The sequence below is a fragment of the Calidris pugnax genome, unplaced genomic scaffold (genome assembly GCF_001431845.1).
Source record: "Calidris pugnax isolate Ruff unplaced genomic scaffold, ASM143184v1 scaffold42, whole genome shotgun sequence".
In the NCBI taxonomy this organism is placed as follows: Eukaryota; Metazoa; Chordata; class Aves; order Charadriiformes; family Scolopacidae; genus Calidris; species Calidris pugnax.
This window is the reverse complement of record NW_015090920.1, coordinates 11,551,656-11,695,834: the sequence shown is the minus strand read 5'-3', so window position 1 is coordinate 11,695,834 and position 144,179 is coordinate 11,551,656. Positions and strand designations below refer to the sequence as shown.

General features: G+C 38.1%; 3 protein-coding genes and 1 long non-coding RNA gene across 7 annotated transcripts; 3 read left to right on the top strand and 1 right to left on the bottom strand.

Moving 5' to 3' along the window:
- The first annotated feature begins 55,307 nt into the window (after positions 1 to 55,307).
- On the top strand, positions 55,308 to 106,703 carry INTU (inturned planar cell polarity protein). 3 transcript variants are annotated; one of them, XM_014950004.1, is made up of 16 exons: positions 55,308 to 55,415; positions 65,951 to 66,537; positions 77,079 to 77,164; positions 83,683 to 83,886; positions 88,560 to 88,678; positions 91,137 to 91,226; positions 91,751 to 91,828; positions 92,966 to 93,155; positions 95,547 to 95,600; positions 96,166 to 96,228; positions 97,262 to 97,483; positions 98,035 to 98,457; positions 98,985 to 99,082; positions 99,701 to 99,890; positions 103,783 to 103,937; positions 105,864 to 106,703. In XM_014950004.1, the coding sequence occupies exons 1-16, from the start codon at positions 55,327 to 55,329 to the stop codon at positions 105,973 to 105,975; spliced, it is 2,760 nt and encodes a 919-aa protein (XP_014805490.1). In that variant the 5' UTR covers positions 55,308 to 55,326; the 3' UTR covers positions 105,976 to 106,703. The 3 variants fall into 3 exon arrangements, with proteins under 3 accessions (XP_014805490.1, XP_014805489.1, XP_014805491.1); XM_014950003.1 differs by lacking the exon at positions 55,308 to 55,415 and adding an exon at positions 61,233 to 61,371; XM_014950005.1 differs by lacking the exon at positions 55,308 to 55,415 and adding an exon at positions 61,613 to 61,720 and having other exon boundaries at positions 105,864 to 106,702.
- Positions 78,894 to 83,898, bottom strand: LOC106892654. Its single transcript, XR_001412920.1, has 2 exons — positions 83,694 to 83,898; positions 78,894 to 81,115 (listed from the first exon to the last, which is right to left on the bottom strand). It is a non-coding gene; the product is annotated as an uncharacterized LOC106892654 (long non-coding RNA).
- Positions 106,704 to 108,646: 1,943 nt separating the features above from the next.
- On the top strand, positions 108,647 to 114,110 carry SLC25A31 (solute carrier family 25 (mitochondrial carrier; adenine nucleotide translocator), member 31). The gene is given in 5 exon segments (XM_014949818.1): positions 108,647 to 108,709; positions 111,683 to 111,779; positions 111,782 to 111,816; positions 112,071 to 112,196; positions 113,910 to 114,110. Coding segments are annotated over 5 exon segments (522 nt in total).
- A 2,544-nt stretch (positions 114,111 to 116,654) lies between these two features.
- Positions 116,655 to 142,778, top strand: HSPA4L (heat shock protein family A (Hsp70) member 4 like). Of its 2 annotated transcripts, XM_014949932.1 has the most exons (19): positions 116,655 to 116,912; positions 121,031 to 121,088; positions 122,532 to 122,672; positions 124,217 to 124,339; positions 125,829 to 125,928; positions 127,701 to 127,834; positions 128,751 to 128,995; positions 129,082 to 129,158; positions 130,335 to 130,486; positions 131,004 to 131,110; positions 131,489 to 131,622; positions 133,337 to 133,539; positions 136,092 to 136,193; positions 137,218 to 137,355; positions 138,031 to 138,156; positions 139,331 to 139,438; positions 140,325 to 140,444; positions 140,885 to 141,046; positions 141,465 to 142,778. In XM_014949932.1, the coding sequence occupies exons 1-19, from the start codon at positions 116,806 to 116,808 to the stop codon at positions 141,657 to 141,659; spliced, it is 2,532 nt and encodes an 843-aa protein (XP_014805418.1). In that variant the 5' UTR covers positions 116,655 to 116,805; the 3' UTR covers positions 141,660 to 142,778. The 2 variants fall into 2 exon arrangements, with proteins under 2 accessions (XP_014805418.1, XP_014805419.1); XM_014949933.1 differs by lacking the exon at positions 136,092 to 136,193.
- The last annotated feature ends 1,401 nt before the right edge of the window (positions 142,779 to 144,179 follow it).

The window sequence follows — 144,179 nt, the reverse complement described above, 5'->3', positions numbered from 1 at the left end:
AGTTACAGCAAGAAAAAGAAAAAAAAAAATCTTGGCTTATGTCTGCAACAGCCCTAGGTTTTGGATAGAAGCAATGTTATAATGTATAATTATATAACTTACTTGAACAGTTGCTTTCCATATGGGAAGTAACAGATTTGCCCAGCTGCATTTTGGCAAAGCCTGAATCTACCATTATTCAGGGTATAACAATTTTGCTGAAATTTGGAAGTCTTACAAAAGGTATCTGCACATTTCACTGATGGTCCTTGACACTGCTTCTCTTCCTAAAAATAATACATGGCTTCAACCCCTTTTAGAAGAGATCCTGAGCCATATTTATCTTCCAGGATTGTCAGCGTAATTGTGTTCTGACTACAGATGACTACGATAGCATTCCCTTCTTCCTGTGATGAAAGGAAGGATGGAGCTTCAGGAAGCATGGAAAAGATGCCTTTGAAAGTTTCATTTAAACATTTTGATTTTGTCTAATCCTCTCAATAGACAGAGTTAGTTCAGCTGCTTTGTGACCTTCATCCCAGGTTATCCTGTGTCTTCTAGATCAGTAACTGAAGAACTGAAAAGCAACACAGCCTTCAGTAGCCTCAAAGCAGCAGCCAGTATTTGCTGCTTAGTTCATTAGCTTAGCTATAACCACAAGGTTGATTACACTTCTTAATATTTTGAAGAACACTACACTTTCAATGTTTATGAACCTGAACTAGCAGTGGTTAGAGCTATTTTTTATTTTTTTATCAGAATACTAGTTGATCTAACCAGATTCCCTACTGCCAGGCTAGTGTCAAGAACTGGGAGATTTTCAAAATAACACAAAAGTAATAGGCACAGATGTTTGGCATGTATATACAGGATATAAGTTGTTGAGTGTGAAACTGAACAGTGAAGCCACAAAACCTGTCACAGTTTCAGAAGATTGACGCCAAATTGACCTAGTTACCAGAATATCTGAGTCCTCAAGTGTGAGTCAAATTCATATCAGTTGGAACTTCTCTCACAGGCAACCTTTCAAATATTGTACAGGACATTACTCCTCCACAAATACTTTACAGGTTTATTTCACCTAGTGTTGGAGGAAAATAACCAAAGGTGTCCAACACCAAAGAAGACATTGCAGTGTGAACTAAGAGAACACCAAGAAGTGGTTCCACAAATGCCACTGTAGCCTCCTGGAGAACACTGCAGCCGCATAGCCCATAATATTTTCAGTATCCCAAAGGGAAATTACCTCAGATTTCCTGTGTTGTTGTTTGTCTGACACATGTTTTTATTGCATTTTATATCTTTAAGTACTCTGTATCCCATGAAATCACTCCAAAAAGCAATTTACCACATTATATTACTTTCTACTATCTTTATGTATCATCAGAATTTTGAGAACTAAAACTACTGTGGTTTGGAGAATCTATAGAAGGCATCTGGCAAAATTAGCAGAGCTCCAGAAGAGACTGCATTTGTTGCCAGATGGTCTTCTGTATTTTGCACGAAACAGTCATTGGATAAAAGACAGGAGCAGGACCGAACAGGGAAAAGAACTGAAGCATGTGGGTGACAAGTTTGAATCCCCACAGGCAGACAAAGGAACTGAACCAGTCTTCATACATCCTGGACAAGTGCTTCACCCACAAACCCATAATGGCCCAAGTGTCATCCCCAAAGACAGCAATGCTGAGTGAAAGTCCCAAGTGGGTGGAAAAACCTCTTTGAAGCCTGGATTGTACAATATGATGGTCCAAATTTAGCATTCACCCTGTCTTCATGTTTTCCCCATGCTAGTTCTAGGCAGCTCTGTGCTGTGCCCAGTAGCTGTTTTGGATCCTGATGTCTTGCTCAGTGCTTTGGATGCCAGTTTGGATACCAGCTATTAGGCTGGTTCTGATCTTTCATTTGCAGCTGAGTTTTGAATCCGTCTTGACCATGACTCCTGGCTGCCAGTGAATACTGGGGAGGAGACCAAATTTGAGAAGGAGGCATGATTTTTCCCCAAAACACTGAATTATCATGTGAAATAACAACCTTCCCTATGCTCCGCGTGGCTCAACCGTGACAATAAAGAGCAGCAGCTCAGGACATAGGCTCTTCTACGAGGAAGGAACAGAAAGTAGGGAAATATACCACAATTCATGCCTTAAGCAGCACCACTACAGCAACTAAATTGCTGAACATACTGTCTTATTGAGGCACAAAATACTTCCTCTACAGGGGTCCCACTGTACAATCATTTTCTAAAGTGCGGAATTTTGCTGACTTTACATTCCAGCAAGTGATCTGGAGTAGCTTACAAATGTTGCCATATTTATGCAGAGGGAATAACTTCAAACTGCCAGCCCTCCACAGACCATGAAAACACTCCTTCCCCCCAGCCCCACAGTTCCTACTCTGTGTTTTGTGAACTTAAGTTCACAGTGTATTTTAACCAGTTCTTCAACAAGTGCTATTCTAACTTTCTGCCACTGTCAAAAAATTGCAATTTTCCGTGCTTACAATAAAATGTAAAGAAAACTTCCTATAATTTGGCTGTATCCATTTGATACACATGAAGGCAGAGATGCACATACTCCTAATCACAAGTTTTGAAAGAAAATAAATGAAGGTGCTGGAATGTGCAAACCATAGTCTGGCCAAGGACGGGTTAATGAAGTGCTCTGGGCTCTGCCCCCCTGTGCTAGTAATAGGAATCAGGCTTGTAGGGAAGGATTTCTTGGTGACTGGCCAGGAAGAGAGCCTGTAATCTGCAAAAGATGGGATCTGGGGCTGAGTCAGAAATTGCCTGAGAGTCTTCTGCCTGTCAGAGCCTCACTAAGGGAAGCTGAGCCTGCGTGCAACTGGGGATTTGTTACAGAGACTGTCTTTGTCGCGTAGGCAATGCTCTGCTTAAAGGGAGGAACAGACAAATAACATGTGCCATACGCTTCAGCTATGCGACTTTTTGGCTATGAGATTGTGGTGATCTTACTACAATCACTTCTTAAGTTACAGTGGTCAAAGGCACATGAAATGGGGACATTTCTTTATCATTTAGTCAACTCCAAACAATCAGCTGCCTTCACTTAAATGGCAGAGGGGAACTGCAAAACAGCGGAAGAAAAAAGTCAAAAGTTTTATTATTGGGGAATCTGGTAAGGTTTAACTCACAGAAGGAAAGCACTGTTAGCAGAATTTCTTCAGAAGGGTCCATACCAGGTCTAAAACCAGAGACAAACTGAGAGAAATTGAGAAAGACTATAAAAGGTTCATTATTAAAGTACCTTTTTCATTAGAAGAAACTAATTGAGATCAGTGTTCAGCACACCACCAGCTCACACCAAAATCACCCCTATTGAAACTTACAGGAACAAAGCACAAGGATGAACATTTCATGTATTCATTTCTGATCTCTCACTTAATACACTACGCTTCTATAAAAATAAGATGGTCAAATACATATCGAGGCAAATCCTAAACACCATTCTCTGTTAACTCAGATGGGCTGCTTTTTGAGTGAAGTAATCATAAGAGCTTACTGGCAGATGTCTTTAGACTTAAAAAAAAAAAACCAAAACTGCTCTTTATGTGTATTTTACTTATTATCAGACTTAAAGTGTAAATAAAAATATCAGATATATTGGAAAAGTCTTTTACTTTCAAATCATCATAAAAAATTAACTGTCAGAAAAGACGCATGGTGCTTCTTCCTATTTTAACATTTCACAAATGCATTCCAAGCAGTGATATCGCCTTTGTGCATAGTTAATATCAGGACTGTGATAAGACTACTGAGAAGCAAGAAAATAGATACCTATTTGTGTAATTTCTTACACAAGAAATAAATCAGTATTTTTCTTCTTAAGGTTTTATTATCATTTTGCAATCCTTACCAGTAAAAGTTGAATAAAAAGCACTCAAAGAACCAGAGTGCCCTCTGGTGCTTCTACATCATCAGTACTATATCTTAGAAAATACTTTTTACAAAAAAATAAAGATGATTTGCTTTTTTTTTTTTCTTTCATGACTATTCTACATGGAAATCTTATAGCTATTAAGCTAACATTCCTAAATGTTCCCTTAACAAATATATTGTTAAGAACTAGATAACTAAGTATGTAGATCCAGACAGCCAAAGTCACCCAAGTAAAATGTCAGAAAATAAAGTGCATGCTTTATCTCCACCGATTCCAGACATCACAAAAAAAACTGAAATGCAAACCACAGCTCAGATAAACTTCTCAGTGGCTAACTTGGTTTGCTAACCTAAACACTACATTGGCACTACATACAAGGGAGGAGAAGGAATTAACCCTCTACATTGAACAAAAGTAACTGTGTGGGTAAGAAAAGTGAAGAGAAGCTTCCAAAATTAATTCTGCTGTAGCTGAGTCAGGGAATTATTTCCTTCCAGGAACTCCTGCTCCTAGAGTTTAACATACATACTAATCTGCTAGGGGCCAGATATCAGGCTGTGTTTTGCAGAACCTTCAGACTTCAGTCACTGTTACAGATTTTGGGCCCATATCACTGTTATTGCAGATGCGCTGCAGCTCCTGCAGTAACATCGCTAATTGAGAAAACAGCTCTGCCCCGAAGCTAATACAGACTGGTCTGAGTTAACTTCCAGCAGATTTTCACCCTGTGTTGCAAGGAGAAGGAAAGGATTTAGTTTTTCAATTTGTCCATCTCTCATCTGTTTCTGGGTTCCTCATGGGCTGACTCCAGTTTTCACTCAGGGATAGCAGCTTCCCCTACAGCAGTAAATGGACAATTCAAAACTAAAAATGAGTGACTCTTCCCCAGTTTAGATGAAGAACATCCTGCAAGCAATCAAAAGCAGATGGATATTTTAATGCCTTGCTCTAGTAAGTTGCCAGTCATGACTGGACCAACGTGTGCTTTGTAACTGATGCCATTGTGGACAGAATAGTAAAATATTCCCTTAAAGAATATATAGTGAGCTGCAGACACACTGGACACTGATAGCATAAGAAGGAAATCTAAACTTGCAGAACTGATTCAAGAATAAACAGACAACATCAACATCAAAGGCAGCTAATTCAACGTCCAGTCCTAAGAACAGTGCAGCAGAAATACTGAGAATACCTAAGAAAGAGATCTGAACTATCTCAAACATTTTATACTAAAGCTTCAATAAAAGTTCAATTTAATTTTTTTTCTAATGGGTCCGAAAGTAACAAGACTAACACTGGCACTCATTTCTCAATGAGACTATGAAATCAAGTTGAAAACAAATCAGAATTGGAGTTAAGCATACACATTTTCTGAATATCAGATGTTTCAGTTCCAATAGACTTTTACCCTTGAACTATAAACCAATGATTTAATACATTACCTACTGCCAAATTTTCCCTAAGAGGGTAAAAATACCCTCTCTGGGCAATCTGTGTGCAAATGGAACAGTTCATTAAAGATTCCTTAATTGAGAACACGTAAACAAGGGTCTTAGCCACATCGAAACAATTTCTTGAGGCAAACTTCATGGTTTGATTTCCCAGAAAAACACTGGAAAATTAGCAAAAGGGAATGTCTTTCACTGCTTTGTTTTAAGCCACAGAAAACAATGTCAGGCCACACCCAGCAAAGGGTCAGTTTGATTGCTTCTGGCATTAGCTGGAATAATTAACACAGTCGCTGCAAAAAAATAAAAAGGATCAGGTAAAAATCTCTGCTCAGCAGATATTCCAAACTATAATATGTGACAAAGAGGCATCAATTCCATTTTCTGTCCTGAAAGCCTTTTGGTGGTTTTTACATTCTTTGTTGTTGTTGTTGATGATTATCAGCATCATAATTACCAAAAATTTCCTGTTCCTCAGCTGAAAATCATCATCTTAATGGCGACTGATTAGTGCAACTCCGCCAATACAGCCAGCCACATTTGCCAATGTCAACTGAAGCAAAAACATGTATTGCTAAACCAAATGGAAAAAAAAATAAAGTGTGGTTCCTTTCTGAAAAGTGGTTCTGTAAAATAGATAAATAAGAATTATTTCTCGCTCAGTACAAAGTGTTTTTTGCTGCTGAAGTTGGATCTATTCACACGAGCAATATCAACATTTTTACTGCTTTTTTTTGCCTTTACTAGAACAGATGCTATGATCTGGAAATTTTATGTGGTGAGGTGCAGACAGAGTTACAATATGCCAGTGCTTGCTAATTTCGAATATTAATTTCAGATTGTTAGGTCAATGTAGTATTAGATATTGTATTCCATAACTCTTACTTACGTTGCCTCAAGGAAAGACTTCTCTGATGGTACCACAAAGAGGAGTTCAGCACACTGCTTCAAATTAGGCAAGCTTTGGAAAGGAATGTTGAGGCAGAACACAGCAGATTCTGCTAAATGTTTCCTAATTGATACCTTTAAATTAATCAAGTCTGATTCTAGTCACAGATATATAAGGAGTAGTTTATTAAGAGGGACAGCAAAGTAGCTCTGATCCCAATTGCTTTGGAAAACCAATGTGATTGCTGGTGGCTTAACAGGGGGTGACTGAAGAAGTCTCTACAGCCAAGAGGAAGGGACAGACCCTTACAGCAATAGCAATCACTCTCCCCCAGCTTCTTCTTCTCCTTGGCAGCAGGAAACTCAAGTCTTTTACTCAAGTCAAGTCCAGCAACTCAGACCCTTTCCTCATCTGAAAAGGGTCTCAGTTTTGCAGCTCTGATGGGACTGAGATGAAAACATCACAGATTACATAGATTTGATTTTCCAAAAGGAAGTACTCAAATAGCAAAGAACTTTCATTTACACGTCCTTTAAGGGAATAAAAATTTGCATTGTTGTCTTTACCATAAAAAGACACCAATAGCTAGATTAAAAACAAAAACCAAACAAGTAAACAAAAAACCAAACCACAAACAAACAAAAAACCCCAAACACACACACACACACACAGAGGATTTCAAGGGATCCTCCTTTTCTCTTCAGTTCAGCTTTACTGTAAAAGTATTACTTGCTAGCCAGGAGGGGAAATGCCCTTCAAATCTGATGAATCATTAGAGAAAACAGGGAGAGGTTTTCATGGTGGGCTATTCTTACACAAAGAGGTGTAAAGCACATTTGTCTGTGGCATGAAAGTCCTTGAGGCCACATGGAACTTTCACACTGAAGAATGTGCGGTGGAGTAAATATAGGAAATGTAGGAGAATAAAAGAAACTGTGTCCACCTTTGGAAAAGTCTTAAATCATGGCAAAAAACTATTAGCAGAAAAAGAGTAATTTCTTATTCCATGTAAAAATTAATGCTTACTCAAAAGGTCTTATTTTTAAGTAGTTCCACTTACATCATTGCTGTTTGTGAGCACAACGAATGGAAGATTTTAATTATTATAACATGAAAATTATCTTCATCTGAAGTAGCCTCCAGGCTAATTTTCTTATCATTAAAAAATAGGGGACATCAATGAGATATGTTCAGTTAAGAGAGCTACTTGGACAAACAGGGTTTTAAATCTGCTTTAGCAGGCAATAAAAGAAGATATTTCCCTGAGTAAATGAGGATGTACTTTTGCAGTTAGCCGCTTGTTTTCTGACTACATACCACATTTGTTCCCAAAGATGAGCATTCTTAAAATTTCTGGCTACATCAAATACATGAAAGCAATTGAGTATGACATTGTCTAGGACACAGAAGAGTTTAGAAACTTTTCTGGTCTAGGAGATAGTGCTGATAAATCCAAAACATAGATCTAAATCAAACCCAAACAATATTAGTTAAAAGCGCTTCACTGCTTTCATTTGGTTTTAGCTCATCAGTTAAATCTCAGCCTCTGCAAATATTTCCATCTCTTTGGATTATAAAAAGATATTATAAGTGGGCTAGTCTTGAACACACACACACACACACACACACACACACTCAGTTCCCTCTTATAAGGGTATTTCTAGGCTTCTTTGTCCTCTACTGTACTTGAAGTCTTCCTCAGCATTGCAATGAAACACTAATAAGGACAGCATACCTGGTTTATTTTGCATCCTTTCTTGCTCTAAAACATAGAACATCTGAAGACTACAAATTATAATAAACTTTCTTCCAGCATTATCAAGACATGTTCAACAACATAGAAGATGAGTAGTGTGCACTTCAGAACTGTGAATGTTAAGGATTAGCAGAACAACTCAGTCTAGGTGAGTTCTCTGAATTCTAGGTCTCCGATTTTTATTTTTTTTTTCTTAAATCAGTATTTACTAAAAAAGAAAAAACATTTGATGGACTATCTTATTACAAGGAGCATTTCTAAACCCTCCTGAATCATCAGTAAACTTTTCCATATGACCTTGCATCAAGTTATTTGACCTACCTATGTCTCAGTAAAACCAGCCGGAAAAATGTGTAAAAGTGTGCTATAAACCTGGTAATGTATCTGAGCTGAGGTTGGGCTGAGTGAATTGCAAAAGCAATGAAAAGGTCTGACTGCAGCCTGGAGGCAGCCCCGTGCTGTGTTACTCCTGGGAGGCCCAAAATGTGAAGCCTACATCCTGAGTTCGGGTGTTAGGCAGATTGAAATTCATTAGCACATGGCAATGTCAGAAAACCCAGTAGCAGTAAAGGCTCATTTTGTTGCAGCAGTTCTGCACCTAAGCACAAAGTTGAAGTTATTTTACAAAAAAAAGAATTTCATGAATCTTTACCTACTGCAGGCAAGAGCTCAGGTAGAAAATACAAACCCTTGTTTTTACATTTTGTAAAATGTAAATTTTGTACCTTTGTACAAAATGTACATTTTGTACCTTTACATTTTACATAGCAAGATTCTCTCTTATTTGAGCTTCACAGTTACTGAACTATTGGGAAAACGTTCTGGTCAATCACTATTTATGAAAGTTGTTTTAAAATTACATCATCTTCCAGTGCATTTTTGATTGGTTCATTGAATTTTTAAACTAGGTGCTTTTCCGGGCAATGCAGACATTCAGTATAAATTTATAGAACTGAGCATCCTGTTGTGGCTGCGTAGCACAGGAAATACATCCCATTAGTTTTCCAGACTTCTAGAAACATGGAACAAGACCTTCAGAGAATCCCAGCTCTTTTGAATGCACTGAAGGAGAACAAGATTGCACAGATTTGTACACTGTGGGGAGAGGGGGAATTACCCTTCCTATGTAAGTAAAATGGCCTCAAGTTGGTTCTGATTTCAAAAGCCATTCTGCTAGGCGAGGATCGTAGGACAGCAGTAGTTTTATGACTTTTGCACTTTTTGTGCTGAGTCAGGAGACCAGAACCAGGTGGTGCAGGAACAACAGATTTGATCTACATCTCTGAGAAATTCAGCCTCAGAAGGAGAATTCTCAGCTGCCTGAGAATTTCAAACAAAGAGGAAGGAGAAAGATTTAGTCTTTTCAAGATCTTTACAGTCAAACTACCTGATGAAAGCCACAGAAACCACATTCTTCAAGTAGTTTCACATCATAGATACTGCACAATGATATTTTGCCATGCCCTTCTGCTTTTAAAAGTCAAGAATAATAAACTGGACAGGTGTGGCTTTCCTTTCAGTCTTAAGTTTTAAGCCCAGTTTCAATCCACTTAGGAAGAACTTTGCAGGCTTACAGCTTTATAATAAAAATTGTATCAATTTAATTTTGTTTATTACAAGACATTGACTTATATTTCAGAACTTCAGCAACCTGTTTGCACACCAAGAGGAGGTGCATCTCTTTCCTCCTGCCTGCACTTCAGCTAAGTGCTTTCTGAGCATATTGGCATTGCTCCTTTGATCTAACTCAAGCCAACAACCTTAGTTCAACAAGTTCTCTGACCTTCTGTTGCTGGGTCCAAGTTAGTCTGAGCTATTTTATAAGGCAAAGTCTAATTCCTTTACTTACTCATGAACAGAATGGCACTTCACAAAGCTTTCTGCCTGCATGCATGAGTGTTTCTACCCAGCTCTATTCCACTACAAACATCAACAGGTTATCTTAAGCTATATGTGCTATAATCTAACAACTCATCTCACTGACAACTAAATAAAATCTCTAATCCAATATTACAATCTCCCATTCCTACAATTCCTGTAGTAAAGTCACAGGACCTTTATTCATTGAAGTATTTCTTACTCTTACAAACTATCCCCTTTTACTTCAAACCAAATACATTTATCAGTGAGAAATGACAAATCAAGACACACAAAAAATTTTGCTTTTTCATCCGGAAAACCTGGTTATGTGAACTTGTCATAAATCCCTCTATTCAGGCTGTCAGCACTTTCCTACTGTAAAGAATTTTTCATCTGTTTTCTGAATTGGATCAGATGAATTGACTTAGTGATACATCCAATACAGAAAAAACAGCACAGATTCTGTTGTAATCAAGTTTCAATCACAGAACCTCAGCAAGTGGTAGCACAGCTGCAGTAATAAGGTAGACCCACTTATGTTATGACTGGAAAAATATAAGTGAGAGAGTATAAATATGCATTGACACCATGCTAGGCAAAAGTCTGAACTAGAGTATGCAACCTTCCCTCCAGCGAGACATCAAGCTTCTGTTCAAAGAGCTCTGTGTTCTTATTAGTACTTTTGCCACTTACTGTTCTACCACAAGTACTCCTTTTCAGGGACAGAGTAAAAATCTCTAGAAAAAAAACACAGTGGTAGCTCTGGCATCAGTCTGTCTTTCACTTGTTTCATCATTCAGCTTGCACCATTAAAAAGGAAAACAGAAATAAGAAGCTTTTGATGTTCCTTATGAAGAACAGCATCACAACAGTACCAAGACAACCTTGCTTTTAACTGTTCTGGGCTTGGGTTGTTGGGTTTTTTTGCAATATCAGTAAATGTCCATTGGGAAACTATGTACACAATCCAACATAAAACCAACTCCTCACACAGCCTAATACCTACTTAATTAATAAGCCAGTAGGTTGAGGCAAGTGATTCTTCTCATATGAAACAAAAAAGTGAAAGGCTTTTTGCATGGTATCACTATATGGCAAGCCATGTGACAGTCATGACACCATTGGGTAGATCATAGTCCAAATAAGAATTTGCTTGGCACTAAGGTCACTGAGATAATATCTTTACAGAACCTATCTTTAAAAGCACTTTGGGAATTCAAAAAACACCCATAGTAAAAGGAAGTATAAGGATACAGGCAGGATACAACTTATCATATAATTTGTGTCAAAAGCAGATGAATTGAATTATTACAATATAAACTTAATAATAGAAATATTCTGCCAAGTAATAAAGCAAAAGTCAAACCCTTTGATGATCATATATGCGAGTTAAAGAATAGGGTTATTTTAGCAGTCCATTCTAGTCCTCCCTGAAAATGGCATCTATGACAGTTTCTTTTAGTGTCTTGAGAGTCAAAAAACCCACCCTGAAAAACATTCAAATATAGCACAAGCATTTTTGCAGTCAGTGGCATGTGAGGAGTATGTTTTCCTGAATCTGCTATTGTTGAGGTCTATGTTCTTAACTAAGAGATGCCAGAAAAAACAAAATTTAATAAATGAGCTGAGACGACAAAGCTAAATTTAAGTGAGGAAATGAATTGGCAAAACCTTTTACTGACGTATGATTCTGAACATAATGTAATTCATTTTTACTTTGTTAATTATCTCAATGTATTTAATTTGCTAATCTATCTGCCTCTATTATACATTATGTATTCCTGAAGAAAAACATTTAAAAAAATTTAAAGATATGTTTGAAATTAATTTTTCTTGCTCATAAGTCCTATTTAAATGATAGTAATACAATATTTATTACATTTCAGGAGTAGATTGAACGCATAATAAAATCTGTTGCATGATATGAGAAAAAAAGGAGAATGAATTAGTGAAGGTCAGATATACTAGAGCTTGGAAGAAGATTAAAGTCATGCTGCTTGGTTATTAAACAGAGTCTTCTACAAACATTTAATTAATAATACTTTCAACATGCTGAGAGAATGCTGCCCATAGTTTACTGGGGAAATTCACTGTTTAAAACAGAAGAAGAAAGAGAAATCCAACTATTCCCATCAGGGTTGTTATGTTTAAAATTCAAGACACTATCTTCAGTGCTACACAGACTGACACAGGGAATATGCTTTAATTCTCCTTAAGGTCAACAGATGGAAAAAGTTGCACTACAAATTAATATTAATTCAGTTAATGACATTCTTAATCTGTGATAAAAATATGAATACTATACCTATGAATACTATATCAATTTTCAGTAGGCTACCTAAAGCAAAACCACTGAACTGAATAAATTATAGCTGAGCAGACACTTAAGCACAGTTACACATATTTTCAAAATATAATTCTATATTTCTATAGGAAAATTCAATAGGAAATGGGTATCTCATGCTTTGATATTAAAACCATGGCATCAGAACTTGTTCTGGATAAGAGAGGGACACGACCTGGATTGTCAGGCTACTGAGAAGTTTAAAGCAGCTCTCCACTAATTCGAAAGGACAAATTGAATTAAAACCCATCTCTATGAATGGTGACTAGTAGCTAGGTGTCATTTTGCTGAACAATCCTCAGAATTTTGCTGACAGATAGATCTATTAATTTCCTACAGTAGACACCTCTTCTGTCACTATGTTTGTAGCTTTATTTTATCAGTAATGTTCATCGGCATCCTTCAATATCCAAAATCACTTTCTCTGCCTTTCAAGCTGATTGCTGAAAATAATCCCTCACCAAGACCTGGCAGGTCACAAGTGTTGGACAAATTCCTCTCACAGATCCTTCACCATAGCAATCAGTAATTTTGTAACATAATTTTGTTTAACTTTTAATTTTCTGATTTGCATTCAGTGGATCACATTACCAGGAAGGAGAGGCTGTAACATAGCAGCAGTCTCCTGAGTGTTGCAGAGGCTACAAATAGTCGCTGGAGTACAGTTTTGGCTTGTGCCACATGCTCTGCTGCCTGATTAGAAACAGTTTTATTGCTGGATTCATGTGCTCTTTGGGATATTTGTTTTATGGCAGACATTTCACTAGCTTCTAGTTCACCAAAAAAAAATTGTGACTGTCTCTGTTGACAAACAATTTTGTTTAACACTAATGGAACAAGAACCTTTCAGAAGTACATCAATTTTTTCTTTAACCTAATATGAAATACTATGATATAAAAATTCTACAGGAGTAAACAAAGCTACATAGTTTCAAAGCACAAAAAAGTTATACTTATCCTGCAGACTGAGACTTAAAACGCAGAAGCTACCATATAACTTTGGAGTAGAGTGAATGCATATTACTGGCTCTGCTGTCAGTTCAAGTGTCTGTGTGTATCTTGGATGTGCCACATGGCAGGGAACTCACTCTTCTGGTTATTACCTGTGGAGGCGGGAAACCCGAACCTTCAACTGGAAATAACTGTAATTGTGATCCACCTTGGCAGCGAGCCTGGAGCCATATATTGTCTCTCTGTGGGCTCCTGTCCACTCCCACAGATGCCATAGCGGTTTGTCAATACAGACAAGGAAGGAAGAATGAGACTATAAAATTAAAGGCAGTCTGAGAAAGGAACATATAAATAAATGACATTCAGTCCATTACGCGTGGCTCTAGGCCAATACTTAGCACTTGGGTGTAAAGTGAGTGCAAACATACTTAAGTTCCCTGGTTACACTTCCCTACACATATTTGCTTATGCCCTCAGCTATGTCATTACCTTCTGAAGATGACTGTCTTCCACATAGCTAGCTTAAGAGGCAAAAATACTATTTTTAAAATGTCAGGAGGATACCATTAGTGTGTTGAGTGTCAATTCTCTGTGTTTCTTACTTGTTTTGTGCAAGTCAAGTGGTCCAAAGCGCAGAAAAGAGTCAGAAACATTGTTGAAGGGACTTCTCTGGTAGATGGGAATCTTCAAGAGATAAAGATGGACTTCCTACCCTAACTTCACACCAGTTCAAGCATATATTAAAAGGGGAATGGAGACTGTTTCTCAATGGAAAAAATATGACTGGAGCACAAGCAAAGGCACATAAAGGAGATTGTTGCAAGCAATGACTTAAATCACATTGAATACAGGTGAGAAGGCAAGGATAAGTATACAGAAACAAATGGAGAATATGTTGCTTTCCAGCGTCAGCCTAAATTATGCTTCAAAAGCAATCCAGTACTACAGCAATTCCCTGATGGTTCAAACAGCATGGCATTTATTTACTCCTCTAAGCAGAGCACAATGATAAGCAAAAAGCAGCAGTGTACACTGACATTTACATTTCTGTTTGCACATTATCTGATTTTCTACAAAAATGTAACTTATTTATTTATTCCCCTAATAATTTATTATGTAAAATAAATAGTCATCCTTGCCTCTCAAGCAATATCAGTTTTAGGTTTTCTGTTGAAATTCATCCCCTGGTGAATTTTCTTAATGAACAGCTATAGTGATGAAAAGAAACCAAAAAAATCATAGCTAATAACAGGGTCAGCAGATACTGTAAACTTTTAGATGCAAAATAAGAACAAATCTATAAGAACAAATCTTAAAGTATTTCTACCCAAATAGAAATCTAAAGCCAGGCATTAGTATAGAGATTCACTGTAACAGAAAGCAGGTGAAGTTATAGATACCAGCTGGCTCTGTAAGTCTTGCATTCCTTTCTCCTGTGTTTTTAAAATTTATCTTTGACCCTTCTGAATTTCTTTCTCACATGGACACATATTCAGTCAAGCAACTTAGTGGTTTACTTGGTTAAATAAAAAAAAAAGATAATAAATGTATTTTAATTTAAATAAAATGCAGAAACTTGATGCAGCATCTCTTTTTACCACTTTCCAGACAATATATGAAATTATGTGCCTTGCCCTCTCCCCAGTGACAATTCTGGAGAGAAAACTTAATTTGCATTATTCTTTTCACAAATGTGTATGTAGATATTCAGACATTGATCAAACCTAGTGCTGTACAACAGATGTTACGAAGAATGAAAGCCAAAACACTGGAACTTTTGCATTCCTAATGAGCAAACTGTTCCCTTTTTATTGTCTTAGTTACGGTGTATTGCTAGATTCAGATAGCTCTGATAAATGTAATGATACAGAGATCTGTGTAATAGTCAAACACTGTGCAGGTGTACCTCATTAATGTCAAATATGGAAAGATGGTTCCTTAGAGACTAGAGATTTATACAGCTGAATGCTTTGCATATTCTGTGCTGAAACAAGCTAGATGCTATGACTCTAGGCCAAAGCAAAGCCAAAGTTCACAGCTAGACTCTACAACATAACTGCAATCAACTATCTTAAAATGGAAAGCAGAATTTTTGCTTTAAAAGTATCAAGGGACACAAACTCACATTTACTTTCAAGTTCCTCTGAAGCTTGACGCAGAAACTTTTGTTCAAGTTTCTCACAGAAAAGGATAAAAATATTATTGCAAGAAGAAAAAATGTAGTGCTTTCTCAGAGGAGGGAATAACACGCACTCCTCAGATTTATTTGAACTCTAGTTCCTTGGAAGAGGGCAATGGGAGCTTTACCATCCTGTTAGTGCCAACTGGTATAGCCTGCAATTCCACATCATGCAGTACAGTCACAACCCCATGGCTTCCTTAGACATGGGGGTGATGGGTCCTGGTGTACATGTACTTGCCCGTGTTCCTTTCCATTTAAATCGTAAAAGAAACATCAGAAGAGGTTGTGCTTTTGAACTCAGGTATTATGACTGCTCCTTCCATTATGGACTAGAATTTGCTGGTCTTAGTCCTAAATTCTCCCATATGCTTCAAATGTGATGACTCATGTGTATAACATGAACAGATCTGACAATGATTTAACAGAAATTACTTCATACACCACACATTAGCTTAATTTCTAAGTCACACAATAGTTCAATAGAGCTTTCATTTTAAAATTCTCTCACCTCTAATTGCAAAGTCTCTAGCCTATTTCAGTTTAAAAATAACAAAATTTCCAAAAATTATTTCAGTTACTGCAAATAATTCAGTTGGACTCTTGGTATTTAAAATATTCCTGATTCATTTTTGCATCCAGTTTTTCTACTTCCAATCAAACTTCCTCTTCTATTTTTGAACCAACAGACCTGACAGGCTAAGTCCCATTGAACTGAATGTTTCGGCAAGACCTAAGTCAGTAAGAACTATCATGGGCTGTCAGAACACAAAGATATCAGCATATGTCCACATATTTTCCACTGCAGCAAGTGGGACACAGTAGAAAGGGACGATGAGAAGGTTTTGTGTACCACTTAATGTGGTATTGAGTACTAAGGAACCTGTGAAAATGTGGTATTAATCTGCAGCTGCTACCAATCGAGTTACCACTTGTCTAGTGTGGAGGAAGGAATCAAGGATTCTTCAGCACTACTGTGCAATTCTCCCCCTTCCCTACTACAGGATATGATATTTGACATAATCTAGCTGTTAGTATGAACTGAATTATTATGGCTTATATTTTAATGCAAACATCTGTAAGTACTCCTGTAAATATTAGAAATTTCACTGCACACATGTTCTAAAGTCTGACCTCTTCAAGGCGGAAAAAACAGAGGTTGGATTCCAAATATAGAAGGCATTTATCTTAGAAGTTCTTAATAGGAAAGGCTGCAGTTGTCAAAAATATGCAATTTTTCACTTGAATGCATATGCATCCATTATGGCTATTTCAAGACACGCAGCAATGTGAATCACATGTCCACCTTCAGGAGTGGGCTGCAAGACTGAAATGCTCTTGGTAATATAGACAGACTCTTCCCCACCTAAAGAACAAAGTCCAGCAATTATTCTGTAGTCTCTCTACATATGTTATAGAAGTCAGGCTCATGCAAAGTCAGCCACTTTAGGAAACATGCCAGAGATTCATATAAATTTTAATTCACAGGTTGATAAAATAATTCCTATGACAGTGTTCCCAATCTGTTGGCTGTGTGACATAGAACTATGATAAGCTCAAAGGAATCTGGGAGAGATGAATTGTGGATATGTTTCTTCAGGCCCACTTAAGTCCTCAAGCCAAATGTTCTGTAGGGATTATAAATTGGTACATAGATCCTTGAAAATTACTGGATGGATCTGTTTTGTTCAGAGTTACTGCATGTTGTGTTACTTTGAAAGGCTGAGGCCGAGCAGCAGGGACAAAAGGTTCCTGTTCCCCTTGCATGGGCTGTTGCCCTCTGGGTCAAGGAGAGACAGGAGTGTCTCCCCCTCAAAGCACATAAACCTGCTCAGCACAGCAAAGGTTCTGGAGTGCAGTCTGGGGCAGCCGGAGAGAGGAAGCAACACACACACAGTGAAAAACCTGCAGCAAGAGCAAATGGTGACTTCACTGTTACAAGCCTCAGTGGTGTTGAAATCTTCCCAGGTGCTTTGTCCAAGGACATGCAGGATGCTCTGCAGCACGTCAGGCTGTGGCACTTCACTGGAAATAAGAGCAAACCTGCAGAGACTTCATGCAAGGATACAATATGTATCCTTGAGAAAAGGACTCTTATCCCTTACTGTGCAGATAGGGTTTTTTTTCTACTTGGCAGAAGCTCATAGTTCTAATATGGCTCCAATAAAATTACCTTTTGTAGTTCAATGCAGTGTTTATATCAGGGGCGAGAGCTTCTTAGCAGTAAAAATGGATCCTTTTAATGGACCTTTAAGTTTTGGATGCCCTGGAGTCCTGCCCCAACCTTTCCTCCTCCTGTGCTTTGCTGTGTTTTTGTGAGCTGCTAGTACAGAAATAGAACCTTTGTGCAAGAGTGCTGGCTCAAGCACTACCTGAGAAACTAAGCTGTATAATTATTTTCTGTTCACACCAACACCAGCAACATTTCAAGAGTATTGCCATTAGCAGATCTTTGCCCACGTCAGGAAGCACATAGCTTTGAAGTGAGAAGAAAGTGGAAGCAGGTCAGTTAAAGGAAGAAAAATAACACAAGAAAGTCAAAGAGAAAAAGCAACGGATAGAGAAAGAAAGTAACAGTCAAAAAAAGAATTAGCTGGGCATGCTATTAAAGAAAGAAAAGAACAGAGGGGAATTAATTCATCTGTCAACACCCTTCAGAACAAAAAGAGTAGCAACCTACATCCTGAAGAATAATGCAGATCTTCCCGGCTGGTACCAACATCCAGTGGTATTCCCAGATGTGGAAACCATGGGGCTATTGATACATTCAATGATGTGGATCCATAAATGAAATTGAAATTAATCTGATAAATACAGAGTGAGATTTTCCAAAGTGTTTATCTCAAGACACAGTAACTCCAGTGGACATTTTACTACCTGTGTTCAGAGCAAATTAGATGGACACTAAGATTTTCTGAAAATCACACACACAGGGCTTAACTTGGAGCTCGTTTATACTCATGTAAAGCAGACCTCCACTCAGGACAGGAAAATTATATTAGAATTAATACCCTTTTTCCCTTTCAGGATAGGGTTTTCCCATCATACTCAAGCAGACCCAGTGTACTGTAAATCAAGCTATGGTCTGTGAACCCAAAGCCCTGCTGGTAGCACCAGTTTGCTAATGACACAAAACTAGGAGGGGTGGCTGACACCCCAGAAGGCTGTGCCACCATACAGAGAGGCCTGGACAGGCTGGAGAGTTGGGCTGAGAGATACCTAATGAAATTTAACAAGGGCAAGTGTAGGGTGCTGCACCTGGGGAGAGAGGAGGCTTGGGGGAGATCTAATTAATGCATACAAATACTTAAAGAGAGGGTGTCAGGAGGACTGGCCTGGTCTTTTCTCAGTGGTGCCCTGTGACAGGACAAGAGGAAATGGGCACAAACTTGAGTATAAGAAGTTCCACCTAAACATAAGGAGGAACTTCTTTACTGTGAGAGTGGTGGAGCACTGGAACAGGCTGCCCAGAGAGGTGGTGGAGTCTCCTTCTCTGGAGACATTCAAAACCCACCTGGACAAGTTCCTGTGCAACCTGCTCTAGGTAGATGCACTCTGGTGGGGGGGTTGGACTAGATGATCTCCAGATCTCCAACCCCATATGATTCTATGATTCTATGGTAGCAAATTAATCTACACTGATTTGTACTCATTTGCTGTTGCCAAAGCATCAGCCATAGCATCAAAAGCTTCATTAAGTCGCATGGACGTGCTGCTTCTAATCTACACAAGGAATCCTGCCAGAGACAAAAATCAGGTTGCTTTAATATTATTTATCTTGAAAATTCCGTGTTTGTTCTTTCTATTCACTTAATTACCTGTTAAGTAACTGCAAATAGATTAGTTGATTCTTTGTTCTTCTGTTTTTCTGTGATTTTTAACTTGGGATGATTAGTGCATAATTTTCTTGTAATAATTTCATTGTGAAGACAGGCATGCTTACCTTCCATGAATGTTATGTCTTCTTTATGAGTCAAATACAGCTGACAAAATTTTAGTATTTATCCATTGATATTATATTTCTAAAGTAAATTTATATTCAGAAAGAAATAATGAAGAGCTAACGTACAGCTATACGAATGACAAAACACGTGAGCTGTCATTTCTTAGCATAAAAATATATCTGACAGTGCATGTTACAACTTAATGAACCCCTTTAAAATGTTCACTTGTATATTTCAGAAGATCTGTTGGGGTAGGATACTTATTTTTATGATGAGGAAACACAGGTTGCTCATTTTTTAATCTTTTGTATTCTACATTGAAAGTGTCATACATATAATGATCCTGCCTAGTACTATTTTACTTAGAGTACATGTTACAGAGTGACTGACACGCATACAACTCAGTACAGACATGGTTTTTAATCTTCTTTGCAAGCTGGAGTGTAGCTATTTGCCAAGTAATACAGCCTTTTAAGAAAACATGGAAAAACAATGTATCAGGTGAAAGTCTCTTCACATCCCTGAAAGTCTCACTTTATTTCTAAAACAAACTCCAAATGAAAACACATTAACTCAAACTGATATATTATAGCCACTTGCCAGGTTTCAGTGCAGAAGAGAATGCCGGCCCTTTTCCCTGCAAGCCCGTCATCCTTACCCCACAGCATTTGCTACAGCAAGGGCAAACAGCAGAATCCCTCCTCTTTGTCTCTGACTTTTTCTGTTTTGTACTAGACAAACAATTTGTCTAAAACTTAATAAAATAGCTTTTTTGCCTCTTGGCTGTAGATCAAACTCTCAAACTGCAGTCATCTTAATTTCAATTAAACAAACAATAGCAACAACCATGACCACAAAAGTACTGCCAGTGTCCTATAAAATATTATGTGCCAGAGCTTTTTGTGGGAACACAAGAAAAGAGTGGCTATTCTCTCAGTGCAATGACTTTGATCAAGGAAGTTAATAAATTATTTTCAATTGCAAAATTCTGTGCATTTTAAAACCTATTTTTGAATAAAGGGTGGGGACATAGAGAATGAAATTGAGTGCTACAGAGAAACTTAGCGTGTCCCAAAACCAGAGCGTGGAAAGCCTGGTAAAACTGCTTTTAGGTTTTATAACTAGTGAAAAGCCATTCCACCCAAAAGCACTATCAAAAAGTTGAAATAAAAAGCATTAGAGCAGCAATTTCAAATTAAACTGAAGAGCAGATTTCAGGTATTATATCACCTCCATTGATCACAAGAAAGCGTCAGGAATATGTCATTGTCTTTTTTTACATAGGCATCATATAATTGCAGCTGGCTCCCAGACAAATAACCCTACAGACCTGCTAAGAGATGTTCTATAGAACTATGTTAAAGAAAGGAAACATGCCAAAGCAAGCATCAGCACTTCAAAAACACATTTGGAGATGGCTTTTTTCCTGGATAAAAAGCAGAGAAAAAAAATCTGTATAAAAGAAAGGACAGGGCAGTAAAAAATGGAGGTAAAAAGGCAAGAGGAAGTATGTGGATAATATTGCCAAAGAAGTTGAAGTAGCTGCTGAAAGAAGTAATAGTAAATCACTTTATCAGCTCATCAAGGTCCCAGGTAGGCAGTTTACACTATCTGGAAAGGTTGTCAAGGATAAACAGAAAAAAAACCACAGAGAAAAAACATGAAGTATCACTTTCCAAGGACTAACTCAACTAGCATCACAGGACACTTCAACAAAGAAAATACATTCCCAGAACTAAACATTAAACATGTCACATCACAAGGGGAGGACTGGAAGACCTACAAACAGTTAAAATTTGCAAAAGTGAAGACAGTGGGGAAATGAAAAAATGAAAAACCTTTAGTATAACAACACCGGAAACTGAGATATCAAAAAAAGTGTTATACATGAGTTTGACTTAGTTTAACAGTGACTGAGATGAACAAAACTATGGAACTATGGACATAAGTAAAGTCATTTTAATCACTTTTTTTTTTTTTTTTAGAGCTGAAGTAAAGCAAGAACAAGCTGCATTTCATGTGTTGCCCAGATTTTTACCCTAAGTATAATCATCAAAGAGAGCATCAAATACCATTTACCACTCAGCACAAACTTCATAGATTTCCCCAGCACATGGGGAGTTCTATCACAAACCACTACAGAACATCTTGAATTGTTATTATATTCTAACAAAAATTGTTGCCATCATTACAGTGGAGCTTGCATAGTTAAACATAGGCTTGAAAGAATGGTTAATCTTACAGATTGATATTAAATAATGATGTATACTCTAAGATATGCTGTTTGGTATTGCCATTAACTTCAATATTAGAAAATATAGACAAATGATATATGCATTCCATTCCACAGCAATAATAGATTTTGAAGATCTAGACTTTATCGATGACATAGCTTTAAACACTAGCTCAACAAAAGGACAAAGAGAAGTCTAATACTACCCGAAAAAAAAATTCTGTTATTAGAAAAAACAAAATCTAATGAAAATCAAAGCAAACTGCAATTCAGTCACTTAATTAGAAAGACAAAGGAGAACAGGAAGCCAGTCAATTTCCATACACTGGCAGTGATGAAAAAATCTAAAGGATTTTCAGAAGGAAATCATTAATAAACAGGTAAAGTGGGAGGTATATTTACTAATTTATGCAAGATTTCATAACTAAAAATCTCTAACTGAAAGCCCAGTCTGTGAACTTGTAATGCACATTATTTCCATCATACCAGTGAGATCTGAAAGACATCAACCAGGAGTACAGCCCTATACATCTTATCTTGAAACTTATCGATAAAGAAAATGGAAATATTCAGGCCATGGTAAAAGATGGTCAATCAAAAAGATCAAAATGACCTTTTCACAAAACTCCTTAGAAGAAACAGCATATGGGATGGGAAGTAGGCCTCTCTTTCCATTGCAAGACATTCTTATGCCCAAACAAAAATCTGATACAATAAAAAGAATTCAGACTTTGCATAATCTAAAGAAGGTATAAACCAGGCATATTTAAAAAATATTTGCTTGGATTACACCTTATTTATAGTTCTTGCAAGAGAATCACTTGCTGAGAATTCAGTGTAAGAAGAAAGTGCAGAAGTACAACACACTGTATCATAAGTTATAGAAGGAGTCCATCTGGTAACCATGTAACAGATATTAAAGGACTATATATAAATGGAACTTTAATTTAAAGTGCTTCTCAGTTTTGAGCCTTCAAAAATATTCAGTTTATTTCAATTGGACCAAGTCAGCTTTATAGCATGTATGAAAAAATGTAGAACTGCTTCAGGTTATTGCCCAGACATGCTGCCAAAGCCATGCACACTGTATTTGGGATTAAATTTTCCAATCATAGTAGGAAGCTCAGCTAGCAAAAAAATCTTCATTTACATTCCTTTTCTACAGACACTAACTCACTAACCAGCAGTGCCAGCAAGAGACATTGGAACAATCCACGTGCCTGAAGAGTGGCAATCAGCATTGTTTTGGACATTCTAGGACATCCAGGACTTTTGCCTGGCTACGTCTGACACATGACGAATGGAAGAGCTGGAAGAGCTCCTGCAACTGCAGCTGGAAACCAGATGGAATATCTCAAAGCACCTAAAATAGCACTAGATACCTACACTTGAGGTATCTGACTCCTTGTTTTATTATTGTCTGTTTTGTTAAAGTACCAAAAAAAGCAATCTCAATCTGATTAGAATATCTGGACAAGAACGAGGTACAAATTATAGGCATAATTTAGTAATTTATCTTATGAGTTTAGCCCATGCACATATATCAAACAAACAAACTGATGGAGGGAGACAGTTTCATTTTCACGTTGTTGCTGTTAACTGTGTTAACTAGTTTATCTGACTAATATTAGTTTATCTGCATTCATGGCACATACCATTGTTTAGATAAAAATATTTCATTTGGAGGAATATGCTTTTGAATAATTTTATCCAGATGTTGGTCAGAAGCTTCCAAGGTAAGAGTTTACAAGTGCCAGATCTTATGCCCCTTATTTATTATCACAGCTGGGAAGCAGGATGCTGTCACCCAGATATCCAGCGTAGGACCACCTGTTTTGTCCCTTGGAGATATGGAAGTACCAAGTTCTGTTATTGAAGGAGTACACAAAAATGGGATTTAAAGTACAATTCACCTTGTAGCCAAGATAGTATTAGGCAAAGAATGTGTATGGGCAGAGAATGACAACAAAACCAAAGATGAGGGCAAACAATCGCATCCCCTCCTCTGATTCCAGCCTCTGTTAATACTTACAGACACCCCATTCATTCTTCAAGAACCCACTATCCATCCTATAAAGTCCAATCTGTATTTCAGTTCAACAGCCACACAAAAGACTTCACAAAACTATCATGCCATGTCTGATCAACAGTTTCAAACAAGATGCTAGAAGGAAACAGTGTTCATCTCTTCTTCCCATTTCCAGTATTCTCTTACTCAAGTTGGCACTGTACTGCAATGACTCTCACTGACAGTTTTGTATCTGTAGGGTGATCTGTATTTAGCCCATGGACTTTCCTTATAACAGTTTACACTGTCAATCAGAAAATGCTCTCGATGAATGTAAGCAATGACAGGAGTTAAGGAACACGACCTTTTACAAGCCAAGCCTTTCCTCTTCTGCCAAGCCATCTTTCCAGCTTTGTGCCACTTTGGCCCACAATTTCACAAGACTTAGCACTGTACTGTAAAATCCTCCAAAAAAATCTAATTAAAGAAACATGTAATTGTAACTAATGATCAAGAAAATAATAACGAACATCTGAGCAGAATCAGACACAATGCTATTGTTCTTTACACATGGTTGCTGGTCTGGGCACACATAAACAGTGCTTGAGCAGTTTTCCCACTTTCAAATCAGAGAAGACTCTTACCATATTATATAAGGATACAAAAATGCTCATTCATGAGGAATATGTGCAAAGGTAAGTTAGTCCCCTAAGCCCGTATATGCTGTCACATCACAATGCAGTTTTAAAACAGATATTCCTTTCATCAGTTCCACTTACATCAACTTTGAAAATTGTATATATAGCAAATGTATAATCTCATACACCATCCCAAATAAACTAATGGAAGAAATGTAATTTTTTTGGTACCTCTTTACTCCTATGACTCTCTAATTCTTCTAAGAATAGACATAGCCTAATTTTTTGAAGTCACAAAGACAAAGGAGGGCTCCATTTTTTAAATGAACTTGTCCCTGTCCTGTCAGGTGACCAGTGAAGTGTTTTCAGAGCATTCAGCAATCTAAAATCTGGGATAATTCTCAGCATCACATATGTATTTTACTGGATATACCCAAGTTGCTTATGAGGTCATCACAAGAATCTGACCTGAAATACTGATTTCCAGCCTCCAAATGAAAACGCTGCATCAAATTACCTCTAGATGGGAAATAGTGCAATTAACCCATTGCTATCATAGTTTCACATAGTTAACAACAACTAAAAAAACAAAACAAAAAACCACAAACCTCAAAACATTTCCTTAAAGGCTGAAATTCAAAGAAAACAATATTTTTGAATGAAAAAACGTAGATAGTCCCAAATAATGGCCAACTAAAACTATGCTATTAGCATTTTGGCTGTCCAAATCTTTGGATTTTATATTTTAATTGAGTCATTTGACTTCATTTTTCTTATCAGTACCTATATAATAGAGCCATATTTTATTTTTACTATGACCTTAGCTAATTAAACTTCTATTGTAAATGATAATCTTCTTCTGATACGGGATCAGAAAGCTATATAACTTTTTCATTTCTTTAAGGAATGAAATGTTTGAAGATAACAGGGCTTAAGTCCACCCCATCACCACATTTTGTATATAAATCATTCTTAGCAAGTTAAGAAAATATGGTTCCTCTATACAATAGTCTGACTCCATGAGATACAAAAATAGTGATGGAATAAAATCAAGGGGGAGTACCAGTCAACAAATGAGTAATAGGTGGGATGTTTATGCAAGAAGCTTGCAGATGCTTATTTTCTCACTCTGCAGCTCTTTCCCTTCTGGTCTTCTTAGGGCCCAGCTTGGCTCTAGTCTGCTGGTTTACAATGCTCCTGCCTTCACGTTTTTCCCCAATCCATATACTATCAGCGTGGCATTGAAGTGCATTTCTGCTTTCAGTAAAGGCAGTTTACAGAGCTCAAATATTGATGAGCTAGGCCATATAAAATCAGCTGTACCTTCAAGTTCTCTCCGTGTCTATGCCCCCTTGAAAACAGAAAATGAAGAAAAGATGGGGGTGAAAGTAACTATGCAGTATGGGGGCACATTAGTTGGGTGATGCTTCATATTGCATCCCAGACTATCTCCAGTGCAGTATTTGAGTCCAAAGTTTTCTTCTTTAGGAGGACAGTAGCAAGATAACATCACAAATAAGTACTGCTCAGAATTCCCTTCTTATTACCACAGTCCACATCTTTAGATTTTTATATCATAAATATGATGATTTGGGGGATAAAAAATAGTATCTCATGTATCATCTTAAAATCTGCAATAGAAATCATGCCACAAACTAAGACCAGTATATGTGAAGGATAAGGAAAGAAACCTGTGAACAGCATGGCAGAAACATCCAAAATTTACATTGGAGGCAATAAAATAATTTACTGCACTCTTCTGACTGTCTCTCAAATTAGACCTTACATGTTTGTGCTTGCCAGAAAAGATTAAATCCTAAGGTGTACAGTTATAATAATTAGCTGATGATGATAATTCTATGAAGATGTGTGTCATTTGCTCCTACAAAACAAGTTTACCTCTAAATGTCTTTTCCAATTTGATGTGTGACACTGTGTTCTCATTTCTACTGTTACAAATATCTGTGAATACTGCTTTGGCAATGGTGAAATTACAGCCTTGGGGTAAAAATGCAAGTTTTCATTAAAATACCATGTGAATTCTTTAGTGTTAAATCAATATAGCCTCTCATTCTCTTCCTGCAACTTTCTGGATGTGTTGCTGGTCATTGCACGCCTATGTGGGAGCAGTGTGGCCTCTGCCCAGCAGACAGAGGTCACACATAAGCATCATTTGTTTTCTGTGAAGAGGAAGTAGGTACACGATCCAACTACATCAGTCCAAAAAAATACAGACCAGTCCAAAAAAATAAGATGCTGCATGATAGCAGACACACAAAGGAGGCAGTCCTCCTACATATATGCGTTACAGAAAAATCCACAGAAATCTTTGTGCACCAAGAAAATTTTTCTTACTATCTTAATGACAAAAGATCCTCCCTTCTCACTTACACACCTGCAGTCCCAGTGAAGCCACTGGTGTCAAAAAGGAAAGCGTTTGACCTACTCTATTGAAAGAAACAATTTGTATGATTGTTATAAGAGCAAATGGACTAGGCTAAGGTGCTGCTGGGAAATAAGAAAGGGAAGAGCACTCTGGAATCAGCAGAGGGGGAGGCAGTGACTGAGGTGAGCCAGCTGTGCTGTTACGCTGAAAGACCTGCAAATAGGCTTAAAAACAACAGACGTCCCTTTGGCACATTCAGAGGCACTCCAGACACACAGTTGAGGGTGATTTTTAAGATGTATTATCAATATATGATACATATATGTATGCTAAGAAGGCAAATTCTAATGAAAACTTCTTAAATGTCCTTTTTTAAATAATTATTTCTCTAACTTCATAATGCTTTTCCTTTAAAAAACAAAAGTGAACGTTGCATTTCTTATATTTAATGCACTTTGAACAAAAATGGCATCGTTACTGACTTTTCTGTGTGCTGCAAGGATGAGGCAATTGGCCTCTGTATAAAAGAGGTTCACTTCTGCTTTGTTGTAACGTTTTAAAGGAATTTTTCCAACAATGCTATTCAAAGAAAGAAACCTGTTTTTTTCCCCTGTTGTTGCAATTCAAATAGTTATAAAACCTGGTAAAGAGAATGCCTTGAAGTCTCTCATTTTGTCTCAGTCTGAAACAGGATTGCTGATTTTTGAATAGTTTCTTTTCAGCTGCTTGTTCAGAATCCCTTATAGAATTGACTGTGCTAGCTTGTCTCTTACTAATCTGCTTGAGGCAGAGCACTATGTTTTTAGAACAAACAAATGTTAAAATACACATAGAATTTAGCTGAATGTTAAAAATAAGGCAGTGGAGTCTGTTCACAGCAATATAGACATTTCATTTTATGAAATGAATTTAAAGCTCTGTTTCATAGAATCATAGAATTGTCTAGGTTGGAAGGGACCCTTAAGATCATCTAGTCCAACCACCAACCGAACTCTGATAAAAAACATCACTAAACCATGTCACTTTATTATTAGAGAATTTCTGTTGTTGTTGCCTTCTACCCAAAAGATCTAATCAAACGATCCTTAAGGGATGCAATGATGCTGGTTTAAGTCATATTTTAGCACTATCTTCTCCAGATATAATAAATCTCATGTTTCTGGACTATGAAGAGAGCTACAGTAGTACCATGTGGCTGTATTTGCAAGAAGGAGAATTTTGAAGGAGAGTTTGACAGAGCAAGGCTGTGGCTCTAGTGATTATATCTTTTGTGTACAAATCCATCTACTAAAGTGTGTACCTAACACTTAGTGTTAGGTAATTTTGGTTTTACACCCTGCATCTGAGCTCTTGCATACTAATCATTCTCAAGTTTTACTTTATTTTTAAAAACAGTAAAAATCCATAAATATATATATTAATACGTATATAGTACATGTAACATTTTTTCTGCTGAGATTTGATAGGGTATTTGGTGCAGCACTGATTGTAGAAAAATTTGCAGGTCATTAAAATTAGTGATGTGTTGCTCTCTCTTCACTAATAATTGACAGCTCAGTGATTCTCCCTGTGAAAAAGACTATTTATCAAAAAAAAAAAAAAAATTGTCATTCTGAATTTGTCTACTGCCTATTTTAGCCAAAACATCTCACCTGGAAGCTTTTTAGGGGTAGGCAAACAATATTATGAAGATTGTGGTGGTCCCTGAAAGACAAAGGACCACAATAGTGTATTTTTACCCTCTTTCACACTTGCCAGACTTCCCTGGGGGATCTCACTTCCTAAGGGGATGCTCCAACTGCTGTTCGCTAAGATGTCCTAGATCTCCCTTTACCTCCTATTGGAACAGCTAACTGTACCAAGTATGTTTTAAAGAATCATTGGAACAGCAACTGGTTTGCTCATAAACTGAGAGTTCTAGTCACCAAGCCAGAGGATCATTCTCTCTCAGTTGTTCTGACTCAGTGCACGTCTAAGTACCTTACAGAAAACTACACATCTTCTACAGCAGTACTTTCACAGAGGTACAAGACTGCCATGCTGCAGTGTAGTGTATGGGGCATGATCTGGGGAGACATATTATTCAGGGTCAAATACATATAGGGGTAGAAATGTCTTCTATTTCTATTTGTATACTCCATTTGCTTAATTTTTAAGCTCCCTAGCCACGGGAGTACTAATTAATACAACAAAATTCCTTGATCTGCAATAATTACAAGCTTCAACTCAAATGTTACTTGATACCCATGTGATTGGGTCTTGAACAAGCAGTAACAAGTGAAGAGAGATGCACTAAGTTCATCAAAAGAGATATTATGATAAATTTCAACAGAAAAGCTGCTATTCCCATCCCTTTCAATTCAAACCCCGATAAAAACTTACTGAAATATAAGCGGGTCTTAGCAAGCAAACTAATGTGTTGGTGCCTATACCATTCCTCTGAAATGAGCAGCTCTGGAAGAGCCAGCTGAACTGTTTCTTCTGGAGAACAGCAAATGATCTCTGCAATGTCAGTTCAGGCCAAGCTACATTGCAGGCCTTTGCTATTGGCAACAGTCAGTAACAGCATTGTCATTCTGGACGTGTTGCTGAAGAAATACTTGAATGAGAAAAAGATGAAAACCTCTGATTTTATTTTCTGCACAAGGACACAGTACGCTGTTACTTAGCTGGCGAAAGAACAAGCCCCAGGGTTGCAACTCTGAAGGGGATAATGAGTTACAGCAGTTGACATTTTAAAATTAGTACAATTTTAGAGGTATACTTAAAATTAAAGCCTTGTTTAATATGTTCAATTAATCTCTAAACTTGTAGGGTTGATCTCAAGATTGACAGAGTCTCTTTGAAGGAATTTCTTTTGTTGTCTTGAGACATGTTTGATAGATTTTTATGCATCATTGCATAATAAAACTAAAATGTGTCCTGAAAATATTTTCCAAAGAGCACAACTGAAAAGCAGTTATTTGAATGACCACTTTCCAGAGTTATTCCGAGTGAATGCTTTGTCTTCAGTCAGTTAAGCGAAAACATCCATTGTTGTCATCACCCATCAGGAATGTAGCTTGGTATTTAAAGCTCAGTAAGTAACAGTACTTTTATTTCTGGGTACCAACACAATCTAGCGGTGGTAGTATAGAGCTTTAAACAAGCTTTTAAAATTTGCTTCTCAGGAGGTCCAGGTCAGCAAGGTTAGGTCACTGCTAATCTACATTTGTTTTCTGCATACTGTAACAAAATATGCATAACTGCATAACTAATGTAAGCATGTATATACATATTTACATTAATGCAAGTAATCGGTACATTAGGGTTTAGGATGTTTCAAACACTACATTTGGTATCTAGTTACATCTATCTTACTCTTCCAGTGCAGCTCAGTAAGAACTACTTTTTAGGATCCAGCACAGGTTTTATTCAAGACTTGATATATCTAAGCAAGGACTTCAGAATTTGTTAGTCATACCATGAGTAAACGCGATAGCCTGATTGGATTTGATTAAGAAAGCTGCTGGTTCTTTGCAACAATATCAAGCTTTAGTATATAAATTCAAGGTTCTCAAATATCTAAGACAAGTTGTTTTTCCCTTAAACTTCCTTTTTGACCTTTTCACTGGCATATCCTTTCACCTTACACTGTTTTGCAAATAATCTCAACTTTTTCTTGACTCACATCCAAAATATTCCTTTTGAACTCTCTCAGCAACAATCCCTCCTCTGCACAGTTCTGTGTTATCTGCTTGGTTTTTCTTGTTTTCTTTGACATTCAGTAATCAGCAGGCCTGGCCTGTGATCAAATAAGGTTAGAGCTGAACACATGGAGTGGCTGCTGACATCACAGGGTCAACTGCAGGATAGATTTTTGAGGAGCCTTTGGTATAGGGTATCAAACAGACTGTTAATTGCTGCTGTCCTAATAAGTTATGTCCATTTTTGTCCTAGTAGATTCTCATAAAGTCCTGGAAAATTTTGTGGGCTGAAACTGATGGAGCAAAAAAATTTACCAATGGAAGAAGTCACATTGCTGAAGATCTTAATTCCTTCATATTGAATATTTTAATTCTGGCCTGTTAAATCTGGCCTGTATAGCAGGCCAGATTGTGACTAGTTTTTATGCAATGCACAATACAGGGTCTTGACTCCTTATCGTCCACACCGGCCAGAGCATGGGATTCGGCATATAAATCTCATGTTCATATTTTCTCTTAAGACTATCTTATCCCAGTCCAATTTTAAATATTCAGGAATCACAAGGTATGATCAGTTCTAACTAGGAACAATTTGTATCTTAAAGTTGTTTAAGATCTCATTACTTTAGATATATAAATCCAATAGTTCTCCATGGTCAGTTTAGGAATGTCCAGAAAATCATCCAACTCAAACAGTCTGAGAGCTTAAAAATTTGTGAGCTAATGTTTTTTTTCTCCTTTGTTTATCAGGAAATTAGGCTTATTTATATAATTTAAATTCAGGCATGATCAGCCTTTCTGTATACATAAAGAATTAAATCTGATATCCCAGTAGAGCCAAAAGAGATCACATACATTTTGGAAAATAAATACACGGCCATTATATTTCTCTAATAATACAATTAAGACGAGGTTTTTCTTTTACATACACAGTAACTGTACCTCTTGGAGCTGCTTTCATGACAGTTCTATCATAAAAATAGCCTGACAAATAAAGAACTAAGGATATTGCCCTACAAGGAACATCACTGGGAAAGATTTAAAAAAAAAAAGTATTTAAAATAATATTTAGAGTTTGGACAGATGCACCCCATATTAGACACTATAAACAGTGTACATCCAAGGAAGGACAGAAATAGTTTAGTTTAACACAGGACACTATAAATCAGGGCAATGGGAGTATTATTCTTTGTTTTATGTAATAGCACCTTAAACTGTAGGAAGCTGAATTGCTACACGCTATCCAAACACAGCAGGTCCTTGCCCTATTGAATCAGATTGGATGTTGAAGAGGAGACATAACAAGTGAGAATAGCATGTGGTGGAGGCTGGCAAAGAAGGACAAGGGAAATGTTACAATAAGGCATGCTGCTGCGCTGGCTATATAGACATCCTTCTAAATCACATACAAATTTAGTGAAATACTGTCCCTTTTGTTAATAAATCTGGCTAGTAGCAACGTGCACTGACTCCTTCATCTTTTGAAATCGAAGAAGAGAAATGGGGATGGGATAGAGGAAATATTTTCCAACTGTGAGTTCTATCAGGAGATTAAATCCTCAAGCAAACAAAGCTGAGGATATTTTTATTCCTCTGGTCATTTAAAGTGAAAAGAAACACTGGAAAATATTTAGCAGTGGACAACTGGGAAGAACACAGAATAAAATACTTAATAGGGCCTATTAATAACCTGGTACTCTAAACAGTCTTCTTAGCGTGCAAGAAAGGGGAGCTCAAATGAAAAAAGAAAAATGAGAAATGGGAAGAGCAAACACTGAATGTTAGAGCAACAACAAGGAATGAACATGTGTCAGTAGTATAGTACAAGAAGGGAATAGAATGGAAGGAGACGAGCTGCTAAAAACTCTGCAAGGGAAGTGAGGGAAGAAATAGAATCAATACCAAGCCTGGAAGAAGGTTCAGAAGAGAGAAAAAAGAAAGGTAGCTCTTAGCAGTGGACAACTGGGAAGAACACAGAATAAAATACTTAATAGGGCCTATTAATAACCTGGTACTCTAAACAGTCTTCTTAGCGTGCAAGAAAGGGGAGCTCAAATGAAAAAAGAAAAATGAGAAATGGGAAGAGCAAACACTGAATGTTAGAGCAACAACAAGGAATGAACATGTGTCAGTAGTATAGTACAAGAAGGGAATAGAATGGAAGGAGACGAGCTGCTAAAAACTCTGCAAGGGAAGTGAGGGAAGAAATAGAATCAATACCAAGCCTGGAAGAAGGTTCAGAAGACAGAAAAAAGAAAGGTAGCTCTTTTTTTGTAGAAATAAGGATGTTCACGGTTTGGGGGGGTGAGGGGGGGGGGCGGGGAGAAGGAGGGGATAATCTATAATAGAAAGTGATAAAATTATGAGTTATGGCCTAGAATTTCATCTGAGGTTTTGTGAGTTTCACTGTTACTAAATTAACTTAGTCGACCCACCCACTATTCTGATAGAAAAATGGCCCTTCAGTTGATACTGAACTGTTTATTCTATATATCGAGTACTCCCCGTAGGTGACGGAACACTTGAGACTGCTGACTGTCAACATGGCAATCTGACACTTAGTATTAATGAATCAATAAATATGCCCTTTTTATTATAAATAAAGGCCCAAGATGTTTTTCTGTCTTTGATTTTTCCTATTCATTAAAAATACACAGCGTTTCAAAGCATTCCATGTCTAACAGAGATAATGGAGATTTCATTGGCCATTGCCTTACACATGCTGATACATTTTCTAAACAAAAGTGTCAGAATGTTTACACAGGAGGAATCTGGCCAGCTGGAGGGTATTCTTCAATAAAAAAAATATAACATTAAAGCATTTGTAACTGTTGTATTTAATATAAAAATCTGCAAAAGGTAATGACTGGATGAGTAATTTAAAATAAAAGCATCAGCAGTCAGAGATACGTAATTAAAAGTCAGCAAGGGGAATTCTTGTTGCAGATCTCTAGAGAGCATAGTTGGAATATGGTATGTATTTTTTCAATACAAAGCAATTACAGGCATCTCCAAATAATAAAAACCCGTTAAAAGTTCTGGTGTTCTGATTCATTTTTTGTTATTAGATAATGTTGAAAAGATACAGCATTGCATGCTGACAGCTCTCTACATCTGATAGGAACACTGGGGAGATATAAATGCTTATGTAATCAAATGCTGTATATATTTTTAAATGTACCATTATGTTCAGTACAGCATCATAAAAATGAATATATGAACCTGTAAAAAACTGAGAACTGTATTTCTCCTTTAAAGAATCAAATTCAGTGCCTGTGTATATGCTGAAACAACTCAAAGTGCAGCCAGTACAAGATCTGAAACATCATGAAATAAAATTCAGCCTGTAATATATCATCTAAATTGACTTTTGCAATCTACTGCTGACGGTGACCATATCACCCACTGTGGGAAACTCATCAGTCATTTCTTTGCATTCTGATGAAAACTTTAAATATTCAAAAGTTAAAGGGATTTCCAATTATTTTGAAAACAAGGATGTCCTGCTTCCAGACTCACTCTATCGAGGCTAATCCATAGGAAATGCTATTTTAAATTTTAAAAAGTTTCTTCTCGTTCAAGTTAATTAAGATGGGTTAAGCTGTTCATAAAAAGAAATTACAGACATAAATGAAAAGTTGATATCAGACTCAAATAATAAAAATTAAAATTCATAAAGAATAGTACAGCAGAGAAAATGTCTTTGGTTTACATTTGGCTTTGGACCACATCATAAATTGAATGGCAATATGTTTAGATTTTGCAACTATAACTGAAAAAATTATTCTTTAAAGTAAAATACTAGTAAAGCACGTTAACTACCTTAAAAAAAATTGTTTCTTTCTAGATCTCAAAGTAGATACTCATTAGAAATCTTCATTCAGTAAGAATGCTTCTGATAGGGTTCTCCTGACATTAGTATAATAAGGTTTTGGTATTTAACATTTTTATCAATGATCTGGAAGTGAATATAAAATTACAGTTGATAAAATGTGTGGAATCCATGAAGAGCATCAGACTGGAAGGAAGGGATCTGGATCATTTAGCAAGCTTGGATCATTACAATTTTATTTCACCTTTGCCAAATTCAGAGCTATAAGTTATATAGTAAAGAATGCAGATTTTATTTATGAAATAGAGGCTCCATCCTGCAGAGTAATGATTAAAAAAGATTTAGAGTCAGGATGGAGGGAACCCTTGCATTCCTTCTGCTGTCAAGCTATGGCTAACGGAGTGAATATGACCTTTAGGCCTACGAATAGGGAGGAATGAATAGAAATAAATGGGTGTTGTTATTTTGTGTAACATCAGTGAGATCAGGCCTCCAATACTGCCTACAGTTTTGATGCCCGTAGTTTCACTGTATTTGCAAATCTGGAGAAGGTAATGCAACAGACAGTAAGATGATACAAAGAGAGGAGAATGTTAAAAAAAAAAAAGACTGAGAAGTTGCCATCTTCAGAAAATTCTGTTTAACAAAAAAGCTGAATGAAGACAAAATTAAATTGGAAATAGGGTGTAGATTTTTAACTGTGATTAACTATTTGAACTGATTATTCAGGAAAACAGTGGATTTTCTGTCCCCTGATATACTTACCCTAAGGCTGGAAATTATGGTTTGGACAAATTGTTTGGCTTGGCATGACAGTAAAAGAGAGAAGTGAAAAGGACAGTAGTATACAAAACAGACTGAAAGATGCAGAGACTTCTTTTAGCATTATATTTAAAAAAAAAAAAAATCCAACTATTCTTCTGTCCATACTGGTATTGAGAATGACTAAAATAATGAAACACCATAACCAACATAGGGTACACAACTGTGGCCACTGCTAAATCACTGTAGGCCCAGGCTGTCCAATCCCCTCTGGGGTCTCCATAGGTGTGAAGTTTCCAGAAGTATGGATCTTAAGGGATATTCATCCCTTCTCTGGCACAGCTGTGGGAACTCCCTGTTCTAGAAGGGCTCCCTCAGCTCCTTCAGAGCACATGGCAGCTGTAGAAATCACTGCTGTGCAGTCAGAGATTTGTCTTTCTCCTTCTCTTTGGCTGCTCCACATCCCAGTACGCACACCAACGCTGGGAGGAAATGGCTTAGCCTGACCCAACTTCAAAACGGAATTGTATCTGTCCTTCTCTGCCTTTCATCAGTTTTATTTCAGTGTTTTAATTTTTAATGGCTTCAGTAGTAAGTGCCAACATATTTCTGAAGATTAGACTTTACTGCTTATCTCTGATCAGAAAGTTATCTAGACAAGGAGAAAGGAGAACTTTCACAATTCTTAGAAAAAATTAGGGGAAAGGTTGAAGATCTTAAAATAGCTATAAAATCCTCACTGCAAGGAGGAACTTAAACACGTGGCATAATGTAAGAGTTTGTCATTCTGTCTCATTGCTGTCTTTTTAATTTTTTTTTTTATTTTGCTGGCTAACAGTATCTCACATATCTTCATTACAACATTTTGACTCTAATAGCTAAAGGAATATTTTATTACAGTAATACGATATTGAGTGAGCTGAACATAAAGGATGTCTGGGAGCAGTGAGGTGCCATTCCTTAAAATTACTTGCTACATAATATGCAATCAGTTCTTCATCTGTACAAATTGTACCATTTGTTCTGCCTCACTCAGCTCATACCTCATTAGTTCAAAGAATTTGGATATAACTCTTCCCACTGGAAAAAGAAAGATTTTAATCATTTAGCTGTATAAAATGCAATGCTTTATATTTCCTTTGGTGGACAAAATACAGCAATTTTTATATTTATATCTGAGAACTTCTGCAGTTAATTATTTCATAAACACTTGACAGTACTCCTTTAACTTTCCACTTTAAGAAAAAAGTACATTTACTAATCTTTGATAGAAAAAAATGAAAATAAATGTGAAAGCAAATTAAATTATTTACAATGGAAGTACAGATGCCAACCACACACATAAAGTGCACAAATTAATTGGAACTGACAGTCCACTGATATCCCAAATATGGTCTTACTTAATGCTTACTTACTTACTTAGACCAAATATGGTCTAACTTAATGCAGTTCAAAAGTCATAATTTATTGATTTTCTATATATGCTTGATAGTTTTAGCAGCAATAGAGCCATCAATTATAAAACATATTTCAGAATAATGCGTTTATTATTCTTAACCATATCAGGACATGAAAGTAAAAGTATTGTTCCATTTAACTTCTTAGGAGCTCTTAAACTACCTTTTTATAAGAGTTAGAACACTGGCCAGCAACTAAAGACAGCAAATTAGGAAGGAAATCTTCAAGAATGTTTCTTTTTTCCATCTTACCTACACAGTTGTTAACTACATTCGCCAAAAGGCAGTCTTTCATATGTGACTCAGCAAACATGACCAAAATAGTCATTCTTACAAAGAGTTATAAGCTAAATTATTATAGGTATCAAACAGTTGAAGCTCAAATATACATTTTTGCACACTAATTGATCACTTCTCTCTGATTAGACTACCAGTTAAATCATGTTTTCTTCATCCTTTTAGTTCCTGAGGAGTTCCCTCATAAGTTTAATGGAAAGGATAAACATTCACTTCATTAGCCAATACATTTACACTTTAGCCAAAAGGCCTAAGTGTACTACTTGACTGGAGGTATGTATTATATGTCTTAACAAGGAAAAAGACAGTATTTAAGCCCATTACTTAAAAGGGAAAGAGCACAAATTAAGAGGAGGCTGACATCCATGTTGCTTTCTCTAGTTACATTTTCATAAAAGTAATTAAATTCCATAAGGTTACAGTGTGCATGTCAACAGGAAAAGAAAAGGGGTTGCAAGTACTTTGAAGGACAGATTCAGAATCAAAAACTATCTTGTAAAATTTGAGTTATAATTCAAAATTATAGTAACAAAGGCAAATGCCAAGTGTCACAAATGAAATTAAATAAATAAAAAAAAAGGAGAATAACTAGTAGGTAGCAGATTGGGAAGTGAAGTGAATCCCAAATGATTCAAGTCAATAACACAATGCTGCTGCAAAAAAAGGGTTGTTCAGTATAGAATCTAGTAACGTAACTGTCAGGTCAAAATAGTTAAAAATTGCCCTGTGATGAAACCTCAACTGAGTGCATGCACAGTTTCAAGTTCTGTCATGTAGGAAAGACACAGACATGGGGCAAAGCATTTGGAGGAGAACAAGGAAACACATTCAGAAAACACGATATCTCAGGGAAAGTTGAAGGAATTTATTCTGGAAAAAAGTGACACTAAGACATGTCTTTCAGTCTGTAAAGAGTGCAGCATTCAGCTATTCTTCATGCTAATGGGAAAGTTTAATTTGCAAAAAAAAAAAAAAAAAATTAAAATAAAAGAAAATCCAGTTGGATATTAGGAAAAACCTTTCAAAACTGCCAACATCGGGAAATGCTGAAGCAGTTTACTAAGAGACATTGTGTTTAGTTTACTAAGACCTGGTTAGACCGGCTGCTCCCTAATTAGGAGCCACAACCCCAGCTGGAGTCAGAGCTTTTCTTATCCGGTACGAACAAGCCCAAGGGGCGGTCACTGCCGCAGGGGAAAGCAAGGCAGAAGTCACACAGGGGAGAGACTTACAAGCACTGAGGTCTGAGAACTGCTGCGTTAGACAAACAGCTGCATTTCTAAGGCTCTATCTGATTGCCTAAAAATGCTCTAGTCTGCTTCAACGAAGTGAGTTAGATTAGATCTGCAATATCTCCAAACAGATACTCCGTGAAACAGATGTCCTTGAGGCCTCTGCTCACCCTACATGTTTAGGATTTTAGAGATGTACATCAGTTATATTAGATTAGACAAAAAAGATAACTCTGCTACCCTTTACAATGATGGTAGATTATACTTTTACATAATCATGCAGAAAGAATATCTCAGCTGCAAAGGCAGTATAAAGTACGCCATGTTGTTTTCTAGTTTTAATGAGGAGGAGAAATGTTGTCCTGTTGTATCATAGTAAAGAACCTTTGATGTTATCATTGCATCATTTATGAGCTCTGAAAATACCATTTCACTATACACAAAAAACCATCTGTAGTTAAAACTATAGTGCGTCCAAGGGAAAATCTGAATCTTCCAAAATATAATTGCAAAGCTTCCTAGCTGCTTGTCCAGTTCTGTAAGCTTGTGTTTCTATTCTGCAGGCTGCCCATAGCCATTTACTAGCAGAAAAAACTACATGGGGATCTGCAAAATGACATGTGTTATCATAGAATCATAGAAGAAACCAGGTTGCAAAGGACTGCAGGAGCTCCTCTGGTACAACACCTTGGTCAAAGCACGACTAGCTGCTCAGAGACATATCCAATCAAGTTTTGAATATCTCTAGGAATGGAGAATCTACAATGTCTTTATCTCTCTGTTCCACTACCTCTAAAAAATCCCTCTTCTGGAATAATGTCTCATTAAAATAAGATGGTTATACACACCAGTGTGTTTTAACATGCTGGGGTTTTTTTTAACTTTTGCAGGGCTTGGATATTTGGCTCATCAGGAAGGTCAAAGACACCCAACCTTGTCTTTTACCGTTGTTCACCCTTGTGGGCTTACCCACCATATCTTTTTGGGGTATGATAATTAACAATCAAAGGTACCTCCACAGGGCTGCTCATAATAATAGTAGAGGAAAACTTCCATCACTCAACATAGCTAAGGCTATCCTTTTGTATTACTGGGTTTAAATAAGCCTCAATTCCTTAGAGGTGAAGTAAGGAATAAACTGTGAATTTCGGATTAAATGCAATTCAGCTGTTAAAAGAAACTTTTTAAACCTATTTTTTTTAATTATGTGCCACTAAATGCCATCAACCACATTATTATTTGTGAACCATATTGACCTTAATAAAGCCATACATCAGAGTAACATAAATCACAAATTTTGTCCAATTTGGAAGTCAAGCCACAATTGCACTAGATTTCATAAACTCAAGGTTGCTGTCTAAAACATTTTCCAAATATCCTATTTCTGGGGTCCTGTTTTTGTAAAGAATGCTGGCACACACTGAGTTGTACACTGAGTCAGCGGGAAAACTCACAGTGTACAAAGCTAAGCATGTGTCTATAATTCACCCTAGCATCTGGACCCAATTCAAAACAATGCATTGCATTTACTATATAATAGGGAAAGAGAGGGAGAGAGAGGAATCACGCACGTTGTCAGAGTTTGTAAGTGTCTACAATTCAATAGCTTAAAAAAAAAATGTTTTTGTCTATGATTGTAAATAATAATCTCTCAGTTTTTTACTAGCACATCTGTTTTTGTTTGTCTAATAAAAAGGTAGCATCCAATATGCACCTTGAGGAAGGATTTCAGAGATGGTAGTATCGCCGAACAATGAAATAGTTACAATAAGAAACTCTGTTAGCTTTAAAAAATAAAATAATAATAAAAAAAAGAAAAAGTTGAGGAAAAAATAAGTGAGAAGAGTTGTTGTAGCTTGATTAACAGAGGGATGGACAGTGAAAGCTCAGAATACAAAAGTCACTGTAAATGTTTTCTCATTTTAGGGAGCTTCTCAGTGAAACAAGAGACAGAAAGGTATTGAACTGATATTGAAGTTTCTGCAAAACAGTGCTCACAGATTTCAGCTTGGGATTTCCCTGAGAGAAAATGTACATGTGAAACAAGCAGACGGTCTGAGCCTGTGAAATGGATCTAAAACATTAGTGATGTTTCAAAAGTTACTGCATATGTGTAAAACAATAGTAGGACATATTAAAATGCATCCTTGGCCTCATAGACAAAATGCTGGAGAAACAGAAAAGATCTGCAAAAGCTGGTCAGAATTTCCATTTCCAATTCCAATTTCAAAAGTGAACATATCCAGATATGGTAGCCATAACTAATGGCGAGAACATGAGAGTGGGAATCCAGTCTTCTGAACTGTATTCCCTGGTATTTATGAGCATAAGCAAATATTTTAATTTCCTATAACCAGATTTCTAGATCTGAAAAGTATGGAGATGGACCATTTAATACAACTGAGGTATTTAAATAAAGTGAGCTCTATTTCAAATGCTTTCTTCTGCAACAGTATTGTTATTACTGTCCTGTGCAACAGGACAGTAAAGCACAAAAGGTTTTTGGTATTTTAAGGCCTATTCCATTACCAAGGTTTATGCTTATGCTCCCAACACTTTCACTGAAATAATACAACACTTGCCTTCGGCATCCACAGAGGTACAAACCAGTGCATGTTTTCTGACAGCTGTATAAACAAATATTAAATAATATGGGAGGGGGGTACAGCATGTAACAGAAGTATTACAAAGGCCTTGTCACTACTAACAAGCACACTGCTCTTCCAGGATGCTTATAATTTTTCACTCCAACTGTACAGGCATGACGAGTCTTTGGAAGAAGCAGATTTATTTAAAAAAAAAACTTCTAATTTTTAATTCTCTGGCAGGCAAGAGAGAGGTATCTTCAGGTTGTTTATTAAAGTAAAATAATCTAGAGGTGAGAAGGAGGGTTTGGGTATTTTAGGAGGGTTAGGATAATTTTACTATTTACATAAAAAAGACATATTTTATGTGCTTCCAGAGGATACTGTCTTAGTACTGCAACCGGGTAGATAATTATTTCTTTTGCTCAGAAAGCACTGGGCCATGCAACAGCAGTGAAAGTTGCTGTTTCAAATCTTGCTTAATGACCCATGGTATAGAGAAAAGGTTATCAAGAACTTGCTACTGTCGTTTAGGGGAACCATTGCAAAAATACACTTCAACATATGAAGTGTAAAATAATTCCAGGCAATTCTTGCTGGATAATAACGTACAAAGTAATTTGCAGTCAGTTGCTATTTGGCATCTCTCCTGGGCTCAGTACTCAAGCAAAGTTCCCATAGAATCATAGAATCATGGAATGGTTCTAGAACTCTAAAGTTTGAAGGGACCTTAAAGATCATGGAGTTCCAATCCCCTGCCATGGGCAGGGACACCTCCCACTAGACCCGATTGCTCAAAGCCCCATCCAGCCTGGCCTTGGATTTCTGAGGGAAACAACTAGCTGAGACTGTGTTCAGTGGTATCTGCAGATTAAGCAGAATTTATTCCATTAAATCCTGTACTTCATAAAACACTTTCATATTGAGCATAAAGCACAAGCTAGACTTATTTCATATAAAAACAGAAAAGCTTTCAAATACAGAAATAATATAAAGGTTAGCTATTACGTAAGTTGCCATTAGGTATGACAATTTGTAAAATTAAAAACAATTTATTTTAATTGATGAAAGAAGTACTGTCTTTAAATGTTTTGCTCTAATATATTTTCAAATTACACAATATGGATTTTTCTTTAGTCTTTTGTAAAATGGTATTTTCTGTATTTTCCAGCATTTAATCAATAACACCCTGCTGTTACTGTTGGCCTCTTTTGTGGAGGAGATCTAACTGGGATACCCTCCAGAAATAGAATTCCTTAACCTTAACAGAATTCCTTAACTAGCAAGAGGGCAATTCTTAGTGTTCTCCCTTCGAGCTGAAAGAGCTGCCTCTACTGCCCTGCAGAATGATGAAAGCAATCAGAACACAACCGCATCTCAGAAGGATCACAAAAAGTAACTTGTTAGTATTTTTATGTTCTTTTTTTGGGGGGGGGGGCGAGGGGAGGGAATGCAAAAAGAACATCCTGAACTTGTTGTCTCACTCCATTCCTCAGTCCTTAGGATGAAAAAAGAGAAATTGTTCTGTAGGCCCCATCTCCTAGTCAGATTCTGACCTACTCTTTAAAAACTTGCATACATTTCACAGTTTTATTTATTATGAAACTGAAGAAATATAAATTACAAAGTTTTATTTCATTCTTTGTGGCAGCTCACTCTTAGAACTGAGAATCCAATTCTCCAAGTTTAAGAATGTCTTTTTAATTGCACTGACAGCTGCTCTTTTCAGGTATTTAGCTATTCCTCTCTGTTCTGGAAATTCATATTCAGTGAGATAAAGAGGAAAACAGGGTATTTCAACAAATAAATATCCAAAGGTATGCACAGCACCACTGTGGTACTTGTCAATATAATAAAAGGTACCAAAGCTGGTATGATCAATAAGCTATTAAATGATGATTTTTTTTTAAAGTATTTTTTAAAAATGCCCACATCATACAAGCAGGAATATTATACATGCTTCAAATAATACTTCAGAAAAAAGGTTTACTTCATAGTTTACTATAAAATGGAAACTAGTGCATAATCTAAACAATATGATTACACCTTACCCTCCCAGCAGTCTCCAGTAAGTTCATAGTGTGACTTCATCAGTTACCAATCAGAAAACAGAAACCTAAGCTACAGTATGGCTTTATTGCATACCTTGTCACTGATCTATTATAATCATGAAGGCCTGTTATGCATCTTGACATAACTGGGCATTACTAAAACCAGAGCTGCCTTAGTTCTGCCTCTACAGATGTTTCTGGAATGCATTGGTATTATTTTGGCATGCTATTTGAAATTGAAGATATGTGCTCTGTCATAATGCAGTTGAATTTTTCTTCATATAAACCACTCGTGCTTAAGAGAGCTCTAGGTAAACATAAGTTGAAGTGGTTTGTGCAGCAGGTACCAGACACTACGAACAGTTTAAAGTTAGTCTCTTTTATGTTCCAAATTAACAGATTTTTCTTTTTCACCGTATAGATCATGCTATTCTCCTTCAACACACTGTGGAGTTTTCATATTGCTGTCAGTGGCAATACACTCATGTGCTTTCTCTTCTTAAAAGCTTCTTGATGAATCCTAGTTTTCTTCCTCCATAAACTACTGAATGCTATCAGGCAATCATACAAGTATTTTGTGCACATTAAGGACATACAAATAATTTGCACATTCCAGCATTAAAGGCCCTGTCTTAAGATTTGCTTGAGAAGGGAATGAGGCTTTATCTTAATCATCTAAAAATGTAGTTATATCTGCCTTAAGTACACTACAATTTTAATGTTGAACTCATTATACATCTTTTTCTAGCGAAGACAAAGCTTTTATAATCAGGGTACCAGCAAGAGTCAATATAAAATGTTTTATTCATTTTGGCTAAGTTCTCGTTATGCAGCTGACTCTTCAACCTGGCCACAAATACTTGGTCCATGGTTTACTTTATTTGTGCCAGTAACATATCAGGAACCCCACCACAGCGTGGCTTGGAGAGAGTAATGGTACATCTCAACATACCACAGTGGACCTTGAATGACAGTTACAGTTTCCTGTTTTCCAGTGGTACAGTATCTATTAAAATTTATGTTGTTTGGAATCTGGAAGTTGCAGATTAAGGCACAGATCATTGTGGCAAGTCCACTGCCAAAAGAAGCCAAAATATTTTTCTGATTAGCCATACCTAGAAAAAAGATTATATCATTTGTCCACCTGAGATGGACAGCAATTGCACACTAATAAGCTGCACTAGTTCTTAACTGCAGTTGATTATGAACAGAAAAATATTTAAATGGTAAAGAAAACAAGCTTTAAAGATAAATACAATGACAAAATGCAAGGTATTTCTGGTGCAGAAGGTGCAGATACTGTGCTTCAGTTCCAGAAGGCCTCTCATTTAGTAATTTTCATCTCATCAGTTTTAGGCTTTAGCTTGTCTGCCTGCATCTAAATTCCCAATCATAACAGCTGCTGGCAAAAAGCAGAATTATAGCATCTGAGATTGAACGGAAACATTTTCAAATCCCATAGTGTAATTTGTTCTGGTGAAAATTATAGCTAGTGGCAACTCCAGCAGTTTGTCATAATAATAAAAAAAAAAAGCTATTCACAAAATCCTGAACTGACAGACACAAATCTGGTGGTGCTCCACTGGGAAACACAACAGGAGTTCTGGTCTTCATTTTGTAAGCTTCTACTGCAGATTTTCTGTACTTTCTCAAAACATTCCTGTGTTACCTCAAGCCTTACAAATTTTTATTGACAACTTGTGAAGGATGCAGTAAGATGCCTGTTATTCTTGTGAGTCCTAGTCCTTATGGCAGGTAAAGAAAGCTCATTTGATGCGCTCCCTTGCTAAAAGTTGTTCTTTATTCTTGTTGTTACCAGATAAATCTACAATATAGTATAACCTTGCCACCAGTGTTTTCAGAAGTGGTTATATTTCACGTTTTGTTTAATTTGGTCAGATTTTTTGAAAGCAAATTCAAAACATTAAACCAGTGATGAAAAAACTTCATTTCCCTTTCTTTTCTGCTACAAAACACTTTTTTGAAAGCATCATCTGTATTGTAGCCGTAGTACATAATTCAGATCTTCAAATAATTTATGTTGAAGCACGGTTTTAGTCAGCATTACTTTATATGCAACTCAAATACTACATTCTACATTGGATTTTGCAAAAAAGCTTTAAAATAGCAATAGACTTTCCCTTTGGAAAAGAAGTGCTGTCTGCTTGTTTTCTTCTTGCAGAACATACTTCATATGATTCCTATCTACTATGTGTCTTCATTCTCTAATGGGAATACGCCTTTGTTGGGACCGGTTTAAAGGCATGGGATGCAACAGTTTCATTGGAGTTGGCTTTCTATTCTCTGCTTCACTGCAATGATATCCCTGGTAATGACATCAATGTGTGTATGGATCCCAGCTCTGTATAAAGTATGCTTCATTTCCTCTGATTTTTCCAAAAGAAAACTCAGAGTCATAAAAATGAGGAATGTTTTTTTCTTGATATGGAAATCTCTAAAATCCCCAAGAACAGTTCAGATGTGACAGATTATGTTAAATAGTTACATGGGCTGGGTAAATTAGCAGTATGCAAAACGACTAAGGAAAAAATATCCTGGGTTAATCATTGTTTATTAAACACAGAACTACATGCAAGAAAAACAACCAGTATTTTGGACCCTGGGCTGTGATGGTGCATAGCTCTGTGCAGGTTTGCACAACGAAATCTGGCAAATCAGAGAAGCAGGAGTAGGGTGCCTTTCCTTGCACCACTTTGCATCATCCCCTCTGGCATGATGGCAGCATTTGCACTTTTCAAAAGAATACCCTCTTTGTAGTCTGCCATATCCAGACACCCATCTAAACCAGATAAAGAGATAAGGGAGGGTAAGCAACCTTCTTCCTCAAAGGAAGACCTTCCTCTGTTATATCCCATATGTGCAGTTCTGTCTCAAGGACTCTCTGCAGCCTCAGAATTTTTCCTGCACTATCATTTCCAGGAAGAAAAATCAGTGACATGTATTATAGAGGACACAAGAGTCTGCATTTGAAGAGTCTGCATTTTTTGGAAGGACAATCAAAGAACCATCTTGCAAGTTCCACTCCTATCACTGAGAAATGAGTTCTAAACTGCTCCTAAAATCCCCTCTTTGTGTATACTCACTCTGTCTTTAATTTCCTTCCCTCTTTATGAGAACACATGCAGTTTAGACCTCACTTAAAACAGAACCCTAGTGAAATTGTCAGTATTTTTGTTAAATTTTGAACAGAAATTTGTGTAATGTATGCAGGTTAAAAAAAAGGAGCTCTATTTCTCAGACCAGAGACAGGCTGGAATATATAACCCTACCAGCTGCCAGTCCCAAGTTATACAATTCCGTTTTCAGAAATGGCTGTACCTAATATTGCTTTGCTTCCATTTTCAGAGAAATCCATGTGCAACTTCAATTATGTTGGTTTGCATTGTGTATGCTGCATGTGCTTGCTGACCAAAGCAATCATTGTACTTGTCATTTAAGCACCAGAAGCTTGGTTTTTCAGTCCACACATGGGCTCCACAGCTTTTTCCATCATGTTAGCAATCTTTCACTTGTTAATCACATTGAGAAGACTTTGCTGTTAGAGTACTGTGGAGCTACCAGATGTATGTGCACAGAACTTCCAATGCCCTCTAGTGTTTCTTGCTTGCAAATTAAAATTTGTAGTCTGAAAATTTGTTAGCATGGTTGGTTAGTTGCATTTTAACTCCCTCTGTGGATACTGAAAACAAAACCATTGTAAATACAGCCATATCATGAAGCACAGAAGATTCAGTAAAACTGTCCTCAATTGAGATAAGACTCTGGAATGTTTTCAGTGTTTGACATTAAAAAAGGGAAAACCAGGACCCTCGTCTTCTCTTGCGAACTATAAGACCCCGTTTATTGGTAAACCATGAGTGCAGGACATGCTTGCACAAGAAAAGTGATGTATCTACGGTCACATAGTGAGAAAGAAGCCATGACACTACCTATAGCTAAGGAGTCTTCAGAGGTTTGGGGCACAGGATTAGACAGCTCTGTCCCTGCAGTGCCACAGTCTCCTTTCAGCTGTGTGATCCTATGTACTGGATCAAGATGACCAAGTGCATCTGCTATAGAGAGGAAATTGAGTAAGTAGGAGACTATGTCAGATAAAAGTGCCTTGATAACATGGAAGGCAAACAAATTGCTGAGATTTCAGAGACCAGAAGAAATGAAAGTTGCACGATAGTTTGACTAGAATTGCATTATCTCAGTAAGAGAGAGCATCCTGTTCTTAACAGCTCCATGATCGTCCTGATTTTTATCTGTGTACACACTAAGAAACACCATGGATGCTGGAAAACAACAGGCAATCAACCCAAGACATGACACAATGTATTTATAAGGTTGTCTCCCAAATGACAGAAACTAGAAAGACTACCTTAACATCAAGATTTTGTCATCTTGCTAGCAACTACATAAGAAATAACAACTGTTTTTAGAGCTGTGAATGCTTTGATTCCCTGATATGCAGCACAGCAGCAGCAATGTATCATTACAGCCCTGTGCCCAAGCTAACCAGGTTTGATTGTGCTTTTAGGGTCAAGCAACTATCTCATACAGTGTCGCTTTTATTGTGTAAGCTTTTGGCTTGGTAGTTGAGAGATCTCTACCCTCCTGTTGTGTGCACTCATGAAGATATGCCCTTAGAATCTCTTTACATTAGCCTGCTGGTCAGCGTTTTCGAAACATAAAGGTGCTTAGTTCTGCCTCATTAATCTGAAAAATACTATTTTTAGTTGTTTTTAATACTTCAAATACTTGAAATTAAACAAAACAAAAATTCCAAAACAATGTTGTGACAAACTCACAAACAGTCCCCTAATCATTTATAACAGTTAACCTAGTTATTGGCTTGTTTATTTTACGAATGTATTGGTGTTTATTGTAAGGATGTATTTGTTTTATAAAAATAATTTTCTTACTTCAGAAAAAACTAATCTTCAAAAAGTAACATAATCAAAACAGAGACACACAAAGTGGTGTTTATGAGACAATGTGATCATAATGTTATTATCAGTCACTGAGGAGGAACAAATGGTAAACTGCAACACAGAAAAACAGAGCATCAAGCAGAAATAAACCTTCTTGTCTTTCCTGTTCTTCTCAGTAAGTAACAGTCAACACCAGTTAACCCTTTAATCAATATATACAGTTTTATGGCAGTTAGACATTCAGTAGCTTCAGCATTCAGTATTATCAGCAGGAACAAAATTAGGCTCAGTATTTTTCCCAAGTGGTTCTATTTACTGTTTAAGGGCAAGGTAGGTTAGGAGAGAGGCAGCAAAGCTTTGACGGAAAGGTTTTCTTTTCACTTTTAATGTTGAGAAGTTGGATTCCTTTTATTGTTCGTGCAGTCCAGAATCAGAAAGCCTTAAGAGTGACAGGGCAGCTGGGAGACTGAAATCTAAGCTATAATTCTAGGTAGCTTCAAGATGTAGCTGGGATTTAGGGTCCCTGCTGGGATGTCACATACAAAAGATTTTTTTATACTTTTCAAGGCGTTCAATCGAGGACTGTGTAAATATCAAGCAGGAAATAGATGACTTAAAAACAAGACACTATCTTTAATTCTCTTATTTGCAGACATATATAATACCTAGAAGATTAATTTTTAGGGCTACATCATCAGGCACTTAACTTCCTATTGATTTTGACATTTTGATGCATTTAAAGTCATTTCAGAATGTAGGTCCTAATCTCAATTATGCTTTAAATTCTGAGCACCATGAGGAAGCCCAGAAACAATGAATAAGAGCCGTAAAGTTCACTTTTAGCTGTAGTTCTTCATCATCTTAAATTCTACACCAGCTGAAGAAAAGTCTAGAAATCAGATTTTAATCAATAACTTTTTACACGTCCAGAATGTTTAAGCTACAAGAACTTTTTTAGAAGTCTATAAAAACTGGTAAGTAATGGATAAAGATTTAGGAGGAAAAAAAAAAAAAAAAAGTGACTATAAGAAAGAAAGGCCAGAAAGCATTAATAGTAATAAAGTTATGTCCCTGATCATTTGACCTGAAATCGTGATTGGGAAAGGCTGTAGTTTATCCATACAGTAATAGTCTCAAAAAAGTAATTGGAATTGATCGTAAAAACTTTTGTTCAGCACCAGGTGGTGCTATTCTGCTTTTTTTAAAAATCTGTGAACTACTAAAATATTTACATTTTAAAAGAATAACTTCTGATTAAAACTAAATGAGTGAGAAAAGTACCTATTTTCTCAAGCTATGCGTCAGTTGTGACTGCTTTCAGTGGCATTTCTATATTTAACAAGCAGAAAATTCTCAGCAGACCTGATAGGAAAATTTAAAACGTCTTTAGCTTTTAAAATAATCCTACTTACCTCATAATTAAACTAGTTATATAAATTACTTAATCCATAAAAACTCTACATAAGGTTTTTTGGGAGTTTCACATGAGAAAGAAAGTTCAGCTTAATCCAAAAGTGCCAGTTGCAAGGTGGCACATACAAAGTATGCATATTTGCTTGGAAATTTTTAAATTACAGACAGGCTGCCTAATCAATATTCCATAATTTTCCTTTCCTTCATAGTCAAATAAGTTTAATACACAAACTTAATATTGCTATTATATGAATATATGACAGAATGATTTTTGCCATGGGTTACTGTCAATGATTGTGACATAAACTGCATTGTCAGCCCCAAACATTAATTAGCATAAGTTCTTTACAAGTCAAAGTATTTCAAGTAAAATTTTTGCATGCTCATGTAAAACATAAGTTGCCCCTTTTTATGGTTCTCATCTATTTCTCAGAAGACCAGAGGATCGCAAATAGTATTTACAGACAAATTTACAAGACCTTTATCAGCTTTGGTTTAACAAAATCTAATGATGTTTTATCAGTCTTTGCAGTATATCAATAATCTAATAACTTTTAGGATAGCTTTTTCAATTAGACTTAGACTCTTCATTAGAAAAAAAAAATCTTAGAAGAAGTAATAGGAATCCAGCAAATTATTTGAAAGGTCATGAGGTAGCCACATGTTGCCACCTTATTCCCACTATTCTACCAACTGAAAAGTCTTTGCAGGGGGGAACTGATAGATTGATATGAGATGAGTGACATCATTCTGTGCTGCTCTTTATCACTTACTCCTTGGACTAATAGTTTACTTGTGGACTATTAATTCTCATTTCCTGGGGTTCTTGTATTGCTGACTTCACCAGTTTGTCAAAAGCATTGCCTTCGTGGCTGGTTTTGAAGGGATCCCAGAATTACAGGAAATTTGTTTGAAAAATAAACTGGATTTTCCCTCTTGCTGCTGGAAGGATGAACTGAAGGCAGACACAACGACACACACAGTATTTAGCGCCCCTGCACTCTGAGAAGGACAGATCATTAAACTCAGCATTGCAGAGCTAAACTTTCTGCTCTCTGCAGTGTAGTGCTGATATAACACACATGACTTAACAAGACAACACCTCGGGGAACCCAGCTTTTTCCATACAGACAGAAAAAAAGGAGCTATTCTTTAAGTGATGCAATAACACCAAAATCTCTGTGTGTGCTTTGTTTTGTTGTTTTTTTTAATATGCATCTAGCCTCAATTAGAATAAAAGGCAAATCCAGAAGCAGGTGTCCATATTTGATCCTGTCAGAAGTGAAAAGTATAGTAATGCCTGTGCTTGCTATTATATTGATAGCTGGTTGTGAAAAGGAAGCAGAGCCTGGAAACATCTCCTTGGCACAAACACCCTACCAACCCCACTCCTCAATCCTTTTGATGCAGCAACAGACGAGGAGTAGCAGCCTGAGTGTGCATCTTTTGGTGAGTGAGAGCCTATCCTGTTATCTGACAACAAATATCCTCTCCACAAGCTTGCCATCACTATCCACCATTAATCAGCAGAAGATCAAGTAATACTAGAAATAAACCACTATAGGCTTGAAGAATGTTTCTATATAGAGTGGCAGAATTTATGCATATTCACTCTTTATGGGTCAGGATTCTGAAGAACTATATTCACTAATGCAAATCACTACTTTTTACTAATCTTTGCAGTTATTCTTAAGTTTTTAAGATAATAGAAGCATATTTGTGAATGAACCCACCTACCAGATAAGGCATTGTGACACAGAACTGAACAACCCAGTGCAAATTGATCAGTTTCCTTTATGGGTTTTCATCCCTTGTGGTAAAGTATAGCCCTTGCTTGCCTACTACATCCAAAGATAAACCATCTCCTGTTTAAAAGTAAAAGGTAAACTACACATTTTCCAATCAGATGGGAAAAAAAATAAATCCTTAGGCTGCCAAATCTCAAATCTGTTTTTTCAGAGGAGTGGAAAATGTGGATCCCTTCAGTTACCCTAGCTTGATGCAATAGATACGTGAACTTGACACTCAGCTTGCCACAGTTCATAGCTTGGCATAAGAAAATAAATGAAAGTAAATGGGGACTTAAATTAGTATGCTGGACCAGGAGTTACAGCTAGTAAAATGCATTCTCAGTGCCTGTTGTGCCGCCTGTTACAGAGGTAGTTTCATAAGCAAGGAGGTGAGGAAGGATAGAAGAGCCAGGAAAATAACCTTGTGCTCAAACAACAATTTGTCATAGCCCTTTGGGAACTGAGTATAGTCTGGGAACTGAGTACAGTAAGGTACAGTCTCCCTTACTCACAGGTATAATCAAGCAAAAGAAAAAAAATTATAGCTTTTTCTATGAATTTATCACCACGTTACGAGCAAAAATGATCCAAAAGAGATAAATCCTCCAAATCCTCCCTGCTCAGCACTCCTAATTTCCATTAAATTCTTACAATCTTGTCACAACTTTTGTCTTACCCAGATTGAGTCACAGTCAACCACTTCCATTCAAGCCTCATATTTAACCCATCCTGGGCCAGCAGCCCACAACAGCCTACAGTTGCTACCGCTAAGATATCAGACTAGGAAGTATGTGCTGCCTCGAGAGGAGGGGACTGATTAATGACTATCTATTATTTGCCCCTCCAAATTCAGTGCCACGAATGGAGTCTCTTTGAAAGATTTCAACTATCCTCAGAGTGCTAACATCACACAGCTAATAATATAAATGACAAATCATACATCTGAAGTAACAATAACCTGATTTCCATCTTGTGCAGCCAATGAAAGCAGGTTAGTCTTTGATCCCTAGGCACACTAAAGCTTACTAGCCAAGTCAGGGAAGTCAAAGATCGTCAAATATAGCAAAAGTAGCTTTACTACCTCCTTTAGTCTTTTCCAAAAGGAGATTATGATTCAAAAACTTCTGAGACTGTCAGCATAGGAAATAGTTTCATCATCAAGAGCCTAACAACTGTTTCTTTAAGAAAAAAACACACTACAATCTCAGAAAGAGATCTCTGTCATATGCATAGCATCATAATCCTTTGCTGTATCTTTTTTTATTATTATTTTATATCAGAAGCACCAGAATTGCTCTTAAACAAAGCAGGAGGGCTTTCACAAGGCAGTTCAACTGGCAGTAAAAGCACCACAAACGGAAGGGGAGCCCAGGCATACTGCAATTATTTTGTATGCAGAGTGCCTGTTAAAATTCTAGTTTGTTGTCATTGCTCTGTTTTTAACCTGGTTACATTTCCTTCTTCCTCGATCCCTAATGGTTTTGTTTCTCTGCATTACAGAACTTTTAAATCTTTCTCCAGTTGCATGCATTTCATTGGATTCAGGAAATATGCTGTAATGCCATGTTCTCTATATGTAGTTAGAGTTAAATACAAGATCTGACAAACTTCAAATAGAATGGTGACCCTCCTTTTTCTGTCGCCTGCGGTGCCATGCTGAAATATTGCAGAAAATACAATGAAATGGCACTTCGTATTTTAGTGAAACTTCAATCTGTGAGACTCAACTAAAATAATTCTTGTAAAAGCCAAAGGTTGGGGGATTTGCAGAAGTTATGTTAAAGGATTAATCCTAGCTCAGAACTCTAACTTAAGAAACTTATGTGCAGCTTAGGAAAGATAAATATATCCAGGGAAAAAAAATATATGGCTCGGAAAGTATCCACTGTATCACTTTTGAATTTCTACTCCTCTTTAATTTTCTAGTTGTGTCACCCATAAATATTGAGCCTAGGCCCAATGTTTTACACCAAAGGTGGTAAAATTTGTAATTTATATCTAGAAAAACATTCTATTTGATTTTAGAATTCGTAATTTTGCCTGTTTATCAGCAGCATGGTGCTGGATCTGTCATTTCATAAGCTACAAATACAAATAAGCTACAAAAACAAAACCTAAGTAACCATTTTTAATTTTGGCATGTTTTGAGCTCTCTTTATTTACATTAAAATGTTCTAGTTCTGCTGAATTGCAAGCAATTGTAATAGAGATCTTCACAAGACGTTTTAAGCCCATGTAAAAGTACAATATTAGTAGCAGATGATATTATTAAGCTCAGCATTAGGTCAGTAGCTGTAAGAAACACAAAAAATGTTCTCCCGTGAGAAGGAACCCAGGGACAAAGAGAAGCTGACAAGCATCTTGGAAAGGCCTTCTGGCAATGCAGTGTCATTTTGATGGTAATATTTGGTAGTTTTGTTGTGTTCTACCAGTAAATGCCAGACCTAGAAGTGGGTTTTGTGTTGTCCTGAGCGAACTGGGAAAACACACCCCTGTTGTGTACAAAATTAAACATCTCTGCTCCCTCAGGGAATAAAAATAACACTAACAGTGAAAAAAATATAGCAAAGTAATGCAGCTTTTTGCTCTGCTGCTGTTACATAATGCTGTTCTGAAAACCACATTGTGCAGGACTGATGGGAATCTAGCGGTCCAGATAAGTTGCTGAAGTCCCAGATCTACATGAAATTCTAGCCTAAAATTTATAGCCTCAGTATGCCTGTGTAGGCTCTTTTGCCTCTCATTTGCTTGGGGAAAATACACACAAGTACTAGCAGCTCTGGCTCCTAATCATGCTGCTGTCAGATGCTGAGCTGCCAAAGGCTGATTAGCTCAAAGAGGAGTTACAAAATATTTTTTGATTAATCAATGCTAATTTAAGCATCATCAGATCACCTTTGCTTTTTCTTTCTTTTTTGTTTTTTTAAATTCAGCACGTAGACAGTTTAAATGACCTGCAGTGTCTCTTCCACACTTTCATAGGGCTCAGTTACCACAGCAGACAGGCTGTGAAGGCACAAAACTAGCTATCACTATGACCAGGAGGAAAAATTCTAACCTTGCTATCTGATCCATACTTCCAAGAACATTTGTATGTGAAATATTCAAAGCTTCAGCTCACACACTGCCCACTGGTGCAGGCACTAGAAGCATGGATTGTGCCTAAGGGGTTTCTTAGAGTGATGGGTATACAACCACCACGCAATTTCCATCAGCTTTCTGAAATCAAGATGTGGGTATTGCAAGTTCTTCTCACAGTGCCCACTGTGGAAGCATTATGCTTATTTTGATACTCTACATCTCAAGCTCCCCCAGCCACTGCTACTTACACCCAAAACCCTGGCATACCCTCAGCTTCCCTAGCACCATAGCCCTGGTGCTGAAGATGAGGACAAAGGTTTTATGCTCACAACCCTAGACAGTACTGCTTCTGTCGCTTACCTCAGTGGGTAACGTGGTTCCCATGTCTTTGGCAGTAGTAGATTTCAGAGGAGATTGACCATCTCTTGAAATTTCGACCTGGTATCAAAGAAAGAAAGAAAGCAGAATTTTAAAAAAGCAGAAAATGGTAAGATACCTAAATTTTAAAGTCACACTAATTGGTGAGAATCCCAGTCACAGACTCATAGTGATTATGCATTCAGCCTTTCCAAACTGAGCTGTTGTCACCGTCTACTCAAGCCAAAGTCTTCAAGACAGCTAAAGCTGTTATTCCATGTAGTGGCCAACATCCCATGGAGCTGGGTGTTAAACGGCTTCCAATTTGCTATTCATTCTGTATGACACTAATGTTCCTCCTCTTAATGGTATTTCTGGGAAACTACTTCATTGTTGTGTTGCTATAATTATCTCAGACACAGTAACTGAGAGAAACTAAAACTGATGCTCTTAATAACCGATTGCAAGAGACCTTATTAGCTATTGATCTTAAATCACCCATAGAAGAAAATATGGAGGAGATGACCACACCTTAAAAAAACCTAAATGTTAGAGAAAACCGATTGCTTTGTAAAAGGGAGCAGAGAACATAAATGATGGCAATTCATGGGTAAGAAATAAAAATAGCAAAGATTTGGGTCACACCATTTTTGTACATTCACATCCCTGTTCACTCAATATACTGAATTTTGCAGATGGGAAACCAGTAAGGAGCCCTGTAATCAGTAAGCATCTGAAAGCGCTTGTAATCACTGTTTTGTGAAACAGGGAAACAAAGACTGGATTAGGCTTTGTGAGACTGATAATTTTTCATATTAACACTTAAGGCAATAGAATCAACTAGGCAATAGCATTATTTTAACCAACAGGAAAATACGTGAGGAAAAACTGTTTTCTCACATAATGGGAGCTGTGGATGCAGCTCTGGGGGGGGAGAAAAATCTATGGTTGTAGTTAGGAATGATTTTACCGCATTTATATGAAACTTGCGTTTTCAGGGTTTGCTGGCTCCTGAGAGAAACACCACCCTGCAATCGCGTGATGCACCCCCCTGGGCGGCCGGTGAGAGGTGTGGGGCAGACCCCACGTTGGGGGCAGGCAGCAGCAGGGCATGGTGTGGTCGGGACCAGTCCCACTGTCTCCCCCAGCTGCGCGGGACGCGTTTCCCGCGTGCCCCGCGGCGTGGCGCCGGCGGGCTCTAGGACCGCGCGGGAGGCGCGGCGGAGGCGGGCGGGTTGAAGGGCTTCCACCTGCCCGTTGCTGCCCGCAGTTCCCGGTGCCGCGGGGCGGGCGGCGGCGGGGCGGGCCATGAGGGGACCGCGGGCGGCCGCGATGTTCGGGGCAGGCAGGTACAGCATCCCGCGGCCCGTCACCAGGAACCTGGAGGACCTGGACTCGGTGCAGAGCGTCCTGCTCCACAGGTCAGTGGCGGCGACGGGGAGGCGGTTGACGGCGGCGCCCCGGGCGGGGGGACCCGGCGGCGAGAGCCGCGGGGCGGAGGCGATCCCCCGGGTCTCCGGGGAGTCTCCTCTCGGCAGCCTTTTGTTGTTGGAGACAGGAAGCGAGAAGGGCCGTGTCCCTGCCGCCCCTCACCTTCCCCGGGGCGGGGGAGGCGCCGTGCCCGCCGCCAAGGGAGGCAGGGGCGGCCGGGCGGCGGGAGCGGGGGCTGCCCGGGACTCACGGGAAGGGACGGGGCTGCTGCCCGAGGGGCACTGACTCGCCCCTGGGGTTCCCCCATCTCCTTGGGAAGCGGTGGACCTGACCTTCAGGTGAGGGGAGCTCCCCTGATGCGCTTCGGGAGGGTGCCCCGCAGCCCGTGCGGGACTGCAGGGGAGCCCGGAGCTCCGTCCGCATTTCTTACACGTGGAAGGAAGCGAGCTGCCAGAGGGAAACTCTGCTGCGCTGATTCCCTACACGTTTTGAACTCTTCCTTAAGGGAGGGAAAAGAAAAATATCTTCACTCGCACCTAAATCCAAGATGGGCACTCCTTAGGCTGGATGTGCAGGAGGTGCTCTGCATGAGAAGAAGCTGCTTTTTCTTTCCCCTGCCTTCCCCATCCCTAACGTGCAATTCTCCACAGTATCGCCCCACAAAGAAATCTCGACAGTAAGATCTTACCCAATAGACCCGTGCAGGACTTTCAGAGCCACCATCAATGCTATTTTCTTTGCTCTGGCTGAGAGCCGCTTAAATTTTACAAGGAAAACACCATCCCATTCAGCAGTGTCCAAGAGAGAGGCTCATCTCCAGTTGTTCTGTAAAGTGCCCGTTTCCTAATGTGTTTTCTCGGCTACATTGATTTATTTCCTACTGCAGAGAAAAACTGCACTCTCCCACTGCCAACCCCAAACAGCTCTTGCTATGGAAACTGGCAACTAATTATTAACTCAGCTTCTCTCCAGCTCAAAGCACCAAACTGAATAGTCACTTAAAATCCGTGCTTGTGAGCACTGAGGGTGAAAACACGGGGAGCACAGCAAGGAGGGCACGCCGGCATCAGCCCGTTCTGCCTTGCGCTCTGAAGCCACTTGATAAGCAATAAATGTGCCCAAGGGCTCCCAGGGCATCCTCTGGTATCTGAAACACTCCACATGCATTTGTCAGGGCCTTAGCAAAAAATGTTCCATTTCAAAGTGGGATTGAAAACATGCTGCCCCATGGTGTTGCTTATATTAGTACACTTTCGGTGTAATAAGGTACTATTCATACTGGAAACATTTGCATATTGACTGCAAATAATGGTTTTCTTTCATGCTTGACGTGCCTGCTATGCATAGCAGGTGATCCTAAAAAAACCGCTGAGATTTCAAGAAGTAAAAACAGTAGGAAAGATCTTATTTGAAATTACTGCGTTTCATGCTAGAGGGAACTCTCTTAAAGACTGTTTTCCAAAAGAATGGGCTAAACTAGTCTTCCTGAATTCTTCATGGCTGTCTTGTGTTGGTTTTATGTTCTTCTGAAATATTTTCCATGATCCAAATGTGTAGAAGGAAGTTGATACAGAGAGCTTAGAAAGTCATGAAGAACAGTGTATTTTATTTATTGAGCGCTGAAGTTTTTTCTCACAAAATTTTTGTTCCTTTGGTCACAAAGGTAGCTTTCATTCTCTGTTTAGTCTGTTTATATGTAAATATCCCAATTAAAATGACAGTGCAGTGTCACTATTCAATTCATGCCACTTTGCTGTGGATGGTCTCTATGCAGTAATTCATGTCAGAAAAGCTGAGAAGAGAAGATTTTGTAACCTCAATCTTATTAATGTAATTTTATGTAAACCTTGTAATCACAAAATCTTACTTAGTAAGGAATGCCTGTGAAGCGTGCCTTTTGTCTCTTAGGTAAAGAAAGACTTTGGCAGGATCAAGGAAAGCTATATTGTCGTTAATCTTGAAAAAAAGAACATATTTCTGTCTCGTTTTTGCTGATGCTGTGCACTGGGGGAATAAAAAATCAATAGGAATCAATAGCTGAAAAGTCTGGAATGTTGCTCTTCAGCAATCCAGATTTTCTGTTAGTTTTCCTTCAGATGTTTGAGCAAAGCAGGTGTTAGCAGCAAGAAACAGAAGTGTTAAACAAAAAGGAAAATATTTTCCTCTTGGTTTCATCTGCTTGTAATGTATCATGTGGTATCTGTAACGGATCATGGTATGTTTGACCAGTTGTTGATAGAGCTTTCCTGGAAATATTATCTGATTTGAAAGCAAGCAGAAAGGAAAAAAAAAAAAAAAAAAAAAAAGTCACTTAGGCCTCCTTATTTCTTTATCAATAATGAAGAGCTGTAATTTGAAGCATGGAAGGGCAGGGGGAAGGCAAAGAGACACTTAAAATTCTATTGAATAGGCAGTGTAAGAAAGACAGATTCAACTATAGTCCAGGTATATCCAGTCAGATTTGTCTCTCAGTATTATTATGGCCTGTTTATACTGCTTACTCCAGGAAGCTGGCAGATCCAGTCATTGGAGAATTCTCCCAGTTGGGAGCACTGTTCAGATAGCACAGAGACAGCACTGTTGGGATTTAGCAGGGGGAATGACCCTGAAGAAGACGGAGAGATTGCTGAAAAATCAGGGGTCTGGTACAACTCCTGGATAGTGCATTGGCACCCCATGGGCGTATCAGGTGGCATTGACCCATGGCAGAAGGAGCATTGGTTGGCCCCAGTATACCAGAGGCATAACACTGTCCCAGTTTTCAGCCCTGTGTTGACAAGAGCTCAACTACATCCAGGAGTCAGGCCCAACATGCCTGCTGAATCCGCATCGGTGAAATCAATCTGGCACGTCATCAGTGAATCACGGGTACTGGTAAAAGTTCTAAGATCAGGCATGAAATACAAAACCCAGCAGGACAAGTTCAAATAGTCATAAGCACTAATCCCGAAGTTCCCTGTGCTCTACAATCTAGCTGCTTGGAAAGACTATAATATCTTCTCCAGCCTCATTTCTTCATCATCAGGTTGAAAAAAACAGCTGTCAGTATGTAACAATGAAAAAATATTAGTAGTTTATGTTGGGCAGTGGTTGGAATAGGGGTTCCTAAGTATCCATGTAACAGTACCAAAAAATAGAGTTACGCCCCAGTTATTTTCCTTCTTTATTAGAAAGGACCAGAATATCTCTTTGGTGTGTCCTACATACTGTCTCTTTTAACTACAGTCTACTCCTGAATATAAATGTGGATCAAGGTAGACTGTTATTTTTAAAGCACAATAGCTTTTGAAGCGCGTTAAGCCAAGAAAGTAACAAGGAACTCTTGTTCTGAAATGAATTTCCACACATGGATTTAGTTCCCTGCAGGAACAGCTAATCAGAACAACCTTAAAGCGAAAGAGAGTGCTTTTTAATTATCCACTTTTAAATGCTCATTAACCAGTTGTCTAGTAAGGGTGAGTAGTAGTATTGATGCCCTGTGGCAAATGTTTACCATCTGCTTGTTAATAACAGCAACCTAGCGTAGAAGGCTTATGGGCTCCTTAGTGAGAAGCATCAGCCCAACTACTTGGACTAAGTGTCAAGGATCTGCCAGAAGACAAATTATTTCAAGTCTTTTCCTAATATTTATGCACAAGAAATGAGAGGCTTTCCTCTCAAGAGAGCTTGTGTGGGAAAATCTGTGTCTTCGCTAAAATAAAATCCTGCTGTGTGAGATATATTATGTCTTGCGATCTCTTAATTGTTCCCACAGCAGCAAAAATTCTACATTTATTTCAGAAAAATACTTAGGTGACTCCCAACTACCTGTCTCAGTGGACTGAAATCTTCCATCATCCTTTCTTTCACGATATGGTTATCCCTATAAAATACAAGTAGTGTTAGACTGCCGCCTCCTTTTTAGAGAGCCTGTGTTTCTCACTTATTGAGCAAACAACTGGAAACAATTAACCAACTCTTGAACTCAGTGAAATTTAACATAACTAACACAGGACCATCTGGCATAGACTATCACTTCTCTACAGAAACACTTCAGTGTGCTTTTCGGTGTATTAAAAGTGCTTGCAAATATAAGCAGAATTAGGGAGGGCGGGACAGTGTATCTCGTCTACCTCTATTACATTTCCAACTTCTGCAGTATTCCTTTTAGAAAATCGTAACTCTTGAGGCTCTTTGGGAAATGCTGTTTACACAGACTATTTTGTTTTCACAAAGTAAATTGTTTGGAAGGAACTTGGGTACTTTAAAAATATTTTTTCCACCTGTTCTTCTGGAAGTGATCGAATGAAAGTTGATGCATGTCTTGCATTCTGACAATTGGAAACAACCAAATATCTGAAATTTTTTTTTGTGTTGGTTTTTTTTTTTTTTAAATTGTCTACCATGCATGGATTATATACTTTGTGTGAAGTGGTTGTTGCCAGCTCAGATAGGAAAAAACTTAACCATATCCTGTCCTAAACTGAATGGAACCACAGTAGAACAAACTAGTTACTTTTTCTTTAGGTAGGGCATGTTTCTGTCCCCTTCTTTGGATGGGTTTGTAGCCTTAAAATCCACGTAACAGTGATTTAGCTGTAAAATCAGGTCTTGTACAGGCACTCCAGAATGGCCCCAAAAATTAATAGAAGTATCTTTACTCCAGTCAAAGCCTTAATTAAAGGATATGAGTCCAAAATATTTATATCTGTTAATTCACTTGAAATCATACTTACTAACAAACAGTTTCAAGCACAGGATCTCATACCAGGATCTCTGTGGCTCCTACATAGTGCTCCAGCACTATAAAACCTCGCTGCTGAAGCTGTGCAAATATCCCACTGAGCAGAGATTAAATCCAATGCATTAAAAATGTTCCAACAATTATTCTCCATCCCTCTCCTTATTCACCATGCATGTCCTGATAGGTTTACTGACATAGCTACACAGCAAGTTGTCTGCAGGGTTGCCATGGGTCTTGTTTTTCACGGATGTGAATAATTTAAGTCCTGAAAACAGAGTAGGTTTTTTTTTCCTCTCGACTGTGCATGATTGTGCATTTGTAGACTGTATTGACTGCTTTAAGGTGCCAGCTCATCTAGCTTGTTTGTATCTGCCTCACATCCTTGCCTCTCCTCCCTAACCTGTGTTCCTGACTGACCTAGAGAGAAGTTATCTTAGTGTCTCACAACTCTTCAAATGATTATCATAACATAAAGCACAGAAGTATTCCACTGCTAACCATTCGACTTGTTGAAAATTACTGCTTACCTCGTGTTTCTTTCTCCCAGTCAGTTTCTGATTATAAGCTACGCTTCGAGGCTCGCCTCAGGGCTAAGAGTTTCATTAATAGTCTCTTTTATGGGACTGTTGCTGAGACCTTGATATCAGACCACTAAATAAACAGTCTGTTCTTCATTATATGTTCCACATTGACCCAAGGAAAGACTTTGAAGGGCCGAGTGAGATTCAGCTGTTTGTTTTGAAGAAATAAACAGGGAGGTTGGGCGCTTTGAAACGTTCACTGGTGTTCTTGCCAGCCAAAGGAGGCAGGCAAAAATGCAATGTACCTCCTTCCCGGGGCGGGCAGCGTAATTATTGCATATCGAAGCCTGGTGTTCCGAGGCCCGTTACCGGCGGCGGGGTTCTCACAGGCGGCGCCGCGACCGTTAACGGTCGGCGCGCGGCAGCCCCGCGCGGGCCCCGCCCGTTCAGGCTTCCCCCCCGCCGTCTCCATGGCGCCGGGCCGGGCCCACCAATGGGAAGGGCCGGGCGCGGGTCACGTGCCGTCCCGGCGCGCTGGGGTGCGGGTGTCATGGCGTCTGGGGGGCACGGCGGGACCCTGGCGGCTGAGGGGATGGAGCCGCCGAGGGGTGAAGGCGTTGAGAGCGCGGGCACCGGCGGCGGCAGCAGCAGCAGCAGCAGCGAGAGCGGCTCCTGCGCCACCTCGCTGTCCGCCAGCTCCGAGTAAGGAGCGGGGCGGCGGAGGGGGTGGGCCGGGCCGGGTGTTTTCCCTCTCGTCAGGCTGCCCCTCCGTAGCGGAGCCCGCCGAGGAGGCGGTGGGTGGCCGCGGCTGAGCGGGAGCCCCGGCCCGTTGCCGTGTGCGGTGCCGTGCTGGTTGCGCTGTGTGAGGCAGAGCCCTCCGAGCGGGGCGGGGAGCGGCAGCGTTAGCGCAGCCCCCGGGCTGACCCCTCTGGCCCGGCCGGGCCCTGCCTGAGAGGGAGAAGGGAGAGGGAGACTTGTCTCCTGTGTTTATACATGCTTCAGCATCACCCGTGCAGTCTCCCCGCTTTAGTGGGCTGCCTTTTGGGAAATGGTAGGCGAGATGACAACTGTGTAATACCAATACATATTTTAAAGTCATATATGCATCCACAGGGCTCTTGTTTTGTTTTTGTTTTTTTTAGGTATAAAAATTTATTCTCCGTCTGTATCCTGCATTAAAGCAACTCTGCTTGACAGTTCAAATGTGTATTTCCAGGGCTAATCAATGGCATTTTATTTGGCATGTTATTTTCATTATGTAATGCAGTGAAGAAGATGATTTCAGTGGGAGAGGTTTGAAGCGTGTTGAAGTATGCTTTATTCTCTAGTTGTCCCATATCTCTAGCTCAGTGAGAGACAAAGCTGTTGGATGTACACCTACCTTATCTTGTTCCTATGTTTATAAGCCAGAACTTGAATGTAATACATTTCTGCCTGAAGCAGTGCTTTTTTTTTTTTTTCTTTTGTGTGTGTTTGGGTTTTTTTCTTTTCCAGTTCTTTTATCTGAAATGCCTTTATACGTGTTCAGAGGATAAAGCTGTGTTCCACAGTTTTCAACACGAAACTCAGTGTATAATACTGATGGATAAATTGAAGCACATCTTTTCTATCACTGCATCGACAGAACTGTGAAGCTTTAATTTTAGGTCCCAGTGGTTTCTTCCAGCCTTCTGAGTACAGAAACAAGAGGCTGAGGTGTGACTTGTAATGAAAAGGGGGGGAGACACAGAGTGTCTCACAGTTTTGCAAAGTGACAGGTACAAAGAAAGGTCTCAGCTCCTTTAAGATTATGGCATTTATTCCTCTGTAGATGATCTGTATGTGGTTTTATAATCAGACGTATTTGATTAAATTCAAGAAAGGAAAACTTTGGGAATGTTTTTCTGAATTAAAAGTTACAGACTTCCAGACTAAACTTCTGACAGTTGAAACTGTGCTGCTTGATACCACAGCTCATGTGGACAAACCAAGACACACCAAGGAACATTCAGGTGAGGGTAGAAATAGGGGCGATAGGAGTGCTGCTTTGTCAGACCCCTGTGATTTTATGCAAATCCTATTTTCAGATAGAGCTGTGAAGTGAAAGCTTACATACGCCATTGGGAAAGTAGTGTGTGTGTGTAGGATCATAATTTTGTCTATTTCAATGAAGTTTCACATTTGCTGTCACTGTCAGTACCTGCGGTGGATCAGAGCCCCTCTGGCAGCCACAGCTGGTAAGAGGATGGCAGCTTTGCGTATACGAAATTGACGCTGCAATATGAAGCTATACTTTGTTGTTGCATAGGCAGAGGTTTTGGAAAACTAAGGATTATGATCATCTTAACTTCTGCAAAGTATCATGGGTGGAACTTAACCATATAGTGCAGTAAAATATTTACCCCTTGATTTCTTGTTTTCTTTAATTACTTGAAAACAAGGCTCATAGGTGTTAACTGTTTATTGTTTCTGAGTTTCCTTGGGTGAGAACAGTCTTCTTTTGGTTCAGAATCAGAAATTGGATCCTTCATTTCTTGTATATGTTTGTTCCATGCATATTTTCAGTTGGCACAATTTGTCAGACATTTATCCCAAAGAACAAATATCTGTGTAGGATCAGTGAAACTGCTCTTAGAGGAATGCAGGTCTTCAAGACTTTTAGATCCATTGACTGAAGCTTCTAGACCTATATAGAAGCTCAGGTTATTGTGTATGTGCTTGTTTTGGCACAAGGGAAGAGAGATGGAAGTGAGACATTTTTACTTTTTTAAATTATATATATATATTTTTAGCTTGGTTTAAATAAATTGTGAAACTACAGCATTGGGATAAAAGCCTGTCATCCTTCGTGCAGAATTCTTGTTTCAGACTCTGCTGTTTTAGATGTCTGTACAGATCTGTATTCAGAAAGTGATAGTTCTTTTACAATATGCTCATGAAAACAACTTCAAGGAGAGCAATTCATGCCATTGTGACACTTCTTCAATCTACTGTCTTCACCAGCTTATTTACACAGAGTGGCTTTGCCGTATGTGCTCCTTGATGAGCCTTCTCTCTGGAGTGTTTCTGTTTGGGTCAACCCAGTGTAAACACCACACATAGCCTGTTCTTATTGTTTGTTTGTTTGTTTGTTTTTCCCTGGGTTCATATAGTAGGTTCTAATAAAAATGGACGATGAAACTGGAGAACATGAGTGTATCAACTGACATCCAAGCTGAAATTTTGACATCTACATCAAAGAAGAAAGAGATTTTCCAAAGAGCACAGTCTCTTTTAAAGAAGGAATAAAAAGGCTATCATACATCACTGGAGTTTCTGCTAATCCAAATGTTATTTCTTTGTAAACTTCTAATGTTTCCTTTATCAATGTTGGTGTTTTCCAATTTTGCTTATCAGAATGCAGGAGTTTGGGTTGGTTTGTGTTTTTTTTTTTTTTAAAAAAACAAACTACCAAGGAAAAACTCTTGTTGTGTTATTTCTTACATACCACCTTTTGAAGGATGTTGGATAACTGTATGGCCCAAACAGCCTTGAGGTGTTGTTATCATGCTATTATCATTCCTTTTTTTTTTTTTTTTTTTTTGAGTAAGATACTCAAGATCCTGATTAAGACTCTATAGAAGATGCAAACTCTGACTTACCCATGACCATCAGGAATAGCCAAATTATCACAAGTGATAGCTCTTCTTTTAGAAATACTGACTTGGGCAAAATAATTAATAAATTCAGAGGAAGTACGTGATGTTTCTTCCTCTTGGCAACATCCATAGACTTCTGTAAGTCACTGGGGTTTCAGGAAGAGAATCATGCCAGTGTTTTCTATATTCTTGGTCTGGCCCGATCCTCTGTTTGAGTCCTTAAAGGTGCTGTGGTGCAGTGTTTGTATAATATTCCCTGTTCAGCTAAACTTTGAAACTGTATAATTTATCTATGTATTCAAATTAATGCTGTATTTGAAATATATAAAAATAGTTTTAAAGTTGCAAATTTTATTTGTTAAAACTAGCTAGTTCTAGTATAAAGTGTATGAATGTATGTTAGCTTTAAGCAATTAATGATATTAATTATTAGGTAAGTCTCCATTCTAGTTTTCCCTTACTTGATTTGTATCAATGTGGTCTCAGATTAAGGGAGACCTACATGTCATTTAGTCAGGAAGACTGAACTGGTCTTGTCTGTTCCTGAAAATAATCCATACAGAACATCCCAGGTGTTCCTTACATTGCCTGCTAATGCTGATTTTTCGTGTATGATCAAAAAGCTCTCTTAATATTTAGTTCAGTACTCCTACTTTGAGCGTTACTGATCCTCATCCTTCTGTAGTAACACCCTGGGGTTCATCTTGGGATGCGGGAGTGCACCATTTGGCCTGTTGCCTCTCAGCTCTCATGTTTTGTTTGGGTCTTTTCTTTGCCTTTAAAACATGTTTATAAACTGCTTACTATTTGTCTCTGTGCTCTGGGCTTGTTCCAGTTACTACATCTTTCTTAAAATGTACTAGCCCAAACTGGACATGGTTGACACATTGCCATTGCCAAAATAGGACAAAAAATTTGTTGTGCTGAGCAGATGGTGGTACTGTTAATACATCCTGTAGTCGCCTGGTCTTTTCTTTGCAGCAGTTTGTTGCTGGTGACTTCAAGTGATCCGCTCCAGCTGCTAGAATCTTTTCTAGTGCTGCCTCTACTTCTATGTTGTGTATTTTTGCATGGGAGCTGGAGTATGCTATTTTGATTTTGTCTTAAAAAATGTTACCTAGGTTTCGTCTTGAGATTTTTTTGTTGTATTGAGGTGATTTTAAAATGTTGATCTTGTCTTTCCAAAGGTCTTGCAGTAGAATCCTTACTATAAATCCCTAAGGGGAAAAAATAATGAGGGAGAACAAATAGGATGGCTTTTTTTTTTCCTTGGAAAGACCCATCATGCCCTTGAATGTAACTACTAATTAAAACTTGTACATGAAAGAAATCATTTGGGACAGTGTTTTTTTTGTTTTGCATTCAGAAAAGGAAATGTTGCTTTTTGTAATGGCTGTTTTATTGTAAGGCATTTGAAGAAACTCTTTGACATCCAGGAGGGATGCCTTTCCTTGCCGTATCCATCACTTGTCCAAGAAGAGCTGTTACTCTTATGGCAAACTTAAAGCAGTTGAGCTTTCAATATTCAGGAAGCAACACTTTTTTTCCTTTTTTTTTTTCCTTGCACTCTCCCTATCTCCTCCCTTCTTGAAGTAATCAGATGTCACTTGCATAGCAGTCTTCCTTATCAGAGCTGTCACTGATCGTCATTCTTTTTTTCACAGTGACCTTGAGCCTGAGTGGTTGGATGGTGTGCAGAAAAATGGGGAATTATTTTATTTAGAACTGAGTGAAAGTGAAGAAGAAACTCTGCTTCAGAACAGCTGTCCAGAAATGCCAGCAGTGAATCATGTCAGGTTTCGCGAAAATGAAGCTGAAGTTATTCAAGAAGGATCACGAAAAGAAAGAAAGTATGAACTGAAGAAATTGGCCAAAATATTAAAAAAGAAGAATCTTTTACCAAAGCATTCTAGTAAGAAAGGCAGTGGAAGCTGTAATGTGCACCTCACCGGTCCTACTTCCATATTGAAACACCAGTCCGCTCAGAAAATGGGTGTCACTGTGCAGCAAAAATACAAAGATGTATATGTTTATGTAAATCCCAGAAAACTGTACAGTGCTGGAGAAGATGAGCAGCAGAGGCTGCTGGAGACTTTAGTAGGGATTGTCCATCAGTCTTCATGGAGCAGCAGAAGAGCAGAAAAACAAGGCAGGAAGGATAAAGTCATCAGAGGTGTTGGTGAAGAGAAGCTTGTAGTACATGGCTTGGTGCCAGGTAGATCAGCAATGAAAACTGGCCAAATCTTGATCGGTAAGTAATTGAATGAATAGTTAAGTTTTGCACTCTTCCTTTGAAATGATGACTTTTAATACATATTTTTTTTCTTTGAGGTAGCTGACTTGAATACTCCTGAGACATAAGCACGCATTTACAACAACTACTTTGTTGTTCTTGAGGTGTTATTTTAAATTAATGTTATTGCATCTGATGTTTTATTACCTGTTCAGTCTTACTATAATACTGGTTTAAGAACGTGACAAACTAGAAAGCGTTGATATAATTAGAGATGACTATCCTTTAACAGTACAGGCATTGAGCAGCTTGAACTTGGAAAAACAAATACCCCACCACCACCTTCTTTAATGTAATGCAGAATTTCCTCTGTAGATAAGTGGGACTGGGGAAAAGCTGTGGTCTGCCAAATATTGTATTTTTATTCTTTTCCACCCCATCCCCCTTAGATAAAAAGCTTTACTGTATATGCTTTAAATGGATTTTGTCCATAAAAAGGAGGAAAAAGTATTGAGTAAGATATATTCGTATGTTAGAAACTTTCTGCATAGCCTTGTTTGGATATTCTTTTGTTTAGCAAGTGTAACAGCTGCTTCTTCAGCAGTTGTGATCTGAAGGCCTCCAACTACATCATGGAGCTGCAGTTTGAGGAGGCAGGGAGCCAGTATAGCAGCTCTCCCTTTTGTGTTGGTTTGGCTCGTCAGGCGCTTCCATGAGCTGATGCAACTAAATAACCTGGCAGAAAACTAACCCAGAGGAAAAAATGCCTGTCTAGTTTTTGCTGGTGTAGTAAGTTAAATTTGGGTCACAGAAAGGCTGACAAGCACTGGAGCATGAATAATGGAGGGGAATGAACTTCTGTGGCCAGTAGTGAAGGAGCAGAAATAACCCCACTTCCAGCATCAGGAGGCCATTAAAAGGACTCGGGGCTCACAAGACCCCAACCTCAGAGACAGTAAATGTGGAACAGCTCTAGCCTACGCCTGTGGAGGGTGGAAGGTTGTTTAATTACCCTTGAAGTTGGCCCCTTGTATGGAGAGAGCAAAGATGTGATGTTGGTTAGAAGATCATGAAAATCTTAATACTGTAGTAGCACAAATCCCGCAAAGTCAGCATGAGTGCTTTTGAAATTCCAATGTTGTGTGTGTAAAAAGGCAAATCGTGCTTTGACTCGCTGATTCTTCTAGCACGTGTTTTTGGTAGGGATGCTAAAGAATACTCCAGAGGGAGAATTGGATAACTTTCAGATTTTACCAGAAAGAACTGATTAGTCAAGAAGTGGGGGATGCAGAATGAGGGGAAGGAGGGAGTGAGTTTCAGCTTCATCTGCTTACTGGTATTTAATCTAATTAGTGTAAAAGTGGGTATTTATAGCCTGTAAGTTAATTTGGGGACACGAATTTGTATGTAACTGCATGCTTATAAGAACAGGTGTGAAGTTGAAAGAGTGGAGGAAAATACTAGATCCAGGAGATAAAGCTACCCTTCTAAATGAAGATGGTACTTCATCTGCAGCATTTAATGCTTCCCAGAGCTAGTGAGGACAAAAACTGTGGGGGTTTTGTTTTGTTTTAAATAGAAGAACATTTAAATTGATCTAAGAAGTTTAGCAGTTGAATATGTCCTAGGCTATCATCAACCAATATTGCCTTGTTTTTGCATATTGGAGACAAGTACTTTTAAGCATAGTGTAGTTATTCAGCTCTTAACTGGGAAAATGAGCTGTATTCTGTGCCAACAGTATAAAATGTATCATTTTCATATAAAAATACTTTCAAATTATATATCTATAGTGAACACTGAGTACTCTGGAATTTTTATGTGGTGTCTAGAAATAGGGATGCTTTGCATAAATTAGATGCTCAGGTTTCAGTGCTGTCTGCATAAAGAATATATAGTAAAAAAAATTTTATTCCGGTCAAAAAACTCGCTGGTTTACTGCTTCTGCAAAGGATGGGATAGCTATGGTGTACACCCAGAGCCTCATTTGGAAGCAGCTGTGGTTCAGTGGATAGCCTCCTCACACGATCTGAAATTGGGCACAAAGTTCAAGAAAAATACAATAGAACTTCGTTTGTTGGTGTTAAAAGTAAGTTTTAGGAATCCTGTTGTGAATTGTGGAAACAATCAGTAAAGAATATTTCTGTGGTCAGTCTGAAACTGAAGCAGTTGCACCGAAGTTTGCAGCTTGTTGAGCCATCACAGATAAGGAATCCCTCATCAGTGTAGCGTGATGTCTGCTGGCTCGTTTGGTTATAGCTTTGTTCATTTTCACTGACTTGCATATGCATAGATAGGAACCTCTTCTTCTTTTGCTTTTTAGAATTTTAAAGGTGATTTTTTTGTAGTAGCTTTTTGTGAAGCAAACACTAAGTATATTTTCATTTTAAAATACATTTCATTTTAAAATACATACAACGTGCTATGGTCTTTCGGGTGACCAGTTTGCAACACGTGTTGCAGGCAGGCAGTCTTGACTCAAGGAGTTATTACCGAATTTCATTTTTTGTCAATCAACATAAAGCTTCATATCACTGTTTCAGGCACTGAGAAGATGAAAACAAAACAAGACTCCAAACAATTTAAAAAATGGCTTTTTCCCTGCCTTCTCCAGGCTCAGCTTTGATCAGAGGCCTCTCTTCTCCCCGTTTCTAGTCTCAGCTCCCCTTGTTTTCACTGCATGTTAACGCTGTGTGTGCCAACCCCTTTGGTGAGCTAACTGGTGGCACAGGAGGGTGGGATTGTGTGTGAGACGTTTTCCTTCTGCTGCCTCTTATGTGTTCTCTTCTGCTGTAGCCTGGTGACTCCGCAAGCCACAGCCCTTCAGGGATGGGTCCCCTCCATGGGACCTTGGGCAGAGGTGCCCTGGCTCCCCTGGCTAGGTGATGTTTCGGTGTGTGGCACGTTGCTTACCCCAGCTTCAGAACTGGCTACGGGTGGCACACGGCAGCTCGTGACCATCTGCCACACAGATCACTCCTGCAGCTTCCGCTACCAGAATCCTGCCAGTTATGCCCAACTGAGAGTTCTCACTCTCCCACTTTAGTTAAAATTTGATCTCTCTACATTATTTTTCCCAAGACTTGGGTTTGTAATATGTTAAATAATAGCCAGGTTACCAATTACTTAGTATTTGCATTGGTGAATTAATTTGTCAGTGATAAGTATGGTTGCCACTTAAACAGCTTCCAAGGTTGAATCATAAGGGAGAGTAAACGCTCTTGGTTTTTTTCACTTTGAATAAATAGTTACAAAGTGGTTATTGCTTTAATATTTTTAGTAGAAATAACTGTTTTTTCCCCTCTAAATAATTGCTTTCCTCAGGTGGCTTCTTCAATTTATTCTGAAATATGTACCCCTTATAGCTTTAAACAGTTAAAACATCTGTTTATTATTTGTGCACTACACTTTAATTTATTTTTTTTAAGATTGCATATGGAAGTCGTAAGTCTTGTTGCTGTACTTTATTAACCAAGTAGAATGCAGGCGCTGACTGTATGAAAGTAAATACAACACATTTAAAAGCTAAAAAAACCCCGCCGCTTTGTAACTGTAAAAAGATGCCATTCTATCCATGTGTTGTTTATCAGCTCATTTATCTTTATATTTATCAGTTCAGCATCCATCTTAAATTTTCAAAACAAAAAAGCCCTCATTGATTTTTAAATTCTTCCTCTCACTTTGATTTTGGGTAAGATGAAATATAGTTGTTTTTATCTCATGTTTTTAAGTGTCTTTTGTATTTTTTGGCAATGTATTTTTCTTGTCTGAGTTTATTATTAACAATACGCAAAGCTTGATCTGCTGTGTAGAACTTATTAGTCTCATCTTTTTGTGTATCTTGAAAGAGAAAAAGCTCCACTAAATATTCCCTTTTAGGTCCAGGCAAATAAGGGTTGTGATAGGAAATGCCATTATAATTTCATTTTACATTTTTTTTCCCCCTCTTCAAATTGAAACCTATCCAGTTCACAGCAGGGGATACTTCTTATAAATGCTGATGATCATAATCTTTACTACAGTAAAAATAGAAAAGTAATTCCAATGTCTGAAAACACAGGAAAGCTCTTTTCACTAGAAACTAGTACTATTGTTAGCCTCTTTGTAATTATCTTATTTTCTTACTGCTGTCATCACCGAGTACCTGAATGGTTTGTGTGAATTCTCTCACCCCATCAGTAGGTAAAATTGTCAGAAAGAGTGTGAAAACTACCTAGGGACATGGATTAACCTTGCATGATATGAAAGATGGGCTATAATAATCCAGTTTTGAGCAAGTATGCAAAAGATGCAGGCTGCTGTTGCCAGCTTCCATTGAAAGGTCCAGATCCCAACGCTGTTTACTGACAACTGGTTTTCCGTGGGTTTCTAATGCAATAATTCTATTGCTGTTTTGTGGGAGGGTTATTTGTTTGTTTCCCCCGAATAAAGAAATGTGTAAGTAGTAACCTTTGCCCATTTTAGTAGTAAAAACGCAGATATCACTGTTAGAGTTCTGAAGTTTAGGTAAAACAGGCCATCATTGCTAGAAAGCCAAGTATATCTGTTAAATTTCTATAGCACAGAATAGTTGTTTAAAACAGTAATCCATTTACATAAAAATAATCAAGTTGCGGTCATCTTCCAGCAGTCAAAGTAAGTGGTTTTTTTCTCATTTGCAGACCATCGAACTAAGAGTTCTGTTAGAAAAATGTCCTTGAGAGGACCAAAATACTGTGAGAGTTTGAGATTTTCACGAGGAATTACCATATATGGTGTACTTCTTGAAAAGGCTCTCCAAAGTAGAGATGTTGGACATGCAAGATTGAAATACAGAGCTTGCATAAGCTTTGCTATGTTCTTGCTGTAGAGTTTGGTTTGTCGTTTATGTTCTTTTAATCTCCTCTTGAAGCATAACAGCATTGGTTTGGGTAAAAGCAGCCTGCTAACATACAAAGCAAGTAATTGATCTGGCTTTCTTCAGTTGAATGTGTTCCATACTTTGCCTTTTTTGGAAAGGAATATGTGAACATTTATAAGGCTTCCACCAAGTCATTACCAACAACAGAGGCAACTAAATATCAGGATTTCATGAAAAAGTGTCCTCAGTCCTCTCCCATGTGAGCAACATAGTTCTGGTTTTAATTCAACCAAAAATGTTCACTTCCTATTACACTATGGAAGTGGTATTCACTTACCCACCAGTGTCCCCTGGCTAAATGCAAAGAAGATCTGCTTTCTACTTTTAGAAGTAGTGCTTGCAGGTTCATCTCTAGGGAATGGACATTTAACAAAAGTAACAGACCCGTGCCTTACGCGGCAAAGTCATAGGCAGTTCTGAAATAAACATTTTAGGGATGCCAGCAGTCACAATGACTTTTCTAAACTTTGTCTTTAAAAAAGCAGGAAAGGTTCCATCAGCTGTGTGCAAACTAGGTGTTTGAGATCAGTACACACTGTTCTTAGCTAATGCCGTGAGAAGGTTTTTTTTCTAATGAGAAATGGAAAGACAGAACAAAGGAAATACTAAAGAATTCCTGTCTCTCCTCTCTTTGTTCCATCACTCTAGTAAAATTCAGTTCTGCTTGGCATTGTGTGGAGAACATATATGGACATCTTACCGTTTTGCGGACTGAGAATCTTTTTATAATAAGTGATAGAACTCAAAAGCTTGATTGTTCATTATTATGGGATTAAAAAAAAGCTTACTTTATTCCTTAAAGAGGACAAGTATTTTTCTAAATAGAAAGTTATTGACTCAAGATCTGAGACCTTGGAGTTGCCCAAAGAAAATATTTCTTCTGTTGCAGTTGCTCACTGTGTCTCTAAAAGTGGGACTGAGTGAGCCTTTGTTCTAATGTTCTTTATCTTCTAACATATATGCTGGTGACTTTGATGACAGACAATAGTGATCTTACCAGCTGGTAGAAATGCAAGCCAGTATGAGCAGGTCAAGTGCTATTCTATACGGTATGGCACAGTAGTATTTTTGTATACAGCTATATAGTTGAAAAAGCTAAAAAAAAAAATATTACATTGTTTTATGTCAGGTTTGAAAACATTATTTCATGCAAGTGTCTGGTTCTTGTTTATGTAAGTATATATATCTGCTTCAGTAAAAAGGAAGAAGTTCACTCTGATCTCTGTACTTCAGAAAAGTCAGTTGGAGAGGGTTTTTTACCCACTTCATAGACCACAAGAATGATTGAAAAATGTATTTGCAGTACCATCTGTACAACTTTTTTCTCTCCGCTAGTGAAATGTGTCTCTACATCTGAAATGTAGCAATGTTTTAGTCTGGGAAAGTTTGACTTAACTCTGCAAACCGTCAAGTTAAATCAACTTAAACAATTGCAAACGCCGTTTACCCTTTTATTTCATTTAACCTAAATTGATTGAGCATGAACTAAGTGAAATTAGATTATACATTTGCGTTTTTTTTTTCACAGACTTAATGTCTGAAGACCTAAGTCAGTCTCACTTTCTGTAAGTTTCACGGAGAGGAAACAATTCTCAAAGAAAGTGTAGATGTGAAACTCTAACAAAGGAACACTTGCATATGTAAACTCTTTTCCCTGGCATTAATTATCACACTGGGTAGATCTTGTGGTCATGTTCTGCTTTAAGATATTCTGTGTTCATAATTTTACATACTTCCTGTTGTGCCAGTGATGTCTTTCATTCTGTTACTTCATAGTTTCTGTTCTTTGAATGCTGGTGTGTTTGGCAAAAAGAAGAGAAGCAAAAAATGCAAACAGCCTGCCACACACCCCCGCAATTCTGGATCAATCCACGCTGATCAATGTAGATTTTCTCAGTTGTACATCAAGTTGCAGTTCTTTAGTAGTGATAGAGGCTTTTCTGGCAAAATGAAGGCAGCCTTACAGGACTGCTTTGGCTGTGTGTTCTGGAAAGCTGTTCCATTTATGGTACATGATTACATTTTTTCAATTTGAATGGAATAAATATTTACTGATGCAATGGAAGTTATACATGTGTACCTTAGGTGTCAAATAAATAAAACACTTTGAGTATATAGCATGTAAATACTGATAGATCTTCTCTTTTCAAAGCGTCTTTGTGTATTCCACCCTGGGAGACGTGGTTGAAAAATAATTCCCTGAAGTGCTAAGGTGCACATGTCTTCATGAAATGTGTGCAGCTGGTTTGAATGTCTGTGTGGATGAGACGACTCTACTGTTGTCTTTACAACAGAATTTGTAATTTAGTAAAACAAACAGAACACAACTTTTGTTTAAACAGTCCTCTAGATTAGTACAAGAGCAACTTATGCTTTCTCTTATATTTATGAATAATGATCTTTAAACATGGTACTACAGTCTTCTTCAACAAAGAGTGTAGTAATTCTGTTTATAATTTCTTGTTATATTAGAGTAGCCTGAATGTTCTGCTTTTGATTACTAATTTTCAAGGCCCGGGGATCTGGCATGGATTTGCTGAGTTGCTGTTAAATGCTGTTTAACTTTCAACTTTCCTGTCTTTGAGTTGTTGTTGTATTGAAGATTCGATAGGCTAAACCTTCACTGTGCCACGCATCAAGAAACACAAAGTTTTGGGAGAGAGGTACTGTTACTTGAAATAGGAAAAGAAACAATTTAATTATTCCCAAGGAATACTAACATTTTTGTATGTATAATAAAACTTAACCTTTTCTTGGTTTTGTTGTAAGAGTAGGGATGAGTCTTTCTTTAATGTATAACAGTGAGCAGTTAGTTGTTGTCTAGAATATAAAAGAGGAATATTGGTTGAATTTTGGGGGGATTCTGTATTTCCTGACTGATGGTTAGTTAAGAAGAATATTCTTCCTTCCAGTGGCTTTGTGTTCTGCACAGATTTTGAGCAATTGACCTAGTACCTGGGAAGAATTCCAGTTGTATTTGATGGTGCTTAACAACAAGGTAGAAGACAGAAATAACGATAAACTGTCAGAATTCTTCTAAATGTTCAGATTCTGTTGTCTTTACTAGATTCTCAGGAAATGGAGAGACCTTAGAGACAGATTCTGTTTTTCCTTAGTATGCATGTCATTATCATCACTGCGTTAGTGTGAGGTGAGCAAGTCTTCTCCCTAGAAACCTTGAAATATGTACTGAGCCTTACATTTGTTCAGTGCTTTATTTCTGCAGTTTCTCATGTTTTTGTTGCCAAGTCAAGGCTTAAAACATAGTTACATTAACACACACATTTGCTATGAATCCATATCCTTTCTCTTGTCTCGTTACGCTGCCTGAAAGAGCGATGAGAGCTGTGGCTACGAGGTGGCAGAGGTTTTTGCTATTGTGTGTAGCTGAACACTCCTGTAATGCTGCCTCTGGCTTTCCACATGTCCTGGTGCAGAAGAAAAGGATGAGTGTCACAATTGCAGCTTCTGGCCTGCTCAGGATGTTCTGGAATTCATGTAATTCCCTGAACGTTGCAGGTGGACATGTTGGACCATGCCAGTCCTCACGCTAGCAGTGCTAGGTGTGAGGGACGTGCTGGTTTGTTTCACTGTATTCAGTAAGGCTCACCTCGGCGTGAAGGGATATAAATGTAGATACAAATAATAATAATAATAATAAAATGAACAGAGGAAGTAGTGAACTGTCCAGATGTTTTTGGATTTACATTATATCCACATCCTTTGCTGTGCCAGGGCCAGAACTCTCCTCATGCCTCTCCCCACATATGGGGATACCTCGTACTGCTCTTACAATACCATTCCCTTTCCTGCTTTTTGGACATAGCAGCGTTTGCTGTGTGTGATTCCGAGCTGCCCTTGTGCAGACTGGCCCAGCCTGGAGCACAAACAGGGTGGGTGATGTCCTGACCTGGGGCAGGAGAGGGAAGTAGGGCTTCTCTATCCAGCAGTCCATTAAAAGAACTCATGGCACATAATGTGACTTGTACCTTTTCTTCCAGCTTTGGCTGAAATATAGTAATGGGATTAAAGCTATTCCTAGTACAATTGTAGAAGCCTCGTTTCCTTAGAAAACAAACTTCGAGAGTTTGAAAAGAAAATAGAGTACCTCAGTCAAACCTTTTTTCTTTTTTTTTTCACTCATGTATTAAGTGTCTCATGTTGCACTCTTTGAAATGCTAATATTAATGATCTTGGAGATGTGGAGGTACTTTTTGAAGGAGTTGTGCAGGTCAAGCAAAATTTGGCTTGGTTTTCCATTTGCTCTTCCAGAGCAGCTCTTGGTATTTTTATGTCACACCTGCAAGGACTAAGATGACCTTGGAATCAAGTCACTTTCAGTGTTAAGAAAGAAACTGATTTGTTTACTTGCCTTTCCACAGACAGAAGATGATACAAGCTGTAAACTAATCAAGTTTTTCACCTGGTAGGACAGAAAGCAGAGACAACTGAAAGTGACACCAAAGAAAATCAAGTAGAAAATAAGGCCTGTTTTGTTACTTTAAAGTTGAATATTTGGCACTGAAAGGACCGAATGAACCGTCAAGTCCTATATCCTGGTGCCACTGGCAGTCACTTTGTGCAGTTAGTTTCACAAATTTATGTTGCCTCGTCTTAGGTATTTTGTCCTAGATAGTCTTATTGGGGAGCTTTTCAGAAATTCTCTACTTTGCGGCTACAGAACCTTCTGACTTTTACTCCAGCTGCTTTCACACTTGGCCTTACTCTCTTCGCCTTTAACCACCATTAACGGGTTCTCCATTTCCCATGGTCACTGCAGTATTTCTTCTCTGTATCTGATGTTATGTAGTTTTGTTTTACCTGAGCACAGGTAGATAGAATTGCAAGGAGTACTCTGATGGGATCCCGTCAGGTCCTATCAGTGCCACCTACATTCAAAGGAAATGCCTCTCCTAATGCATCCAGGTGTCATGTTTGTCTTAACATGTCTTGTGTTACTTGGCTATCTTCTTGAGAATGAATATACTACTGGATTCCATTATATTTCTGTTATTCCAGTAGTATTTACTGATTTTTTTCCTCTGTGATACAGTGTTTATTTTATTCTGAAAAGTGCTTCCAACTTCAGTTGTTGATATTAGAGAAACCATGAAGGACTATCCTTTTAGTGAGAGTTTTACTGACTTATGTTCAACCTAAAATTTCGCCTTAGATGTTGGGCTGATGTTCTAAATTGACACCTTAAGTAATCAAATCTTTTAGTTGATTTAGTCTCTCACTACCTGAAATATCTTTCATATGTAAATATGTATTCTTTTCTTACTGCTGCTTCCTTTTTTTTTTTTTTTTGGGGGAAAGTAGGTAAATGACAAAAAAAACCTTCTTGAGTATAACTTGATTGGTGAAATTGATGGGATTTTTGATCAAGTAACAGAAGTGATACAAGCCTGGATGGAGGGGAGAGGCTTTGACAGATATGTTTTGTACAATGATACAAGTATGGTAGTAAGGCCTTAAGAACACTGAGGTAATAGACTAATGATTCTAAATATACTAAATGTTGCATGTAGATAAATATTTTTAAAAAATACATTTAGGATAATTTGAATATCCTGTTCATTTTTGCAACACTGTTTGGCTTGGTACTGTGGTGTAACACCATCTAACTTTCTCATGCTTTTGTCTGTTTTATCTCCAGGAGATGCTCTAGTTGCTGTAAATGATGTTGATGTGAATTCTGAAAACATAGAAAGGGTTTTGTCATGTATTCCAGGTCCTATGCAGGTACAGTAGTTAAACTTTTATTCCTTATGTCCTCTGTAAAAATTAATATTATTTCTAGCCTTTTTCCCTCAGGAAACAAAATGTAAGTGATCTTTTTCTTAGAACTTCCCCATCTGATTTTTGAACACATTGGTTGACTTCAGTGAAACTTAGAGTAGAAATTTCAGAGTTTAATTCTGCTAAGTTTTGTGGAAATAGGTAGGTGCAAGTAATGTCCCCACTAAGGGACATTAGGCACAGTCCAGCTCTTAACATATTGTTTGTCATCAGAGTTAGAAAGCACGTGCAACATACTGCAAGAGGTGGCAGCATACTTGTAGGTTTAGACTAACCATAACACTGGATTATTTTTTTTCCCAGTACAAGAATCAAGGTATTCTGAGTATTCGTGTTTCTCTCTGAGAACTACTACATACATGTGTGGAAAATCAAGTTTCATTACTTCCTTCTGCTCAGAAAATGACTTTAATATTATGTTATCACTGGCATCAAAATTAATTACTTCTTATTGAATACAGGGAAGTAACTCCTTTGAGATAAGCACAAACTTTTAACCAGCCACAGTTGTAGTTATGAGCAAAGATGACAAGTATGGTTGCTCTGAGAGTTGGTATTTTGTATGCTCTGATCTCAGCAAATGAAGGATGTGATGTTGTGGTGCCTTGCTCCTGGTGGGTAATAAGGCTGGAGATGTGCAATCTGGCAATAACATGCATGAAGCAAGATTCTGATGTCTCGCTTAGAAATAAATATGTCAACTGCAGAACAGTAGTGGCTTTTTTTGTTATGTTCTTATAACAGCAATAATCGCTATGGAAATACTTAAATAAAATAATTATCTCTTCATCAATATGAGAGACTCACAAACCACAAGAGAGAAAAAAGAAGCCTGGATTAACAAGTAGTGCTATTAAGGATATTTAAAACCATTTAAATGGGAGAAAATGATAACGCTTTCATATTTAAATAGAAAAATAAATTCTTGAGTATTTTAAGAGCTTTTAAATACTTTTAAGATCTTTGAAAACTGAATAATAATGAAGATTGATAGAAGTCAATAATAAAAATTGATAGAAAAAAAAAAAAAACTAACAAACTGACCTGATGAATAATGTCTCTTCCCCCAAAAAAACCTACTGCATATATCTTCTTTTCTAGCTGAATAATAATTTTGGAGCTATAACGAAGAATGAAATAACTAATACAGAACTAGGTAACTATTTCAGAATTACACCAGGAGACTGTTCATTACCTAGGCTGTTAGTAGTGTAAAATTAAGTATTTTGAGTTACTCTGCTTAAAGCCACTTTCTGGTGGAGAGGAACACAAGGTGGAAGCTGCAACTTTGTAAGATGGAGCAGGTTAAAATTATAGTGTGTCTGTAATCTCTTGGCAGTTTTTATTCAGGTAGAATATATGAGGTGATAATAGTGGAAATGTTTTACTGTCCAGAGATGATAAGAAGTGGAAATTTTAGGTTTTGTTAAACATGCTTCTGTTGGCAACTCCTGTACTGTAAGTGCCTGTAGAACTGTATCTGCAACTGCAGTAAGATTGAGTACTAGTATGTCAGTTTAGGAAGCTTTCCAAGATACTTGACAGTATGAAGCTTGCCTAAGCTACCAGAGCTGTGGTCAGGTGTTGGCAGAGCTCCATGGTAGAAAAACCTTGTCTTTCCTGTCTTTGACCAAATACGGAGTTGCTGTAACTGTTATTAAATACGCAATGATTTAAAAAGCAGAGATCATATAGTTTATTTAATTGTATGCTTGCTAGATTAGAGTATACGTATCACTTGTTGCTAAAATGCAATCCAACCCTTTATATAGTAGTTACTTCTAATGCAATGTTAAAGTTTACATTGTCAGTAAATCTGTCAAGTAGACAGCGGTTACTTTAAATGTATATTTGAAATATAACTGTTTGTCATGTTGGCTTTCCAAAACCTTTTATTAAAGTGCAATTACTCCTTTTTTACTGTACAGTTTGAGTCAAGCCAGAAGACTGATTGCTGAAATAGACCAGTGGAGAATTTAAATACAGAGTTCTGAGGTTTTTGCTGTGTTCATGCTGCTGAAGAAACAGAGGGTTGTTGTTTCTGAACTCTAGTAATAAAGACAGCTTTTAAATGAGCAAAATTGTTAATGTATTCTCATTCATCTTACATTGCAAAATGTATTTAAAAACACAGTTTAAAACTGTTTTACTGTAGTTAGAAGTTATTTATGTAAGCAAAGTCACTGCTCTTCTGGGTTCAGTGTTAAAAATTACTGGAAATAATTTCAAAATCTAATTACCTAGATTCTCTCGGTTGCAGCATGTGGCATAACATCTCTCATTATTATATTTCCAGAATTTTGTTTTCCTTATCTCAGTTTAGGCAAACTAGTTTCTAGGCACGTAAGGGCTAGGTTAGTGTCTGTAATGAGCAATACAAGTCCAAATGCTACATCAGCATTGGATACCCCGTTTAGAAGTTGTGTAGCAGTCACTGAATGTGACAGGACAAAGCATACTCCTCCATGTGTGTTTGAGATCATATGATAAAATTATATTCTGCAGTCCATGCAAATTCACATTTCTGTAATCAATCTGCTGTTTACTATCACCACGAGACAGAGAAGACAGAATAGGAAGGGGAAGATGTGTTAAAAATATATACTTTTCCTTATTTTGATACTCTGAAGTTGCAGAACCATTTTACCCGAAAGTTTCTAAAAATATGTAGCCTGAAGCAGACATTCAGAATCAGAAATTTCAGCCTGAAATTTTGAGTTACAGTTGTGCAAACCGTAAGCACATGGAAAACAGAGACTCAGAACAGGAAATGGCAGGCAATCTTAAAAGGCAGGCAATGCCACCAGCTCTGTCTATAATAAAATCCATATTCTAAGACGTACAGCTTTCCTGCAATAAACAGAACACATGCCTTTCTGGGTCAGACCAATGTATAACAGCTATATTTTCTGTTTCATACACTGACAAATGTGTATTAAGAAACAAATTAAATACAAAGTGACCTTCCCAGCAAGCTTCCAGCAGTCAATAGTTAGGAACCAAATTTGTACCATCTTCTTTTTTAATCTAGTTCTTAAAATTTCTTTGACCTCCACAGCATCCTGTAGCAGTGACTTACATAACTGGTGTCTTCAGCTCCATTTTTGTTGGTTTTCAAACTGCCATCTAATTAGGTGCATTTCATACCCCCAGGTTCCTGTATTATGAGGAGTAGTTAATCATCCATGTCTTATTCTTTGTACCATTGTATGACTTTGGAGAGCTCTATCAGGTTTCGCTTTTGTCACATATTTCCTAAGCAGAAAAATCCCCATCTATGTACCTCATCGTTTGCTGTATTGTTGCCTTCATCAGTGCCTTCTTGCAGTTTTACTAAATTCTTTTTGAGAACTATTCAAAATATTAAGAATGTGTGCATGCTATATATTTATAGATTGGAATACTAATATTTTCTGTGCCTTTCCTGTTCTACATTTCATTTCCTTTTCTGTTTTCTGCTGGGCATTAAACTGATTTTCTTTAAGAGAAATGGTATCAAAGTTGTGAAAGATTTCATAGTCAGTATTTGCAAAAGGGTACTTAAGTAGTCAGATGTTTAATCAGATCCTATACACTGCTTAGAATGAACACTCATTTCTCTTCCACACAAAAATAATAGTTTTTAGGGTATGTAGAAATGTAGTCTCTTGGTCATTTTTAATTACGGCTTTTTCCAGCCTAGATAAGTCTGTTTCACAGTAATTTTTTTTAAAGGCAGGAAACAGATTAGAACTTGGACAAAAGTTGAGAGGAACAGGAGATACCACGTTTCAAGCTGTTAGATAGAATGGAGCAGATTTGGAAAGGAACTTGTAGTCAAATTGTGCAGAGCCACCTTTCTCAAAATAGAGTGACTGCCCGTCTGAGCGGTGCGGTGGGAGGCAGCATGGGTACCTGCAGGAGAAAGGAGAGTTAAAGTTGTTTGGCCCACTTTGTTTTGAGCTCTTCTTTGGAGAGCTGTACTGGCTGTGTTTCTAAGACAAGACAAACTGAGTTTTCAGGGGCTTTTTGTTTGTTTGGTTTTGGGTTTTTTTTAAATTGAGAGACTAAAGGCTGCAGCATGAATTACATCTGTGCATCATTAGTGTAGAGACTGCAGCCGAAGTGTCATGAGTAAGTGTCCACAGACAAGATGTAGTAGAAGTTACGAGAAGTAGCTATTGAGCCTTGAGGAAATCTGCAAGAAGTTAAACAGGATATGAGGAAAATCCTCCGAAATACATGCAGATGGTGTGACAGAGAAAGAGAACTGAGTCACAGAATGCCAGAGAAGAAAACATGCATCTATAAAACTGAAACAATCAAGTTACTGGGTATTAAAAAGCGAGTGCTTCTTAGTTGGATGCTTCTGCTTCTCAAGTCCTGTTAATATGCGGTGTAATGAATCAGAACTGAAATAATGAGGAGAGAGCGAGGGATGAACCACTGTCAGAAAAGAAAGCGGTAGCACATGCCAGGAGAGCAGGACTGAGTGCAGTGCTGTTCCAGAGAATGGGAACAGAAAAGCGAAAAAAAGCTGATAGCAGCCAAAACAGGAGAGGAAAAGATTAATGAGAAGTGTTGGGAGGGAGTAGCGTGGAATGGGAAGGCAGCAGCCAGTGACAGAAATACTGTAGCTGGAAGAGCTGGTGATGGCACTTCTCTCTGATCTAGCCTGACAGGCAGTGGGTGTTCTAAAGCATCACTACTTCTTGCTGGCACCCCTCTCTTCAAGTATGTGTATACACATTCACAATTATGAAAACGTATATTATCTATACTGAAATGTATAAATTACCTCTGCTTGGGCTTTACAAATTTGTTGTAATTGGGAAAATGTAAGCCTTTTTTGTTGCATCAATCATTAGGATAAGCTGTCGCTGAGTTTAAAGAGAAGCAAGATTTGGTCTGATATATTATGTTTAAAACTTTCCAGTCAATAGACACCTTAAGGACACTTTAAGGCAGACAAACAGCCTTGAATAAAAACGTATGGAAGAGGGAACTGAGAGGGTGCCTGCTTAGACCAAATAGATATATTTTCAGTCATTTTGAACAATGATGAAAACTAAGGTATCATCCAAGAAAATAATTTATTCTTCTCAGAAATTGCAATTTTATGCTGAGTCTAGAGCTAGATATTTCTCACATATCTTTCTTTCATACTTAGGATGAAGTGTTCAATCCAAAAAAAAAATAAAATACTACTCTCTCATCACTGCTGGCACAACTAAGAAATGTAATTTTTTTGAGGCACTGCTCATAAAAAGGAGGTCTATAAAGCAAATTGTGAACCATATTTCCACACAAAGTTTGGCTTTTGTGTTTTGTGAGCCAGGAAATAGGCATTTTTTTTCTAAAATTCCAGGGGTTTACTTTATTTGGGAAATAAAGAACAGTAAGCATCCTGTGATTTTTTGACAAAGTAAACTTGATCATCTAAACTTCACGTTATTTTAATTTTTGTTTGTGCTTCGATTTATTTTCTTCTGAAGGCAGTGTGGCAAGTGGTGTAAACAACTTCTGTGCTTCTTTCTAGTTGTGTACACTTGTTAAACATGGCAACAAAACTTATTTGCTGACTCTACAGTGTAAAAAAAAAAAAAAAAAAGGGAAAGTTAACAAAGTGAAAATGTTGGCCGATTGAAGGAATTGCTGCTGAGTGTTACAAATTAACAGACTTTTGCAGTCTAATATGAATTGATTTCCCTGTGCAAATGTACCTGTCAGTGCACTCAAAATAACAAAGAAAAGCTCATGAAAGAGCCTGGAGGATATATACTTATGGAAGTGCTGACATTGTGAAGGAAGTCAAATACTGTGTGTGTTTCAGAAGTATGGTAATAGGTTTTGTGTTCAAACAAACCTAGAGCAGTAAGTATATTTTTCCAGTTAAAAAAAAAAAAAAAAAAAGGAAAGTTAACAAAGTGAAAATGTTGGCCGATTGAAGGAATTGCTGCTGAGTGTTACAAATTAACAGACTTTTGCAGTCTAATATGAATTGATTTCCCTGTGCAAATGTACCTGTCAGTGCACTCAAAATAACAAAGAAAAGCTCATGAAAGAGCCTGGAGGATATATACTTATGGAAGTGCTGACATTGTGAAGGAAGTCAAATACTGTGTGTGTTTCAGAAGTATGGTAATAGGTTTTGTGTTCAAACAAACCTAGAGCAGTAAGTATATTTTTCCAGTCTCAAAACCATAAGAATTAAGTATGAAAACACACCAAACCACATGCTTACTCACACGGTTCACAGAGCATGTAATAGCTGGCTTTGTCCTTAATGATAGATGGTTGTGTAATGCTGAGTATGTAATTGGTTTCTTGAAACAGCAGGAATTTTTGAATGCTTACATCTTTGTCAGTAGAGCTAAGAAAACTTAATCTCTTGAAGGGCTGAAACCGCATCTATTTCATGCGGTAGTAGAATGTAATTGTAAGTACAGCCTCATTTTCACAATAATTAATTATCTTAATAGGTTAAACTTACATTTGAAACATCAATATTTGAGCCTGAAGGAGCTTCTCAGCAGAGGTATAAACAGGCACAGTCAAGTATGAACAATCTGGTTCGGCTCTTGTGGGGAGAAGACAGTACAGACCTTCAGCAGGCTGTACAAGACGTGCCTCATGTCGTCATGTTCCTCGCAACGAAACTGGACTCTGAAACATCTAAGGATGAGGTACGTGGCTAAATGAAGCTGAAGATGAAAGGTAACAACTGACAACAGCAACTGCTATGCCTTTCGATGTTTAAAAAAAAACAAAAACAAAAAAAAAACCAAACAAACCTTGCTAATCATTTTGAGCAGTCTGTAAAATGCCCATTCTGACAGAAATAAGGCCTAAAATTCCAGGGAAAAAAAAGCATCACTGCCGACAAACTTTAATTGGACTTGAAATTCAGTGCTGCTGAGTAAAGAGCAGGCCAGAGGTGTTAACAGACAAAGCAGAGACAAATCCAGCAGTTTGTTGCTGTCTTTCGGATGCTCACTGGGATGTTTTCAACGCGCCTCTCAGACTTGAACTATGAAATCTGCCTAGTCAAAAAAATTTTCCTCAGCAGGAGCTGTTGGCAGTCCACATGCATAAGTACTTCTCCTTTGTCCCGTACAGCTTCCTTTCACATCTCTTTCAGTTTTGTGTTCCTCAGAAAAATTTTGCCAGTGTACATAGGAGCCATTGTAAGCTTGTGTGGATGTTGTTCACGGTGTAGCCATAGCTACAGACGCTCCTCTCTGAGTGCAGGGAAGGCACGGAACAGTGTGGAGAGCTGACTTTGGCCTCTTGCCTGATCTAAAAATGACAAATGGACAATGGACTTTTTAGGAACAAACACTTGGAAAAAGACTCTTCTCCCCTTCTGTAAATTCTCCTTAGGTTTAGCATAGTGCCCCAATGATCTGTATTATCTGTGGAGACATCAAATGAAGCACAATTTTGCTACTTCACAGGGACTGGGATGGTGGGACAGTAACGGAGTGGGGAGCAGAAGAAAGATATTTTGCTTTCCTCTGGAATGAATCCTTAGATCCAGTCAGTGCTCCATCCCTTCTCTGAGATGTCCTTATTTTTTGATACTGTTTTTCAGCTGATAGAAGTCTGTATCACTCTGGTGATGTGTAACAGAGGAAAAGGTGTTACAACTACATATAATTGAGTTCACTTTTATTTTCTAGAGATAGGGCTTGGGAGGAGAACCCCAAAAATTACATGATGTCATAATACCATGAAAAAAATGTTGTGAAGTTTGCAGAGTCAAGTGCTTGTAAGCTAGGAAATGACAGATTTATGGCTACTTCTGTAACTTTAATTCAGCCCTTTTGTACATACACAGCATGACATTATCTTTAAATATTACATTTTTTCTGAAAGATGCTTGTCTTGGACAGATGATAGTATGTAATTAAGGCTTATTAGGCAACCAGTACTTCATAATTCTGAAGTACTCGACTTAAATCATGGTTTTTTAACAAAATGTTTTTAAGGTAATATATGCTTCATTGTGTATTACAGCAAGATACTAACACTCTAAGCTTTGGTTTGCAGTTCTTTACTGTTTAAGAGGCCACAGTTTTTCATGGGAGATACCTTCAGAAGAAATTAGTTTATACCAGTGTCTCTTAGGGTTTGGTTTTCTTTGTGTTTTTTTTTAATAGCATTGCTATTAATAGGTGGGGTCATTCTGTGCTCTTTTTCCTACCCAGACACTATTTCCATTAAAGCATATGATACTGCAGTATTTTTCTGCTTTGGTATTTCCCAATAATAAAAGTGAAAAGAGCTCATTTAACTGTGAATTCAGTAAACTTAAGATGCTTTATCAAAGTTCACTTACATACTGCAAATAGTTCTTTTTTTTTTTTTTTTTTTTTTTTTTTATTTAAGTTTGTTGTTCAAGACTGCTGTGTTATGTGGATAGAACAGCTATGCACAGTTGTTGTAGACTTCAAGACCAGTGTTTTCTTGGTCACATAAATTTTATGAAATATTAAAACAAGAAGTTTTTTTTTTTTTTTTTTTTTTTTCTTCAATTCTAAGTTTGTTGTTCAAGACTGCTGTGTTATGTGGATAGAACAGCTATGGACAGTTGTTGTAGACTTAAAGACCAGTGTTTTCTTGGTCACATAAATTTTATGAAATATTAAAACAAGAAGTTGTTTCAGGGCCTCTGGCCTCCTCTGTTGGTAGGTGAATAGATATGCAAATGCCTAATTGCAGTTCCTGCACTTCAGAGTACATGGAGTACTGCTTTCTTGCCCCATTATTTCTCTACATTCTCTCAAGAAACAGCATTAACCCCGAATATTGAGCAGAGGTAAAAGGAGGATTGCAATGCACTTGTTTTCCCTTCAGACCATGGAAGAATTGTTTCCTAGAAGTCTTGGCAGTTTATGCAGCCCCAAATAGTCTCCAATATTGAGACATGCTTTGCTGGTGTAATCAAGATCTTTATAACATTACCAAAGAAAAGCCACCTTCAAGGCATCTGTCTTTAATTTCATTTGGTGAGCAGTAAGTGACATCTATCCTGCAGATGTACTGTTCCAGATTCAGTTTCCAGTTGTACTTCAAACGAGTACTGCTGTTACTATACACACCTGTGCCAGATTGCACAATAAAAATATAATGAACTTTTACTAAGCTTCTTTACCCATAGCCAGAGGAGGTGTGGTACACAGATCACATCCATGTGAAAGCTATGGTGACTAGAACTAGTAAATAGTTCTTCCATTTGTGAGCTTTTGGCACCCAAAAATAGAATTAATGAGCTCTGAGACAAGTTTTATCTGCTCAATTATAAAGGAAAATAATACTAGAAATAACTTAACATGTGTGCAGGCATGTGGAAGGTGTCCCATGTGATCATGGTTTCAGTAAGTAAGGTCTTGTCTTTTTTATGGTTTAGTTCAATGTAGGCATTACAATTATAAGATACCTTATTTGTACCAGCATACACTTTAACATCTTCATGTGATTGAACGTGTTTTGGTGATACCGGGATTTAAAAGGAGTAATGTTCCTATTCTTCCTTCAGGGTAGTGTTACTGGAAGTGTGGGTTTAGCACCCTGCAGAGCAGGTATTGCTGATTAGCTGTTGAGATAGCCTGGGTCAGACACTGATTTGTGCTTCCTGTAGCATTTCTCTCTGGTTTTATAATTCCTGAATTAATCTTTAAGAACTCATAGTTGTCTTTGCATCTGTTGTTTCTTTGTTAATATTTATAGTTAATCTTACTATTTGAGAGCATCTATTGTCGTTTGAAGATTATAGGAAGTTTTTAGCTGGTCAGCACCAATTGGACAAAATTTCTTTTAGCCCTTTCTTATGTTGTTAAGCCTGCACTAATCTGTTTTCTTAAAAATGTTATTTTGGCTCAGTTTGAGAAATTAGTAAAATAAAAATAAAAAAAAGGGAAGGTGTTTGATAAGCCATTAGTTTAGATACTCTGTCCAGGTTTGGGGTTTTTGGGTTGAGGGAGGGTTTACACTTTTTAAGAACTGAGCCACTTCTCATTTATTAATTCCATTGTCATTGGCCTATGAACTTTTGATTTGCTTTGAAGACAGCTGATCTTGTATGGTGGTATGTGCTGAACCTTGCTAACTCATTAATATATACATAAAATGCAGCTCTGACCTTTTGTTACAGTTGTCCTTTGTTTCCCTGGGAAAGTGTACAGATAATTCTCAAATGAATTTTGTGTAAAGGCCCCGGTTCACAGTGAGGAGGAAAAAAAGGGCTCATTCTACCCTTTGTAGTGTTGTAATTAGAAAATGGCAGGTTTTTTCCAGCTGAGAGATTGATTCAAGGAAGAAAAAATCCTTGTCGCTAATGAGTATTTGAAAATAGAGCTAATTAAATTGGATGAGAATGAAGAGTTTGCCAGGTCCTTCTGTAATGAAACTTTACATTCTTTTAATCTTGATGAAGGAAAATTTTCTAATGGGTATTGGCAGTGGCTGGATGTGCTTAGTGACATAAATAGGGAAGTTAATCTTCTCTGTGTTTCTTTTGTTTGTGTACAAAGATAATTTAGTTTGCTCTTTACAATGGATATGCTTGATATCACCCACATTATTTCTGGCCCATCTTGATTTAGCAGAAAGCAATAAATGTGATGAATCAGATGTTTGCTTATATACTGTATTGTTATGGGTGTTGAAATAATAATTTTTTTAAAAAATCACTTACATAAAACATTTAAAAGAACTGGTTAGAAAAAGAAAAATAATTGTCACAAATATTTACCTCTAGTGATCTTCAATTTCAAGGTTATGTCTTTAAGAGTATGCTGGCACAGATGGTCAGAGGTTTGTTGTTACTGGTGTACAAGTTATTTGAGTATATTTGTTATATTTGAGTATATCAGTTATATTTTGTGCTATACGTGTAAAGCAACTAGGGAGGGTAATATAGAGGGATTGGAGTTTCCATATTGTTGGTTTTTCAAGAACTATGATGACAAATCACAATTTAAATATTGAAAGAACCATACAAATATTAGCTGGAATGAGATTTGTTATCAGTGTACTTTAAGCTGTAAAATGCCATGGACATAGTGTTTGTCTCCCTATAATAATGATTCTAAATTAAAGTCCTACTTTTCTATAAAATAGAAAAGTTAAAACTGTTGGAAACATTCACATGCATTTTAGAGCTTTCCAGTATGCTCGTGCAGACGACTGCTTGGTTTGGTACCATGGGAAACTATATGATAAAAGCTTTCATGTTTAAAAAGAAAAAAACCAAACAAATTGATGCCAGAAAAAAAACTTACCTTGTTTTCTGTGGGTGGGTTTTTTTGTGATTTTGATTTTGCTTTGCTTAACTAACAGCTAACTTTCTTCACAGCAAGAAATTCTTTATCAGTATCCCATATCAGAAGCATCCCAAAAACTGAAAAGTGTGAGAGGCATATTTCTCACACTATCTGACATACTGGAAAGTGTTACTGGTACCCAGATTATCAGGTAAAAGTATTTGAAATGTAATGTATTCCTACTTTTATTATATTATCCGTATGTGTACAGAAAAACACACGTGGGTCATGCATCAAGTCTAAAAACAAGAGTGACTCTACCTGTTACAGTAATGTTTTAGCTAGAACAGAAAGACTGAAGTTGAACTCCTTACCCTGAGTGTACATTGATTTGGGGATCTTTGCCCCGGATGGCAATGACTAGGATTTTCAGTTCAGTGTAATTGTTTTTAGATCTCTTAAAACAACCTTATTTAAACTGGGATTCTGTGGCACTGCACTATGGCACACTGGAAACTCTACAAGAGCTTAAATTACATTAAAAAAAAAAAAAAAATTTTGGGTTAAATTCATGAGTGCCTGCTACTTTAAAATTCATTTTATTTCACATTCAGCTTGCAACACCTGAAAGATTTTTTTTTTTTTATCCACAAACTTGGACTCCAGTAAGAAGTCTAATAAAAATAACTTCCAAGTTTTTGGAGTGGCATAGGGGTGGTGGAGATATTCCAGGAGTTTATTGATAATTTGAAGGTACATGACTTTCTGATGGACTAATTAGAAGTGAGATAGCCGGTACCACTTTTCAGTTTCACATTTCTTCCCATTGAGAACCAATATATGAGTTTACATTTCTTGGGAGTCTCATGCAAGATTCTGTTTTTGCACATCAGTGCCTGGTGTGTCAGACAGAAGACCTGGATTAGTACAAAAAAGGCAAATATAAGTGGGATTTCAGGCCCAAGAATAGAGTGTGCAAGCAGTAGTGAACAGCGTTTGCAATACTAAGGAATTCCTCAAAAGGCAAAAAGCCTGTTTAATATATTAAAGTTGGGTTTTCCACTGATAATTTTTTCCTTAAAAGGAGTTCTTGATGTCCTTTTGAATATTTTTGCTTTCCAGAAAATCATTACTGGTTAATTTACTTTTTTTTTTTGCATTTGTTTCTCTTAATGTATTTTTTTTCTCAGACTTGTTGGTATCTTGCTGTTTTGAATAAGAAGTTTTAACACTGTGCTTCAACCATGCTTACAATTTTCTAGCTATTAAGTTACTAGAAGTCATGTAACTGAAGTAGTTATCGATAGGAATGTGACTTGACTCCTTCAGCAGCAGGTATCCAACACAGTATTTTAATGCAGTGCCACTTTAATTAACACTGAAGTATATTAGTAATGCTTCCAGAAGACAAATCAGTCTGTTGTTTGATAATTTATACCTATGGTATCATCAGAAAAACAATACATTTGGACAACATGGATAATCTACATTATCTTCATGATAATGTAGATTCATTTTCCCTGTTAAGGTTCTCAATTTCCCATTTTTGAATTGTAAAAATAGAAAAGCATTTCTGCTGGTCTCTGTGACTGTCTGAGCTCTTAAAAAAATAGTATAGGTAATTCGCAGATCTCCTATGAAGCTTATTCTGTCAGAAGAGTAAATTATGATTATTGTGTCTGCACATTATTGTGTATCTTTTGTGATGGGGATGTTTATTTCTTTGTAGTTAACTGCATTATAAATATATAACTTGTTTTGTTTGGAAAGCACTTTTGGTTACATGAAGGATAAAAAATAGTGTGAGTGAATCTGTGAAGCAAGTTACTCATGGAGTCATACCCTTAAAATTAAATTCTTGAATCTTTCAAGCTTAAACTGAAGTTACCCTTTTTTCACTTAGCAGCAGTGTTATCTTGTTATTTAAAATTTCTAACATGATAGTAAGAAAGGTGGGGTTTTGTTATAAAGATATTTGCAGACCTTGGTTTTAGAAGCAACCAGTACATTTAATCTGATAATCTGGTGCATAACATATGGTTTACTGCTAATTAGAACATGGGGTCTCATGTTCTAATCCACTTTATGGTTCAAATTAAAGTTCTCTTGTCTTTCTGGGATTGCTAAGCTTTGTGAAGCAATTATCTATACAAGGAGATAGCATGAGAGTTTACGTTTATCACTGAGGTAATACATTCAAATACCTCTCGGGCTTGTTTTCAAAACGTGCATGAGGTCTCGTTAAATGATTTCATGAGTGACTACAATGTTCAGAACCTTAATTAGTACCTCCTGTTACCTCACTATGATCTGAAATGGCATTAATTTTTGAAGTTGATTGTGTTTAAAGCTAGGCAGATACGTACCAGGAAGACCTTTAAAGAGCATCTGAATAATTCAGGAGATGACTGTGGCGCTTAGTAGCAGTTGTTCACCCTTTATATTTGTATACCTGAGAGCATTTTTAGTACTGGTGTGATCTCTTTGGAATAGAAATCAGTGAGTCTTGGAGTTCTGTAATAATTAATATAATTACCTAGCCCAGTTGCATGCATGTGATTACATATAAGCGTAAGAGTTTGCGTATAAAATACATGTAAATCATTCTGGCTTATAATAGTGGTCTTCTATAACACTGTAATGTTAACAGAAGTACTTAATTTTTCTAGTTCCTCCCTTTTCTTATGTGGAAAACTGGTTCAAGTCGTTTACTGGAAAGAATCTGACAAGTTGCTTGTAATTGGCCTTCCTGAAGAAAAGTGAGTTTTAAATAAAATGCTTTGTTTTCCTTCTAATTTCATTTTGTGTCCTATTCTCTGTCCTCAAATTGTACTATCAAAAAAGCAAGAAAGTGAGGGCTTAGCATGTACTTTTTTTATTCTAACTAGTTTCTGTACCTATGATTCCACTTCTTTTGATTGACTTTGTTCACATCTTAAATATCTATCAATTGTTACGGCTTCTTTTTCATTTCCTCTAAATGGAATAAGGTCTCCTCAGATCTCAGAAATACATGTAGGCTGTGAAAGAGTAATTTTCAGTGTTTGATAAAGTCAAGTCCTGATAAGAAACTTCTGAATAACAGTAGTAATACTACGTATTTATGTGCTCTAGGAGGACTTCCTCCACCCCCCCGAGCTTTATTACTGACTCTGTCATCATGAGCAAGTCACTCAAAGGAAATATATCGTACAGTAATATACGCAATATGTCACTACTTAACAACACGGCTCTTCAGAAGATGCCTATGCTTATTCAGATGCATTTGAATTTTATTTTTTAGTGTGCCGCTCTCTCAGCTGAGGAACATGATTGAAGATGTTGTCAGGACCTTGAAATTTATGTACAGTTCTTTAGACAGGTGAGTTCTTTCAAAAGCATTTTCTTTTCAGTCACTAATGTTTCATTGATGCTCACTGAAAAAGACAACTAGTAGCATTCATTTTTCATGCTTACGTGGAATTGCTTGGCCGTGTTCTTTTATACTTGCACAATAAGACAGAATTCTGTTCTTCTTGCCTTTTTGTTTCAGTCTTAACAATAGTAAGACTCTTTTTAAAACTGTCTTTGTTACTTCAGATAGTTTTGTCCTTGATTAGATTAAATCATCCACATAATTACGTCACTGTGGATGTCAACAGCACTCTGCAAATGTTATCTTTTGTGTTAAAGCACTGTCTGTAAAACCTACATATGAATCAGTGTTATATTTTTAATAAAGTAAACACTCCAGACTTCTCAACTTTATTTGGCAGAGTGACTGTCTTTCTCTGCATTTGGAAATCACCCAGAAAATTTTCAGTCTGACTGTAACCTAAATAAAAATGCCACGGTAGGCTATTCATATGCTTGCATTCAATTCAGGCTTAAAGTGTGTATGCCATAGAACACACGTCATAGTTGTATTCATTTTTCTGTGTTGAAGTCTCTAGAAAGAACAATTTTGCACAGTGTCAGGCTTATCTTTTTCTTATGATGATTTTTTTTGTCACTTCATAACAAGGAGAAGCTTTTACTTCTAATACCTGCAATTGTTTAAATGCATCTCAGAAAAAGCTTAGTTTTGAATGTGAGGTGTAAAGTATTCGATTTTGATAGAAGTAATGGAGACCATTTGGAATAGTAGAATGCTTTTTTTTTTTTTCCCTCTGAAGGAAATAAGAACTTTAACACATCAAAAATAGTTGAACAAATTACTAAAAGAAAAAGAATAATCTCTGTTCCCAAAAGGATGAAGCTGCTCATTGTGTCCTCTTAAGTTGCTCTGGGACATCTCTCTACTATAATACCATACTGCTTTCAGTAAGACAGTTTTGTCTTTGTTTATAAGTACTGCATAGATATTAGCCTAGTGGATTTTTTCATATTAAAAATGTATGTTTAAAAAAAAAAAAAAAGTAGTATCACGCTTTAAAGACACTTCTTTAGCACAGAAGGTTATATAAACAAGCTACAAGTTTCTCAATGTTATTCTAACTCGGAGTTCATGTTTGTTCAGTGCTTTTTGCCAGGTGGAAAATGTTTCTCGCCTGGATCATTTTTTCAACCTGTTCTTCCAGCGTGCGCTCCAGCCGGCAAGGCTCAAGGCCAGCGCCAGCCCCAGCGCTCAGCACTACGACACCTGCAGTGCCTTATTCTTAGACAGTCTCCCAGGCCTGCGCTGGCTGACACTGCCTCAGGAAGTCAAGGTAACTTCATTTGCAGATCTCTCTAGAAAAACTGGCACATAAGAGTCCAGAAAATGGATGTGGGTATCTTCTGCTATTAGTGTGTGATTTACGTTAAGGGTTTTGCCCATCCCACACCACCTATTTACCTACAGGATCCTTTAGTTAAGTTTGGAACTACATAATCATTCCCACAGGAAACAAATTGCTGTTATGATTGTGGTTTGGTGACTTTAGAGTTATCTAGGAAGAGAACATAATGACAAAAGAATTAAACTTTATTTAAAATACATACATACACTCACACATGCCTCTAACAACTAGCATATGCAGCAGGGAAAGCACCCCTAGTATGTAGTTTTATGTTTGACTTTGACCATTTAAGTATTTTTCCAGGTAGAAAATATTATTCCAGAAGCCCATGCGTAACTTGCAATTTAGAAAAGTTATAACTGGCTGTTGCAGAATCAAAATAAATACCCATACATCATGGGTTTGACATCAGCTTTTCTGCACCACTTCAATGTGTCTGATTACCTCCCAATTAGAAATCAAGTTGTGCTTTAAGAGTTAGTAAGACAAAAGCTAGAGCACAGTAAATATCATTATAGCTTTCAGTCTTAAACCTCATTTTAATGACTTTAAAAAGTTATAATTGGGATCATTAGGATAATTATTAATAAGGTAATATTCTTAAATAGAAATAATAGAGATGATATATATGTGTGATGCATAATCCCTGCCAAGTCTTCTCTGAAGTAGTTTTTCATATGCACTGTAGAACTGATGTTGTTAGGGAAAAATAAAAAAAGGTGGTATTTCTCCAATTTGAAACAATTGCAACAATTTTTGTACAAGAGCGAACAATCCCAAGGAGATTTCAGCAGTAGAGTTCTCAGACCAGCAGGTATTTCATTTATTCAGAAATTTATGGTATGATTTGGAATTACATATTCATTTGAATTACAAAAAATGAAAATAGAATTCAGTTTGAATTATGCAAAACAAAGTTGGCAACAGGGGTTGCAACTAGAAAAACTATGCCTTTCTGAGTGGCAGATCCTGTAACACAGCTCCAGCATAGTTTGGCTCTGCACAGATCAGCGAGTTCTAGTGTTGTACAGTAGCTGGCAGACAACGTGCTCCGTAACGGAAGGGAATAAAACATGTATGCAACATGAAGTTGTAGAATATGGTCAGTCAGCAACCTGATATATATTTGAAATGCTACTTAGTGCACTTCTCATTGTTCTCACATATTTTTTTCCTATTCAGAAAATGACACTTTATTTTTTTCCTTATGCTATTTGGTGATTAATTTTTTTTTTCCCCTCCATGCTTTTTTCTTTTCTCTCAAGTTTCTGTAGAGAGACTGTTCTCTAGTTTAGCTTTCAGGTTGTTTCATTCTTGTAAAATTGCAGGTCTTAAAGGGACTTATTTTTTAAATCTTAAAGGGATTTATTTTTTAAAAAAGACTTAGTTTATATTTGTGATATAGACATTGCTTTCCAAAGTCATCTGGGATCATCCACATTTTCCAGAAAAATTTTTGTTGTTGCAGAGTATGAAATTTCCAGTTAAATCCTTCTGTGAGGATTATAAAACTAAAAATGTCAATTCTTTGTTGGACAGAAAGCCATTTAAATTTTCACTGGAGAAAAGCTGAGAGACTGGTTAGTTGTCAACTGCAAACAGCTTTACTGACATTTCTCTGTTGGAAAAACTGGCTGTATTTCAATTAGAGACAGCCTCTTAATACAGCCCAAGAAGTTTGTAATGATGGTTTTTAGGTTCTTTTCATTAAGTAGCACATTTATGTCATGAAATTCACTGCCAAGTGCCATGTTCATTAAAGGAAAGTACTTTTAGTAAAACTTACATTAACCAACAGCTCTTGTAGTTAGAGAAATAAGCAAGCTTAAAGCGGTTTCAGTGGAACAAAGATAATGTGTGAGAAAGTTTTGGCAATTTCCATAGAGACAAAAACTAAATCCATTGTGAAAAAGTTTTTTTTTTCTAATAACTCAGTTGGATACAATAGCTTGCCAGATTTCAGAGCTGTCTCCAGCCTTCAAGGGGTAGTCTCCAGACCTCACGTTTTAAAGCACGCTGAGAGTAAGAGTGACATCTCCTTTATACCAAACAGTGGGTTCAGCAGGCACACAAGCAGAGAAATTTTACAGTTTCAAAGAAGAGAGAAATACACAGCAATTAAGTGGGATATTTCTTTAATCTGATGAATTGAGGTGTTCCTGATATTTGATATTACTACTGAAAAGCAAAGTTTTATGCATTTGCTTTGTACTTGTGAATCCTAATCTTCTGAGACTAGTGAGATAGAGCCAACTGTGCTATTGTTGTAAGTTAATATGTTGGAAATATCTGTTAAAATGGGCCACTTAAATATTTCAGATGGAAATTGACACAGCACTGAGTGATCTGGAAGCAGCTGACTTTGCAGAGCTGGTAAACATTTTATTTTTGTTATTTGCGCTGCAGAGTATCTCTTTGCCTTGGTGTGATATCCAGTAGTTTAAAAATGCACTAATTCCAAACTCATCTGCTTTTCTTAATCAAGTGGGAGTCAAAGCAAAGTTATACTGTAGTGTTCTTGCTTTAAGATAGCTCCATTTTATCCATTCCGTTTGTCCTGAATTTCTCTCTATGGTTAACTTTATTATAATATATATATATAAAAAACATATATAAAATATATATATAATAGCTGTTATGCTTTGCTGTTAAGAGCTGTGAGAATTAGCATATCCTAACAAAAACAGTTTATGGACAGATAACTAAATCAGAAATCTATTATTATTAGCTGAATTGTTAGAGAAAATTGTAGTGACAGGAAAAACAATAAAAACTTGGTATTTCATGCAACTGTTCAGTATTAACTGCCATACTGATAACAAGAAGTAGTGGAAAATGAAAAGGATTAAGTAAGATTGACTGGAATTAATTGACTTGCATTTGGTAAATAAAATAAAATTTCTGAATTAAAAATTATTCCATGCTTTTTTTTCCACAGTCTGAAGATTATTACGACATGAGAAGATTATATATGATTATGGGATCTTGTCTCTTCTACAAGGTAGTATAGTAGTAAGGCCTAAAGAGTAGGAAAATTCATCTGGAAACCTAACTGAGTCATGGAGTAACCCTTTTCAGAACCTCAGAAATATGAAAAAGTTGTATGATTGCTTTAAACATGTATTTCTAGTAACAGACCTAAAAGTCAAACACCGTAACTGAAAAAAATGATGTTGTGCAGTGACATGTACTATATGATCAGTAAGAACAAACTACTTGTTTGAAACTGTCTCAGAGGAATTTTGCCGTATATAATCCAAGGATTGGGGACAGTAATAAGAAAGTAATAAGTCAATTCAAATGAGGCTGTATAATATTCAAATAGGCATTTTTTTGTTCATTGCCATTTTTTTTGGATAAAGATAACAGGTGCTCTGTCTTTAAATCCAAGACTTTAGAAATTGGATTGACAGCTTTTTTACTTTGGCCTCATTTGTAAATTTATTTATCTTTATTAAAGGCAGACAGTGTATTCAACATTATAAAGAGGAAGATAACAGCCTTTGTTTTAAGGAAACTTATATTTTAAGGATTTTATCATGCAAATGTTCTTTAAGCTGGTAGTATTATAAGACTAAACTGTTAGCACAAATGGAACTGCACAGTATCTGCCATGACAAGGCTTTAATCATAATGTCCTTGGTGCTAGAAACACTGTTGTACTACGTATCTTTGGAAGTCCTATTAATTGCAAAAATACTGAGCTTTCACTGGAGAGAGAATTAAAGCACCCTAACTCTGTAGTTGTTTTGCAAGCTGTTAAAGCCATGCATTTCCCAGCTTCCCTTTGATAACTTACATATATGCTGATGTTTTATTTGCTTATATTTCAGCATTTTGATTCTTCAAATGTGGTGCAAGCTCAGTGTTATGTGTTCTCCAACTTTATGCCAAAAAGACAGTCTCTGGCAAGAAAGTTTACAATGTCAGTGCATGTGGAGCATGGATATCTCTAGATGAAAAGTACTCTTAAGTGATAAGTGGCAGTGTTGTATTTCTTACTGAATATACTTCCTTTTCTGTGTTTAATTAAGGGTTACTTGATTGGTAATCACTTGCCAAAGGAAGATCTTATTGATATAGGTTTATATTGTCGGCACTATTGTCTGTTACCCTTGGCAGCAGAACAGAAGATTGGTCAGTTAGTGATATGGAGGGAAGTATTTCCACATCATCATATCCAGCCATGTGAAGTTTCGAGTTTCACAGGATACAGGGAACCTGAAGCAAGATATTTCTTACTGATAGTTGGCTTGGTAAGTTAATAGTTGCAGTATGCCTGTTCTCTGATGCTCTGTTTTGCTGTTGTGTGTTGTCTATTGCTCAGCAAGATCAACATTTTTCATGTGTTTTATTTAGCAATATTACAAAATATTCACATTATAGCTGTTTCATGGCATAAAATTTCTCAGAGTAGCATTTTTTTATACATTTTTAAGGCTTGCAAGTTTAAGTATAAATTCTTATTATTTTGGTGGCTTTTCACTTGAAGATGTTTCTACTTTCATGATCTTGTATTTTCAGACAACTAATTTCAGAAATGTGGGGTTTTTTTAAATGTGGACTTTTTTTAAAGCAAACAACTAATGAGTATGTAAATGATAGCTTGATTAACTTGAAGAACGTATTAACAGATCACATTGGACATGACTTGATTAGAAAAAAAGTAAGTAACTCCTCTGGAAATGAGGAAGGAGTGTTGAATATAGCGTTGTATTTGGCTTAAGTATCAGATAAGATAGAAATGTATTACAGCATGTACTGTATATTGAACCAAAGGCTAACGTTGCTGCCTCCATGTTTACAGAGACACTTTATGCTGTGTGTCCTGCTGGAGGCAGGAGGCTGCGCATCCAAAGCTGTTGGGAATCCAGGACCAGACTGTATATATGTAGATCAGGTCAAAGCCACTATACTTCAACTGGAAGGAATAGATGCCAGCATAGAGGAACGGCTAGATTCTCCTTCCGTTCCACCTTTAGCTTGTGCTGACTGGTTCCTTTCTGCAACACGTGACAAACTGGAGAGCTTGACCACCTCACCCATCCTGAGTAAGCTACAGAATACTTCCAAATCAGTGACCACTCCAACAAGCAAAAGGACCCTGTTTGGTGACTCTTCTGTAACGACCCGTAAGCCGAGCCCTACGAGAAACAGTGGAGGACCTGACCGCGGTAATGAAGGTCCTGTGGAAGATGAAAGCAGTAATCCACAATCTCTAGTGGATCAGGTCTGAGAACAAAGACAAAGATAAGGTTCTGGTGGGCTTGGGGGAGGTGGCAATTCTTTTAAAAACTCACTGAAGTAATTTTCTTTTCAAAAAAAAAGCAGATGATAAAAGAATAAATCTAAGATCCCCTGAATTCAGTAGAAAATGCTTCTGTTGCCTTGGGAAGCTTTGGGTCAGCCTCAGAGCCATCAGATTTTTTTATTTTATCATTTTGTAAATATTTGGGTTTTTCCCAATGATGGACGTGGGCACAGCTGTGTTGGAATCAGCAGCAATAGTTGGAGAATATCCCCAAAATAATAATGGTGTAAACGTTAAGTTATCAGAACATATTGCTGCACAGTTGTAGAACTGCTTCTATCCCATTCTAGTCTTAAATACGCTTACAAAATACATTTCTCTAAGTTGATGCAACTGTTTGGGCCTTTTGAAAAAGGTTATATTATTTTCTTCTAAGTAGGTGATTTCTTGATTTAATTCTGTTCTTTGTTTTTCTCTGTTAGTTCATCTATCTGCTTGTTTTTCAGACCACTAGAAAAAAACATACCCTGCCAAATCCGTTTCATCTAGGAAACCTCAAAAAGAACCTCTCAGAGAAAGATACAGAACTTCTTAACGCTATCAAGTAAGAAATTATTTTTTTCTTCAGCATTTCTTTTTTAAGGTCATACTTGGATCGTTTTTTGAATATGCACAGAAGCTTCTGCATGATTTTATTTTAAACAAAACTTTGCTATGCAAGGATTCTCAAAAGTGTAGCTCTTAAATGGAAAGCTTAAGTTAGAAAAGACAACTGTTTCTCAGGAGTATGTCAGCAGAATGTATGCAGATGTCCCATGTATACATGACCTTGAAAGTTCAAATAAAAGAGTTTTTGGACCACACATAAACCTTGTGCCTCCCTGGTATCCAAGTAGCTGTACAAAGGACAAAGAAGCCGTGATATTCCCAAGTTCCCACTTGTTCTTTGGGACAACACAGTCTCATCTGGTGTTTTATTTGAGCTCTTAAAGAAAGCTTTTCTTTTTTTGGTGAGAATTTTTGAAAGCAAAGTGCAAATTAGCAGGATTTCCTTGGTGTAGAAATAGAAACCTTTTGAATGTCTGTATCTATTTTTATACTCCATTGTAGTTACCAGAAAAAAAAAAAAATATCTGTCTTAAGAAATAAAAGTACATGTTGTTTAACTGGAATTTATTTCAAAGTTATTTGAATATTAAATGAATTCTCCTATTTTTTGAAGGTTGACATCCGGTCCTGAGAATACCCTCTTCCACTATCTCTCTTTGGAAACGATGCAAGGAATCTTTATTACTCCAACTCACAAAGAAGTAGCACAGCTCGGTGGCTCCATCCACCCTCAGTTAATTGAGAATTTCTATCGATGCTGTCTTTCGATTCGTTCTGTTTTCCAGCAGTCCATGAGGAAAGAAGTATGGAAGCTTTGGTTTCTGTTTTTCTATTTACATTTTCAACTCAGTATTTCAGGATAGTTTTCACTTCATTATTTAAATTACACTAGCAGGTGTATTTGCACGTGTGGTTGTTTCTAAAGCTCGATATTTTTACTGTTAAAGGCAGGTTCTTTCTCTGACTATCCAACCAAGTATGCGCATAATTATTGCTCACTCTCCCACCAAAAAATGCCCTCAAAATAGATACTCCATGTCTCTAGTATAGGATTTTCTTACTCAATTCCATTTTAGGACTCTTGTTTGTAACTTAGCAAACAGTGTCACGCTCTGGGTCCAAGAACAGTATGTAGCAAAAGGTGGGGAGAGGGTTAGCCATTTGAAGGCTGGGAGGGGATTTCAGATTGGCAGCAAAAGGAACTTTAGGCCCTCTCTTTTCACAGCAAATGGTTCATATGAGCAGTAAGAAGCAGTCTCCCCTCACTGTGCTGTCAGTATGTCCGAAAAGAGACCTGAAGAGAGTCTCTGACAGAGACAAGGTTGTTCACTCTTAGTGTCTTTGCTCTTTGTGCTACCCAACAGTGTTTATATGTTTGCCATCCACTGATGTCTGTAATTGTTTGTTTACATGGATATCTTGTCTAGAATAAGACTGGCTATAATGATTGATTTCTCTTAATTATGCTGCCAGCTCTCTTGGATTTCAGGTTAGGTGGGGTGCCACAATAGGTAAGGCTTCTTTCCTTTACAAAGATTCCAGTTCAAGCCTTGCTCTAGACTTGGGCTGAAGCCTGATCCCCGCCGTCAGAGCTTTATGTGTGTACTTGGTATTTAGATTAGACTTAAAAATGGACAGATCTGATGTCAGCAACTAGCGCTGCGTGTTTGGTTAAAAATGTCTGTTTATTCCAAATGATCCAACTGGAGAAAGATGGTAGTAGAAATGCAGAAATCTAAACAATAGGTATAAAATCAATTTATGAGATGCTCTGTTCTGATTAGACATCCTGTGTTCAATGCACGCTTTATTTTGCTGAAACTCTGGTTTGTTAACGGCACAGTGGGTGTTTATTGACATGAACCAAAGCAGGATAACATTTGTGCTAATTTTGTGACATGTTTAATCCTTTTGGTAAAGAGGAATAATTAACTTTAAACTAAGTGGAATAATGTCCCAGTTGCATTTTTTAGATCCTAAAGTGGCAATTTGAATGAGTTAAATGAGAAATGGGAAATAACAGTACAAATGGAATGAATGCAGTTTGCAAACAGCAGTATAATTTTTCTTAATGTTTTCTTGAAGTTACTGAAGAAACCACTTCTGGTTAGACCACTGTGCCTTGTTAAATGATCGAGGAGTTTTTAACTGCTAGAAAAATAGACCAATTTGGTAGATTGTTCTATCAGCATCATATGACACTGAGGACTAGGACTCTGGCAACCAGTCATGTACTTTGGGCATTTCTGTAGGGAGATGTAGAAACCCAAAAACAAGCAGAGAGAATACACAAACATGTCTTATCATCAGTTGCCTTCGGTTACAACTCTTAAATTGACAGTGTATAGTTCAGACACACAAAAAAAAAGAATAAAGAAACTATTCAACCATTAGGTGTAGCTCAAAAAAGTGAAAAACTCACGGTTGGAAGTCAGAACTTCTGTTTTGGCCATGGCTACCTCAGCGCATGATTTTCTGGCTTCTTCAGACGTGAGTACACTAGGCAGCAGCTGGGTTCATTCTGCTCTGAAAATCAGAAATAATTGATGAACATGTGCTGCAGAACAAAGTTTCTCTTTTAGAGAAATTTGGGGTAGTTTTTGCATGTTGGCTTCAACAGTTAATGCTGAAATTGGTAGGTTGTTTATGGCATGAGGAAAACGTGAAGGAATGAATAGAAGTTTTCCTTGTTCATAGTGCACAACAGAAAAATCAAGTATAGAAATGTACTATTATACTGTCTATTCTTTGATATTAACTAAATATTGTTACAGTTTAGGATTCAGAGAATTGCACCAATAATGCAAAATCATTGTGAACTGATCAATCATTAATTTTACTTTACTTTTTGAGAATTTAAAATTCACAATTTAACTTCTAAATGTGTACAGAAAGTCTGTAGTTTTAAACCCTACAATATATGTCACCGTATGTAATAAGCAGCCCTGGCCTTATTTTCTTCATCATCATCCTAGTATTTTCTTACTCTTAAATAAAATCAGAAGGAAAGAAGTTTTAATGCGTATGGGAGTACAGACCCTCATAGTTCTATCAGATATCCCCTCTTGGTACATTATTTTTTCTTGAGCATTTTCAGTATGAATAGCATAGTATAAGATGTGCTAAAATGTAAAAACAAATGTCAGCTTGGAAATTTCATAGTAACAACCCCACTTTTTGGTGGGGAAGACTATTAAACTGAGTACTAACGTATTCCTTAAGTTTTTTTCAGTAGCAGTATTAGCAAGAACAGGGTTTGAAAAAATTTATGTACTAAGGAAAAAGGTAGAAAGGGTGAAGCCACCTACTGTGACATTTCTTCCACTCTGTGAACTAGTATTTAGAAAATGCTTTATGAATTTAATCCAAAGCACACTTAGGGAAGTTTAAAAGACATTTTTCCAGGCATATATTAGTCGGTTGTTGGTTTGTTGGTTTTTTAAACGCTTTCACTTTTTCTTCTACCATTTTTGAGAAATTAAGATACTTGTGATAATGTGACCCCTTTTTTCTTGCAGACCTTCAGCCTCTGCATCTTCAATATTGTAGGCAGATTGAAAGATGTGTTTTATTCTTCTGCATATGGCAGAGAGAAGTTCCGTGAAATTTCTTTTTCGAACAAAACTATTTCTTTCAGCTCCTCATATCTTGTCATTGGAACATTAATTTCATTGGCAGATCCAAAGATGCCCTGGCTTAACAACTCTCTTAAAACGGATTTTTTCAAGGGGATTTCCACTCCTGTTTCCATAATCTCATCTCACTTCTCATGCTTCAAAGAAAACCCAAACAAAAAAGCAAAATATTTAAAGCTTTTTTTTTCCTGATATTACATTGGCCTTTTCAAAAAGAGTACTAAATTTCCTTTTACTTCCATGGGAGAAGAATTAAACTAGTAACAAACCCTTTCAAAATTCCTCCTGTGTTTAACTCTATATCTATTCGGGTCTTTTTCCCCTTACATTTCTTGTGAAAAACACCATGGTTTTACTGGACTTCCAGGACTGTTGAGCACCAAGGCAGAACACAGAGAGAAAAGTAGATTTTGTTCACACAATTTGATTCTCACCAAGCAGGTACCAGGAGTTCAGTTGGAAACACCTGGAGCTTTTACAAGGTTTAATCAAAAGCTCTGTACAAAACATAGCCCTAAAAACTCAACAAAACACAAAAACATCTTTATTTTCTGTACGTCTCATGCACTCATACTGAGTAAGAGCAAGAAAATGCTCTGAGCAAAGTGCTTCAGCTGTTTATTTACAAAAAGAAATTCCTGCCTGGCCAAGTTTATTCAACAGGCTTTTACTATCACAGTTCTTAATTAGGGAGGCACACAGAGAAAGAAAGATGAGAACTTTAGCTGTTGTAACCCACTTGTTTGAAGAAGCTGCATTATCTCAGATGTCTTATTAGAGAAATAAATAATATTCAGCTATGAGGGGACGGGGACATCAAAAAAGGGAACACGTGTCTACCTCTAAGTTGTACAACAATGGAAAAGCCTATTGATGCCAAAGTGACACAACTGTGCAGAAAAAAAAATATGTAAGCAAGTTAGTGAGAACTTTAAAGTCTGGCTTTTTTGACAGCAATATAATTCATCAGAGATTCCTGAAGAAGTCACGTACTTATATTTGCCAGTGTTTATGCAAAAGTATTTCCTTCTGTGCTAATGTTTCTCCAAATGTTTTACAGAAAAAGCAAAAAGGAGGCAGTGGGACTTCAGAATTTAGTAAGGTGGCTGAGGACCCAGAACTGGTAACAGAACACGGAGTTTTGTTTGAGTGCTCTCCTGATAACTGGACTGATCAGAAGAAACCACCACCAACAATGAATTACTGGGTTGTGGGGTGAGTTTAAAGATGAATGAATCTATTTCTCCCAATGTTTTCTATTTTGAGTATGCCGCTGTACTCTTTAACAATAAATTTAACTGTAGCACATCACAGAAATACTTGAGCTGAGTGACTTGAGGGAGTTTTGGGATCTGGGAGGCTGCATTGGTGTGATGTTCCACCCGCTGTAAAACCCAGGCGTGTTAACTCAGGTGAGCACCGTGCCACAGAGCTGGCACCCCTTGCAGTGCTGCCTCAAGTGCTGTAACCATACTCACAGTACCCTTTCTGGCACTTTCTTTGTGCTCCTCACACTCGTTCTGCCCTCTCCATCCCCCTTGTCTTGCCTCTGCTCATAGTGCTGGTTCAGTGCTACAAGGAAGTAAGGTGAAGGACTGTAGCTGAGGGCTGGTTGGGTTGGTTTTTTTTCATATTGGGAAGATCAAATCAACCTACAACTCTATTTGAGATATTTTTTAAAGGGGAGTTTTCTTTCCTTGGTTTGCTTTCAAGGTTCTGCCATTATCATAGCAAATAGATTGTGATTTGTGTTATTATTTAAACTTAATTTTAGTAATTTCCTTAAGGATGCCTATAGTTGTTGCTACGTAGCTAGGTCTTATTTGCATGACAGAACAGCATACTGCCCCAGGCGTTAAATATTAAGAATAATACATTTTGTGAAGTCATTAAAATTAGGGGTTAGGAGAAAATAGTATGTGTCATTTCTTCACAATTCAGAACATATCAAATCTTGTAATTTTTTAAGCCAGTAAGCCCCATTCTGTAACCACTGCTTCTCACATGCTATTCTTTCTCTATCCACTATATTTCGTGCTCTCTGCATTTCAGCTGCAATAAGCAGACAGTCATATTAGGAGCAGTCAGTCGACAGGATGTTTCCTTCTTTTCTACATTCATCTTCTGTATTTGGTATTCCTACTAGATAAATAGTAGGTTAAATGCAAACTATGCTTTCACCATAAGAAAAATAAATTCAGTATAGGCAGGAGGCGAAACAAAGATAAATGACTGTGCTTGATTAATTCATTAAGTTATAGTTATCGACTAGTTCAACTATTGCGCAGATAGGAAAGCCAGAAAACAGCAAAATACATTTCTGAATATGGCATAAGAACCTTTTTTGTGATACAATGAGAGGAAGCGTCGTCCACAGGTAATTCTATTGCCCAGGAATACGAATGTAAAAATTCTCTAATAGAGCTTTTGTTCAACCTGTTTGCCTTCCAAGTCAGATGTTTAAAGAGAAAAAAAGAAAAACAGTTGTTTCCCACCATGAATGTTTCCCACACAAACAGCAGTTTAAACGTTTAGTTTAAACGTTTTAAAATGTTTACGCTGCTGTTGGTATCTTTTAAAAAACATTTTTTCAGTCTCTGCCTTCTCAAAAAACACATTGAATCAGGGTAGTATTTGCATTAGTATTTGCAGAACTGTATGCTATGCTATAATGCTGCACACAGTTATGCCAGGTTTTAACAGCTTTCCTATTTCAGCTCTTTCCCTAAAAGAGCTTATTAGATTGAGCTGTGGGAATGTACCTACCCAGATGTATTAAGTTTAAAAAGTAGTAATTATGTCAATACTGGGGCTTGCTCCCAAGTACCTCGATTGCAGCTTGTAGCCTGGAAACTTGGATGACTGCAAAACACACCAGTACCATGCAAATAGAGCCTGAAAACCTGAAGGATTTTTTCCATATACAGTCTTGAGAAAACTGAGCAGAGAATAACTTGATTTAAAAATCTATGGTATTGAAAGAAGTAAAATAATACAGGGGAGCCACAGAAATTTGCTAGCTTACACCACAGTTTTTAGTATTTTACTGAAACCTCAGAGTACAACCAGAACATATCAAACAGTTGATTAACACCTATGATAATTTTCTTTTTTTTTTTTTTTTCTTTCTTTTTGTTCCAGGAGACTCATACTACATCCAAAACCTCAGGAGTGTTATGTCTGTTTCCATGACTCAGTCACAGAAGCTGCTGTTGAACTGGCCTTTAAGCTGTCCTTCGGCTTAACTACATAGATGGGCTTCCTGGACATTCAGCCACCCTGCGGGGTGGTGTCATCTCTTTAAAGTACTTCAATAGAAAGAGAAATGAACTCAGTTATGGTGCTCACCCATGGCCTATCTTTGAAATACTTTCTAAAAAATAAATCTACCTTGTTGTAATGACCCAGGTAAAACTTCAGTGATTATTCTCTAATGACCTCATCATTTGAATACTTAAGATTTCAGAGAAACAAAGTTCCTATTTTTATGTACTGTCAAATTATACTTTATGATATGAAAACATCACATAATTTGTACATTTACTGTTTAGTGTATAATATGCAATGTAAAATGATAAGCTGATATCCTTAATGTACTCTCTGAATATCTGGCAATTGGTGATGGAGGGGGGGAAAGTTAAGTCTTCCAATTAATTAAAATTTTGTACTTCTAAGGGCAGGAAAAATAGTGCATGTTTTCAGTAATATTCTATTAATCAGAACAGAAAAAAATCTTTTAGCCAGTTCATGGCACTTAGTTACACAAAACTAATGGTTTATCATTTTTGCAAGTATGGTCCCTGCACACTTGAGCACTGTAGTATGGTTGATATTTTACTTGACTTAATGAGTTTTAACTATAAATAATACTTATATTTGTTAAAATGCAATTTTGAAGGCACAGAAGAAGACTGGGGGGAAAGAGGGGTGATGGTTTTAAGACCTATGCATGGACCCAGCTAATTTTATATTACATTCATAATTTCATAATAAAAAATGTATATTTGTCAAAGACCAGTAAAGTGTTATTCTGTTTATTTACTTAACATATTTTCTCTTTTGTTTATTTAAAAAAAAAATTGTTTAGCTAAGTCTTCTACAATTTACAGATGGATATTACACAAAAATGTTGTTACATCCATATAAGGCAAGAGAAGGCAAGATGTTTGCAAGACAGAATTCTTCTACAAAATTCAACTTTCCTACAAACTGTTAAAATGTTTGTAATCTATAAACCAGCTGCTCCTGCAGCTTTTTTTACTAAAGTTTAGTTTAAAATGTAAGATTCCTGGGGCTCTTTTTACCCACAGCCAGCATGTTTAGGTCTGGTCATCTGCACAGCATTTCATCATGTTCCACGTCAACGGTGTGTTTTTTAATTTCTCCTGTTTCTATTTGCTTTTCATGAGTGCTTTTCATAACATGCATGACTAAAGTTGCACTTTAAACAATGGGATCAAAAAGTTTAAGTATTCAGGAAAGTAAATTCGGTTCCATAGGTTGCCATGATCAAAACTTTAGATCTTGTTTTCACTAGTAAATTACATTGTTTAGAGTAGTTCTAAAATAGTCAATCAAATGCCTGTAACTGCTCACTTTCACAGAGTGATTCACAACTTGTCTTGAATCACTCAATGCTTTAATTGAGTTGCTTTAATTCCAAGCAGTAGAAGTTTTAGGCCTGAAGTTTAAGCACATGATGGAAGATTTTGTTAATCAGCCTTCTCCAGAATTTATGGTTCCTAGAAGATGGGAAATAGTGTTTCGGTTTGAGACACGCAAAAACTGAGTTATATTGATAGTGCTTTAGATTTGTTCCCCATCTGTAAATGAAGTGGTGTGAGATTTACTCTGAAAAATAAAAGTATGTAACAGTGTGGATGACATCTGAACGTCACCTTTTAGAAGTCTAAAATATGTGGGGTTTCAATATGAGATTTCTTTGTAATGGATAAGCTGTTAGATTGGCTTACTCCTTCACAAGAAACTGTATCTTAAACAGAATTACAGGTATGCGAGGACGGTACATCTTTTATGCTCCAAGCAGTGTAGTTCTGCAACAAAACGTTCCAAAATCTGCATTAATAGTGTTGATATGACACTTAAGGGGATTTTTATTGTCAACTGAGCAGAGACTGTATTTCGCAGATTTTTAAGAGTATGTTTATAAAGAGCCTCAAAGGATGATAGGATTTCATTTCCTACAGAAGGCAGATTTTTATTAGGTATCTTTGATACAAGTCTTGTAGCTTTGTAACTTTCAGGAAGACTGTAGCTGTGAATGAGCATATAGAATTGATGTTAAAAGGAATAGATACAGAAAAGCTAGCAAAGAGTTAAAACACTTTGACTGAACAAATACAGTGTTTCATGCCCTCATTAATCATAAGGTCAGGAGATGTAAGGGATGGAAAGAAATTAAAAAAAAAAAGCTATCAGAAATCTAGAAGGAATTTGTATTTCTGCCCTGCAACAGAATGGGTATAAATGATATGACTAAAATTCATTTAGTTGCCATATGTAATGTTTATTAACTCATAACTCCATATGACCAACAGGTAGCCCTTGTTACCCGGGCTTTTTTTCTAGCTCCTGCTCAGGAGAGAGGGACGGGTTCCCCCAGCTGACCAGCTCCTGGAAGGTTCTGGAGGTATCTGGAAGGCATCAAGAAAATGGCGCCATTTCTGGGCCCAGCTGCCCCTCACAGCCAGTAACGGTCGGGGACAGAGGTGGCTCAGCTCCTGGGTACCCCCAGACCATTGACTTCTGAGGAAAAAAGTAGCCAGTTTGGTGCCCTCCAGGTGTGTGTTTTTCAGGAGAGGGAGGAGGTGGCCGGAGTGGTGCTGTGTGCCACGTCAGCCCTGCTGGGCAAGGGGCTTCTGTGCCCCCCTGTCTCCTTTGGGGAGGGCCTGCTGGCTGGCGGCATGGTGGCCACCATCTTCAAGAGGGCGGTGGAGCCCCTCGAGAGGGTGAAGCTGTTGCTGCAGGTGCCGGCCTCTTCCGAGCAGCTCTGGGCACACTGGACTGCTTCGTGCCTGTCCCCAAGGAGCTAGACAGGGACCCTGGGCTGCCCCCTTGTCCCTGTGCCTTCCCCTCACTGTCCCACACCTTGTAAAAACAAAAGCTTTTTAGGAACGATGGAGCCTCCACCGTGGGCGTTCAGAGGAGCACGGGCAGCGGCAGAGGCGGTGGGGAGGAGGGGGTGGCTGCTGGGTATGTCCCCACAGGATTTTTTTTGGTTATTTCATAGGAGTGAAGTCATGCTCAATGGTATTTGTTGACAGCATAAAATACCCGTAACGTTTTATTTGTGATAATTTTACAAAAGCAGCATTTATTTGTCATCCTCATGTTAATGTATAGGAAAGCAGGACCAAATAGGAAACAAAAAACCAATTTTGAGCTTTCTGTCTTAAGGAGTCTTTGCCTTCGACCATGGTAACACAAGAAAATTAAGAAGTCTGAATGAAGAGCATGATCCACATGAGATTTGCTCCTGCACTACCCCCCCTCAGCTCCATTTAGCTTATTGGGCATTTATCAACGGGACCCTTTCTTTCATTTAGAAGAGGAATATCATGACAAAAGCAGTACCAAGTTTCTGGTACCTGTAAAAAGGTATCACTGCTTTCACATGGAGCGCCAGCACCCCCTATGGCAGGGAAAACGCCTAGGCAGGGAACTGCAGGGAAACAATCTCTATACAGTCCTGTGAAATATTCTTCTCTTCTGCAGGTTCCAGACTGCATGTTACATATGCATCCCTTATCTCAGAAACGTATGAAATAAGGAAGTTGAAAATCTTACCCGTTTCTCAGCTTTACTGATGCTTCACTTGCAGGTTTAGATTTTCTTGTGCTAACACCGAATGCATACATCTGTCGGTAAGTGTCAGGAGAAATCCAGATTTTCAATACCAAATGCTTGAAAAATAAAGGACCTGCAAAAGGAACATATTTGGCCTTTGTTACAGCTCATACCAGAGTAGAAACAATAGAAGGAATATTATATTATATATTCGATGTAGTATAAACTTTGGAAATGTTATTTTAAAGCTCTGTTCCTTTTTCTGTGTGATTTTTCAGCTTTTGGCATGGCAATTTGGCAAATATTATACGGTATTTCCCAGTGCAGGCTCTAAACTTTGCTTCGAAGGACAAATGCAAAGATTTTCATGTCTGAAGTGGATAAAGGAAAACAGGTAAATGATGTCTTCCATATTAGTTCTGTTTAATAAACAAACTAGATCCAGCCAAGAGCTATGCAATTCTTTCTCTCAGCATGGTTGGCCATTAGTGGTGGCATATTGAGAAGATTTTGTAATGAGCTTATTTTATAACAAGAGGAACAGTGAGCACAGCTTACTCTGTAGCTTATTGTTGAAGGTAATGAAATCTGGTGTTTGATCTTTAATGATTAATAACTTTGTGAAGTGCATGTAAATCACTGCTTGTAAGTTCAGTCAGAATTTTCAAAGTTTTGTTCAGCATGTAATTATTTTGGAGTTAACTAATGCAAATATTACAATGGATTTTAAAAATCTCGGGCTTGGAAACCTATGTTTCTGGGTCAATTATGTTCTCACACTTAAGACTGCATTAACCCATACTTTAGTCTCAAAACGCTTTATGTTCATAATTTCACCCACGTGAAATTACAGCTGCTTTTCTTTTAATGTGTGAGGTTCTTGGGCTGTGCCTCTCAAGCAGGAGTCTCTCATTTTAATTTTTTTCACACTATTTTCTTGATAATCATTAGCATGTAAGTGCCAGAAAGACCTTACAGACAGGGAAGTGCATATTACTGCTGTAGATAAGTAATACTTCACACTGAAAACTGATTTCTTGCTATATGTAAAGCTAGAAACATACTTATGAATAGTTAAAGCATTTTAAGACCTTAGTTTTGTACAATGCACTGGAAAAGAAACAGGTTCAGGTTACAGCTCAAGAAGGCAATTAAACATTTGGGCTATGCTGCCTTAGCTTGCAATTCTGTGTACTTGGGAAAAGTCCCTTAACTTGGATGGATTCTTGAAAGACACAGAAGTCTACACCCATGGAATTAATTATAAGAAATCTTGGCCTTGGAATGTGCAATGTTGATATTGGCATTTGACAAATTACATAAAATTAATTCATATCAGTAGAATGGAACATAAGTTCTTCATATCTAATTTGTTTCATGTGGAAATAGCTGGAAAATCTGCTTTATTTGTGTCTGCCTTAGGTTATCTGTTTTAGGATTTCTTTGGTTAGGTTTTGATAATTTAAACAAAAATCCAATGTTCTGTGCTTTCTCTTGCTGACAGTTTTTTACTGCAGTGCCAGAGACTTTCCTTGCCACAGGCTTTTCTGGTGGTGCTGATCAGGAAGAATGCTGTCAGTCATTAAAGTTTGATTAATCTCTTTGTATTGCATGCAAATTCTTAAGCAGTCCTTTTTTAATTAAAGTCATTTTGTACGTAAAGAGTTTAAGGTTGCTGTTTTCTTTCTTTTCTTAAAGTGGAAAAAGTAAAATGTGCATGATACAAATAATGCAGTGTTTATAGTTCTTCAAATCTCCTTTCCGTCTCCTAGAAGTGTTTCCAGATGGCTTACATGTGTATGAGCTTGTGACTCAAATTTTAGAAACATTCCATGAATAGCACTCGAGATTAATTTCTTCAGAAATAACAGTATTTAACAAAGCAGCATATTCATGGTTGACGCTCAGGGTCTTTGGATGCTTTCTTACATGTTTTGTGCAGGACAGGAAACGGGGAAGACAATATGGTGACATGCATTAGTTGTTGCTTAGCAGGATTCTCAACGAAACCATGATCTACTATGTTTTTCATATAATTTTGATAATGTTAAATGTTTCCGTCATGCAGAATAGTTTGTAATAAAGAGAAGGGCTTCTCTAAAGCATAACAATGTTCCTGAATTTATTTTCTATTAGGTGCTGCTGAGTAACAGTTTCATGGGCTTGGTGACTGTATTATTCAAATTGCAAAGACTGACGGACTTCCTGGCCTGTACCAGGGATTTGTTGTTTCAGAACAGGGAATCTACACTGAGCCTCCTCTTTTGGATGTTACGACACCATTAAGGTAATTTTTACAGACAAAAATGCATGTTTAAATCCTAATCATGATATTTTAAATATTTATTGTGAACTAATGAGAGTGTTAGTTACAGCTTTTGTCTTTACAGTTCTTTGTGCTCAATAGAGTATATTACTGAAGAGCAAAGTAATTTTACAGTAGGATTAACTACAGAAATAATCATTATACTTGCTCTCTGCTGCATTTGACATACATTTTACAGAATTTTTAGAGGCCTCCATTTGTGTTTTGTTTTGCAGGGATTATTTCCAAATCCAAAGCAAACTCCATTCATTCTTTGCTTTTTTGTTGCTCAAGTTGGGACTACGTTCTCAGGAATGCTGTCTTACCCTTCTGACAATGTCAGGAGAGGCATGATGATGCAGGTATGGTCTAGCTTGCAGTTCTTTTCTGAAAATGACTTAGTAGATTTTTGAAGTTTGATGTGCTAATTGAAGCAGGCAAGCCTCTATTCGGGGGAAAAAAGAAAGTGGAAACACCTTCAGAAAGACAAGAAGAAATATGAAATAATAGCATTGTGGGAGCCTGGTAAAAGTTCACATCTTGGTGAGAGATTTTAGTAGAAAAACAGAATCTTTTTTCTTTTTCCTACTCAGAAGCCAGATATTTGGAGTAAGACAGGTTTGTGGGTAGACTCACACCCTTTATTAGCCCTGCTAATGCAGGAAGAAAAATAGCCTCTGTGGTACAGAGCTGTTCTTGAGGTGTGAGGTAGAATCAGTAATCTTCAAAGCTCAGTACAAGCCGAGAATTATTTCTCAGCATGTGACAGGTATGATAGTGTATAATTAGCAATTAATGTTGGATCTTGGTGTTAGCTATTAGGTAATTTTACTAGGTAGTTTGGTAGCATTTGAAGCACACGTAATAATATAAATTCTTGCTATGAAGATCATCCACAAACACAAAATAAAAAGCCACAAAAACGCTCCTGAAAAATCAGGACCTTGCTCCCTGCGTCCCTGAGGAAGTTTTGCCAGCTGACAACAACAGAAAGGAGCTGTTAGTTCCAACGAAGCGTCTCTATGTTTTATTTCAAGAGTATCCTTTTCTCTTGGTATTCCAGAAAGTCAAAAGAAAATCAGAATAAATGTTGGCATAGAACTTGCTTGGGTGCTTTAAAAAAATCCCAGAGGATACTTAGATTCTTAGGGAATGCCTGCATACCTCAGAGAACCTGTCCTAAATAACAGAAATCCCTGGAGCTCGCAGTGGGAAAACACCATTAACGCTACTGACTTCTTCCTTTCAGACTAAATATGATTTCACTGTCTTCAGATTCTGAACGTTCCTCTGGGCTGTATCTACTCCACTGTTGACATTTTCAAACCTGCAAGCAGCTGGCATGATTTTCAGCCGTGCTGCACTGGCAAAAAGCTGATGGGAGAGTTGAGTACCTGAGCTCTGAGTTGTACAGAAATGGTAGCACACGTGCACATGAACATTTGCTGATTGTCATCCTTCGTTTCCTTCACCTGTAACCACTTGAAGCAAGTTTTAGTGAACACGCTACTGGGGTCTCTAACCAATGAGTCCTTCCTTTTGCTTTGTTTTCATTTGTCAAGCAAGTTAACACTCAGAAAGAAGGTGGGCTAGATGAAAATTGGACTGTGCTCCTTCTTAGCCTTCCTATGTCTTTACATTCTTGTGCTAGTCAAGACTTCGAACGTTTTTTAGAGGACTGTGTTGATCACTAATGAGCTGAAATCTACTTGGTATAAAAATATTCCAGTGGTACTGAGGAAAAAAAAAAAAAGAGCTGTGGAAGTTTTAATAGCATTGAAAAAATTCAGAGCACCCTTAGGACTGGAGTGACCTCATTTAATTCCTAAGCCTTCTACTTGCCCAGTAAAGCTTAAAAGAAGCATCAGAAGAAGGATCACAGCCTTTCTAAATTTAGCTATTGGAACAAGTTAACAGAGCATTACATCAGCTAAATATTTATTAGTTGAAAGATCACTTCTTCACAGTAAGTGAAACATTAGGGAAAAGTTCCTTGGTGTTCTTTACTAAAGAAAAAACAACTTTTGCAGTGCAGTGATGTTTGTGCAATGTCTCGTGTATTATTTCATGGGCAGAGAGGGGAGACTGAATGTCAATATAGAGGAGCCGTTGGCTGCTTTATGAAAATGTATGAGCAAGAGGGGCTTAATGCTTTCTTCCATGGAGCATTCTCCAACATCTGCCGTCGAAGAAGAGGAGCCTTAGTGCTAGTTCTTTATGGCAAAATTAAGGACATTTTTGATCTCAATGTTTCAGAGAGTTCAGGATCTGATTAAAATAGTGAGTGAACACCGATTTTGTTTGAACAGTGTTAATGATAGAACTCTCATTGTGTGCATAGCCTATTTTTAGGTTAACTGTTATACAAACAATACTTTTAAGAAATTATTTGGATGTTTCTGTGACTAAGTATGTACTGAATGAAATAATTCGTTTTCAGGGAATTAAAAAGTACCATTTACATTTCATTCAAGAAATGAATCCAAGAAAATACTTGCCTCTTGTTTAAAATTCCCCAAGTTCCTGTTTTATTCATACTAAATGCTGCATATCTTGACTTTTAAATTACAGCACGTTCCTGAATATATTTCAGTAAGAGCAGCTTCCCAAGCCCGTCAGCAGAGCCCAGTGTACGTTATCAGCCTGCTACAGCTTCTATGCCAACCACAGTAAAAGGAAAAGCAGCTTTCTAGCTGTTGATGTGTTTTCGTGGTATTTCAAAGCACAAGTCAAGACAACAAAGGAGTTGACACTTGTTTTTTTCCTAATTGGCATTAAGAAATACAGCAACTCACTCTACTCTCTGTCCCATCCCTCAAATAGCATTGGGAAGACAACAGTCTGGCTGGGAGTATTTTAAGCCAAAACATAGCCCAAAAACGTGGAGACCCAAGCACCTTGACACTTAGAACACTTAATACATTATTTTTTGAGGAAATTTAAAATGGGTGAGGATTCTTCTCAGTATCGAGGATAAAGCTTACAGCGTGTATAAGTGAGGAAACTCTTATTTCTGAGGTAGTAATTTTCAATAGGGAAAGGGGAAAAAAAAAACCAAGCCTTGTGGAATACTGCTAACTGAGGGATTCAAGGAAGAGGTTAGGAGGCCTTTATTTAAATGTTTGGTTTCAAAGAAATTAAGGCTAGCAGCATTGCTAACGTTTCTCCACAACCGTTAAGTTCCACACAAAACCCTCAGCTCCTTGAGCTGGTACAAACAGCACTGCAGTGATGGGCTGAGGGGTCATGGCTTCAGACTGGAAGAGGGAGATTTATGTTGGATCTCAGGAAGGAATTCTTTACTGTGAGGATGGTGAGACACAGGAACAGGTTGCCCAGAGAAGCTGTGGCTGCCCCATCCCTGGAGGTGTTCAAGGCCAGGCTGGATGGGGCCTTGAGCAACCTGCTCTGGTGGGAGGTGTCCCTGCCCATGGCAGGGGGTTGGAACTTGATGATCTTTAAGGTCCCTTCCAACCCAAACCATTCTACGATAAATATTTTCTCAGCTGCTGAAAATCAGGTGTGATCCACAGGCCAAGAACTGGAAAGAGTCGGACAACAGCAGTCCCAAGATGGCGGCAGTGCCAGCGGGCACTGGGGGGGACATGCCCGGGCATGTTTGTGTCTCCTCTGAGCTTGGGCGTGTTGTTGGTACCAGGAGAGCGGGCCAGCAGCGCCGGGCTGAACCACACACACAGGGCTTTTAGGAGGTACCTGCAGGAGTCTGGCTTATCCCGCTCACTGCCTCACCTCCGCCTCATTCCTGACAAAGCCAAAAGAAGGTCTGTTGGCAGTTTCTTGTGGGCATCAGGAACGGCTACACCCGCCTGCTGCCCGCTCCCCGCTGCCAGAAACACCGGCAGCCCAGGGATGTGGGAGGAGACACCCTGCTGCGGTGGGGGCTGTCCCCCACTGTCAGGTTGTGCAACACCTCGGGGCCCTGGCTCAGGGGTGGTGCCCGGCAGCCTCGGCGGGATGTCCCCGGCCCAGAAGGGGCGGAGCCCCGGGCGGGGCGGCGGAAGGGCGACACCCCGAGTGGCCCAGAACCGGTTCTGTGAGGGCGGCTGGAGCGGGGAGGTGCCTCCCGGCTACGGCTGGGGCAGGGACCTGCTTTCCCGTCCCGATACCCGCAAAGCAAGCGGGGCGGTTAATTGCGTGTGGTAATTAACGAACAGTGGTTGTGCGGCGCGTCGCTCCGCCCGGCAGCGGCTGCTCCGGACGCTTTGGACCGTGTCTGTCCCGGGAGGCTCCCGGCCGGTCACAACCGAGGGGCCAGCGGCGGCTGCTGGCGGGCTGCGGGAGCGCCCTGCCCCCGTCCCGGCACACGCTGCGTCAGCCTGACGTCATTTTTAGAAGCAAATAAACGAACAAACACCTACTTACGGTGCCTCTGCCGCCGGTCCCTGTCACAGCTCCCGTCCTCCGCACCCCGAGGGCCACCCCTACCCGCCGGGGCACCTGCGGGAGGGAGGCCTGGGTCTCCAGGCGCCTTGGAGGACGGAGCGCGTTAATTAGCCTAATTGCCCTGGATTGCTATAATCACATTAAACCGCGCTGTGTTGCAAACAACTTTTAAATTGTGGGGGGGGGGGGGGGGGGGGGGGTAAGCGAGGCCCGCCGCCGCTCTGACGTTAGGATAAACGTCATGACGTTCTCGATAACGCCCCCCCCCATCCCCCACCTCGTCCCGTTCCAGATCTTTCTGGAAGGCGCCGCCCGCCGCCGGCCCGGCCCGAGCCCTTCCGGATCCTTCCGGAAAGTGCCGAAGCCGGCGCCGGCGCCTGTCGCGTTGCCGGCCGGCGGGCGCAGCGCGCGTGCGCAGAGGAGAGCAGCTGCCGGTTGGTGCCGGGCGCTCCGCAGTGGGGGGGGGAGAGCAGAGAAGAGAGAGAGACGGGCGAGGAGCCGGGTGCGAGCAGTAGCCCCAGACGGTCGCCGCTGTAAGTCTCGAGGCCGGCGGGGGGAGCAGCAGCCATGTCGGTGGTCGGCATTGACCTGGGCTTCCTCAACTGCTACATCGGCGTGGCGCGGAGCGGCGGCATCGAGACCATCGCCAACGAGTACAGCGACCGCTGCACCCCGTGAGTACTGGCCCGGGGGGCACCCCCTCCCCACGGGCGCTTTACCCCTCAGCCCGGTTACCCCTTCCCTTCTCCCCCGCAGCCGGCTCTCCGGGGCGGGCAGCTCCCCGTCGGGCCTGTTCCGAGAGCCCGGCTGCTCCTCCGGCTCCCTCAGCGGCGCGGCGGGCGGCTCTGCCGGCCGGGGCCGGGCCCGGCGGTCGGTCTCTCGCCGGGCCCCAAGGCTGGAGGGGTTCGAAGCGGGAGCCGAGAGGCGCCCGTTGGGGCGAGGAGCGCCGGGCGCCCCCCCCCGCAGCCTTCCACTCTCGGTGTCCTTGAAGAACCGCGCCGTGCGGGTGTTCCACCCACGGCCTCGGCGGGGCTTTTTCTCTCCCCGAACCGCTTGGGTTTGATGCAGCAAGGCTCCCGGCTAATCATCTATTTCCCCAGCTCCGGGAGGGTTGGCAGGGCGGGAAGCGTTCTCGGTAACGATATTAGGAGGAGAAGGTGGTGGGTTCCCCAGGGAGGCCGGGAAGAGGCGGGATGAGCTCCCTCTCCCCAGACCCCTTCTTGTTCTGCCGGCCGCCGAATAGGGCGGGGGGGGGGGGGGGGGGGGGGGCAGCGGCCGTGATGATGGGATACGCAGGAGGAGGTGGAGATTTTCCTCTTCTGTTTCTATGGGATACGTCTAGGGCTTCTGGAGCTCCATCTGTGCGTGATTTTCAAGGAGGGTTCAGGAATTCGTATAGTACTCGTAAAAAATCGAGGTTTGAATGCGGCTTCCTTTCATAAAAGGAATTTGTAGCCAGCAGCAGAAAGCTGTCTCTGCCGTGTGAGGCTGTAGTAACTCCAGCATTGCTCTCTTTGATCTCGGGGAAATGTAAGGTTTTGCTTTCTGAAAAGTTTTCTTTACAAATAAGTTGAGTGCTACAATCCATACTGTTGGTATTAATGGGAACGTTCTTGAAAATTTTTGTTACTACTTAAATATACTTCTCACGTTAAGTCCCAAGAAGGCATTGTCCTCGCACATGTTTTATGAGACCTGGAATTCTGGGACCTCTCAAATTCTGTGCAAGGAACCCTCTGAAATTGTTGCCCAAAGAATTCTCAGGCAGCTGCAGTTTCTTTCCCCCTTACAATTAAGAACACTTCCAGTTCTTAACTACTCTTGGAGTGCATTCCTGTCAGGCAGGCTTCACATAGGTTTCCCTGAGTTTAATATTTTTCATGTTAACATAAGAGTAATTGTACTTTTGAGACATTTGCAAAGTGATTATGAAAGGGGTTAAAGCACAGTTAGCAAGAGAGCATCTGGAGTGCAGAGATACTTAAATTTAGGCAGTGGTAATCTCACTTAAAGTGACATTTTCTCTAGCTTTTTTCCTTATCTTTCTCTGAAATGTAATACAGAAGAACATTAGGAGCTTCCTTTGTAATACTATTGTTTTGAGGCAGACCAGAAAAGTCAATAGAAATATAACAGCCTTATTACTGTTATGGAAGTTTATCATAGTAACTAAACCTGACTTCAAACAGGGTTTGAGTGATGTAGGCAGATCTAACTCTTAAATCATCAAAACTTTTCTGCTTATTAAAGGTAGCAACACAGTAAATGAACTCTTTATTTATGTGTTGTTATAGAGGCACTTAAGTCATTTAGATACTTGAAGTTAGCTAATAGTTAACGATTGGCTATGTCCCAAATAATTGAAATATAAAGTTTTGATGTTTGTTATGTCTATGTAGTGTGGTATAAAAACATCTGAGCTAGCTCTGGACAAGCTGGTACGTTTTCACGCTCAGTGTGTTGTTATTAAGCCATGTGAAGATACTGGGTTAGGTCCTAAAGATAGGACAGTCCTGGCTGTGCTCTACGGGGCTAATTGCTCTTTCTGGGCAGGGCTAATTAGCGCAGCCAGCTTCCAGTGTTGGAGCTGGTTCAGGTGCAATACTGCTGTGAACAGTACAGCCTTAGTGCAAGCACACTCGAGTGTTGCAGACAAAAGCAGTGTACACTTAAGGAAGATATAGATTATCACAATTTCATACAGTCATAAATCCACTGTCCCAGTTGTTAAGACATTCAGGTGATTCTTAATCAATATTGTCTGCTTAAAACCTATGGCCTACAATCCAAGGCATGGGATTGTTAGTGTTTGTAAAATGTGTATCATTTTTGAAGCTTTAGCACAGGTATTTTAGAAAGAAGGGAGAAGTATTCTACCATTTGGCCTTCCATTCAGTAGAGCTCATAGTTTTTAAGGCTTTTGGCCTTAGCATCTCCCTGGGTGTTAACTGACGCTTGACTTTTTCTGAACTGGGAACTCCAGCAACCCTGCTGTTTGTGTTTCCAGTGAGCCAGGCGTGTAAAACTCGTGGCAAATGGCCCTTTCAAGTGCTGTGCCTCCCCACTGTGGTTTTGTGGAAAAACAGTTGATTGTTGATAGCTCATAATTTTTAGTAATTAGTGTAATTGCAAAAGTGTAATTAAAATGATGAGGTAGTATTTCTTCAAAACAGTGCAGGAAAGGATTGAAACGTCCTCCCAGTGAAGAGAGTTGGTACCTGTAGAGAAGCCTGTGTGCTGCTTAGAAGCTCCCTTGGAAGCAGGCTGAGGGGGGCGGTGGGGGAGACAGCTCGGCTGTGGCACTTGTTGTGTCCTTATGGTGGATGTGCTTCTCAAAGGGCTGTCTTGGGTACAGCTGAAGTGTTTGGAGCCAAATAGAGCACGGTTTACTTGGCATCTCTGTTTGCCAGCCAAGGGAGGGAGAAGCCACTCATCCCCTTGTGCTGGAAATGAGTAATTGAAGTAAACCATGGCAGGAGCTCTGGTGGCCTGAGTAGTTCTGACTTGAGACTTCTTGCTCGGCATAGGGCAAGTCATGCTGTCTGGCAACAGACTCAAATCCCGCATGGAAAAGGTATAAACACGTTAACCATAAAATAAATGTCTTGTAAACCATTTGTACCCTTTCTAAATTACTCTTTTTATCTGTCTTTTCTTAGTTATTACAAAATATAATTGAGAACTGTATTGTTGAGTGACATCAAAATTGTAAAGGCCATCTGTGAAAGCTGAACTGCTTATTGGAAAATGTAGGGCAATGCATTGTTTGCTTGCAGCAGTTAAATCTGGAGAAGGTTTTCCATGTTCAGTGTGGTGCTATAGCAGAAGAGGTTGCTAGATAAACTATCAAATTACACACAGTGCCCTCATTGTAGTGATGATGGAGAGGAGGCAGGAAGCAATCAACTGTAGTGACCTTTATGCATTCATTAAACAAATTAGAACCCTATGAAATCTTAGTTACTACTGAATGGTTTTAGCCAGATCAGTTCCCCTTCGGGGAAGGAGTTCTGTTTCAAATCTGCAACATGAAGGTGTGCAACTTCCAACCAAAGGCAGCAAGTAGCAAGGTGGCCAAGTGGTGGCTGGGAACTGGAGCACTTTGCTAGAGCTGGAGGTGAGATTGAGAGGAGGGTGCTCAGTAGGAACCTGAGAAGCAGCAGCAAGGGGCCATGGACTACCCTACAGCTTCCCAAGCCCTCGGTGGCTGGAGGCTGTTCCCAGGCATCTCCCCTGCTGCCTGTTTGCAGCCTGTGCCCGGTAGTCCTCACTCCTGGGAGGTGCTCAATGCTCTGTAGAACTGGGCGGTTCAGCTACCTTGGGCTTAGGTGGTTTTTTATTGTTGTCTTAGGATTATTGTTGCTAATGGCTCCTGCAGCGTGACTGTGGTACTGTCACATTTCAGGGTTGTTGAGTCAAGAAAACCTGTCTAGTAAAGTTCAGGTTTTTAAATTAAATGTCACACGCTTCTTTGGTTATAAACTGTGACCCATAAGCAGTTATTAATTCCCTACCTTCGTGGTAAGATCTATAGAACACATAAGCGTCTAACAAATTCCTTAAATGCAATTGTAACGAAAACAATTGTGGTTGCTTGTAGTTTCTAAACCAGTTTGCAAAGAGCAAAATAACTAGAATTCCACTGCAAGTTCTGGTGCTTCATGCAATAATACTGTTAACTACCACATCCATGTTCTGCTACTTTTATTTTTGTGGGTGGTTTAAAGTGCCATGGAAGTATTCTATGATGTTTTATTTTAAAGCTGAATTATTTTTTTCTCTTTTTACTTAGAGCATGTATATCTTTAGGATCCAAGACCCGGGCCATTGGGAATGCAGCAAAGAGCCAGGTAAATGGATCAAAAAATCTTGTATTAGTTACCTGACTTGTCTCCTGTTGAACTGTGGGAAGAAAAGTAATGAATAACTTGATATTTTTCTGTTTTAAAGTAAATTTTCTACAGTAAGTGTACATTTCACAGTAATAGTTACTGCTTCAGCAGTATTTTCCTTGTATTAAAATGGAAACAACATTTCTGCATTGTTTTGTCATTCAGAGTAAAAAATGCGAAGAAACAGAAAACTTTGTTTCTTTCCCAGTAAAAGACTTTTCTTGCTTACTCATGACAGAAGAATAGAGTTCATAATTAAATCTCCACTGGGGGTGGGGAGGAATACTGTGCTTACGTTTTAGAAAAGTTGAAACTGAAGTTGAAGAATGGAAGTTTGATATAGATACTGGTCGTTGCTTATAATGTGAAATGAACACGTCTTGGTAATTTACCATCTCAATTTGGAACTTTGAACAGAAGTAGAAGTTCCCTAATGCTCTGTAAATTCAGCTGCAACCTAGGAAAACCTGTCTTTGGAAGGAAAATATGTAAAAATTGACAATAGCCAGAGTTGAATCTATAAATTTAAAATAGGTCAGGCCTTGCCCTCTTTCTTTGAGTCCATGTATCATGTTAGCACGCTCAGGACTTCCTTCCACGTAGCGTAAAGTGTGGGTAACTGGAGATTTGGGTGGCGGATATGAAGGTACCAGCAGTAGTAGCACGAGCAGTCAGTATGTGCAGAGGCTGTATCACTTTCATTCTGAGAAACTTTGCACTTCTTATCTGTGCTCAGTGCCTGAATTTTGCTGATGAGGTGCCCTGTCAGTCCTCTTCCCAGCTATTAAGTTTTCTGCTCAGACTAGTAAGATAGACTAGTATAGCTTGGAGAAGGTTACCCTGGAATAATTTATTTTGATAGCTTAAATATTGTGTTTGTTAGGATTTGTTTCTTCTGGTCCTTTCTTTACTTAAAGTCTATCCTTAAAGTAATTAGGTTGAAATACTGATGAGAGAATAGGTGTGGGGAGGCTTTATGTCCAGATGGGATCTGAATTAGAGGAAAACTTTAAAGAAAGTGAAATGTGGTAATTTAGTGAAGCTTCACAAATAAGGTAATAAACTTCATTTGTTCCTGCAGACAGCCACTGCAATAACATGTAATATGATCTCAAATATTGCATACTGTGTTAGAAAAAAATAAATGGTACAGTGAAAATTGATGGCAGCAAGCTAATGCATATGAAAAAGGGAAGTAAATTTGAATTTTTTGTAGTGGATATTAGACTTAAAAATGGATGCTTCTTTCTCACCCCTTACCCTTTGCTTTCCAGTGAATGTGTGGGGCTTGACATGGGTCTTCAATATGTGCATTAAGACCAATAACAGAAGAGTTCCTTTCTGGATGGTCTTCATGTCTGCATGTTGTGGGTAATTAAAAATAAAATATCTCTTCTACAGATTGTCACAAATGTAAAAAATACAGTACATGGCTTCAAAAAACTGCATGGAAGAGCATTTGAAGATCCTCACATACAAGCTGAGAGGGTCAAACTTCCCTATGAACTGCAGAAGATGCCGAATGGCTCCGTAGGAGTAAAGGTGAGTTAGAACTTTGTGCAGAGTATCTTCAGTGGTAGAGATGAGCGCTTTGGACCTTGGTCTCTTAACTTCCTACTTCAACTGACTTACATTTTCCTTAGAAAACCCTCTAAATATATTCTTACTCGTTTGGAAAATAAATGACAGCTGATAACCAGTACAATAACATCTTTTATTTTTCACAGAGCCTGCCCTAGCATAGTTTTGCTACGTTTCCCCTTTGTAATTCATTCACTTCTTTAAACGTTCAGGAAGATCTAGAGTACTTGATCTGTATTACATACTCCTGCCTTCTGCTAATAACGTAGTGCAAAAAGGTATTGCGTTGTCTCCCCTACAGGTGTGCTATAAAATGTTAATAGCTTTCATCCCCAAAAAAGGTTAAGTTTGTTTTATTAACCTTCAATAAAATTGACTGCATAATAAATCTGCTGTTACAAAGAGATGAAGAACTTTTTATTCCCTGCAGTAACATCTGCTCTAGTGCTGTACTTTTTCTGAGATGACCGTTGAAGTTTCTCATCAATTGTGTTAGCTTCTGTGGTCACATAAGGAGCTTTTCACCTTACCTTACTACATTTGCCTTCAAATACATATAATTAGAGTGTGTGATTGTTAGTCTCATCTGAGTTTAGGTCTTACAGACGTGCAGAGGCCAAGTATAAGCAAAAGAAGATAGGGCTCTGAAGAAGCAATCTGAACAAGTTATTTTTAATTAGCTGCCAGACTAAATCGGTGGAAACTGCTCTTCTCAAAGTTTAGTCCTTCTGGCTTCCGTCTCTGAATGTAGCATTTAAATTTGGATCAGGAGTGCACTTCTGAAGCAAATCTCCCAATCATCCTCACATAGTGCACTTCTGAGTTGCTTTCTGGTGGGGCTTTATACCACACAAAGTGCATTTCTTTTTTTTTCTGCATACCTGCTCATATTATAGCAATTGGCAGTGTAAATATAGCTGCTGTTCATCCTTCTGAGTTTCCCTGCACAGGAGGGTTTGGGATTGCTAGAGAGACGGCAGCCTGTCAGGAATTCAGGACATGGAACCTCACGTGAAGGGAGAAGGTTCAGATGTGTTTCCCGAGCAGGGCAGGACTATTGGAATTGCCTCGTTTGCCCTTTCCCTGCTTCATGTGCTTGAGTGACCTCTGCAGGAACCAAATGTTCCTTGGGTTTGCTCCAAAACTGTTGGGTGTAGCTCACGTCAGGGCAAGTGTGATCCTGTGTTCATTATGTATTTTCTGGTTTGGGTTTTTTGGTAATTAAAAAAACCCAAACAAATAACAAAAATACTATAGCTTTGTGAATAACCCCTTGAGATAACACAGGTGTTAAGGTTTTCCACAAAACAATTTTCAACTGAACTGTTACCATTTGTTGTAGGTTGCACAAATCCATAGTGTCAATTGATATGGAGAGCCATTTGCATCCAGAATCTGGTGTTAAACTGGGGTCTGATTGATCAAAATTACAAAAAATATCCAAGTTGTGCATCTTTTCTCCAAGTTGAGATGATTTATTACAGAATTGCAATTCTCTGTTTCAGGTGAGGTACCTAGATGAAGAGAGACTGTTTGCAGTTGAACAGATTACAGGAATGTTATTGGCCAAGCTTAAAGAGACTTCAGAAAATGCTTTGAAGAAACCAGTGGCGGACTGTGTGATTTCAGTAAGTTGTAATACATTTATTGCAATCTTTTCTACAGATAACTTTGTGTAAGCTAGTACTATTTATGCCATGGTGCAATGGTAAGAGATAAAAGTAGTGGATAGAAATCACGTTCCCCCAAAAATGGGCCTTTATTACAGGTTTTTCTAAATGAGAATACTGTTGTGTGTGAGAAGATAGAAAATGCGTTAAATCCAAGAGTGTGTTTTCAGAAAGAACATATTTAAGCTGATCCAGACTGGCTAACTTCAAGTGCCACCCAGAGTAATCCTGGTAACTGTAGTTCTTGTTACAAGTGGGAACTGTCCTATGTGAAAGCTTATCTTCCTCGAGTTTCAAAGAACCTTCATAAAATCCTGTTAATTTCTTTGTTGGGTTGTAGTGTAGTTGATAGTTGGCTGAACTTTATGGGTTTGAGGGTCATACTGGCAATTTGAGAAGCCCAAAGTACCTGCATTTGTTTGTAAAGGTCTTCTTGTTTGGCTTGTCTACTTGTGTTTGGTTTTTTTTTAGCTAGTGCCTTCACCTATCGGGGGGAATAAGAGGGGAGCTTGAGGACAAGAAGCTATGCTCCTGATACAAAGTTCTAAATGTCTGCTTTTCGCATTGCCTTTGTTTACTGCCTCATTTCTGCTCTTGCCCTGGTGAGAAGTCTGGGCATGAAGGATTGGGGTTATCCCCTCTGTCAGAGAGGCATGGGAACTGGAAAGCTGTGTACTGCAGCTGTTAGAAATCCACTTTGATCTTTTCCCTTGCTTCCTTATGGTATACAAAGACACTTACAGAAAATACCTCCCACACAAAAAAGGATCCTTGGTAATAGACCACAAAAGTAGCTAACGAAATAAACTATGAATGTAGTTCTGGGTTCTCAAGCCTGACTGACGTTGAAGGTATGCCAGCTGATTACAGCCAGTTGCTAAATAGACTCTGCTTGTGCTTCCGCTATTTTTGGTGGAGCGGAGTGTTGTAGCACACTGTAAGCTGGCACCGTGGTAGAGGTGGTAACTGAAACATGGATACAGGTTCAGTTGTAAGTTTAGTTCAACACTAAGCGTAGTTCCAGCACCACTGTGGTGCTTCTGCAGTAACTTATTTTGAGGCAAGGTATGAATATTTATGCTGTAGACTTTGTGCGGCACAAATGCTTTCAGCAACTGGTAATGATTTTAAGATCAAAGACTCATCAGAAGAATCTAAAATACTTTTCAGGGTTTGTTTTTTTGTTTTTGGTGCTTAAATCTACTTTGTTTAAAACAACCCTGAATGTGCCTTCATTTTTATCATATTTTGAAATTTTAATTAAAATAATGTGCTAAAAAGAATCATCTAGCTGTTTTATTCAGACTGCCTTATTAATCTGAGGTCAGCTTGTAAAAGTTTCTTGTGGTATTGAAATTTATAGGGTTGCTTAATGGGTATGTCTGACTTCGTAAATTTAAAAAGTCAATACTTCATAATATCCTATGTATTGATTTTATGGAAACAGGTACCCAGTTTCTTCACTGATGCTGAGAGAAGGTCTGTAATGGCAGCTGCCCAGATCGCAGGATTAAATTGTCTGAAGCTGATGAATGAAACTACAGCAGGTAAAGGGCAGCAAGGCTTCTTTTTTTTTTTTTTTTTTTTTTTTTTTTACCCATTCAGGCTATTGAATTTGTGAGGGCGATGACACACTCCTGTTACACAATTAGGAACTTGTGGAAAAAGTGATCCAACCTAGGACTGCCCAATCCAGCTTGGGAACTGGAAGCACAGCAGCTCTTTTGGTGGGGTTCAGCACTTATGAGACATAATGAGAGTTTGGGTTTGTCAACTGGAATACGGTGCCACGTGAAAATAGCTGCTCTGCTTCTGAAATAAAGCTGGTATCTGGGCTTACCTCTGTGGAGTGAGAGCAGCTGTATTGGGAACACCTGAGCTAGCTTCAGAGTCTCTTTGTGATCTAGCTAGGGTGTGCAGCTGACCTCAATCCTCAATCGTTGTATTAAATAATAGTATGGTACAGTATTATCAGATGTAACCTGCATCTGTCTGAAAGATTACAGTAAATATGTTATTTAACATAGGCGTGTAGTGGGGTCTGATAATTTTCCTTCCAGCTCACTGGAAGATGGGTATGCTGGAGTAAAAATTTATCTCATGGAAGAAATACTTTTTTATAATCTAGTATTTATTTGAAGTGAAATACATTGAAGGGAAATTTTAAAATGTGTCAACCACAGATTTTTCTTTTTTGACTATTTAATATGTATGCTTTAAAAGCTGCTTCTACACAAACTGTTTTCATGGAGCTTTTTCTGCAGGCAGACTTGCTGATCATATTTAGGAATAACTTGAACTGTATGACTTTTCAAAACATCCAAATCAAGTTAAGCGTAAGTCTGTGGGATGGCAACAGTTTAAGCCTGTGGCAATCCTGTCAGTTGTAGCATTGCCACAACAGTTGTTTCTATTATTTGTTTACTGCCCTCTGGTTTTGGTGAATTCTAGGGTGTAGAAATATATTTCACTTCATGGAAACTAAAGTTGGAGCTGTTTGTTTTAACCAGTAATTTCATTATTTTTTTTTCTTGATTTCAATTATCTTTGAATTCAATTATCTTAGAAAGTCTTAACCAACCTTCCAAATAAATGCTGGTATTGAAATCTCAGATGCATATAAACCAGTCTTCTAAAACATTTTCTTATCTCTTGAGCATGCTTGAATTTTGCAAAGCTGAGCTAAAATATACTGAAAGTAAGGCATTTCAAAGGAGAGGTGTAGGCATGAGACTTGAAACTGCAGATATCACAAACTACAATGTTAATTTGGCTACAAGAAGAACTGAAATACAGGGTGATGCTTTAGTAGTGTTAGACCTTCATTTGACCTATCTTTCCTCCCTTGACAGTGGAAAATAAAAGTGTGTTTTGCCACATACTAAGTCTCTTTGTGATGAACTGCTTTATACATGAACAGCAGTTCTTAAGCAGGAGCAAAAATAACCAATCTGATAAATCCTAAAAACTTGAATTTATGATGACGCATGTGCTACTGACTTGAAGGTAGTGCTTTGAAGGTGTACAGCACACAGTTCTTACTAAAAAGATGTTAGGTTACACAGAACACTGTCAATTACATGAAGGAATGTAAAGTAATTTACTACTAAAACTATAAATCAAACAAATGAAAATAAGTACTGTGGCAACTCAGAATGGTCTAAAACCTGTGACCCTTTTGACCCTTACGTTCTATTTCAGGTGTTTGGAGGGTGTTTACAAAGAATAAACTTGTGTATTTCTTTTGGTAGTGCTTTTAATGCATGCTTGACAGTTGTATACAGTTTTCCTTTAACTTCTGTGGGTTGGTGTGTTTCAGTTGCACTAGCCTATGGAATATACAAGCAAGATCTGCCAGCCTTGGAAGAGAAGCCAAGAAATGTGGTCTTTGTAGATATGGGGCATTCTGCGTATCAGGTTTCAATCTGTGCTTTTAACAAGGGAAAACTGAAGGTAATTCTTTAAGTCATATAGTAAAATCCCATATTCCTGAAGCATTTCATTGAAATACTGCTCTGGGGGAAGATACTTGTTTTTAATCAAAATAAATGTCTATTGTATATATTTTTGAACTGCTGAATGCAAAAACTTCCTGGGTGGTATTTCAGCAAATTAATTTTTATAAAAAGCAGAAATGAAGTATCCCAAAGTGTGTTTTAAAAAGTGCTTGACAAACATACTGCACAGGTTTTGTGCCATATTACATCACTGAAACACTTGCATATTCTGGTAGTCTCATAAGCATTGTAGTTTTGCAACTGACTCGTCTTTGGGAAACTGTTGAACTCCCTGAATTGCTCTGTGATGATCTGTTTTCTGCCATCCATGATGGTTCAAAATAAAATGCAACAGGATATGGAATAAAACTAAAGTGTCTTCACTTCCTGGTTTGGAGATTTTTGTCTGTGAGCTATGGACAAAATGTAGCTGAATGTTTTTGTAAACTTGTCTTTGGTAGCAATCTGTAATCATCTGAGGTCACATGGAAGATGGTAATGAGCTTTTGTGTTTTGAGTAAATGACATAGACCTGGTAATAGCGTGACAAAATAGCTATCCTACTCTGCCTTTCCTTCAGTGAGCTAGTAAACTGAGTCAGGGCTGTGGCAAGGTGCAAAATAGCATGGTAGAGGTGATAGTATTTTGGGGGGGGAGGACAGAAACTAAATAATTGAAGAGTCATCTTTTTAAGTTGCTCTGTCTGCCAACTGCATAGAAGATGGTGAGCAAACCTCAAAAAATATTCCCCGTATCCAAGTTGTTTTTAAAGGTGTTAACTTGGAAAACTAGCATCTGTATGAAAGCTATCCCTATATCTAAACAAACATTGTCTAATAACTTCTAATCTTTGTTCTTTCCCTTCGGTATAGGTCTTGGCTACTACCTTTGACCCTTTCGTAGGTGGTAGGAATTTTGATGAGGCTTTGGTAGACTACTTCTCTGAAGAATTTAAGACAAAATACAAACTGAATGTAAAAGAGAATCCCCGAGCACTGCTACGATTGTATCAGGAATGTGAAAAACTGAAGAAGCTTATGAGTGCAAATGCTTCTGACCTTCCACTCAACATAGAGTGCTTCATGAATGACCTTGATGTCTCCAGTAAGATGAACAGGTACTGGGCATTATTGTCACTGAAGTGCAGTGAAGTGTGATCTCTCAGCTGTCTTGTAACAGGAAATGCTTTCCCTGTTCCTGCAGAGCTCAGTTCGAGCAGTTGTGTGCTGCCCTTCTGGCCAGAGTGGAGCCTCCTCTAAGAGCAGCCATGGAACAAGCCAGTAAGTAGGAGTTAATTTAGGTACTACTTTTGGTTCAAGAAAGTAACTAGTAAGCCAGTTATCCTAGATCTCTTTAATGATTATCTTTTTAATATATTTTTGTATTTATTAGAATTGCAAAGCTAAGTACTGAAAAGTTAAATGTAAGTTCCATTCATATGCTTGTCATGTATGCATGATCCCGTTCCTGCCTCATTCAGTGCACATACCACTCTGCAACCTTGGTTTATTGACCCTCATTCACCCTGCCTAATGGAAGAGGTTGGCGCTGTGATAGATCATTGCATTTAAAAACACCAAATAACCACACCAAAACCATGATGGGAAAAACTATTATTGTTTACTGTAACTGTCTGGCCAGCCTGTTCCATATCTGATACATACGTGTCCTCACTGACCTCAGAATTTGGCAGTATGTTCTTGAAATAAATTATCTGAAGCATGTGCAAAATAACAATTTCCTTTTTTGTTTTTTTTTTTTTTGCCTAATGTAATATAAAGTAGAGAATTAGACTTTCACAGGAAAAGGTTTTATGCCTAATTCCAGTATTTTTCTACTAAAAGAAAGGGAATAATTTTGTGACTTGGCTAGGTAGCTATTACAGAAAGTAAGAACCTGAGTAACTGCTGAGCAGAGCTGTTCAAGGATTAACAATTGTTTGAGATCACTTTATGCGCATATCTTGAATTCGGAATTTAAAAGTTACCCTGCAAGCACAGTCTAATATTTATTATATATTAGTAGTTAGGGATTTCACTTTTCTGTATTGACAACCAAACATAAAATGAGGTGTGTTTGAGTTCGTTTTGTTCTTGTTTGGGGAGGGTGAGGTATTGTCCAGTAGTGCAGGGCTGCCAAAGAAAACCCAATTGTACACACCTGAATTTGTGCACACCAGAAGGGGATGCATATGGACAATGCATTTTAAGGAAGAGCTGTCCTCATTGACGCTTGGCTTCTGCATTTTCCAGGATGATGCAACTAGAAAACTTTGTATTGGAATAGGACACGTGATGACAAATCTGGTTTTAAAGATCTTGTCAGCTGTTGAATGTATTCAGGGCTTGTCACAGTGTCTAGATAATAAGAGACCTCTTTTATCTGTTTTTTGGTTGTCCAAAGACAGCTTTTTGATATCTTGATGGTAACTTAAGGCCGTGTGCTCTCTTTTCTAGAGCTTCAGCGTGAAGATATCTACAGTATAGAAATAGTAGGTGGGGCTACTAGAATTCCAGCAGTGAAGGAACAGATCTCTAACTTTTTCTGTAAAGAGATAAGCACCACGCTAAATGCTGATGAAGCTGTTGCAAGAGGCTGTGCCTTGCAGGTATAGTTATTGAAACTAAACTTCAGTATTGCTTCTTTAACAACATGTACTAATGAAATACAACTAACCAAAAGCGAAAGGTACAAAAGCTGAAACAAGATGTAGGGTCTTACTTATTCTTTCAACAGTTGGTGACAGTGACCGTGTCAGAAATTACTGTATTATATTTGTTAATTTGCTGCTGTGTCATGTGAGAAGGATGGTCTTGTTAGAGACCTGTTAAATGAGATGACCCAAATTGCACTGTTCCATTTCTTTATAGTCATTTGGAAGCTTTGCTGGGTATTTTTACTGACAATCACTGGGGAAGTAGCGTCTGTTACTATAATTTGGTTAAGTCTTTCAGTTCAATTAACTTTCTACTAAGCATAGGAAGTTTAAGTTAAAATCCTGCAATAAGCAGGATCTCCATGTAACATACATGAATTGTAGCCTTTTTGCACTTGGGTATTGATTATTGTGCTTACTATTTATTTGACTACATGAACATAATATAATTTTGGTCTTTGTTTTCTAGTGTGCAATTCTTTCCCCAGCTTTTAAAGTACGTGAATTTTCTATCACAGACGTCGTTCCTTATTCTATAACGTTAAGATGGAAATCATCTTATGAAGAAGGAACAGGGTAAGTTGTTTGGTGCCTACTAAAAGGTGTGTGTTTGTGTACATAAAGAAAAATTTTGAGCTGTGGGAGTTTTGCAAGTTTTAATTTTCTGGTTTTGCATCATAACTCTTGATTTCTGATTACTGCTTAATAACTGGAAATACATTTAATTATAAAATGTTGGTGTGGAGTTGGTTAATTTTTGAGAAGTGTGACATAGAATGTGTAGTCCACCTTTGAGACCTACAGGCCTTCAACCTGCAGCTCTTGTCATAAACTGACTTAAACTAAATTATTTAGCTGCTTGGTTAGCAGGGTGGCTGATCATTAACACAGCTTGATTTTGATTATCCATTGTGTTATGCTTGGTGGTTTAACCTTAATATTTTACTGCTTTAGGGAGTGTGAAGTCTTCAGTAAGAATCATGCTGCTCCATTCTCAAAAGTAATTACTTTTCACAAGAAAGAACCTTTTGACCTGGAAGCTTACTATACCCATCCGCATGAAGTGCCTTACCCCGATTCCAGAATAGGTAAGGACGTGTGAATACAAACCCTATACCCAACTCCTGTTAATAATGGGAAAAGCAGTTCTTGTTTTCCTAAGATAAATCACTTCCACATTGCCTAGGTTATAGAAAAGCCTAGGTTCAGAAAGGCTCAGCACAGTCATCTTGCTTTAGATGAAGTGATCAAAGAGTATTGACACCACCTTTTGGCAGTTCCTAAAAAAATGTACTTCCTTCATTTTATCTGTCTTCACTGTTTCTGAATGCTTAAAAAAAGTAGGTACAAAGACGTTAGTGCTCTATTGTCTGGTTCTTTCTACCTCGATAAAATGGATAAGGATCTTATGTGCTTGCCAGCCTAGATTTTTCAAAGAAATTGTATCAAAGGACCTGTGAGCACTAGACAGTTATTTGTCCAGACAGGTATCTGTCATGTCTCTTTCTATTGATCTGAGAACATACAAGATAGGCATTTCCTGAACTTAAGCATCTGTAGTAAAGTCTAAAGTATTAGATGGTATGAATAAGTTTCCTGGTAGCTAATATGACCTTCCTTGCAGTTAATGGATTCCTCAGGGTCTTTAAACTAATTAACAATTTAATTTCCCGATTTACAAATCCAAGATAAACTTGGTGCTACCTCTTTAGCCGTCCATGCAAGAAGTCTGTCGTCTTTAGGAAAGGACATTCTCCTTTACATGTGTACAGTCTGCTTCATTTGCACTCAAATTTCCAGTAGGTTGCAAAATAAGTGTCATAGAATAATAGAATGGTTTGGGTTGGAAGGGACCTTAAAGATCACTGAGTTCCAACCCCCCTGCCATGGGCAGGGACACCTCCAACCAGACCAGGTTGCTCAAAGCCCCATCCAGTCTGGCCTTGAACACCTCCAGGAATGGGGCAGCCACAACTTCCCTGGGCAACCTGCTCCAGTGTCTCACCACCCTCACAGTAAAGGATTTCTTTCAAATATCTAATCTAAATCTCGCCTCTTTCAGTTTAAAACTGTTACCCCTCATCCTATCGCTACATTCCCTGAAGGAGTCCTTCCCCATCTCTCCTGTAGGTCCCCTTTAGGTACTGGAAGGCTGTTAAAAGGTCTCATTGGAGCCTCCTCTTCTCCAGGCTGAACAACTCTAGCTCTCTCAGCCTGTCCTCATAGGAGAGGTGCTCCAGCCCTCTGATCGTTTTCGTGGCCCTCCTCCAACAGGTCCATGTCCTTTCTGTGCTGAGGACTCTGGAGCTGGACACACTGCTTCCAGAAGCCTTGATAAGCACTGTTCATTCTCCAAAATGTCTAGTGCATCCATGTTACCAAATTCAAGTAGAATCTTTTATCTGTGTTACCTTTTTATCTTTCAGTGCAAAATTTGAGTTATGTGGATGGAAGACAGCATTCAAGATGAATCAGAGTAATTTCTCTAGTGTGATGGTTAGAGAAGGCAGCAGAGAAGCATAATACCTCATAAAGTGTTATACTGACATTTTTATCAAATGCAGATAAAGCAAAAACATCTTATTAATTATCAGTTAACTGATAATAATCAGGGAAACAGACTTTAGTTTATCTAGCTGTGACATATTGTACAACTGACAGCTAAGTAGGAAGTTTACAAATAGTGTATTTAAGTGACATGAAGCTGCTATTTAAATTAATGCTCTTCAAGGAATGTATTTTATCTTTTCTTCTTTCACCGTTTTTTGGAAAAACAATTAAAACCATTCTTGTTTTTTGAAGGGCGCTTCACTATTCAGAATGTTGGTCCCCAACACGATGGCGACAATTCCAAAGTGAAGGTTAAAGTGCGTGTCAATATTCATGGCCTTTTCAGCGTGGCCAGTGCTTCTGTAATAGAGAAGCAGAACATAGAGGGAGAGCAGAATGACACACCCATGGACACTGAATCATCAACTAAGAACCAAGGCAGAGATGATGAGCTGGTATGTAAACCTGTAAATATCTACACTCTTTGTAATTCTGACAGAGCCCGTAATTAGAGATTAAATCATAGTGTATAGCTTTTGACAATGATTACTTCTCCACCCTTAAATTATTTCTTCAGTTATGTAACACGTTTCTTCATGTCCATCATGGTGACATGTGGCACTAAGAAAGCCATGAGAAGGTAAAACCAGATGCTAAAGAAAATACTTTTTAATTGTTCTTTACCATCCATCTACTAGTCCTAGCATTATCCAGTCTTGGTATAAAATGACAACATATTTAATGAGAAGGGTTTGGGTTTTTTTTCCCCTCAGGTACTAGATGTTCATTGAGTAAAAAATATATGGTATTTTTTTATATATGGAGAACTTGTTCTTCGTAAACATTCTTTCACTTAGGGCACTTATTTATGTGCTTCAGTGTTGGCAGTTCTTACAAACTGCCTTGTAAGCCCATATGGGAAAAATGACTGGAAATAAATGTGCAACAGCTTTGTCATTAATACTGAGAAATTAACGAAATGATGTTCTCTCATTCTAGTGCAAGGAAGATCAACTCTGTGCTAGTGTGCTGCTTACTGAAGTAGATCACTGAGAGTAGTGAGGTGCAGCTATGATTAGAGTGGAGGAGCGGTGCCAGGGAGCGCTCAGCAGCAGGGAACAGCACCCCAGCAGTGGCCTTGGCAGCCTTGCTTTTTCACTTGTGTCTTCTATAGCTTGGGATTTTGGTTATGTCTCAGCTCACGGGGGACAGAGATGATGGTGTAGAGAAGAAGAGGATAAAGCAGTGGGCAAGCTGCTGCCTCACACTCCTCCTGTCTTTCTGAGACCACAAAATGCTCAGTGGTGGTGTCCCAGGCTGCCAGATGTACTGAGGGAGGGTTTCCTTAGGGAGTAAGGTTGGACAGAAGTCAAACATTAGAGGAAAGGATGCATGCGTTTCCTGTCACTGGCTTTTCAAATTTGTCCTTAGCAGCTTTTCCAACTTCAGTTCAATATACTACAGGAATTGGAGCAAGTGGTTACACAATTAGCATTACAAAATTGATACAAGCAGCTCCTTAAATATTACACTGCTTTCCAGGAACGTGAGCATATTTGAAATGCCAAACACGATGCAGTTCCTTGTGGACAAGTGCTCTGCATCTGATGTTTGTATACAAGTGGAAACCAGTTGAAAGTGACACTTAGTGTAATAGGCGTGCTGCATGGGGAGGTCACCAGGATGAGTACACTGTGTTCAGTACAAGAGTAACCACTTCCATCCTCAGGCTTTCAGTCTGTAGTCCTGCCGTTCATCTAACACGTCTTCTGTTTTACAATGGTGCTTGTCAGCAATTACCTTTCATTATTGAGGATGATACCCTCGACTCTGAGGAGGAGGTTTGTGGTGTATACGTGTATTATTTTACCCCTCTAGCTTTTCTGTGTAGGCAAAACAGTTCCTTCCAGTTGTTGCCTTTTCTGTGTGAACAGTAAGAACAATAAATGAGGATTATGTCTCTTTCTACTCCAAAGTGACAAAACTTAAATTTGGTAAAAGTAGCCTTCTTGTTTTCAACTTTTATCATTAAAAAACTGCTGAATCAATTAATATGCCTAATCTGCAACGTACGCACCTGTACTAAAGTTTGAAATCCTTAAATAGCTTTTCCTTGAATTTTGCAGAACTAACCATAAACTATTTTACATGCTTATGTAGTTTGTGAATCCAGGAATCTTAATTCCTTGTAATGGACATAATCTAAGACCTTTCAGACCTCAGCTACAGCTCGTTACTTATTGGTGCTCTGGATGTCCAAGTTTTGGAATCACCCTGAAAACCCTAGATTTACCCATTACTATGTTATTAAAAGTTTTTTTTTCAATGATGACAGGGAATTGTATTACTTAAACTAAATCAAGTGATCAGCACTAGTAATTAGTAGTGTGTTTAAGATACTTAAATTTGGAATGAGGCATAGGTGAACTACAGATAAATTTAGGTGAAACTTACTTAATTTTGGGTGGCAGGGAGGCAAGACGGTTGGTCTTGTGCTCCAAGAGGCTACTACAGAAAATAATTTTTATGGTCCTGTGAGACAGATGCAGGTAACAATTACAATGATTAACTTACTTCTTTGGATTACAAACTTTAAAGTTTAGGGGAAAAATGATACGAGATTGAAGTTCTGGCTGTTCCATACAGAACCTATTGTTATTGCCTGTGTTGGTGGTGTGTTTCTAGAATGTTCCTCACATACATTTTACATGTATGTATTTCTAATTTCAAATGAAGGGAGTATTTACAGGGTTTAGTGTAATTCTTTAACAGGGGACAGATGGCAACATTATTTCAAGGGGGACAGACTGACTAGGAATGTCCATTTAGTTTGAGAGAGATAGGAATACAGGTACTGTATCAAAACGCCTGTTTAAACATAGTGAACCAAAAATTCTCAAGATGGATTCTGAAGTCCTTGTAATAGTATCTGTGATCTGCTGTAATTGGTGTCAGTCTTAAATTGTACAGCAAACCTTTGCATTCAGTTATGTAACTCTTTTTCTAGGATAAAATGCAGGTTGACCAAGATGAAGGTATTCAGAAAAGTCAAGCCGAACAACAGAACCAAGCAGATGAGGAAACTGAAAATGCAGGAACCGAAACAAAAGTTAGTATTCAGTATTGATAAGGAAATGTGATGTTGCTTCCCTTAGACTTTTTTTTTGCCCAGTGTTCTCAAAGTCATTAATCTTACTAGTTGCCAACATGTAGTTGTTAGAGTAGTGTAGAGTGTTAGAGTAGTTAGAGGAGTGCAGCTGTATTGAAATGGTTAAGTTAGTAATCCTATCTTAGTGCTTCTGCTTCCAACACAGTATATGATTAAGACTTTGAAGTAAGTTTCTGTTAATGTCGTTTTATAGTGAAAATGGAAAACTTAGGAAACATGATGAAGAGTATGTGGTGCCTTTTAGCTTTTGAACAGGTTTCCCCAACAGCACTTCACATTTTGTTTAAAGAAATTATATTTTACCAGTTTGCTTCAAAAGTAAGGTAGTGGTGATTCTGAATAGCAGAGGAAGAATTAGGTGCTTCATTTACATATGATTAATTTGTAGCTGTTGTACTAGTTTCATTTGACTCTTTTTTTTTTTTTTTTTTTTTTCCAAAAAAGCTTCCCTTAGACTTTTTTTTTGCCCAGTGTTCTCAAAGTCATTAATCTTACTAGTTGCCAACATGTAGTTGTTAGAGTAGTGTAGAGTGTTAGAGTAGTTAGAGGAGTGCAGCTGTATTGAAATGGTTAAGTTAGTAATCCTATCTTAGTGCTTCTGCTTCCAACACAGTATATGATTAAGACTTTGAAGTAAGTTTCTGTTAATGTCGTTTTATAGTGAAAATGGAAAACTTAGGAAACATGATGAAGAGTATATGGTGCCTTTTAGCTTTTGAACAGGTTTCCCCAACAGCACTTCACATTTTGTTTAAAGAAATTATATTTTACCAGTTTGCTTCAAAAGTAAGGTAGTGGTGATTCTGAATAGCAGAGGAAGAATTAGGTGCTTCATTTACATATGATTAATTTGTAGCTGTTGTACTAGTTTCATTCTTTTTTTTTTTTTTTTTTTTTTTTTTTCCAAAAAAGCAGTAATATTTCCATTCTTAAAAGTTACTTAACAGTGTAAATCTTTTTATAGGCTGCTTCTGGAGACAAGCAAGATCATCCAGCCCAGCCAAAGGCTAAAGCAAAAGTTAAGAGTATTGACCTACCTATACAAGCAAGCCTCTACAGACAACTGGGACAAGATCTTATTAATTGCTATATAGAAAATGAGGTAAGCAGCATAAGCAGATGATCACTCAAATTAATGACACTGTAAATAATTACCCAGAAAATATTTGCAGCCATAAACTTCCTGTCTAATTTAGAATTCCTTGGGAGATTGTCCTTAATTGTAAGGGGTTTTGTTTTGGTTGGGTTTTTTGGAGAAATTAATCTGTTTCAGTAGACTTAACTACCCAGATGTCTGGGTTTGACCTACTGGCCTGTCATTACACAAAGTATCAATTCCATTCTTAGGCAGGAAATGGCAAGGATTGCCAGAAAAGGCTGCACAGTGTGTTACAGGAATGCTAATTGTTATTGACTGACACATGGTCATTACAAGTATGAAATAATTTTCATAGGGCAGAACGATTTCCTAGTGACTTCCAAACCAGAGTCAAGACTTGTCTTCACTTTTAGTCTTGCCTGTGGTGGTCAGATTATAATTGACACCTGATCCATTTACGTTGAAGCACTTGCCCAACAGTTTCCAAATATAAACTCACTTTTTCCCCCACTCCAGTCCTGCCTGCAGTGAAGATGACTTAACAAGGGTGAAAATTTTAATCAGTAATTGTGAATTAGCAGCCTTCTGCAAAGTTCTGTAGTACAGTTTCAACAGAGTAATCATTAAGGCTGACATATGAAAGGCACTTAGTTTTAAACAAGCTTTTCTCCACCCTAGGGGAAGATGATGATGCAAGACAAGCTTGAAAAAGAAAGAAATGATGCTAAGAATGCTGTTGAAGAATATGTGTACGACTTCAGAGATAAACTGTGTGGAGTCTTTGAGAAATTCATCACTGAAGAAGTAAGACCTATGTGTTTCAACTGTTGGAAAAAATTCCTTTGTATTCATTAATTTTGAGTGTGGATTATGTGGAGGCTGCAGGGCTCTTTTGGACTTGTTTCAGAATATGTGTAGTTTGAACTTCACAGATGTGTAGTTTGTACTTCACCTACACTTTACAGATGTGTAGTTTGAACTTCACCTACACGTGACATTTGACATGCAAGCATGCAGAGTTCTTTATTGTCTGAGAAGTTCCTCACTGGCAAGGAAAGGTTCGGGATGCAGGCAGAAAATATAAATCCTATGGTAGGGGTAGGAGAGCAGGAGGGATCACCATGAGCTTCTAAACAGTGTGAGTGGGTAGGAATAAAATCATAATGAGCAGAATTGGAGTGTCTGTAGCTCTGTTTTATTGTCTAATTTCATTAACTTAGAGACTTGATCCTTTCCCCATTTAAAAGTCCAAGTAACTGTGAAGAAAGCTGCACGCTGGGCTTCTGCAAAACAGTATTGAAAGAGCACTTGTCCTGCAGTCATTTCTCTGTAACAGCCATCTAAATAAAAGTGGTTGGTACACAAGCAAGCAGTTGAAACAACACATGTCCAGCAGCAGTGTTAAGGTCTGCTCTCTGGAGTAGGCAGTCATCGATGCAGTACAGACGCCTTTCCAGTATAAACTCCAGGGTGTGAGGCTGTTTTTCCTGTACCAATTTCAAAACAGTCTCTTACGTAAGTTACAGGGATAGATAAGAACTTTATTTCTAAATAATTGGAGATATGATCTTTGTTTATAGCCAGTAGAGTCCAATTAAAATGACTTGAACTACATGTATAGACGTCCAGATTTGTCTCTTCCATTCTGCTATCGGAGAACCTGAGGAGTACAAGTTCCCATGTCAAGATAATATAGAAGAATATTGAGATGCATGTACTTTCTTACAGAATCAGTCCTGAAGCTATGAAACTCCTATAAACTTCACCTGCATATCAGATTAGTAGGGCTGGCTCTCTTACCTTTCTGTAAAATCTTGGCTTTGAAGTCTGTTAATTACCATTTTCCTTCACTACCGCTTCGACTACTTTAAACTGATAAAAGAGTCAATTTTGAGTAGGAGGTTTCTTTGTGTTGGGGGGAGAAGTCTCATTGGTCATAGTTGCTTCTGATCAAGAGTATCCCCAACTTGCTTCACAGGATTCAAACAAGCTGACCTTGATGTTGGAGGACACAGAAAACTGGCTTTATGAAGATGGAGAGGACCAGCCAAAACAAGTATACATGGATAAGCTTCAGGAATTAAGAGTAAGGTTTTAAGTTTCTTTCTAGAAAAACCGTGGTTTTGGCAGTAGGGGTGTATATATATAAATATATCTGGCTAAGTAAGTAAAGCTCTTTTAATGAGGTGTGTGTGTGCGTACCTGTATATGAGTGTTGGAGATGCATTAACTTCAGTATGGATGTTCAGGTTGTAGCTGGATGTAGTGTAGTTTAGTTATGAAACAGAATATTTACAACCAGAAATACAGTTTGGTTTATGGTGTGTTGTGCTCCTAATTTGAAAACGGTCAAAATGAAGCAGACTGTCACTAGTGACAACAAAATCAGTTGCTATGGGAATTTGCTGTCTTGTTACAGTCTGAAAGAGGCTTTTGAGTAGTTTAACTGCTGTCATGGCTATTCAGAAATACACTCCAGAATAGATGCTCTGGTTTTCCTGTTTTCAGCAGTCTTCTATAGCTGTATCATAAAACTGAATGTTTGGTGTCGTTCCTAATGATAAAAGCTGAAGAATGATATAATAGTGGCTTCCACTGTATTATTTAATTAGTAATGACAAAAAAAACCCCACTTAAATACTTCAGATTTTAAGAATCTCACGGGGAAATGTAAATTCTGGTGAATGACTAGCTACTCTGTTTGTAATAAGTTCAAGTGTGTCTCTAGCTCACGGGCTCCAACTATTTTCTCTCAAGTCAGATTTCCTTTGGGGAAGGGATAACCAATGGAAACAGAAGTGTAGATCCTGGCAGCTGCAAGCCTAATAAGGACAGGCACTGCTCCTGGTTTTAAAGCTCTTGAATGGATGAGAAAAAGGAATTAAAGGCAGCCTTCCTTCCAATGCCATGTTTCATTCTTAGACCAGACTAAAACTTATATTTTATCAGGATCTTTGTCCTTATGTTTCCAGAAATTCGGACAGCCTATTCAGGAAAGATACATGGAACACGAAGAGAGACCAAAAGTCTTAAATGAACTGGGAAAGAAGATTCAGCTCCTTATGAAAGCAGTAGAAGCATACAAAAACAAGGTAGAAGCAAATTATTTAGGGAATGAACTATTATTGGGTGCTTGAGATTGGCTGTAGAGTTTTTTGTGTTTAAAAAGAAATCCTACAGGATTACCTGTTAAGCTGCTTTAAAACAGCTGTTGTGCTTCTGCTCCTGAGAACTTTCAAGACTATCTGTTGGGGTTAATCAAACTACAAAGAATCTCAAGGGTTGTTTTTTTTTCTTGCAACTTCATAACTAACCTGTGCTTCAGCAGTGTGCACTTAAGATCAGAATTTCAAATGTCTAAAAATAATACCATGTCTGTCTTGTTCTATGTCATTCTTCATACTAACTGCTTGTTAAAAACTACTTTTTATCAGGTTGTAGCAATGTCATCCTGTTTCATTATGGGTCCATGAAATTCTTAATTGGGTGAGAAGCATATATTAATTGAGGCTATACATCTCTCTCTCCTTAGGATGAAAAATATGATCACCTAGATCCTGCTGAGATGGAAAAGGTTGAAAAATACATCAGTGAGGCTATGAATTGGTTGAACAGCAAAATGAATGCCCAGAACAAACTAAGTCTAACTCAGGATCCAGTTGTCAAAGTGGCTGAAATACTGACAAAATCTAAGGTAAGAAAAAAAAAAAATCATTGTACATGTTGCATTCTAAGTTTTTAACAAAATTTTTGCCTCCAGGTTGAGCTAGAATATTACACCTGCAGAGATTTTTAAAGCTCTGAAAAGATCCATAAAGAGGGAGCAGTGCTTTTATCAATGTTTACTTCTGGCTTTTGATTTACAGCAGTACCTCTGAATAACCCTTTTTAAAATATCCTGAGTTACAGTACTAGTCTTGCTAGAAAATGAATTATCATATAGGCTTTTAACAGATGGGAAGCTCTTTATAGACTTTATAGAATTGAGAAGTCCAGCCTTTGAAGATTAAATTCCAAGTCATTCTGTACCTGAAACAAATTTGAGACATTCTAGTTTAATGCAATTTCTGTGCCACCAAATGAATTTGTTCTCTTGCTTCTGTTACAACTAGGAATTGGATAGCTTCTGTAATCCCATTATATACAAGCCCAAACCGAAGATAGAACCTCCCAACGATGGGCAGTCAAAAGCTAATGGTGAACACAATGGACCAGTGAACGGACAGAGCGGTACTGAAACAAAACCCGAACCAGCGAAGGACAATTCTCAGCAGACCAAACCACCTGGAGAAATGGAAGTGGACTAAATCTTGCATTTCTGTACTTAATTAAAATAGTGCAAGTAACCACAGGGTCCATTCTTTTTGTCTGGTACACACCTCAAATGTTCAGTTATTCTTAGCCAACCTTCTGTCATTTGTTGCTGAGTAGTTTTGAAAGTGTTTTATATTAAGTACACTTCTGATGTTCATTTCCACTGATGCTGCTTATGTGGAGCTTTAGCCAAATGTAGATTGTATAAGTCAGTTTAAGCTTTCCCAATATATTTTATATCAAACGTACAGAATTGATATATAAATGGCAACAATCTACCTTATTTAAAGCTTTTATTGTGGATAAACCTCAGCTCCTTTATTCAGGAAAGGATACTGTATTGCACTACTGATGCTCAAGTGTAGATCTAATTGCATCTTTATTTTGGAAAAATATTGGAATTGAAGTGGCAAAACCTGTCACTTGAAGCACTGACCTTTTCTAGTTATTGTATTGTTGTAATTTAAATATTAAAATAAGAGGTTAGTTGGCATACTAGTCCATCTTGTTGATGTACCATGAGAATTGTACGGTCTTTTTCATATAAACTGAATAATACAAGCTTAACCATTTTTAAGATTCCCATACCACTAACAATCTTAGTGACATAATGGCTCTGCCACGTGCTGAAACTAAGCCAATGGTCTCAGTGCACATCGCTGTACATAAGGTACTGTGCTTACCATAGGATGATGCTAATGATCATAGTACGAAGGGGTAGAATATACAAGGACTGTCGGATGGCATCCCTTGAAAATGTCTTATTGCACATGTTACTATTTCCATCTCTTTTGTTTTGAATGAAATCTATACCTTGATCACATCTTATGCTGGGGAGGAGAAAGAACAGAAATTGTGCTGTGTGGGGTGGATATTAGCACCCTGATTTTGAGGTTGCTTAAATGCTGTTTGTTGCAAAGTTGAAAGAAATACTCAGAGCTTATTTAAGCCTTGGGACTCAGCACATAAGCCTTTTGGTCAAGGATCTAAACAAAAGAGCTTACAAACTGGATGTTATTACCCCAAAAATGAATCTACTTGATGATTTTGCATAGCGTACCAACTATCTTTGGTCATTTACTTGATCTAATGAAAGTGTCTATAACGTATTACACAGTCGAGTTGTTCTTTTCTTTGATGCATCTTGGACATTGTCACGGTCCAGTGTTCATTCATATGTTCTGAATGCTTCTGTCAGTCATGGACGTACTGTAGTACTTACTTGAGCAAGTCACTTGTCTTTTGGCTTTAAACAACTTTTCTGTTACCAGAATAGAAATGGGCTGCTCTATGAAAAGTGGCTTCGTAGTCAAATTAACATAAGAGACGGAGTTTAGTTGCAGTGTAACACTGAAGTGGCTACTTAAACTCCATGGCAGACATGCATTTAGATGTTTATCAGGCATTTCTGCAGCAGTTCTCATGTACAAGCCTGTAAACAAGGGTCATGCTCTTGTTTCTGGCTTTGGCAGCCATTTTATCTCCAATCACGCCCTTAGTGTTCCACCACTGCTCATGTGACAGAGTAGTCCATCACCCAAGCTAGAGCTGGGAGAGGTGAACTATTTTCTCACATACCTTCACAGGAAAAAGCAGCATCATTTACCCTTGCTAAATTAGCTCAAGAGCTAGAATTGTATCTTCGTGATTGACAGCAAGTGACAGAGATGGACATAGTTTTGCTCTACTGTTCCTCCTTTACACAATTGATTGGGGATGGTCTGGCACCTTAAGTTTACCTATTTAAAGCCCTTGAACAAAACCTGAGTGACCTTGAAGAGAGCTGCAGCTGCTCTGCAACCCTGGTCTTGAATTCTGCTGCTGTAGTCACGTGTCTTTGGCACTGAGGGGATGACCATATTTCAGTGTCAGTTCTCCTAAGTTTAAGTCAGTACATGACTGAGCTAGCTTTGGTCGTGTAGGCTTTAACGTCATTAATATCTTAATGGCTTTACCACAGCAGTGCAATGAGTAGCATTCTTAAGTATTGGCTTCCTAAAACCCATCTACTCATTAGTTTGTCTAGTGACTTCCTGATACCTGACAGAAGAGCTCAGTGAAAATCTCCAGTGTAAGCTTTCCAATAGCTACAAGGTCACTTATAAGAACAATAATCTCCTGCTCATGGCCATCAGATGTTTAATATTACATTACAAGTGTCTGAGGCAATTCTTACACATAAAGGCTTAAAAGCAGATATGGTTAAGGCAAGCAATTGTAGTAAGGTTTTCCTACTGGAATAGGGTTTTTCTGCTGTGCATCTGCTCTGCCTCTAGATCCCTGGTGAAGGGGAACGCTGCCCACCCACTGCTGACAGCAGCTAGTTGCCGATGTACACGTTAAGAATCCCATTTGGAAGGGCAAAACTGTACTTTCCGCAGTGAGCTTGACATTAACGTGAGCATAGGACTTGTTAATATGTAATCTGTTTTCTGTTACCAAGAGGGAATTTTACCAGGATGCAGATTGAAGGTTCTCAAGTACTGATGTAAGCAGTGCACAACTTGAAGAGG

What these genes read in the sequence shown, in the direction of transcription:
- HSPA4L (XM_014949932.1), top strand. Translation starts at nt 116,806, where the DNA reads ATGTCGGTGGTCGGCATTGACCTGGGCTTCCTCAACTGCTACATCGGC. An exon ending in TCTTATGAAGAAGGAACAGG is followed by an intron (nt 131,111 to 131,488) that starts GTAAGTTGTTTG and finishes TTACTGCTTTAG; the next exon opens with GGAGTGTGAAGTCTTCAGTA. An exon ending in ATGCAGGAACCGAAACAAAA is followed by an intron (nt 136,194 to 137,217) that starts GTTAGTATTCAG and finishes ATCTTTTTATAG; the next exon opens with GCTGCTTCTGGAGACAAGCA.
- INTU (XM_014950003.1), top strand. Translation starts at nt 61,262, where the DNA reads ATGGAGCCGCCGAGGGGTGAAGGCGTTGAGAGCGCGGGCACCGGCGGC. An exon ending in TCGCTGTCCGCCAGCTCCGA is followed by an intron (nt 61,372 to 65,950) that starts GTAAGGAGCGGG and finishes TTTTTTTCACAG; the next exon opens with TGACCTTGAGCCTGAGTGGT. An exon ending in ATGTACAGTTCTTTAGACAG is followed by an intron (nt 91,829 to 92,965) that starts GTGAGTTCTTTC and finishes ATGTTTGTTCAG; the next exon opens with TGCTTTTTGCCAGGTGGAAA.